This window comes from Microtus oregoni, unplaced genomic scaffold (assembly GCF_018167655.1).
Source record: "Microtus oregoni isolate MIOR12 unplaced genomic scaffold, Mior012 000004F_ref0000308, whole genome shotgun sequence".
Classification (NCBI taxonomy): domain Eukaryota; kingdom Metazoa; phylum Chordata; class Mammalia; order Rodentia; family Cricetidae; genus Microtus; species Microtus oregoni.
Genome location: NW_024543063.1, coordinates 7,473,316 through 7,616,202, shown reverse-complemented (window position 1 = coordinate 7,616,202; position 142,887 = coordinate 7,473,316). Strand labels below are relative to the sequence as shown.

Below are 142,887 nucleotides of genomic sequence, written 5' to 3'. Positions count from 1 at the left end.
TTCCTTCTCCTCCTTCTTCCCCTCTTTCTTCTTCTCCTCCTCTTTTTTCTTCTCCTCCTTCTCCCCCTTCTCCTTTTTCTTCTTCTTCTCCTTCTCCTCTTTCTTCTTTTCCCCTTATCCTTTTCCTTCTTCTCCCCTTCTCCTTTTCCTTCTCCTTCTTCTCCTCCTTCTCCTCTTCCTTCTTCTCCTCTTTCTTCTCCTTCTTCTTCTCCCCCTTCTCCTCTTTCTTCTTCTCCTCCTTCTCCTCCTCCTTCTTCCCTTTCTTCTCCCCTTCTCCTCTTTCTTCTCCTCCTTCTTTCTTCTTCTCTTCCTTCTCCTTCTCCTTCTTCTCCCCTTCTCTTCCTTCTTATTCTCCTTCTCTTCCTTCTCCTCTTCTTTCTCCTCCTTCTCCTCTTCCTTCTTCTCCTATTTCTTCTCCTTCTTCTCCCCCTTCTCTTTTTTCTTCTCCTTCTCCTCCTCCTCTTCCTTCTTCTCTTCCTTCTCCTCTTCCTTCTTCTCCCCCTTCTCCTCTTCCTTCTCCTCCTTCCCCTTCTCCTCTTCCTTCTCCTCCTTCTTCTCTTCCTTTCTTCTCCTCCTCTTCCTTCTTCTCCCCCTTCTCCTTTTCCTTCTTCTCTGAGTACATCTGTCAGATATGCTACCATCCTCCCCTGATGTCCAACTTCAGCTTCTTCAGCTTCCCAGTGGGGATTAGAAGTCAGCAGTTCTCCAGCTTCCAGGCTTGCAGCACTGGATTGGGACTTCTGAGGCATCTGCAGCATATAGATAATCATGGTCAGTCTAACCAACCAGTATCAGATAAGCCGGTCTAACAAGCCCCCTTTTATCAAATACATACATTCTATCTGCTCTGCAGTGTGAGTGTGCCATGGGTTGTTGTTGGATCCTATTCCTTTAGATGAGTCCCTAAGGTGACAGAGGAGGAGTCACTTGGGTCCTCCCATTGCAGGGGCCACACTGCCTAGAAAGCCAGGTACACAGAAGTGGCTGCACACAGGTAAGTCCCAAGCACACAGAAGTCCCAGCGATCTTTATATACACTTTCAGCCTGGTTTCATTCTGTTTCCCTAGAGGACAATGTCTAGTCATTTGCACATTCATTATTCGAACTCCACGTTTCTAAATTCTTTCACTGTACCCTATCAATCACCATGACTATGTTTTTGAAACAACTCCTTTCTGGAGGCCAGATTTTCGGCGTCACCACTAACCAAAGAAAAATCACATTTTAGCTAGGAAAGTCCACTATCATCATTTAGGTTGTCCCTGGAGCTATTAAACCCCTGTCCTAGAAGCTGTATATATTTTATGGCCCACTTCCTGTTAATAGGCCCTAAATCTTTTGCAAAAGAGTTGTCATTAACCAGAGGAATACTTTCCAGCCATTGGGCTTCTTTCTCAAAGCCTTGCGGATCCCGTGTCTCTTCTGGGATTGACACATTCAGCTCCTTATTTGGGCTGTCAACAAGCATTTCCACCAGAGGCCAGGAGAACCTGTCTTCAACTTCATTTCCTCCTACAACCATGCCTTTCTACTTTTTCAATGTGAGTTCATTCTGTAATTTAGATGTCACATATAATAGCACTTGTCTCTCATGCAAAACATGTGCTGAAAACCAAAGGACAGCTTCCTAGAAGATGCTCATTTGTCCCTGCATGAGATATGAATGGAGTTTTGTAGCCAGAAATCCTTCTGTTTGGAGAAAGTAGATAGATATGTAGATAATGATAGTGATACTAGACAGACAGATGTTAGATAAATAATACATAGATAATAGGTATGTAGCTAAATACATGATAGAAAAAAACAGATAACAGATAGATGATAGATAATAGATGATTGCTAAATGGTAGACAGAAAAATAAATGATATAATGTATTATTTATAATTATTTGTAAATTATATTATACACTGGTTCAGATCTGTGTAATTGAATACCATTCAATCTTTACAAAAGAGACCCTGCATCTAACAGATGAAAATAAACAGCGGACAATATGTTAAGTTAAATAAGTCACAGAAGAAAAAAATACCACATATTCTCACTTATGAGTAGAAGTAAGCATACTCTAATAACTTAAAGAGTGAGGCTGTGGTTATCAGGCTCAGAGAGAAGGCGCTTGTCACCAAGCCTGACAACTGAGTTTGATCCCTCGGACCCAAAGAGCACCAACTCCTACAAGGTATCCTCTGGCCTCCACATGAAAAATAAATAAATAAATAAACAAACAAACAAACAATACATTTTAAAACTGTGATCTCCAGGGACAAGAAGAGGAAGGATAAAACAGAGAGGGTACGGGGTGCAGGCAGAGCCGCCTGAAGTAGCAGGAATTAGTATGGGCATCACAGGTCCAGCACAAGGACCGTGTCACAGTGTTGTACGGATATTGGAAATTCACTGAGAGCACCCAATTTAAATGTTGTTACAATACTTGTGAGCAAGGTTGTTCCACACGGAGCAGACATGTTAGCCTGCCTGGCCACAGGAGCCATTTTTCTGGGTATATCCAACTCTGTGGTATTCGTTTTGTAAATATCCACCCCCAAAACACCAAGAATAAAGAGGAAAACCCTTTTCCCTTAAGAACTATGTGTGGTAAAGCTTGTAACTTTTAAGAACTGTAGAGGGTGGATGGTTCGGACAGTGTCGCCCCAGAAACGAAAGTATGAGCACAGTAGAGCCTCACTGACGTCACAGTACTTCTTCGCCGACCCCTTTGTTCTGCTGTGTCCACCATCTGCAAGACAGCAACCTTCCTCCCGCATTCCTTGTCCTCAGCCACAGCTGGGAAGTCCCCAGGGAAGCCTGTGAGATCTGGTAGTCTCTAGTTTCCTGTGGTGATTTGGGACTTAGTGTCCAGGAAGGATGGACAAACCTCAAATCCCAGCTGAGGCTCCATGCTTGTCTCTTCCCAGGCAAGATTGTGAAGGTTTTATATATTTCTTTTTCCTCTAGCTCTCTCAGCTCTAGAAGCAAAGATCTCAATCTTGGAGCAGGCTGCATCAAACCTGAGTGGCCAGGAGGTCCAACCTCCCTGGAAAGGGTCTAAGCCTCAGAAAGATTGGGAGATTTGAACCTTCATCTGTGTCCACACACAATGTGACCAGGCCTGGTTCGTCTGTGATGTGTTTGAGAGCTAACTTAGACCTGAGAGAACTAGAATGTGGGTTACATTCCAGGGTTACCCTGTCCTGTCTGTATTTGTTCTTTGCCCTAGAGAGCTCTGAGTTGAGGGCAAGAGACATCACTACTTTTCTCCCAGAGATATTTGAGCAGTGCAGAAAGGGAACATATCCTTTCTAAAACATCCCCACTCCTCCATTCAGAATTCTGTGTGGAGATGGTGTTGTAGCTCAGTGGTAGAACAAGCACGCCCCATGTACAAGACCCAGAACAGTCATACCACATGGGCAAGACCCTGGGTTTGGCTCCCAGCAGCAAAATATGAAGAAAAATTTAATCAGTCTAGACATGCCCTACCACCATGAGACACCTTTAACCTGCTGCCAGATCTCCCTTCTTCAGACAGTGTTTTGAGAGTCTGCAAGAACCAAGCCAAACTCCCCCTTTGTGGGAGAGTTTATCGAGTTGAGTATAGCCAATGATCTATGCCCAAAAACCCATCTCCAAATACAGGCCAGTGGAACTAGTCAATGTCTGTGCAAACATTGTAAGACACAGTAGAATCAGACTTCTCCATTCTTCCACCTGACTAGGCAACCCCTCCACCCCTGTCCCCTGAAGCAGCTATGCCTTGTGGTTTCTCTCCCTTCAGATCTTTATATTGTTCATGGCTGTAGCTCATTCTCATATTTCTGATTAAAAAAAAAAACCTTCACTAGAGAAAGCATCCTCAAATAGATGTGTTAGAAGGACCCTTCTCCCTTACTCCCATTCCCCATTCTGCCTCATTTGCTGCAGCAGTTTTAGCAATATTATTATTATTATTATTATTATTATTATTATTATTATTATCTGTACTTCATACAATGGGAAGGGAGATGTCCTTTTTACATGTTAATAGATAGATGTTCCACAAAAGAGGAGACAGGAACCAAAAATGTATAAAACATTGCTCATGGTCATGAGCTATCACTCCACACTCATTACAAAGACTGGCGATAGCAGTGTTGGGGAGGAAGTGGAGTCCTGGCAGAATGGTGAGGCCATCCTACTTCTGTAACATGAGGGCCTGCTCATTGGGGTTTCTGTCCCACCTGGTCCCCCAGCCATTTAGTCCCAGAGAAAATCACACAGAGAGTCTGCATTAATTATAAACTGATTGGCCCATTAGCTCAGGCTTCATATTAGCTCTTATAACTTATGTTAGCCCATTATTCTAGTCTATGTTAGCCACATGGCTCAGTACCTTTTTCAGTGGGGCAGGTCACATTTTACTTTTTCCATGATCTGGGCAGAACTCAGAGGAATGGGCTTCCTCCTTCCTAGAATTCTCCTGTTCTCATCACCCTGTCTCTACTTCCTGTCTGGTTGACCCGCTTATACTTCCTGCCTGGCCAGTCAGCGTTTATTTAAAACATGATTGACAGAATACAGACAATTCTCCCACACCATACTTCCTTGGCAAGTTGTTCAGGAGTTTCTTACAAACCAAACACATATCTACCACCCTTGCTCCCACCGTCTACATAAGTCTACCCACAGTAAACAGAAGCATCACATTCACAAAAGGACACATGGAAAAGTATTCACAGCCCCTTAACCATAACAGTCCAAACAGGAAAAGAGGAAACAACTCAACTATCCATTAATGGGAGAATTGGGAGAAGGAAAAAAAATCAGCAAGGACCATGCTGTGACTGCTACACTCAGCCACGAGGAAAGACAAAGGCTGGAGTCAGACAGCAACACAGATAACTCTTGAAGGCATCTTTAACCAAGATGCGAGAGTAGGTATCTATTGGCTATGGAGTATCTTGGAAGTAGACTGTTTCCCTAGCCTGCATGTGAATCTGGATTCAAATCGGAAATGCTTTCCCTAGGCTCAGGCATTTGAACATGTGATTTCCCCCTACTGTTGGCAATGCTGTGGAAGACTTTAGAAGTCTGGCCCGACTGGAGGAAGTAGGTCATTGGGGGTGGGCTTTGAGAGGATGCAACCTCACTCTACTTCCTGTTTCCTCTCTGTTTCAGCTTACCATTGAGGATGTGAGTTCTCAACTCCCTGCTCCTGTTGCCATGCCTCCCTCATGCTGCTATACCTCTGTTCCATGATGGACTCCTCCCCTCTGGAACTATAACCACAAATAAACTCGTCCTTCAGTTGCCTTACATGGTGTTCACAACAGAAAAGTAACAAACACAATGCTGTGGCCAGGTGACAGGGATATAGAGCTTTGAGGGTGATGGGAACGTTATTGGCCCAGAGACTTACAGCACTGGAAAGTCACTGGTCACCAAAAGTCAACGTGACTCCGTAGTTCTTGAGTTTGTTGTCTCACACTGATAATAATTAAAACCATGCACAAATGGGAACAAGTGATGTGAAAACAAAGTTTTTTAAGAAAAATCAAAGAAATATAAAAGAAACTCCAGAGAGAAGGAGGATCCAAAGAGAAGGAAAACAGCTAAGCTGCTAGGCTAGGTCTTTTTAACGGGACTTACAGCAGAAACCGGAAGTGTTGAGCTGATTCCTATGGAGACTGCCTAAATCTCAGAGCTTGGGGCTGGAGAGATGGCTCAAAGGCTAAAAGCAATTGTGCTTGCAGAGGAGGTTGGCTCTATTCCCAGCAAGCACATAACAGTTCATAACTATCCATAACTTCAGTTCCAGAGGATTGAAGACCCTCTTCTGACCTCTGTGGGCACCAGGCACACATGTGGTGCACAGACATATGTGCGAGCAAAACATCCATATACCCATAAACATAAAAACAGAATAAACAAATTGAAAAGATTTAAAAAATCTCTGAGCCTATCACAAGTCAAGCCAGTTAAGGGTTCTATAGTATATTTTCTTCTGACCCCACCAGGGAGATGGTCATGTGACATCCACATGCTGCTCGCCCACTTAGGGCATGGCTGTCCACATCTCTAACTTCTGTTTCAGTAGTTGTGGACCTTGGCTATCTGCTGGCCACTAACCCTGACCCAAATCTGCTCTCCAAACTTGCAAGCATTGCTGGCTCCAACCTGTTCTAGTGGGTGTCTTTCTGGCTGCTAACTAGGTGAGGCTCTCCGTGTGGCCAGCCTGTAGTCTCTACTGTGGATCTGTCCCATTACCACACACGGGAAGCTACCTCCCGCCTCAGCATCAGTCCCTAGTTGCTGTGTCTCTGCAAGTATCAGAAGAGTCATTACAAGGTTAAGCCACATGCAGCTAGACAATGGCAGATGGACTTCATAGTTAAGAAAGTCAGAGTTATGCTAATGTTCATTCTGTGGAGACTGACCAAAGGAAGGCAAGAAGGAACATTCTGGAGTTGTTGAAATATTTTACATATTCATGAGGTGCTGGGTTTCCATTTGTCAAAACTCACCAAACTGAATGCTAATTAGTTGAACTTTATATATGCAAAAATATTTCTAGGCCCAGTGAGATGGCTCGGAAGGAGAAGTTCCTTGTCACCCAGCATAACGACCTCAGTTTGATACTCAGGACACTGGGAAAGGAGAGAAATGATCTCTGCAAGTTGTCCTCGGACTTCCGCAAGTACTCTGTGGTTCACAATCCCCAAGTCTTAAATAAATAATGTAATAAGGATGGGAGAGGTAGCTAAGTGGTTAAGAGCACTTGCTGCTCTTAGAGAGGACCTGGGTTTAGTTCCCAGCACCCACACCAAATGGCTCACAGTGCCTGTAACTCCAGTTCTAAGAGATCTGACACCTTGTTCTGGCCTTCAGAGGTCCCAGCACACACATGGTGCACACAGTCAAGTCCATACAGAAACACAGAAAATAAAAAAAGGAAATCTTGTTTATTTAAATAATCAAAGATTTAAAGATAAAGAATCTTTTCTTTAAAAAACTTTCTATAAGATTCTACAGCATAGTTTTGATAAGTAAAAGTCAAAACAACTGAAATAATTTCTACAAAATAAGGACAATCATACATTAGAAAGGAGGCAGATTTGTGACTGAAAATGACACATCTGTGCATCAGAGCCCTGGAACATTCTCCTTCTCAGCCTTGAGCAAGACTGTTGGTTCATAATTATTTGTTAAAACATGCATTCACTCTTTTAATCATGTTAATTTCAACATGCAAAAATAATTTTTAAAAGCTGGGTGATAGTGGCACATGCCTTTAATTCCAGCACTCAGGAGGCAGAGGCAGGAGAATCTCTGTGATTTTGAGGCCAGCCTGGTCTACAGAGTGAGTTCCAGGACAGCCAAGGTTACACAAGAAACTCTGTCTCAACCTCCCCCAAAATAATAATAATAGCAATAATTTTAAAGATACAATAACAGCATTCCTGCTCTAAGAAGTCCTGCCTTGTCTTCAGAACAGGGCTCCACACCAGATCTCCCTTATTCTTTCGCCAATTTCCCATGAATTGATTTGAAATGAAGCAGGTTAGCTATTTTTTAGGGTTCTTTTTGTATTTCCTTCAATAGCCTTAAGGTTTTATCAAATAACTTATCACAGTATTTTTAAATGTATATTTTCTTATTTATATAGAAGGTAAGTTGATAGTAGAGAATAGGTAGAAAGACAGACAGACAGACAGACAGATAGATGACTGGTATACAGATGATAGGTAGGTGACTGATAGATGATTGATAGATACATATGTGAGTTAGAGATGATAGATGATAGATAGATAGATAGATAGATAGATAGATAGATAGATAGATAGATGAATGGACAGATGGATGGACAGACAGATAGGCAGATAGATAGATTCCTATGAACACTGCATTTTCAGAATTCTGGAATAATAGGATCCCAATTATCTTACTTTTTGTGGCTCAAAAGCTTCCAGTTTCTATGGTAATGCACCACCTCCAGCCATACCTGATGTTCTAAAATCTCTCCTAATTGGACTGTGACATTTGATTTCAAATCCTCAGTATGAAGCTGAGTGAACTGCCCATCCTTTTGACAGTGTGTTTTACGGTGAAACACAAACAGCTCTGCTTCCAGACTGCACATCAAGCACGTCTGGAGTACGTTGAGCATTCTGAGAGGAGCGGCAGTACTGTCATTTGGTAGAACTACCCACAGGCAGGAGTGGATGTGGGTGGATGTGGGCAGCATCTATCCCCAAGAGGGCAGAGACCTGGGCAGAGGTCAGGCATCTGGAGATGCCAGAGGGACTCCTATTTACAGCCTGCTTTCCAACACGATTTTGGGTCGTCACACAGAGCAGCGGGACTCCAGTGAGCACCGTTGTATCTTCAGCCTGTTTTAAGAAACAGGGAATGAGGAATCACAAGTACTTTGTAATTTGCCCCTGATTTGCCTTCTGTGTCTCTAGTGAATGTGCTTGTCTGCAAGAGTTTTTCCTCACCAGAAGACTGAAAAGAAGAAAAAGAAATACAAATTTGATGTGGGAGGACCTTGTCTGTGTGTTGCTTTTATTGGTTAATGAATAGAGAACTGCATTGAGCCGATGGCAGGGAAGAACAGCACTAGGCAGGGAAAGCTAGGCTGTATGCTGGGAGAAAGAAGAGCAGAGTTAGAAGCCATGGAGCCACCGGAGATAGACGCTGGGAACTTTACCCAGTAAGTCACAGCCACGTGACCATATACACAGATTAATCGAAATGGGTTAAATTAATATAAGAGTTGGCCAATAAGAAGCTAAAACTAATGGGCCAAGCAGTGATTTAATTAATAGAGTTTCTGTGTGATTCTTTCAGGTCTAAGCTAGCCGGGTGGCTGGGAACCAACTAGTGGTCTCCTTCCTACAAATTGTCCACCCATCTCAGGCATCACCAAGAAGCCTCTCCAGCTCTCAGGCTAGCCCTCCAGGGCTGAGCTGAAGAGACTGTCAAATGAGGTCAGAAGGCCCCGTCAGGCCAGGGAGACCAATGGCACAAAAGAGATGTCCATCATTGCCTGCTATTCTCTGCAGGATTACTCTGTAGCTGTTTCCCATAGAAGCATTCCCTTCTGGAGACTCCCAGACTCACCATATGCACAAGAAACTTACAATATCCACCAGGCCCTTACCTGAGGTCTGTAGCAATGAGGGGGGGGAGCCTCTTTCCCAGCTGTTTGCCTGCAGGGACCTCCAGGGTACAGTTTACAATTCTCACTCATGCCGAGTTGGGCTTCTTTCAGCGCTACAATCGCCTCAGTGAACCATGCTCCTGGAAGCAACCACACACAAACACACACACACACACACACACACACAAAAGCTCCCTGCATCACCTAGCTGGACTTGTTGGAAATCTCTCCTAGGCCTGGGTGAAGAGGAGTTTCTGTGTAATTCCCCAGGACAGGTAACAGCCAGAATGAAAGAACCAGCATCAGAGACGCCAGCTTTCACACTGGCATCTGCCCTGTGTACCTGGCTAGTCTGTTCCAGTCCTAAATACACAATGTATTAGCTGCTTTTCTGTCACGATAAAACACAATGACCAAGGCAATTTAGGGAAGGAAGCGTTGACTTTGGCTTAGAGTTCCCTAGAGATGAGTCCATTGTAGCAGGCATGACAGCAGCATGGGATGGGGAATATTAATAATTCCCATCATCAGCCAGGTGGTGGTGGCGCACGCCTTTAATCCCAGCATTTGGGAATCAGAGGCAGGCAGATCTCTGGGAGTTTGAGGCCAGCCTGCTCTACAGAGCAAGTTCCAAGACTGGCTCCACCGCTATAGGAAAAAAAAAAAAAAAAGGTCCCATCATCATCAAATGCAAGCACAAAGGAGAAAGAGAAAAACAGAGAGAGAGGGAGGGAGGGAGGGAGGGAGGGAGGGAGGGAGGGCAAAGGAGCAAACTGGAAGTAGATCAGTAGATCCAGGGTTTAAGCTCTCAAGGCCTGATTCCAGGGACATGTGACCTCCAACAAGACCACCCCTAAACCTCCCCCGAACAGTGCTACCAACTGGGAGCTGAATGTCCAACTACAGGAGCCTATGGGGAAATAGCTCTCCTGCGAACCACCACACATAGCCATCATTCTAGTAGCACGCTGGACACTGAGAACTCTCCGGCTCCACATGTCCAGAGACTGCACCATGGAGGAAGCTGTGCTACCTTACCTCCCTCTTCCTGACAAGCCAGCAAGGGTGCAAACCAGTAAGGACAAAGCAAAGGAGAGCAGTTGGCTAGTGCCCAGCCTTCCACTGTGCGTGAGACTCGGCCCATTAATGTGCTCCTATACTGTCATCGAGGTGAGAAAGGACAATCACATCAGCACATTCCCACCACCCAGGCACAGCCCTGTAGCCATGATAACACACGTGGAAAAGGCAGGGCCTTCCACAACCTTCTTCTTCCAGGTATGAGTCTTACCTATATAAAGAGTAGCAGCAACGTTTAAGGTCAACTGGAGGCTTCAGCATATCAGATACTGTGGTGTGGGAGGTCCTTCTGTATATGTGTTGCTCTTATTGGTTAATGAATAAAGAAATTGCTTTGGCCTGTGATAGGGCAGAATAGAGCTAGGTGGGAAACCTAAACTGAATGCTGGGAGAAAGAAGGCAGAGTCAGGAGAAGCCATGTAGCCCCACCAGAGACAGATGCCAGACAGAATTTTACCCAGTAAGCCACAGCAATATGGCAATACACAGATTAATGGAGATGGGTTAGTTTAGGATATGAGAGCAAGCTAGGAATATGCTTAAGCTATTGACCAAACAGTATTATAAATAAGATAGTTTCTGAGTGGTTATTTCCTGGTCTGGGCATCCAGGAACAAAAAAGCGACCTCCAAAAACAATGCTCTCTACTTATCATGACATTTATAGACAAAATGTTTGTTCCCTGAAAATTCCTGACTTCCAGTTCTTTAGAATAACATAACTACATTTGGAGACAGGACCTTTAAATGAGTCAAATGAATCAAAATAAAGTCCTCTGACTCTAAACAGAAGCAATAGAACCAATGACCTTGCAAGAAGAGACTAGGGGAAGGACACTGGGTGCGGGATGGGGAAAACACCATGGCAGGAAGAACATCTGAAAGCCATTCAGAAATGCCTAAAAATAAGCCAGGCCTGCTGTCATCTTGATTTCATATTCCCAACCTCAAATACTGTGACAATACAAATTTCCGCTGTATAATCCACCCGCTCTGGGGTCATTTGTTAAGACATTCCAAACAAATAAACAAATACAAGATATAATTACCAGACAAATTGACTTAGTTAATGGACATTTCGATGAAACCAGGACCAGTCTATGATGCCATTTTCTAAAAATGATTGCTGAGGTCACCTAGGTGACGAGTTGGGAGATGATCTGAGGAACCCTCCAACTCAAACTTCAAAGCAGAAAGCCTATGCATGCACTATGCTGTGTACAACCAGCCAAATTTTGGGCCACTGGCAACACAAAGCTGTCTCCCCTAGTTTAAACAGAATAGAACTTTGAGATGCAGTGTGCAGAACCACTGTGAGAACTGCAGGGGCAGGGATGGTGGGCACACACCTGGGATGGATGGGGCAGGATGCCATCCCCCTTCTCCCAGGTCCCTCATACCTGTAATGATCTCTACTCTCACTGCCGGGAGGAGCATCCTGCTGGTCCTCAGGAGGATCTCAGTTCAGCCCCCAGACTGGTCCAGCTGGTGAAGGATTTGCCACCATGTGCCCAGGCACTGTTATAGGGAGGAAAGAAGGTGGAGTAAAGAGTGAGCAGCTACTTATATGGTTGGAAGATGCCCCATTTGCCTGGATTCAGCCTCCAAAGTGGGATATGGGTTCATTCTCCCAACACACTCAAAAGATGGAAAAGTCCCTGAATACTAGGAAGAGATTTCAGTGCCGAGCAGCCAAGAGGAAACCTTTGGAAATTCTCCTGCATGGTACAGCCATAGAGCATAGGGGTCTGGGATTGATGCAGGAATTTGGGGTGCTATGGGATCTTTCACCAGCTAAGTGAGGGACCCCAGCCTGGGCCCAGTCAAGGAAATGATCACAGACTGTTCATATGTTCCCCACCCACTTAGGGGTGGCTGAAGTCCCACTCTTTCCACCTCTGACCTGTGGTTTGTTCGCTGCTGACCTTGACTGTCTGCTACTGGCAGGGCTGGCTGCCATACCTTTAGCCACCGTGCAGGTGTTTTGCATCTGTTAATAAGACTACCTCTTTTTTGTTCTCATATCTTCACGATCAGCTCATGGTTTTACCATGGCAGGGGGCTAACTCTATCCCAGCCACCGAGATGTAGCTGTGGTCTTTCTTGCATAAGCCCCTCAAGAGCTCATGAGGGGAGTGCAGCTGGCCAGTCTTTACTATCCAGAGCCCTGCCCCTCCTCTTCCCTATCCAGCTTGGTCATATTCCTCAGTGTTCTAGATTTTGCCTTGTCAACCCTTTATGATAGTTTGAATGAGAAATGTCTCCCATAGGCTAAGGTATTTGAATACTTGGTACTGGGTTATTGGCTCTGTTTGGGGAGGCTTGGGTGGTGCAGCGAGGATGGAGGAAATACATTTTCCAAAGCAAAGCTTCCTGGTCCCTCTCTCTGCTTTGTGCTTGTGGTTGAGGGTGTGACCTCTCAGCTTCCTGTTCCCATTGCCATGCTTCTCCACCATGATGGAGAACTCTTATCCCTCCCTCCGGAACCCTGAGCCCAAATCAACACTTTCATCGGTAAGCTACCTTGGTCATGGCATTTGGTCACAGGAGCAGAAAGGTAACTCATACACCCCGAATCTCCCTGTTCAACCCCAGTTTCTGTTCTCACTAAAACAAGTGAGCTGCCTGTAGTCTTCCCGGTGGCCCCCTTCCCTTGCTACCTAAAGAGAACTTGCTTCAGAATGACCTCAAACAGAGTAGGAAAGAAGACGTGGTCTTTTGTGAGCCCAGGACACAGATGATCTGGGGGAAGAGTGAGTGCTTCCTTTGATCCTAAAAGATCCTTTCTTGAAAGCAGCAAAGCCTCCTCCACTCTACCAAGGCCCTCTGAGGAGCCCATGGGCCTTCAGGGAGGAAGAACCAGCTGGTCTAGGAGGTAGGAAAAGGGATTTTGTGTTAGATGACATTGACCCTAGAGTGACCTTGACGTTTCTGTGAAAGTGTGACCCTAAAATCTATTTTGTGGCCCTACTGGAAAGAAAAGCACCAAATCGAGCTGTACCGTGTACTCCACTTTTGGCACACCAAAAAATTCTAGTAGTGAAAGGCTTGTGCCTGTAATTGAAAATACATGTGCCAAAAATGTGAATAATGAAACTTCTCAATAACCATTTAAAGGTGACAGTTGGGTAGGTGGATACCAGATGGCCACTTAAGAATAATTGCTGGGCGAGTTTTAAAGGTGCAAATTGCTATTCAAAGAGCCCTGGATTTTAGACAAACTCCCACAGACATCTTGAGAACATAGCCTCCAGCTGGATGAGTAATGAGGTCCAATTCATCAGGGGTCAGTCCTATGCGGGTAGGGGAGTATCCTTCATTATTTGTAGCTTAATGAATTATGGCTTTTGTGTGCTCGGTGACTGTGCTGGTTCTTTGCTCTTCACTCTTGACCAGCACTTCACAGAGGGCATGTAGATTATCCAAGTCATAGCTTTCAACAATAAATATCAGGTGCCAGGTTTTCTTCTTAGGAATTTGGGAACACGTCCAACAATGGGCTGAGGCTTGTTATCCATATACGAGGCATGTGCGCTTGCTCTAATTACATTAAGTAGCTAGTACTAGGCAGGGTAGGTGGTTGGGGACACAGAAATACCCTCTATGGCTTAAAGTAAAGGCCGTCAGGTTTTGGTCCATTAGCACAAATCATTCAGTTTTATGAACTACAATGAGAGTATTACATACACAGGCATCACATAAGAAATGACTTTTCTTTAGCTCTGCCATGCTCACCAGACATTCAGGCCTTGCACAGAATGGCTGCTCTAGTCTTACAGAGAAGAAAAGAACAGAAAGCTTTACTGGAAAACAAGTGACGTAAGGCAGGTGCAGTTGAGTTGAGTTCCCTGGAGTCACTCGTGACCAGAGGACATCCACAGGTGTGCCAGGCCCTGGGGAATCACTGGAGCCCGGGAGCAAACCTTGACTGCTGGGCGTCACTCCACCCCCAAATTGCCTTCTGTACTATGTATTGTTACTGAGAATAATTGACCTATAGCATCTAAGAAAATAAGCTCATGACTCTTAAGTAATAGGCTTGCCTACAATAACAGCAATAATAATAATGGCATTTATTTTGTTCACCAACCCCAAAATTTAAGACCTAACTCTCTGAAGAGATTTGTGCGTAACTCACTCGAGCAAATCCATTTTCCCTTGGCAAAGAAAGTGCTGGATGATGCCCAGTTACATTGGATCACAGTTTTTCAGTCAATAACTGGTTTAAGTTAGCTACCTGAAGTAAAAAAAAAAAAAACCTGCCTGCATATTTAAATTCTAGACAGATAGCCCTGTGGAAGTGAGAGGGCGTGTCTATGCTTGTAGTGCACAGGCTGTGCCAAAATGGGAACCAGAGGAGGCAACAGGAATAGGCACATCTTTCAAACACTAGGAAGGCACTCGCACAATGAAGCGTGCATCTGTGGATGTATATACTGGTGTCAGTTATGGGTGTACTGGGTGTGCCTATCACCCCTCACTTGCTGTGAATCAAAAAATAAGAAATCTCACTTTGTATCCGCGAGTCTCAAACTTTGAATTGGGCTCTTCTAGCTGGATTCCCCTCCTGAAGACAATCTGCATGCATCTATTTTTAGATAACTGTTGTAAGCATCAGAGCCATATAAGACATGACAGAACACAATCCATCATTTTGCAGCAAAGCCCAAACCCAAATAATCTTGCGCTGCTGCTGTTAAAATTGCTCCAGTTCTGTGAGGTCAGAGTAGTTCTTGTTCTCTCTGAGCAGTTCTATAAACAAAACTTCACAAGAGGATGTCTACGAAGTAAATGTTTAAAGGCATATCTGGCTATAAAAATAGTCCATTAATAAATATTTAGGAAAGTAAAGTGCTTCAGAATACAGAATCACAATGAGCAAGGCCTAGTAAGGGAGAAAAAGAGGATACGGGTTGGACCTCAGCTGTAGGGAGCTTGCTTGGCATGTGTGAGACCTGGGACTGTCCCCTGAACTTCAAAATAAACAAACAAAACCTCTCTAATTAAAAATGTTGAATAAACATCTATTAACAGGCATAGCAATAAGCTATTAACTGCTGAATCTATTTTAATTTGTTGTTTCAACGTGATGCCTAATCATGGTTGTCAACTTGACTGCATCTGGAATCAACTAAAACCCAAGCTGCTGGGCACTCCTGTGAGGGATTTTCTTAATCAAATTATTTGAAGCAGGGAGACCCACCTTAAATGTGTGTTGTGTATGGCATCTTCTGGTGACAGTCCACATAAAAGGACGTGGAAGAAGAAAACTCTGCTTTCTTCCCGCTTGCCCTCACTCTCGCTGGTAAGTTCATCTATCCTGCTGCTGCAGCATCCCTTCACATGATCAGAATCAACTTCTTCAGGATTCCAATGCAGACTAAGAGCAGCAGCTTTCCAGGAACCCTTCAGTTTTCAGGCCCAGACTGGGGCTCCTGAGACATCCAGCCTGGTGTGCTGTGGGACAGTGGCCTAGTACCCTGTAATGATTTGTCACATGTATTGATTTAATAAAATGCTGATTGGCCAGTAGCCAGGAAGGAGGTATAGGTAGAGTGACCAGAATAGGAGAGTTCTGGGAAGAGAAAAGGCTCAATCTTCAGTCGTCACCCAGACCAAGAGGAAACAAGATGAGAATGCCTCACTGATAAAAGGTACCAAGCCACGTGGCTAACACAGACAAGAATTATGGATTAATTTAAGATGTAAGAATTAGTTAATAAGAAGCCTGAGCTAATAAGCCCACAAGTTTATAATTAATGTAGTCTTCTGTGTGTTTCTTTGGGACTGAATGGCTGTGGGACAAGGTGGGACAGAAACCTCTGTCTACAAATAGCACCCAATGTGGGGAAACCACATCCACATAAAACCTGAGAGAGCTTGGGAAGTAATTCTAGACACAAAAGAACAGAGTTAAGCTTCTTGGTGGCAGCATTTTCTCTGGTGTGTTCTGTTTGCAAGAGACAAGTGTGTAAGAGAGGCTTCCTGACTCAGCTTTAGCTGCAAAAACCTTGTAGTCCTTTTAAGAGACCCTGACCCTGCCACAAAACACTTAAATGATGATTATGAACAGCCAACTTACATGCTTCATAGTGGTGGCAGAGAGCTTGAAACTTCATAGAGTTGTGGCAATAAACATGGCTCCTGCCAGTACCTCTACCATGAAGCTAGACTCTCAGAAAGCTAAAGAAAGGGGTGGATCCAGCTGTCAAAGCCATAGCTTTAATCCTAGCCATATCACTTAGCAAATTAAAGACTCATGTAGTCAGAAAAAGAGAGATATATAGATTCAGAGAAAAAAAAACTCTAAATGGTTTACAGTATGTTTAAAAGTATATGTAGGCTTGGGAGAAAAAAGAAAAAGGATACAGTCTTTTTTAAAAAAGAAAAAGAGCAGTTGGGTGTGGGGCACACACCTTTAATACCAGCACTTGGGAGTCAGAGGCAGGCAGATCTCTGTGAGTACAAGCCACATAAAGATGAAAAATATACATAGAATACTGTGTTGTCTTTGGATTGTTTGATGGCTGAGGAAGAAAGAACAGCTGCTAAATAACATTTGATTATAATTATTATAACATATATTTTGAAAATGTCTTGACTTCAAATTTTAAGTCAAAAGATATGTTACTTTGGAGAAGAGGTTTTGCTTTTGTTTTCACAGTAAATAAAAACATTTGCTCATTCTGGGTAAAGAAAAATCAGGTTTGATAAAGGAAGACACCCCCTGAAAAAAATCCCTGACAGTAGTGGATGGCCCAGATGATCCAACATTTTAGAGGATTTCTATTGGAGTTTCCTCTGAATTCTACATCCAGAACAGCCTCAGAACTGTTTAGTTGAGGGACTGGAGAGATGGCTCAGTGGTTAAGAGCATTGCCTGCTCTTCCAAAGGTCCTGAGTTCAATTCCCAGCAACCACATGGTGGCTCACAACCATCTGTAATGGGGTCTGCTGCCCTCTTCCGGCCTGCAGACATACAGACAGAATATTGTATACATAATAAATAAATAAATATTTAAAAAAAGAAAGAAAAAAGACTGTTTAGCTGAGATGATCAAGCCTCACAGAATATTCCAATTAGGACTTGACCATAATCTTAAATTTTCTTTAGGTCCCCATAAGATTATCAGTGGCCCCATTCAGCAGGAAGTAGCTTGGAAAACTATACCCATATCCCCAAAAAATGGATTATGGATGTTTGTCTCTGTTTAGCATGTTGGTTACAAGTTGTTATGAATAATGGTCAGGAAGAAAGCTAAACAAATGAGATTAGATTCAGAGTTTTTGTTTTGGATAAAAAAGGGGGGAGGATAGTGCTGTGGGACAATGGTCTTGTAAAGATTTATCACTTGTATTGGTTTAATAAAACATTGATTGGCCAGTAACCAGGCAGAAAGTATAGGCATGTGACCAGAATAGGAGAATTCTGGGAAGAGGAAAGGCTCAGTCTGTAGTCATTACCCAGACCAAGAGGAAGCAAGATGAGAATGCCTCACTGATAAAGGTACCAAGCCACATGGCTAACACAGACAAGAATTATGGACTAATTTAAGATGTAAGAATTAGCTAATAAAAAGCCTGAGCTAATAGACCAATCATTTTATAGTTAATGTAGTCTTCTGTGTGTTTCTTTGGGACTGAACGGCGGGACAGAAACCTCTGTCTATACTTGTAGACTCTCCAGTGTGAGACAGCCATTGTTGGGGTATGCAGACCACATCCTGTGGGTCAATCTAATTATCACTGTCTTAGTTAAGGTTTTCTGTGCATGGTTACAGAAGACTTTCTACCTTGAGGCTTGCCTTTGGGTTTGGCAAAGTCATCCACACAGCAAAAAGCTGCCTTTTACCTCTTTAGCTTTCTGGATGTCACCTGGGGAATTGATCTTCTCATCCTGCCAAGACAGGTAGACTAAATCTTCCCTGCCACAGGAAAGTCTTAGAGCCTCTTGTACTTGGCAACTAATGGCAAACACTGCCTCTAAGGCTGGTGTTCTCCAAGGACTAAGGAGAGACTTGGGATTGCTGATGTTTGGTTGGAAGTGAGACCCCAGCCCCCTAACATCCCTATATCCAAGGAGTCTGGGATGTTTCGTTGGAAGCAGCACCCCAGCTCGCTAACACCTCTCATACAAAGAGTCTGGAATGTTATAGTCAGGGGCTTCATCCCAGCCCCTGGCACCCATCTTTGGAATACTGGGCAGGAACTCCATTTCAAGCCCTCTCCCCTGGGAGTTGCCCTGGTCTGGACTCCACCTCTGGGAAAGCCCGCAAAGCAGTGACCCCTCCCCAGGGCCCAGGGAGGGCCAAGAGAGCTTGCCAAGTGGTGACCCCTCCCCAGGGAGGGTCAGGACCACTTCCACAAGCTATTTAGGCTGCCTCCCAGAAAATAAACACGTGGTCACGGGGTTTGCATGGTCTCCCCTTTCCTCTCTTCCCTCACCATGCTTTGCCGGTGCTACCCAGGAGTGCTGCATTAAACATGGGCTTCTTTTATTAGGTCTAATTTTGTCTGATTGGAATTATTTGCATGAGCACAGAGGCTCATCTTAAGAAATATTCTTAACATTTATAGCTGTGAAAAGAAACTGTGACCACAGAAACTCTTATAAAGAAAACATTTGGGCTGGAGAGATGGCTCAGAGGTTAAGAGCACTGGCAGCTCTTCCAAAGGTCCTGAGTTCGATTCCTGGCAACCACATGGTGACTCACAACCATCTGTAATGAGATCTGGTGCCCTCTTCTGACTTGCAGACAGAATACTGTATATATAATAAATAAATAAATCTTTTTAAAAATTTTTAAAAAAAGAAAACATTTAATTGAGGTGGCTCGCTTACAGTTTCAGAGGGTTCTGTCCATTATTGTCATGGATGTAAACATGGAGGTATGCAGGCAGACATGGTGCTGGAGCTGACAGTCCTTACATCTGACTCAGAGGCAACAGGAAGTCAGTTGTCACACTGAGTGAAGCTTAAGAAAAAGACCTCAAAATCAGACCCCACAGTGACATACTTCCTCCAACAAGATCACACCTCCTAAAAGTGCCACTCCCTTTTGGGAGCCATTTTCTCTCAAACCACCACAGTCCCCTTTTAATGTGTGTGTGTGTGTGTGTGTGTGTGTGTGTGTGTGTGTGTATGTATGTATATATATGTGTATGTGTGTATATGTATATATTCATTCTACTGGTTCTCTTCCTTTAGAGAACTTTAATCTAAACTTATTCAAGGAAGGTATGGGAATTCTAAACTCATAGCAAACTCAAACGTACCACAAGTGAAACAAATGGAAATAGACAATTGAAAGGCAATGGGAAGGGAATGAGGAGGTGAAGGCATTTTTGAGTCAGGGTAGGAAGAAATTACTGGCACCTGGGAAAGAAAAGCTGCCCCCTCACCCTAGACTCTAGTTGAAGCCTCTTGCCAGTAGACTGGCAATCCCAACACTAAAAATTTGCTCTGAAGGCTGCAAGCGTAGAATAAGTACTCCTTTCATATAAGACACTTATATAAGACGTTAAACAAACAAACAAACAAACGCCTTTAATCCCAGCACTCGGGAGGCAGAGGCAGGTGGATATATAAGGCCAGCCTGGGCTACAGAGCGAGTACTAGGACAGGCTCCAAAGCTACATAGAGAAACCCAGTCTCGAAAAACAAAAACAAACAAACAAAAAACCCAAACACAAACAAAAACAAAGCAACAACAATAAAAAAAAACAAACAAACAATGACCCAGGCTTCTGGCCTGGATATGTACGACCTTAGATGTGGCCTCATCCCTTTCCCAAGACATCTGGAAATCTCAAACCCAACTGTCACAGTGAAAATGGCTGTGTCCCTGCCAGCTAATCCTGTTTGGTGCCCCTAAGGTTCCATCAAGTGACTTCATTTGCTTTCTTAGCAACGTTTTTTTTTTTTTATGACATTTGCTACAAACCCCACCAAAGCATTAAAGGTGGCTACTGCAAACACAAACAGCAGCCTGCTGTGAGCTGCGAGTGTCCCCCTGAGAGCTGGTGCCCACCCTTGGGGATGACTCACTCTCTGGGATTCTTCTTTAAGAAGCCCAAGGCCTGGCTCTCAGGTGAGGATCTCCTCTCTAACCTCCTGCTTAAGCCTTCATTCAAGTAACTTCCTCAGATCCCAAATCTACTGCATTCTGCCTAGTCCCGAAGTTCCTTTCTGCATCCAAGTCACAGATAGGGCCTGCCCTGAGCCGAGGTCCCCTGAAATGCTAAGGGCAGCTGAGGGTGGCAAGAGGGAGCTGTGCCTGTACCCCAGGAAGCTGGTGTTCCAACTGACTGCTCTAGAGAGGATAACCAAGTGAAACACACAGACACCATGCCCTTGGGTGGTGGGGTTTTAAGTTGCTTTTTAAAAAATATATTTAAAGGAGCGAAATACTGGGAGGTTGCTTTATATACACTAAGCCACAAGCAGGGACTTGGCTACTACCTCATAGCTTGTTTACACTCCACTGTTACTGGGTGCCAGACACACCATGGAGGAAGTGCAGGGGTAGATGGCCCCCAAGCCAAGATTTGCCCTCCTTGTGCTCGGAGAGAGGGTCCCTGAAGGGGGGTGGAATCCCAATCTGTGCTGGTAACATGAATCAAAACAAGCTGTTCCCTTGTCTCAGACATTGGAGTTCAAGTTAGATGTCTGGTTTTCCTGGGGCCGGTTCAATTATCCCTGGGATCCCCACTCACCTCAAAATCCAAGTCTTGGGCCAATAGGAACAGTAGGTCACTGGCTGGACAGAGTGGCCAGCCAGAGAGGAGGAGCTAGCAGGCTCTGTAACCAGGCTCTGGTGGTGGCAGACAGCATCTGGCCAGCTGTGTAAACACGAGTTAATTAGCATATTGATGATAAGGATGAGCAGGGAGCGCCCCACCGAGAAGGTGCTGTTAGTCTCTGTCAATCAGAGTGAGCAGGGCCTCCCTTCCAGGTGGCGGTTCACCTTTGTCTCTAAAGCTCAGGTAGCCTCCCTCACTTCCCTTCAGGTACCCACACCAGGTAACATTTGCTGTGACCTTTCTGTTGCTTGTCACCTGGGAGGGCTGACTTGTGGGCCATCTGCTTTTGATTTTTTTCTAACTCAACCTTTCTCCTTTGTCTTGGAGAATGGCTCCATTTCCACCCCTTTCCCTTATTCGCCTGCTGGTTGTTTATTCTTGTTCTGTTTTCTATTCGAGCAGTGTCCTCACTCCATTTTTCCCTTTCCTTGTCTGGACTTTAGTCTTTTGACGCTAATAGTGGCTACAAGAAAGATTTAAAGGGCCATTCTCGAAGGAGATTCACCATCTTAGTCGACAAGAAATATGTTTCATGATAAATCGCCTTCTGCAAGGGAAGGAGCGGCGTTCAGAGAGTCCTTCCTCTGCGCCAACTGTGCTCAAGATAATCTAATCTATAGCCACCAGCACCCGCGTGCTACCGTGAGATTGCTTCTTCCTGCACTGTTTTCTCTTTTTATTTCATCCAGCACCCTAGTCCGTGGGATGGAGCTCCCTACAATTAGGATAGGTTTTCTGGCTACCTCAGTTAACCCAAACCAGAAATTCTCTCACACATGCGTGCAGAGGCTTAAACAATCGATAGACCACAGACACCAAGCATGAGGTACAGCGAGATGGAGCTGACAGCCTGTAGCAGTGGGGGAGAACCTAAGAAGTTTCAGTGAGAAGAGGAGACAGTTTTCAGAGTGGAAATGCTGTAGCACGGCCAACCCTGTGAACACCAGGGAGTCAAATATGTACAGTGGGTTCAGAAGCACCAAGGCAGATGACTGTATTCAAGGGGCATTTTCAAGGTGGTGGGAGGGGACATACAGAGCAGGGGGAAAGCCAAGGAGCCCAAGGCAAATGACAGTTCTCTCCTGTCCTGGCTGATCCAAGCCTACAAGTTCCCCCAGGTCACTGTTTTTTAAGACTCAGACTCTGAATGGGTCATAGTGGCCTTCTCATACAGCATGAAGAGGTAGCTCCAGGCCAGTGTGATACAGAACAAGTTCCTGGCCAGCCAGGACTCAATGAGACCCGTCTTGAAAAGAATCAAGACCCTGGAGGGAACACACTGGCTTTGGTTAGTGTCTTAGTTAGGGTTTTATTGCTGTGAAGAAACACCATGACCGTAGCAACTCTTATAAAGGAAAATACCTTATTGGGCTGGCTTATCTGGTGGAGAGCATAGTAACGTGCAGGCAGACATGATGCTGGAGAGGTGATTGAGAGCAGGCAGACATGATGCTGGAGAGGTGATTGAGAGTCCTACGTCCAGACCCACAGGCAGCAGGAAGTGACTGTCACACTGGGCCTGGCTTGAGCCCTCAAAGCTCATCCCCTAGTAATGTCCTTCCTCCAATAAAGCCCCACTGTTCCAACAAGGCCACACTGCCTGAAAGTGCCACTCCTTCTGAACCTAATGAGGGCCATTGTCTTTCACTACCTACCACCACAGTTAGATATAGCATAAGTATTTCAGAATCAAGTGTTTAGATCTGACCTTATTGGTTCCTATCATGTGACCTGGGGAGACCCTACTCACCCCAGATAAGGATCCCACAACAGACCAAAATATGGATATCACCAAAGTCAACTTGATAAACCAATGAGTTTTATTGGGGTGACTTACAGGAGCAGAAATAACCCAATGATAGCTAATCACCAAAGCCCATGCCAGAATGGGTGGCAGCTCACAAAGCTGGGAACCTAGGGGACACTGTACACCATGAAGGTAGCTCAACAGCTCGGAGAGTGTCCTTTCCAAGTGCCTCACTTGATCTAGACCACTTCCAGGCAGCTAGTCTGGTCCCAGAGTCCTCTTTGCAACTCGGTTCTTCTAAGTCTTCTTTGCAGCTTTCATTGCTTACTATGGCGGAGAGAGGCCAGTGAAGCTGCTCAGTTTCAGGGACTTCCTGAAGCTATTTTGAGTTGTTTACCCTCCTATATCTAATCTTGGAGGAAACTGCTGCACAGCATTTTCTCAGTACTGGCTCCATCCTGAGAAGGAGCCATCACCCCTTAGGTCATCCACACCTAAGCTGGAGCCTTGTTCATCTCATGTGTCCCCTCACAGACTCTGAAATGAGCAGGTTCTGCCTCAGTGACATGTACATTGCTGTGTCGTTTGATTGATCCCACAGGCTAATCTTGCTTCTGTGTCAGCAAGAAGCAACTCAGTGTCCCCTGGTATATCCTGCCTTCTTCTCATCTGTCTTCCTTATTCTGGATAAAGGGACTTTTGAATGACAGATCTTGTCATGTTTTGTTTTGTGTCTGTGCTTTAAGTCTAGAGAATCAAGGCCACAAACATAGAAACAAAGAGAAATTTCTAAGAACGTGAAGAAAAAGGTACTATCTCCACAAGATGAATTCTGTCCTCTGGATGAAGTGAATAAATTTATATTCCTACACAGGACACTTATTCATAATTCGCCCTGCTTTTTTTGTGTTGAATTGCCAGTGACTTAAAGGTAAAAAATAGTGAACATTCTTCTCAGTGAATTTCATAAACTTGGGATACAAATCTCACTTCATTATTACAAGGTTTTTAAACATTTGAGCTTTTAAAAATGGCTTTGTGACCTGGTGTTAATAATTGATAACCAAATCCCTCTTGGATACACATGTGTCTACAATGAGCTAAAGGAACAATTTGTTTGTTTTCATTTTTGAAAAGGCTCGGTGGGTAACAGCACCTGGTACTTTGTCTGATAACCAGAGTTCTAAGACCGGGATCTACATGGTAGAAGGAGATAATAGATTCCTGAAACTTGTCCTCTGACCTCCACTCCGTGCTGTGGCACACACACCCGCACACGTATGTGCACACACCCATAAATAAACTAAAGTAATGTAGTGATGAGGTATGGGCAGGCCTGCTTTTCATCCCGCCCAGCTCCCGCATGGTTAGCTTTACACCCCAAAATAACAACACACAAATTGTATTCTTTTAAACACTGCCTGGACCATTAGTTTCAGCCTCTTATTGCCTAATTCTCACATCTTGATTAACCCATTTCTAATAATCTGTGTAGCACCACTAGGTGGTGGCTTACTGGGAAAGATTCAGCATGTCTGACCTGGTGGCTGGCTCCATGGCGTCTGACTCACTTCCTTCTTCCTCCCAGCATTCTGTTCTGTCTTCCCCGCCTACCTATGTTCTAACCTATCAGGCCAAGCAGTTTTCTTTGTTAATTAACCAATGAAAGCAACAGATAGACAGAGCACCAGTCAATGGAGCCCTGGGAGCTCTCAGCTGAGAGATGCAGGCTACCTTGGAGAAGTTGCCCAGACATTAGCCTCCTACAGTTCCAAGCCACTGCCTCTGCCCTGGGGGACTGCAAACCAATAGCAGACATTTTAACCTTCTGCTGGGCACAGTGGTGCATGCTTGTGATCTCAGCACTCAGATGCCAAGACAGGAGAATGGTGAGTTTGAAGCAAACCTGAACTTCACAGCAAGGTCAATGTCAGCTTGTGCCACACTGAAACTGCCAAAAAGAAGGCAAGAAAGATGAGTTTTTTAAAACATGCAATATGTAATCACATGCTTTGGTGCCTAAAAGAATCTCTCCCATGATAGATACACCCACAACTACACTTTGAGAGTCTAAATTCTGGAATGTCCACCCTGTTTGTGTAGAGTTGGATGTTGTCAGCCTCCCAGAAGCACAACCACAAGAGTGCTTTAACTTATTTAATTATTTGTTTTTATTTCCTGTTAATTTGTGCTTTGCCTGTATGTATGTCTGTGAAAATGTCAGATCTCCTGAAACTGGAGTTACAGACAGTTGTGAGCTGCCATGTGGGTGCTGGGAATTGAACCTGGGTCTTCTGAAAGAGCAGTCAGTGCCCTTAACTGCTGAGCCATCTCTCCAGACCTGAGAGTAATTTCTTAATGGATAATAGGATATAAACATGAAAAAAGGCTTCCATCAAGGGTGAGACACCCATACACACCAGAACCTAGGAGTGCACAGCGCCCTTAACTTTTTGGATGTTGTAAACCACTCGAGGAGCTGCGTGTGTGGCAGCTATAATCCTAACACTTGGGAAATGGAAGCAGGGCAATCACTAATTCAAAGTCATCTCTGGATGCATAGAGTTGGAGGCCAGTCTCAAATAAACAAATTTCTAAACAGGCACACACGCATGCATGCGTGCACACACACACATCAAACCAAAGCAACGACAACAAAACCCACATGTGGTCCAGAATCACCAGCAAGAAACGGTTCATTTAACGCTCATCTTATATCTGTTTCCCTGTGACTTCACGCAGAGTGGGCAATGAAAATAAAAATGTGGTTTTAGGCGGCTGAAAGGTAGAGAAAGCTCTTATCACAGGAGAGAAAAAGAGGAAGGGTAGGCAGGAAAGAGGACAGTGGGAAGGAGAGGGGGAGCCAGGGATTATGAATATGCCCTTTACAGCATCTTGAGCAGCACGCGTGGAGAGAGGAGCTCTGCCCACCAGTAGGTGGACCAGCAAAACAGAAGAAAAGCCTACAGATGGTGTTGTGCAGCTATTTCCTCTGAACTGAGACATTCTCTCCTGGGGGAGGAGGGAGGTGCTTAAGACTGGGGAAGTAAAGGAACCTTGCAAGGCTAGGGCAGCCTGCAAAGCCTCTAGGTTCCCAGGCTCTGCTGGGAAGGTGAGCAATAAACAGTGGCTGCTAGGAGGTGTCTTCAGTGCAGATGTCTGAAGCTGGGCAGCCAGCTCCAGGGACACAGCTTTTGGGAGTGCTCACTCAAGCTAGGTGGCTTCTCCGTGATGAGCTGCCTTGGAGTTGCCCATGCTCCTGGATATAATTCCAGTAAATTCTTTGGTTCACTGAGCTAGACTTTGTTGAATCATTTCTTTGGTCTGTTATTGGTGCTCTATCTAGGGTGAACACATACTTATTTCTCCCCAGAAGAAGTAATTTGTTGGGGACTGTGGACCCCCACACCCTGAATTTCCTGTGACCTTTTGCCTGCAGGAGTAAACAACTTGTTTTCCTATGCTTGCAGTTGCTCTAAGCAAACAATTTGTTTTATAGCTGCTCTGAGCACAAGACCCTCAGGTGTTCCTGATGGCAGGGGAGTGGTTTCTGGTGGGCTTGCAGTTGAGAGTTAGGGTGTGGCCATTTAGTCAAGGAGACCCTATATAAGCTGCCCTGGGACACAATTAAAGAGGGCATTCTTGGCATTATCCATGTCTCTGTGTATCTGTTTCAATCTCCAGCCCCTTGTCCAAATCGCGAGCCATACTATAGCCCCTAGCATATAGTGCGGACTGTGCACTGCAAATGGAGGCCCCCAGCGAGACCAGGAACTAGGGATTCCTGAGAGATCACCCTCAGAAATGGTGAGGGTGGATTGAAGATGGGTATGTGTCTGTGTTCTTTCATTCCCAGACTCTTGCCCGATAGTGGCTCCAGGTGGTGCAGGCTCCACAGGAGGCACAGCTGAGATTGGAAACTAGGGACTCTCTGAGGGATGCCCTCTGGAAGATTGTCCAGTAGGAAAGTAATAAAGAGGAGGTGGGAGGGTGAATTGAAGACTTTGAAAAGATGGAATGTGCACAGAGAATCTGGATTATGTGTATTATTGTATTTTCTTTTAATTTTTTGACTGGAGACATTTGATTCTGGGGACTGCTAAGAAAGGTATCTTAACTTTAAAATTTGGATCTAAGGATTTGTTGCTTTGAAAAAGAGGTTCTGCTTTTGTTTCCATAGAAGATGAGAACCTGAGGAATCATTCCAGGGTAATGTGGTTTGATGGACCAAGAACCCCCGAAAGGTTGCTGTGAACACCCCCCAAAAAAATTACTTCAGCAGGAAATAGTTTAGAGAGAACGATGCCCAAATTCCCCAAATGATTGTTTACTGGAAGTTGTGGAACCGAGGCAGCAGTGCCAGGAGCCAAGGTGGGAGTGAGGCCGGCCTATTGGCAACCATGGCAAGTGCTGGAGCCAAGGGGAAGCCTGAGCCGCCCAGACCCCGTTGAGCTGCTCGTGCATGGCATATGGAGAAGGTGGCGGCCGCACAGAAAGGTGGCAGCAGTCCCAGGCTCTGCACTCCCAAGAGCTTGCAACATGAGCTGCAGGCTTTCCTGCAGGACCCAAGGGACCCCCCCCCCTCCTCGCAGCAGCCACAGAAGGGCCCCAAGCCTGTCTGCTGCCCTGGCTCCCAGCAGCAGCAGGAGCTGCGTCACTCCGGCCCATTTGATGCCCAGCCTGGTAGGGCCACCCTGGCCGGTTCTAGTGGTGCATGCCAGGTAGGATTTGCTGAAGGAGGCAGAGGCAGGAGGATCTGGAGTTCGAGGTCAGCATTTACGACTGCCGCTAATCAGCTAGTGCTGAGCTGTCCCAGCTGAGAGAAACTTCAGGATCACCGCGGTGTAGTGGCCGCTATCATCATCGCTGCGGCCCCCACCACAGCAGCCAGAATTACAGTGACTATGTTTGCTAGGGCATTTTCCAACTTATTGCTGCATATTTGTGCTACACCCATGTCTGTCCAGAACCTTGGTCTAGTTATATAGAAAAGAGGGAGATGTTGGGGACTGTGGGCCCCCGGACCCTGAATCTCCTATGACCCCCCCAAGCCTGCCAGAGTAAACAGCTTGTTTTCCTGTGCTTGCAGATGCTATGAGCATGAGACCCTCAGGAGCTCCTGATGACAGGGGATGGGTTTCGGTGGGCTTGCAGTTGAGAGTTAGGGCGTAGCCATTTAGTCAAGGAGACCCTATATAAGCTGCCCTGGAATAAACAATAAACAATAAAGGAGCATTCTTGGCTGTCCATGTGTGTGCGTTTCAATCTCCAGCCCCTTGCCCGACTCACAAACTGTACTGTAGTAGTACATAGAGGGACACACGGCTTCTGCAAAAGACTCAAGTTCAATTTCCATCACCACATTGGGAAGTTTACAACCATGTGTAACTCCAGCTCCAGGGGATCTAACTCCCTCCCTTGGTTTCTGTAGGAACTTCATTCACGTGCATATACCCCTCCCCCCCACACACAGATACACACATATACACATACATACACATTCTCTCTCTCTTCCTCTCTCTTTAATTTTCAGGGGGAAAAAAGCAATACACCAAGTGAGTTTTCTAAAGAAATTACATCCGTGGAAGTCTATAGTACTTAAAAACACAAACTGATTGTATTCCAGTCACAGACAATTACCATTTTAATATAAATTGACAAATTATATGTATTTATAAGTTAGAGACAGATTGTTGGTGTGATATATGGATATATACATAATTAAATCAAGCAACTTATCATGTCCATCCCAAATGCTTCTCTCTGTGTGTATGTGTGTGTGTTGAGAATATCTGAAATTATACGTCATGATTTTGAAGTATATTATACAGTGTTATTTACCATCTCTTAGTTACTTTTCTTATTGCAGTGATGAAACACCTCGTAAAAGTGACTCGAGGGAGAAAGGGTTTTTATTGGCTCACACTTGGAGATACAGTTCAGCGTGGCGGGAAAATCCTGGGTGGCAGGAGCTCGAGGGGGCTGCTGACCCACATCAAACCTGTACTAAGGAAGCAGAGCAAAATGAATTCCTGTCCCTCGTTGTCTCCTCTTTCTACAGAACAAGATCAGAGTGGGTCTTCTCACCTCTAACCTAATCAAAATAACCCAACGGGACATGACCAGAGGCTAACCTAATTAAGAGGCCAATTAACTAATTAATTAATTATCTCCTGGGTGATCCAGGATCCTTTCAAGTTGACAATCAGCCCTAGCCATCAACACAGCTATACTGGCCACACCACAACAGAGCTTGGAAAAGAAAAGCAACTCGACCCATCTCTCCAGTCTGTGATGAGGCGCTCTATCCTCCGACCCACAGCTCCCCACCCCCAACCCTAACTAGCAATTTCATCTCTGCGTCTGCTGTTTTAAATCCCACAGATGAGAGAGCACGTGTGGTATTTGTCTTTCTGCGCCCGCTTTACTTCACTTAGCATAATCGCTCTCCCATCTCATCCAGACTGCCAGAAACAGCAGCATTTCCTCCTCTGCTAGACCTGGGTAGCATTTGAACTGGATAAGCCTCCCCTTTGCTTCATTTGTCTGCCAATGAGAACTTGGGCTTCGTATCTCTTAGCACACCGCTCAGCACACATTAAACACTCTAGATACAGTCATTTCAAGTGAATAAAGTAGAGATGTAATGACTATTTAGATTCATTTCCAGGAGTTTCCATAAAGCCTTCGTCCTTTCTGAATTCTGCATGGACTTTCTGAATTGTGGATTGAGAATCCAGTGCTTCTACACCTGTGTGTGGGGGGGGTGTGTGTGTGTGTGAAGGCGTGTGTGTGGTGTATGTGGTAAGTGTGTGTGGTGTGTATATGTGGTGTGTATGTGTGGTGTGTGTGCAAGTGTATATATATAGTGTGTGTGCACATGTGTGCATGTGGTGTGTGTGGTGTGTATGCACATGTATGCGTGTGATGTGTGTGTATGCATGTGAATATGTGTGTGGTATGTCTCTGTGTGTGTCTGTGTAAGGACAGCCAAAAGGACGGATGGTCCCTACATCTTAGAGTTTGAAGAATAAACATTTCGCAGAATGGCGAACAGGTCACCCGCTGTTTCCTGACTAAATCAGATGTCCCTTCCTATAGGAGTGTCCTATTCCTGTCTCGGCGAAGCGGTGCTCTCTGCGGTGGCAAGGAAGCAGCAAACCATAAAGCAGTGTCCGGAGGCCCCACGACTCTTGGTTCCCTACACGCTCACCTTAGGACCTCTCCCACATCGCTGGTTTCTTTTCAGTTCTATAACCAAGCACAGTTCTCGTTCTTTCCACCCTGGGGTGGGTATGGGGCTCTGCCCTTGCCACCCCCGCCTGCTATCTCCCCTCCCATTCCCCAGTGGGCTTCCCTAGGACCTGCTTCAGCCCCAATGCCCAGAGCAGTCTCCTTGTTCTTCACAGGTCTTTGGGTTTTCTTTAAAGCACCCATCAGGGGCTTGTGACGTTTTCCTTCCTCATCCCCAAATCCCAGCGGCAGGAGCAGATGTGCCTGTCTCTCTGGGCCTTGTCCTCTCTCAGAGCTGTCCCTGCCCAGGGTCAGCACATGGTAGGTGAGAAATAAATTCTTCCTCAGTAGCCCTGGCAGCTGCTCTTTAGAGGGTCGTATTTGGCAGCCCAAGTAGACCTTTCTGATTTTGTGGATTTTTTTCTTTTAGAAAGGATATATTTACTTGATTTTGAAATATGCGTTTTCCCCTTGTGTACCTGGAATGTAATGAAAATGAGGAAATGTGAATATCTGAATTATGGATGAGTGTCTGACTGTTTAATCTGAGAATGAATATACAAAGAAGGGTTCTGGACGTAGCTCAGTGGGAGAGGGATTTCTTAGCACGTTAGAGGTCCTGGATTTTATCCACAGCTTGCGTGTGCGTGCGCGCGCGCGCGCGCACACACACACACACACACACACACAAAGTGAGAGTGAGACTCTCACTTTAAGAAATAAACATACAGGGCTGGAGAGATGGCTCACCGGTTAAGAGCATTGCCTGCTCTTTCAAAGGTCCTGAGTTCAACTCCCGGCAACCACATGGTGGCTCACAACCATCTGTAATGAGGTCTGGTGCCCCCTTCTGGCCTGCAGGCACACATGCAGAAAGAATATTATATACATAATAAATAAATTTAAAAAAAAAAGAAATAAACATACAGTCATCACAACTTACTGCAAAGAGTATGTCTTCATCTCTCATCCCATGGCAATAAAATATGTAACATTTTTGGCAGAATTTCATATTGGATTCATGATTAAAATAGTTATAGAATTTGTTTGCAAAGTAAGACAAGGTGTAGGTGGAAGTTTCCCCACCCCAACTGCCTGCCCCAAATAACCAACACGGAGACTTATATATTAATTATAAATGCTCGGTCAATAGCTCAGACTCTAATATTTTAAGTTAACCCATAATTCCTTATTTATGCTCTGCCATGCGATAGTACCTTTATTAACATAGCATGTCATCTCCTGCTCCCTCTGCCTTCGCTGGTGACTCTGGACTCCACCCTTCTTCCTCCAAGCCTGGCTCTCCTGCCTCGCTTTATCCTGTTCAGCTATTGGTCAGTTAGCTTCTTTATTATACTAATTACAGTGACAAATCACAGCATTGGGATAGTGCAACCTCAGATCTGAATTCTGATAATTCAGCTGTGTCCCTTGGAGTCACTATACAGTTGACCTCAGTGCTATGGCTATTACATTTTTAGAGTCGCAGCTGACTTTCATTGTTTTAATTTTGGAAGTGAAGTTGAAGTTTATAAAGAAAAAGTTTAACACAGATTTAAGTGTGGGTGTTAAGAGAGAGAGAGAAAACTGCTTCCTAAAATACCTTTTTTTTTTTTTTTTTTTTTTTTTTTTTGAGACAAGGTTTCTCTGTGTAGCTTTGTCTGTCTTGGAACTTGCTCTGTAGACCTGGCTGGCCTTGAACTCAGACATCCACCTGCCTCTGCCTCCTGAGTGCTGGGATTAAAGGCAGGAGCCACCATGCCCAGCTTAAAAGATTTATGTTTTAATTTTGTCAGTTATTTATTTATTTATCCCTGCCTAAGATTACAGGCACATATCTTACGCAGTACTGGGAACTGAATCTATGGCTGTATGCATGCCAGTACTTTACCAACTGAGCTATGGCTCCTGGTCCATTTACTTGCTTATTTTGTTGTTGAATTTTTAAGGCAAGGACTTGCTGTGTAGCCCAGGCTGGCCTCGGCCTTGAGGTTCTCTTGCCTGAGCCCCTGGGTTTTAGGATTACATATGAGCTCCAGCACACCTAGCTCACAGCTGACTCTTAAGGGCAGTTAAGAAAGGCTAAGCTGCAATGTTAGCTGTTACAAACCTAACTTCCTACTCCAAATATTAGCCCAAGAATCACGTAGATTCATTCTCAGTTTCAAATAAACACAGACAAAATAGATGGATTTCCTGCAGATTAGGCTAGAGACAGTCTCTTCCACGTGAATTTTAGGCAGAGGGACAGTTGTTACCAATGGAAAGCCAGGGTTCTTAAGAAGAAAACAGCTTTGTCTTCAGGGTTCCTTCCCCATGCTGGCTGTGGAATGGACATGGGGAGGTGGTTGGCATTCTAGGGGATTGAGGTCAGGTTATCTCTCTGCACACTCAAAGCCAGAGACAGCAGCTTTGAATTTCTTTCTTTAAACAATGAATAAACAAACCCATTTCTTTTCTTTTTAATTACGTGCATGTGCACATTTGTGGGGGTGCCTGTGGAGGCCACAGGTGTTGGATCCCCTTGGGGCTGGAGTTCTAGGGGTTGTGATCTGCCTGATGTGGGCACCAGGAACTGAACTCCAGCCCTCTCTGGGAAAGCAGTACATGCTCGTAATTATTAAGCCATCTCTCCAGCCCCCAATTTGAAGTTCTTTTCATTCATTCAGGTGAATCAATCTCTTTTATATGTAGGCTGCTGGACGTGTAGCTTTCTCCCCAGAAATTATTCTATGACCTGTATTTTCTGCTGGAAGAGTATCAGGTACTATATGCCTTCAGCCCTTCTGTAACTAGGTCACATATGCCCTTTTATCTATTCTTTGAGAATTTCATACATGTACACATGGAAATACAATCATTTCTATCTTCCATTCCCCTGTTAACTCTCTTCAGATCTCCCTCCTAACTTCATGCCCCCTGCTTTTGCGTTTTCACTAACTCACTAAGTCCAGCGAGCCTTGCCCACCTGTTCTCAGGTATGGGGTCCAATGAGAAAGGGGTAACCTACCAGCAGTTAGGCAACTCCTACAAAAAAAGAGTGACTCTTCCTTCCTTAGCAGCTCTCAACCCTATTTTCCCCTCGGCACCGCTATTTTGGTTCGTATTGATTTCATTCCTCTAAAGAAATATTATCCTTTCTATTTCATGGCTGAGCACAACCCCGAGTAGACAGAGAGATGCTTTATTGATGGGCCTGCTTCTAATTCCGGAGCAGCCATCCTCTTGTGTGAAGTGTGTTTTCCAGGTGGCCAGAGCGACGATGGCATACTAGAGCATGTCTGTAGAGTTCAGGATTGTGAGAGCCACTTGGCATTGCTCTGGTCCGAGCTGGCGATCCTGGACGTGTGTTAGTGGCTTTGCTGATTACTGACTACTTCTCATGGAGCACGGGCAGCACTGTTTGGCGCGGATGGGACGCAGCTGGGTTAGTAATAGGTAGTTGAGTGGCTTTTCTCTGCATCTCGCTTTCCCGGGTCTAGATGGCAGAAGCCAGTAACTTTCGAATCCGTGGAAGAAAATACCTACAAGGGAGAATGAGTGAAAAGGGAGAGGTTGATTGTCATTCACGGTTTCGGTTCAGAAAAGGGGGTGCAGCTTAGCACCTGGTGGAGGGAGTGTGGGAGAGGCTTGTTAACATCATGGGTGGCCAGGAAGCGGAACAGAAGACAAGAACCTGGGGCCAGGCTCTCACAGGGAAAGCCCCATCCTTAATGGCCTACTTCTACCAGCTAGGCCATAGTTCTTAAAGGTTTCCCAAAATAGCATCACTGAGCTAGATATAAGGGTTCAAAATGTGATTGTGCGGGGGTAAATCTCAGACTCGAGGCTTAACAACATATGAGGCGTCCCCATAATGCAGTTTTTACAAAACATTGAGTACATGATTGCAGAGAGACCTATGCAGAACTCACCCAAGTCACCGTCTTGGCCAGTATCACCAACTTGTTTCCTAAAAGCACCATGGGCATCCCTTTGAAAAGGACATCTCACTCACTTGGATTTAAGGTGAACCAAAGAATCATTTGTCAGGTTATGTGTATGTAAATAACAGGTTGTTATCTGGAAGTGATGTATTGTGTGCCCAGCGCTGTGCTAATCGATATCCACACATTATCTCAATTAATCCTTGCAAGCATCACATCTATCTCTATTTTTTTTACATTTATTTCATTATGAGAAGAGGGCTATGTCTTGTCACAGCATAGGTATAGAGGCCAGAGGTCAACTCCTTCCACCATGTGGGTCCCTGGGACTGAACTCACAGTGTCAGGCTTCACATGACAAGCACTTCTACCTCCTGAGCCATTTCACCTGCCCAGTGGTGCCTACCTTAGCATGAGAAAACAGGCACAGATGGCATGGCCTCATTTTACCCAGCCATTGGGAGGTCAAGTTGGCCCATGAGCCCACACAATCAGGTTTGATAGCCCACCACTCTGTCTTTCTGTATATGTTTATGTATATATCTATAAATATAAGTATATATATCAAATTCATATATATGTGTTGTGTGTGTGTACATAGGTTGATTATTTGTTTATTTGTTTGTTTTTCAAGACAGGGTTTCTCTGTAGCTTTGGAGCCTGTCCTGGAACTAGCTCTTGTAGACCAGGCTGGCCTCGAACTCAAGGAGAGCCGCCTGTCTCTGCCTCCTGAGTGCTGGGATTAAAGGTGTGCGCCACCACCGACTGGTTTGCATGTACATAGTCTTGATAGACATCCAAAGCTTACGATGAACTTTTACAGACAAGCAATCTACCTTTATCATGAAATGTTAAGAAAAGGTTTCATTCAGGATCAATGTTTCCATTCATACCACACTTGCCGCTAACATTTTTTGCTTTTGTTTGTGTTTTGAGCAGGCTGACCTGGAACACACTCTTTTAAGAGAAGCTGACCTTGAACTCCTGATCCTCCTGCCTCTATCTCCCAACTGATGGTACTATAGGTGCTTGGCAATGTGCCCAGCTCTCGGAACGCTTTTTAATTCATGAGACAAACGAGCACTGTTCTTGTACTGAGAAACCCGGGTTATTGACTTTTGCTGTCCCCTTTGCACCCATCATGCTTGACAAACACTTGAACATGGTGACTGCTCAAGGTGGCTCATTTTCCCCTTCTTTTTGTCTTAGAGATCTTTAAAATAAGGGCAAGTCAAAAAAAAAAAAAAAGAAAAAAAAAACCCAGCAGAGGCACAAAGCATGCGTTCAGCAGGAAGCGTATATAGAGACCTCATTCCTTCCAGATCACACAATGCTTCACAGATGGCTTAACCTAAACACAGTGTTCTCTCTCCCCGGTTTAGTTCTCTCAAAGTCGAATCTGACTTAGGCAGGAAGAAGCGGCCTTCTCCTTCTCTCCCTTATTTTGCTTCTAGACCCTGGATTCCGTCCACTCCTCACCTAGGAGGCAGGCAGGCTTGAATTCTGAATCCCATGCTCTGCTGGCCGGGTGGACAAAGCGGGAGCTCCTGCGCTCTGCAGTGTTGAGTTCATTCATGTTGCAGTCTGAATTTCTGCCCTGTTCCGTCCGCTGACTTGTGATGTGTCTCTGGCCTTTGCTTCCCAGTGGTCAGGGCACTGCCCAGGTCACACTTGGGCTTTCTCACCTCGCTGCTGCTCCTTTGTATCCTCTGAGCTTCCTCGTCGGTGGGTACAGCTGAGGAGCCTTTCACGTGTTGGGCTATTTGCAATTTCGGCACTCCATCTTTTCATACCTTTGATCATTTACAACTCACCCGTGTTTTTGAATGCTTTATAAGCATTCCTCCAGTCTTGCTACAGATCCTAAACTGTCTTCGAATTCACAATCCTCCTGCCTCACCTTCTCAAACACTGGGATTACGGTATGTTACACATAACTGAACAGGTCGCCTCTCGCCCTAAGACAGGATCTTTTATCTTTAAAGATTTATTTATTAATTTAATTTATTGATTTAAAGATATTATGTAAATGCGTGTTTTGCCTGAATGTATGTCTGTGTACTATGCCTATGCCTGGCGCCCACGGAAACCAGAAGAGGGCATCAGATCCCCTGGAACTCCAGTTAGATGTATGTTTGTAAGCTGCCACAAGGGAGCTGGGAATTGAAGCTCAGCCCTCTGGGGCAGCTCTGCTCCATCTTTCCAGCCCCTAAGACAGAGGGTCTTATGCACCTTGAATTTACTAAGTTGTGGAGTATGACCTTCAACTTCTGATCCTTCTGTCTTTAACGTCCTTGAACTTCAGTCCTCGAGTACAGGCTGGATCCACCACACCACCCCCGTTTATTTAATGCTAAGAATGAACACAGACCTTGTGCATGCTGGGCAAACTCTAACTGAGCTTTATCCCCAGCGCATAGTCATTAATATCCTCCCTGTTTCCGACAGATGTTAGTCCTTTGGAGCAGCAGTAATACAAATAGCTAAAACTTAGTGACAGCTACTTTGTGCTAGGCACTCTGCGGAGACTTACGCTCTGTATTTAATTTTCATACTCACATAGGTATGTGAGTCACCGAGAGGCCTAGCCTACCCAGCACAGTAGGCTGGTTCCTGACCTGCCTTCCACAGTCTGGATGCTTTGTCCCCTCCCCCTCCGCCTAGGCTAAGCCAGGCTTTACCTGAACCTTCAGGAGACTGCTTCCTTTAAGGTCTGCAGCTATATTTTAAGAGTAATTGTGATGATTTCCACGTTAGAAGAGAATACTAAATTTCACCATCTGAGCCCTAGACTGACCCATCTGTCTACCCGAATCCACCAGAACTGTACCTGGAGTGGAAAAGGCCTAATTCCTTTCAAGGGAGGCTCCCAGAGCCGAGTGCAAGGGTTGAGGGAAAGGGGAGCATAAAGAACACGGATACGATGCAAAACTCCTGGCTGGAATTCCGATTTCAAAACACCCCATGAGGTCTTGACAGATACGACAATCTGCGTTAACGTCTGAAGTCACTTTGAAAATTTAAACGGTATCTGTCGCCGGTGATGGCAGTGAGGACTGACTCAATGGGTTGCCGGATTTGGATCTGTGACATTAAAGATACGCTTGCTCCGGCTTCCAAGTTGCCGCTTCCATTCCCTACCATTTATCACGGCGGCGGAAGGCTGATTCGGCCTCACTGAGGCAATTCAACCCTACAAGCCACTGTCCAGACCCATGAGACGACTCATACGAGCAGCCAAGCGTGGGCTTTTGCTCCATTGCTTCGCAGTGCTTTCATTCACTGAGCGTCTCCTTCTGTGCCAGTGGAGCCTGGGCAGAGGAAGTGTGAATATGCTGACACGTATTGAGTTTGCAGACTGCCTAGCGGGCAGCTCTCCTCCCTTAGTAGCTGTTCCCTAAAGCCGTGTTTTCTCTCCGCTTAACTGCTTAACCACTGCCTTCAATAAGCTTGATTCTGGGCGGGAGGACAAGAGTCTCCCCCAAAACCGAACACCGGAGGTCTCCGTTAGACAGTCGGAGGCGCATACTCTGGGCCCAGGGGCAAAGTCCCCTAAGGATCCAACCCCGATTCCTCAGCTGGTGTTGTTAAGGAGGAAGACAAGGAGGAGCGTTGGCGGGAACTGCACGCGGGCGGTGGAGGCGCCAGTCCGCCAAGCCGCTTCTCTCAACCAGTCGTGGCTCTCTTGGCCCCGCCCCTCCATGATGCCCCGCCCCCTGAAGCCAGGACCCGCCTTTGCTAAGCACTGCCTCCCCCCCCCCCCCAGCTCCAGACCCTGCCCCTACTCGCTCTAGCCTGGAATTGACCACGCCCCTTCGAGCATGCCCCGCCCACGTTAGCCCCAGCCTCACCTAGGCCCCGCCTCTCCGCCTGAGACTCGCCCCTAGCGTGAAGTTCCGCCCCGGGTCTTCTACGCCCCAGCCTGGGCTTGACCCCGCCTCTCGCTCCCGCTCCGCCCCCAGTTTTGCCCCAACCCTCCCGCGGTCCGTGCTTGCGCTCCGCCCTCCTCGCGCCCGCTGTCTGAGCCCGGGACCCGCCTGCACTCGCGCCCCGCCCCGGCCCAGACCACCTCTGAGCCCGCGGGCGAGAGCCAAGCCCTCTGAGCTGTCGCGGCGTACCGGCACTTCACCACCTCCGCCCCTCGATCTCCGTCGCCGTGGTTCCCGGAGCCGCGCGCGCCCCCGGCCGGGCGAGCCCCGCACGACGAGGGAGCCGCAGGACCCGCCAGGCGCCATGCGAGCCAGGTAGGCGCGGCGAGAAACCCGGGGCCGGACGGCGCACCCTACCCCGGCGCGCGGGTTGGCTTCGGGCTGCATCCTGGGCTCAGGGGTGCGGCCATCCCGAAGCAGCTCCAGATCCCTAGAGCTCCATGTGCCCTGCCCTCTGTAGTCACGGCCCGGCTCTGGCTGCCGATCGTGGTCATTAGGGCCTGGGGCATAGGGAGGGCTGAGAGGGGTCGCGGGTGCTACTCACACAGTTCTGGGGAGGAGCGAAGGGCGCGCGGCTCCGGGTTAAACTTGGTGACAATGCACATTTCAACTTCTTTAGAGAGCCCTCCCGGAGGATGAAATTGAAAACTCCAGTTTCTGTCTTGGAGATCTAGTGACCGAGCACCCTCGAGGTGACAGCTCCGGGGTGCGCGGGTGGGTGGGAGCAGCCGGCTGGGGTAGAGGAGCGTTGTTCTGCAAGTACTGTTTACCGGGAAGCCGCTCTGCGCCCCCGAGTGTGTCTTGTTAGAGGGTCCCAGTTTGGGGGCCGGGAGTCTTCTAGCTGGGATCTGGAGGTGCAGTGTGTAGGTTTGGAGGGCTTCACGGTGCGGACTGGGGGGCTTGCTAGTACTGGCCCTTTCCGGGCGCCAGCAGATGCCCCACGGGAGGAGCAGTGGAGAGCTGGCTGGCCGCTCTGCGTGCACAGAAGGTTGTGGAGCCTCGTGGATCAATGAGATTTTAAAGGGAATACCGTGCTGGGTTTTATTCATGTTTATTCTTCCCCTTGTTAGTGCAGCTGATTGGTGCTCTGTGCTATTTTGTGATTTAGCAGCAGAAATAAAGTTCGCATAACTTTTGTTCTGATTATAAAAGCATTGAGTGTCCAGAACAGAAATAAACAGCACAACAGACCCATGCTGATTCCACATTCGTGGGGAGGGGGTGTCACACCTTGTAGATTTAATCATTGAATTATACCTGGCGCCTTCTTGCATAACCCCCCAAAAAACCCCTTGCGTGAAACCATACCCTCCCCACCCTTCTGATTGTCTCGAGTGTCCAAAGTTTGGTTTTTTTTGGCGTGCCTCACCACAAAGGCTGTTTCTGATAGTCACGAGTCTCCCTTTTGATGTGCTGGGGTTTTCCATGAGATGGTGGGTATAGCTTGAGAGAATGGAGACCCGGTACCTCAGCCCTGTTCGTGGTTTTGGTGTCGAGCCTTGTAAATATGACAGTAATGATTCCCAGTCTGCTTCCTAGGCCACCATAAAAAAAAATAATGGGTGGTTTGCGGAGCGTTTTGGCATCCTTAGATGGACAGCGGCTGTATTTCAATGTGCTGGGGAGCATTTAGCTGTTCTACGGTATCATCCTGTAAAACAGGCTACCTCCAGCTTGGCTACCCTGCCCTGGAAGCAAGATCCAGGCAGGCCCCAGGGATCCCAGAACACACTCTTATTTCCCTATCGGTGCAGGCCAAGTCCTTCAAAGTGGGAAGCTTGGGAGCAGCTGGTGTTCTCAAGACGGCTTTCCTGCAGCACCTTCTGGACTTGGGAGGATGGGTGGATGTCCTGAAGTCAGGGAGTCCTGGTGCCAGCTACAGGCAAAGCTGTGGACTGTCCTGTAAAATGCCTGCCCGGTCATCCTCCATGAGGGAACAGTTGGTTCTGGGAGGATATATGAAGCGTACAACCTGGTTTTCCAGAGATTTGTTTTGTCTCCCGTGTTTACCGACTGAACAATGACCAGCTCCAAGGCCGGCGGCAGCCACGCCAGCGAGGCCTCTGTGGACTTTCCTTTCTTTCCTGTTGTCCCCAGGTCCTGGCACCAGCCTTTAATGTTCTTAAAGAACAATTAATAGGGACCCAGACAGAGAGGTGAGGCACACAGGCTGCCTTTTGTCCTCACCCTGTCTCCCAGCCAAGAGCCCAGCTGGAAGATTCTCTGTGTGTCACTGGTGACCCTCTGATAGTTTCATTTTTAATTGTTGCTCCCCCTGCCCCCCCTCCAGCCCCCAGCACTTTGATGTGGCCTGGGTCTGGTTGCAGATGTGAGCTCAGGCACAGGGGCTTGGAAGGGTCCAGAAACCTGGCCGGATAAATTGTTGATAAAAGCACCCTTCATTCCTGCTATTGTTAACACAAGTTGTGCTGTTAATTTTCTGGGCCAAGGTAGAAGTCGGGGACTGGGGGAGTACATCTTCCTGGAATTTCTCCTTTGCTGTTTGCTAATCCAGCAGCAGGCTGGAATTATTCCCCTCTGGGCTGTTTGCATAGACTTTCTTTTTATTCTCTGGTTGGTTTCTAGTCTGAGAATGAGATAGGAGAATGAATGATGAATGGGGTTTACGCCCTTGATTCCTGGGAGGCCTCCTGTGTTTGAGTCCTCTGTTCCCAGCCAATTAAGAGCCCTTGGCCCTTGGAAACCATGTGGGAGGTGTGTGTGTCTGTGTGTGTGTGTACATGCGGGTACGCACCTCCTGGGTGAGAAGGCCATTGGTGTTTCTCTGAGAGCCGTTGACCGGAAGGAGGCCAGAGCCACTGTGTTCCTAACTTGCAGTCCTGGCTCAGGGCACAGCATCGTAACTCACTGTTGGAATCAGCAAGCAGACAGCCTTCCCACTGCTTTGTTATTTTCGGCCTGGACACCTGTATGGGGTTGTGTTACCATCTTTCTCCTAAGACTTGGAGTCAGATCCCTGGGACATTTCCCAGGGCTCTAGAGATAAGTATCAACTTTTCTTTGTCCCAAGGTTATAATCCGCCAGCCAGGGATGGGATAACCGGCAGATAGCCACGCTCACCTCAGTTACATTGACTCCCACAGCCCTGGGCCACCCCATTTCTAACACAGCTTCTAGTGGCTTCAGATAGGTCCTGCTCCACAGAAACTTGCACAACACAAGCTGTACAGCTGCCCCACTTTGAGGAGTGACAGAGAATTATTGACCAAACCCCAAGACACCCAGGGAACAATGCATGTGCATTCAGTGTCCTGCAAGAAGCCTTGGCCAGCTACTCAGCAGGCCCCAGGACATCTGTGTTGCATAACTCCACACCCCAGGCATGGAGGCCTGCTCCTGGGAGAAAATGTGAGCCTCTAGAGGGCAGAGATTGCACAACCTTTCAGAAGTGAAGAGGCATTTGGGGTTGAGTTTTAAGAAGCCCATCTAGACTCTTGCCTACCTGCCAGGTACTCTGCCCTTTCGACAGTCAGCAAGCCCTGATGCCACTCAAGAGAACTAGACATCTGTTGTGTGACTGTTGCCTCCATTGCATTCTGCAGGGAAGCTTCTTAAACAGGAGGGTAAGCAACTCAAAATAGCTTCAGGAAGTCCCTGAAACTGACCAGATTCACTAGGCCCCTTTCTGGAGTAAGCAATAAAAGCTGAGTGTCACTCACAGATGGGCCTAGCTGCAAGCAAGATCAGACCAGCTGCCTGCAAGAGGTCTAGACGGACTGAATTACTTAGAAAGGACACCCTTTAACCTGTTGAACTGCCTGCAGGCTGTGCCCTGTGCTCCAGGTTCCCTGATTTTGTGAGCTGCCACCTATGTTGGGGTGGGGCTCTCTTTGAGTAATTTTCTGCTCCTGTAAGTAAGGAACCCCACACTCACACTCCTGTAAGTAGCCCCAATAAAACTCATTGGTCCACCAAGCTGGATTTTGGTGGTGTTTGTACTTTTGTCTGTGGTGGGCTCCCTGCGGGGTGAGTAGGCGTGTGTAGCCTCTCCCCAGGAAAAGCCTTGTCGCACAACGTCACATGGAGAACTCCAGTGACACTTTTTGTGCTCTTTGGAGTCTTCCTCTATGCACTTTAGGGAGCCCGCACAAATAACTTATTGACAGGAAGACTGGCAGAATTCTGCTAACTCTTCCTCCTCCATAGTTGGATGCATGTTTGAGCCGGGATTTGAACCTGGACCTGTGTATTCCAGAGGCCTCCATCGCCCCTCACAGAGTGCTGAAATGAAGAAACAAAACACCCCAGTCATGCATCCGGGGAGTGTTAAGAAACAGGCATGGAAATAGCTGGATGCCGTCTTTCTTACACAGTTATGAACTAGTTCACACTCGGGAAGGTGATGAAACCTCGGCCTCTGGAAGGCAGCCAGTGCGCACCTCCACTCCTGCAGCGGGCGTCCTCACCCTGCCTGTCTGCAGGGCAGAGCTTGATGTATCTGGAAGATCTGAGGTTCTGCAGTGGGGAGAAGCCAGGCAGAATCAACCAGAAGCCTGCCCTTGTACCACCGAGAGAGGTGTCCTGGGCTGGTGATCTCACAGAGTTAAGATTGTAGGACGACTGTTAAGTAAACATAAGATAAGGATTCCACCTTCCTTTTTACAGCCAAATAAATGACATGTTAATGAGATTATTCTTATCTGCTCAGTGGAGACTTGTTCCAGGAGAACTTTGGGGCTGCCTGTTAGCCCAACTCTTCTGAAAAGATTGAAAAAAAATTTTTTTATGGCTTTAGTTTTTTTTTCAGCCTTCTCCTAGCCACCATGAAGAGCTCAGATCTCAGGACCCTCCTGAAATCTGAGGGCCTGTTTACCCAGCATCCGGTGTAGGAGGCTAGGAGCCAGGTGTGTGCTGGGAACCTGCTCCAGGGGAGAAAAACAAAGAGCCTGGATGGTACCATCTGCCAATTTCTGTGGTGTAAACACTCCCACCCTGGCTGGTTTTAAGCTCACAGCGTGGGCTGACAAAATTTCTACACGTTTAACTATATGTGGTAGCCAACCAAAAAGAAGAAAGAAAGAAAGAAAGAAAGAAAGAAAAAAGAAAATGAAAAACCTGATTCCAGCTCACCTTGCATGTGCCGAGCCCCTCCACCAACCCTTTCAGTGAGATGACATAGTTGCCTAGCTTGAGCAGGGTCTGCCTGGAAGCAAATGTTGCAGAGGGTTTTGAGAGACACAGTGCACCTAACACCAGGAAGGGAGCTTCAAAACCCAGGCTGTGTTCAAGTCACGAGGAAACTTGACAATGTGCTTTCCACTCCCACCAATAATCGCTCTAGGTGTGGGCCTTCCAGGTCTACAGAGTTTAGAGTATGTGTGTGCTTGTTTGTGTGTGTGTTTGTGTGTGTGCACGTGCGTGTGTGCGTGTGTGCACACATGCGAATGTTTTACAGCTGGAGGCCAGGCATATCAACCTTGCTGTTATCCTAAGGAGTAACCCACTTTTGGAAAAATTTTTAGATCTATTTATTTTATTTTGCCTGCATCTATATATGTTCACTCCATGCATGCCTGGCTCCCAAGGATGTCAGAAGAGGCTGTCCGAGGGTGTCTGATTCTCTTAAGATTGGAGCTACAGGTGATACCACCATGTGGATGCTGGGAAATGAACCCAGGTCCTCTGCAAGAGCAACAAGTGCTCTTAACTGCTAAGCCATCTCCAGTTCTCCACCTTACTTTTTATTTTTAAGACCAGGTCTCAGTGGCCTCAGACTCACCAAGCAGATGGGACTGACCAGTGAGCCTCCTTAGCCCTGCGATTACAAGAGTGCACAGTCCCGATGAGCTTTTTTAGTGGATCGTGGGAACTGAATTCAGGTTCTCCTGTTTTCCAAGGGAAGCACTTTACCCACTAAGCCGTCTCCCCAGCCCATTAGTAACTTACAGAAGTACCCAGGTAATGCCCACAGGATCCCAGGCTTGGCTACCACTGTTATATACAATTTGTGTGAGAAGAGAATTGAGCTGGCAGCTTAGGGTAAGGCATGGAGCAAATCCTGAATTTGCATTGTGTGTGTATGTGGGGAGGGGGCAAGGGGAAGGCGTTTTTTTTTTTTGTTGTTGTTGTTGTTTTTTGTTTTTTTGTTTTTTTTTTTTTGCTGGTGTAGATTATTCAGGGAAGTGCTGTGTTCTTGGGGGAGGCAGGCAGAGGGCAGTTTCCTCAGCTGTCTCTTGATGTCCCCTCGTTTGGTCTTGGTTGTTTCTTCTGGTTTGGAAGAAGACTGGGTAGGATGGATTTGGTCCTTGGGTGTGTATGATGAGGGGATCTTGCATGTTAAAGCAGAGGCGGGGAATCCCAGCATCCTTCCTGAGGGTTATGTTGGTAAAGGAGAAAGTCCAGGGCTCCATCAAGGGACTTTTTAAAACTATTGGCAGCTTATATGTTTTCTCTGCCACGATTAGCAGTAAAATTACTTTAAAACTAAGAGCTTTCTTTAGCAGCATTATGTGCAGGAGAGAAAAGTGTCCTTCAACCTTGGCTAGCTATGGTTAGCAAGACATCTTCAGCCCCAGCCAGCTGCGGTTAGCAAGACGTCTTCAGCCCCAGCCAGCTGTGGTTAGCAAGACATCTCAGCCCCAGCCAGCTATGGTTAGCAAGATACCTTCGGCTCCAGCCAGCTCTGGTTAGCAGGTCTGGTTGAGAAGAGGCATTGGAGTCCCCTGGGTGAAATTGTGAAGGAGACAATAGGTCACAGGCAGGGGAGAGAAGAACAGCAGTAGAGGATGCAGGTCTGGGCTCTTCTCTGCTTTGTGGGAAGAAGGGCTCAGGAGACTTATGTAAAACTGCTGCCTGGGGTCACCGGTGTAGGTGGACAGGAGGGCCAATGTGTGCTGATGCAGAAGCAGGTGGGGGTCAGGTGCTGTGTAGGAAAAAGGGACTGAGAATCCCAGGATGAAGGCCTGGAATTGTTTGGGTTAGGCCTGACCTATGAGATAGGGGGAACTTCGAGCGGGACCATCTCTAGAGGGTGAGCTGATGGACAGAGTAGCAGGAGCCAGGGGTGACCAAAGGGCTCTCAGATCTTCGGGGTCTGGCATCACATGGGCAATAGGATTGAGGGTCCCAGGGAAGGAGCGAGAGAGGCTCTTTAGGATCAGTAGGCTAAAAACAACCCCCAAGTACCTGCCTAGGTATTAGGTCTGCAACTTTCTGCATAGCCTTAGTGGAAGGCTGGCTGGAGCTCTTGTTCTAAGGTCATGGGATGCCTTCGTCCCCAAGGCCCAATAGAGCTGGATTCCCAAGGTCAAGAGCTGCCCTGTACTATTTACCTGCCTCTCCAGTGCCCTTTTGCCTTTATGTGTATGTGTGGTCGTGGGGTAACATACCTATGTGTGGGTGCACATATCTGTACAGGTGACCACGTTTGTATATATGGAAGCCAGGGGACAGCCTTGGGTATTATTCCTCACACACCATCTCCTTGGTTTTAGCTTTCTGAGGCATTCCCTCTCAACAGCCTGGAACTCAGCAGTAAGCTCCAGGGCTCGCGCTGCCTCTGTAAGTGTATGCTGTCCCTCTCTGCGTTTAGTCACATTGGGTTCTGGGGTTCAAACTCGTTTATTGACCAAGCTTCTTCCCTCCATCCTTACATCTTGTAATCAATGCATCTTCTATTGTACAGTACAGTAGATTTTCAGCCACAGCATGCCAGGTGTGTGTGTGTGTGTGTGTGTGTGTGTGTGTATACCGGCGAAGTGAAACACAGTGGTGATTTCGTCCTGCCATACAGTGACAAGCCTAATTTTCTCTTCTTAGGCATCTTGGCACCCTAAAACTTAGAATATATATGACCAGAGTAATTTCTGGCTTTTGTATTCTGGTTTATGAATAATAATCAATTTACTTACAGATGCTGTCAAGTGGCCATCCCAGAGTTGTAAGCAATTTAATTTTTAATCCAGACAGGCATACCCTGCCTCTGTTTACCCGTGTATGTTATTGCTCTTTGTAAATTAGATTGACTGTTCAATCATTTTAGGATACAGAGTGGTCCATTTGAAATTCACCAAGAATTACGGCTCTGACAGGCAGCAGTGTCAAGAGTTTACATGTGGCCCATGCATAAACGGAGAGTCAAGGTACTGTGTAACGATCTAGCAGAAAACAGTTCATAGCTACCAATGTCGTGCGTATAAAAAATTCACGTAGTGTGCTGGCCCACAGTGTCCCCGTGCAGCCCAGCGGTGCTCAGAGGGTGATCAGAGCGCAGCCCTGTACTGCTGGCTGCTACAGTTTGCCCTTAGCTCCATCTCTCTCAGGACGTTCTCTCACAAAACTGGTGTTTTCTTGTTGCTGTGTTTCATTTCAGAAATCTGTCCCTAAGGTCTTTGCGAGAACAGTTCTATTCCTGGCAGGTACTGGGAACCATACCTTTATTGGGGTGGTGCCAAGAGATGGCATTTGAATTTGGTGCCTCTCCAAGTCCATAGGGGAGGCAAGACAATGGGCGACAGCAGGACCCAACCCCGACAGCCATCAGCCGCAGTGACTGCTGTGCACACCTCCACACACCTGTTTTCTTCCATGTTTTTCTCAGAATTGTTCGGAAGAGGCAAACGGTATGTCACTGTTTGGCGACACCCGTGACACTCACTTGGAATAACTGCGTTTTAACATAGGAGTTTTTCTGTGGTTTCAGATTCTTCTGAGTTGGTAGGGTTTTTCCCTCTAGCGGGCATTGCGACATGTCGATCAGTAGCTGTTTCTTTGTGGTCAGTCAAATCTGAAACAGGCTAGTTTGCATAAGCTGAAGTCGTCCAGGAAGATCCCCGCTGGGAATTAAATAACTGACTACCTATCGGGTTCCCCTCGCATACTGCATTCGCACCAGGCCATTGTAGCAAACAATAGCTGAACGGAGCCATTGGTGAGCTAGAATCTGAGAAGTTCCTTTTCCCAAGGGGCCTCTCCGGTGGCCTTTCGCTGGGCCTGTTTTGAAGGGAGGCGTGTCACAGTGCAGAAAAACCTGGGTTTCGCCGTCACAAACCTGCAGGCTTCCTTTTGGACGTTGGGTCTGTAAGTGGTGACCTCAGGGTTGGGATTTTCAAATGAGATCATGAGAAATATCCACACCCTGTCTCAGGTGGATTCGGGGTACCTTCTAGCTTGAGGGGAGTCTCTCATGAGTCTTGTTCACACAGTGGAGTTTGTTCACAAATACTGGGTGAATAGAGGAACGTTTTATGGCCAGCAGAGTGACCAGGGGTAACTTGGTCAGGGACGTCTCATCATCAGAACAGAGTACTGGGGTTTGATTCTTTTTACATTCCATCTGACCTTTAAAAAGCAAGCATGTTTACTTACCCTTTGTTCACTGTTCTGGGAGGAGGAGGAAGAAGAGGAGCAGGGTAGAAGTAGAGGAGGGGATAGGAAGAGGAAGAAGAGAGATGAGATACTGCAGTTTGCTCTCCAGGCCCCAGACATAGGTTGGTCTGCTCTGTGTAGCAAGACCCTAGGAGGATGGAAGCATGTTGCTAGCGGTCCCTGGGTCTTGCTTTGGTCAGGGGTTGGGAAGCATCCCTTGGCCACTGTGAATGCTTTAGAGATGCATGAATTGTTAACAAAATAGATGCTTTTCTTTTCTAAAACTTATCACAAACAAGAAACCTGTTTCTGCGTTGAATTCACATCATTACTCAATAATTGTATTCTCCTTTTAGAACGAAAGTGCTAAAGGGGAGGACGTTCACGTCAGCGGTGGTCCACAAACCCCATGATGGAGCCATTCACATTTTTATGTGAATGCTGGTGCTCCTGGCATGCCGGGATTTTTTTTTTTTTTTTTTAAACTGCATGTTTGAAGTTGATGTTTTCAGGTTGATAAACAGGATTTGTTTTCCTGCTTTTGACATCAGGTTCATGGTGGCGTTTACCCTGTATATTTTGTTTTATTTTATTGAGACAGGGTCTCACTATGTAGCCCTGGATAGCCTAAAATTTGCTGAGTAGACCAAGTTGCTGGAACTCATGGGAGCTCCTCTTGCTGCTGTCTCCAGAGCCCTCAGTGTTAGTATTAAAGGCATGCTTGCTTCCACGTGACCACACAGTTCATAGTTGCCCTGATGATATGTCGCATTTCAGGGAACATCTTATTAACATAAGCTTGCGTCTTTCAGTCTGAACTTCTCTGAGGATGAGTTTTACTTTTATGTTGTTCAGAATCTGTAAAGCACTTCTCAATCGTATTGACTGTTGGTGGCCAGCATCCCTGTACAATAAATCCCTCGCCAGGCAATGCCACTGATGGCGGCCTCCCTTCCTCACCCCTCTTAGGGGCTAATTCCCCAAGGTGCATTGCTCTTGGACTCTGGGGTGGGGGGAAGAGTTCCACCTAGAACCGGAGCAGGTGGTGACTTCCGCAGATGTTTAGGTTCGGAAGCCGAGGCCCTGAGCTCTTCAGAGAGACTGCGTTGTGAATGGTGTCGACATGACTTTTTGAACCTCCGAGTTCATTGAGAGATGTTCCCTGGTCCAGGCTGCTGGCGGCCAGGCCGCAGTTCTGCCTTCACACTGCAGTCTGCTGTCACAGGACTGCTTCAGTCTGGCAAGAGAGGAAGACCAATTTATAGGTGGAATATTTTTTTGGCCTGTCTCCTGAGAGTGGTTTTGGCACTGGCTGTCTGTGTGACTCATCAACCTTTTGGTAACATGAAGCAGCATTTTGGGGGCCCTGTAAAACCCGATGGAGGGTCACGGACTGATTTGGCTGGCAGTCTGGACCTCTCAGGGCTCCTTTGTTTTGTTTTGTTATTTGGTCTTGAGTGCCAGGCACACACCACCACCAGCAGCAGCACCCCCCCCCCCCCCCCCCCGCCACTGCTGCTGTATTTGACTTTAACTCACTCACCCACTGTGTAGGTAGAGGAGTCGGGACCCAGAGACAGCTCTAACTGGGTGTCTGCCCGTCACTGGAGAGATGTTAAAGTATACAGGGGAGGAGGGGAAGGCTCACAGGTTAAAGTCAGGGCAGAAGATTCCCAAAGAATGTTTATGACATGAAGGGTTGCGTAGCCCAAGTGGGTATGGGCAGAGTTTGGAGGACAGTGGGTAGTCAGTTTCCAGGCTTGGGGAATCCAAAGAACCAAAAGGGATACCATGGTGATAGAATTTCCAGAATACCAGGGAAGGATGCCAGAGGAAGGTGCCTGGTCAGACAGGCCCTTCTGGGCTTCCGTCCACTTTGAACTTTATTTGAGGACACTGGGGATATTTGATTAGATGTGAGAGCATGATTTGAAAGGCCAGAGGCCAAGCTGCCCAGGGGATGAGCAGTCCAGGGGGTGACAAAGCTTGGGAGGTGACCCTGCAAAGGACTGAATCCACGGGTCCCTTCATCACAGTCTCGATGTACAGAGGAGTTTGGCTCCCTGCCTGCAACCTCACACGGATACCACACAAGTGGTGCATTTCCCTTCAGTCCTGTGGTGAGATTTTCATAAAATGTAAACCCTCTGTTGGAGAGCCTTTCCCCTACAGCCTTTCTTTGACATTTTATAGCCCTATTGCCTCCGCTCAATGGGAAAAGCTATGTTGAGCCTGCATGTGAACAGGGCTTATCTGAAGTTGATCAATCGGGTGGCCAGTCCCCTAGGAAGACAGTCTTTTCTGGACCAAACTTTACTGTTAACTTGTAGTTCACCGACCACCAGAGTGATGTCTGTTTAACACACAGACACCTAGATACTTGAGTCTTGTGTTTGGGAACCTTGAGTACAGCCTGCTTCGAGAAGCCACAGTCCTAAGCATCCCCAGGGTAAAATTGTAACATTCCTAGGGTTCAGAGGATGCTGCCCTGAAACCCAAGAAAAATGTCATACACATCTTTTAGAAAACTTGCCTGGAAATTGACTGCTTGCCAAGCATGAGTTTCTTACAATGGAGAGAAGGAATGATTTCCTCTGAGCAGGGAGAGAGGAAGGCAGCGATTATTTCTACTGTCAGTGTTGTGTCTGGAGGCTGAGTAACAACAGGTGACGACTGACACTGTCAGAGCAAAATCCCCGATTGGCCGCTTAGGGGATGATGGGAAACTGGGCATCATGACTTTGAGAGTACTCGTTTGTTTGTGGTTGTCTTTTGTCTTCAGTTGACACTGCTGGCAAGCATTCCACAGAGCTCCGCAAACACGGCCCGGAAAGAAACATGCAAAAAAATCGATTCGGTCATAGCTTTGACATGGAGACATGGAGACGGTGGGTCACTCCTGCTGTTTAAGGAAACAAAGCAAAGTGTGCCTTTGAAATGGGAGCAGAGAGGGCCAGAGAAGTGGTGGCTGGTATTACAAGGTCTTGCCAGGCAGTTACGACAGCAGGATCTTTGGATTTATTCAGCCTCCGGGGACTCTCACAGGGCTGACTGGTCCTGACCCTGGTTTACCGAGAAAGAACTGAAGCCAAATAATGATGCCGGAACCTAGAACGCTGTGCCTGAAAACACTAGGCACACATGGCTAACCTAGGCGCCTGAATCTTGTGTCTAACCCCCTACCACTGTCTGCCTCTCACACTTGACTTCTGAGGTTCCCTGAACTGTGGCTACTGTTCAAATTCTTGTCTTCAAGAATTTCAAGTTTCAGAAATTAAGTCATTTTCATGGATGGCAGGCTCTTTGAAACCGACCAATGTGAGCACCACCCGCCTTGCAGAGAATACGAAGCTTTGCTTCATTAAACTGTCTTTAGACTTGAGAGTGGAACCATTGGAAACCGTGGTCCCACTGTGCTGAGAGGCCAAGTGTGTGTATTTTCTCCTCCTGATTCTTAGATATCCATGCCCTACCTATCTCTGTTGTGCCAGGATAACTGTAGTGATAGACAGGGCCTCTAACATTTCAGACAGGCTGTCCAGTATCTTCAGTGTTTTGCATGGAAACTATTTTTCTGACCCCATTGAGGGAGTGGGGACTTTTATTGCAATTGTGTAAAGGAAAAAAGTTAGTCAGAGGGTTGAGGGAGCCATTGGAGCTGAGAATTGCAGAAGCCAGCAGTGAAGGCCAGGCTGTCTTCATGCCTTCATCAGGTTGTTGCTCTTCTGCCCAGTCTGGGTACCAGCCCTCCAGATTCCAGGGTGAGCAGGCCATTGCTGGAACCAGTCTGAGGAGCACCGTTGTAGTTAGGGTCACTGTTGCTGTGAAGAGACACCGTGACCAAGGCAGCTCTTCTACAGGAAACATCTAAGTATGGTGGCTTGCTTATGTCCAGAAATTCAGTCCATTATCATCGTGGCAGGGTGCGTGGCCGCATGCAGGAAGACATGTTGCTGGAGAAATAGCCTAGTATCTTGCAGGCAACAGGAAGTCAACTGACTGTGACACCAAGCGAAACTTGAGACAAGAGACCGCAAAGCCCGCCCCCACAGTGACACACTTCCTCCGACAAGACCACGCCTCCTAATGGTGCTACTCCCATTTTCTTTCAAACCACCACAGTACAGTGGGAGGCAGGGACCTGGGGTCTCGGGTGAGAGGTGAGTGGCAGAAAAATGTCCTTGGGTGTGATCTGAGGAGCAAAGGCAGGAGGCAGAGCTGGACTGGATGAGGGATCGTGATGCTGAGGGGACATGGAGGTGTTAGAGGAGCCTCCACCTTCTCCTTCACGCTGCTTCGCTTTGCCATCTCTCACCTCTCTGCTGCCCGCCCCCCCCCCCCCCCCAGGCTGCCTCTGCTCTGGTCTCTGGGGCGGTTTGTGTGCAGCAGCTACTCTCCACCATCCCGCTCCTCCAGAAACTTAGGCCGTGACACCAACCTTGTTCTCATGGTCAAAGAGACTTCTTCTGTGCTGTGGCCAGCATGGTTCCCTCACCTCACGGCTCCTGCCATCCCCTTTCCTTTTTCCCATCGGCTCTCACTGCTCTTTCTCTCCAGCATCACAGAGATGCTGTCACTGTAGTCACCTAGTTCAGAGCCGTGATGCGAAACCAAGTACTCCTGTATGATGGGACCCTGGCTGCATTCCTCATGGCCTCCTCAGATCCATCAGAGCCTGCTTCTCAGTTGAGGCCATGGGTCATGGCCCACACTGCTATGTCTTGTTGGTGTCGGAGAGGCAACTTTGACCTCAGTGGTCAAAGACATCTCCCTATGCTGTTCCTTCTGACCACCTACCAGCAGGAAGTTCCCAACTCAGTGGACCAGAGTGCTTCCTACTGTCTGTGCAGAAACCCACCCCTTCCCTGAGGGTGACCTGGGCCACCTGGGTCTCTTTGCCAATCCTCGTTGGAAGGAGTGAAGAGGGGGGCATGTTGGACTGTGGTCTACCAGAAAGAGCCTCCTCCTTAAATTAACCAAGTGATAGTCGTGATGCCGGACAGCATATTCTAGAATGACCTTTCTTCTTCTAACCTAGTGATGGCCTATAGAATGTTCTGGGTAGTCTTCGAGCTCTGCTCAGAGAGGGTGTTTGGGGTTGCAATGTTTGTGCTTAGTCTTGGGCACATGAAAAGCACTTGTGTTTTCTTTGTGATGGGGCCCTTGGTGTGGCGCAGTTGAATTGGGGTTGTGCTTTATGTTGTCTGCTGGGTGCCCTTGTCTAGAGCTTCCCCACACTAGTATAGACAGAGGGGTCTGTGTAGCTAGCTGGTGGCTGTATTTCACACCTTGCTGATAGCTTCCTCCCTCTATTCTTTTGAGAGGTAGGCCAGCTGCCCTGGGTCTAGTCTGTGTAGTCCAGGTACAGTGTTCTGGTGTCCTTGGTGTCACAGTGGCTAACACTGTGACAACATGCAGCACAGGGGAGGAAGGGGCTGTGTCTCTCTATACTTTCAGAACATAGCCCGTCATTGAGGGAAGCCAGGGCAGGAGCTCAAAGTCGGAACCTGGACGCAGAGACTGTGGAAGATGCCGTTTGTTGGCTTGCTCCCTGGCTTATGCTCAGCACGTTTTCTTGTATAACCCAGCTCTCCTCTTGATAGGGATTGTGATGACCACAGTGGGCTGGGCCCTCCCACATCAATCAGTCATCAAGGCAGTCTCTCCCAGACAAGGCCACAGGCCAATCTGCTCTGGGTAATTAGTTGAGGTTCCATCTTCCCAGGTTACTCTAGGTTGTGTCAGGCTGACAATAGAAACTAACCAGGAGAGGTCATGGAGATTACTGCAGCCCAGGGTAACGCCCTGGACCTCCTCTCCTCAGTGGGCCCTGCGGGTAGTTTTCATTTGATAGTGTTGTGTCCGCTAGTGTTGTGAGGTGTTTTCTTGTTGCTAGTATCTAGTTTGTTGGTGTTCGCAGTGCTTTGTGTGTGGTTTTCGTTTTGAGCGTTTAACCTTGATCTGTGAATGGCTTTGGAGTATGACTGGTCTCTCTGCCTCAATGCATCATCTCTGTCTTCACTGAAGCGTGGAGATGGTGTGTTAGCACGAATGCTGGTGGGTTTCCTGGGGCCTGGCAGTCCTGCCGCAACCTGCTGTGAGCCACAGTGTGGTCAGTGAGTTAGTCTGGTGTCTTAAGCCTCGCCTCCAGCTGTTCTTCCTGCTTTGACTTCCTGGATTCATGCAGCAGACACAGTCAGGACCCTCCACATGTAGACACACCATTGCAGTCTTGGCCCTTTCCCAAGAACCGAGAGCATGGATTCGATAGTGTCCTCCTCCCGCCCTGCAGGGGGCTGCGGACCTCTTAGTGTCACAGAGTGAGCAAAGACTCCTAAGATGGCATGCAGAATCTGCAGCTGGCTTTCCCTCATTTCCTCTCTAGGCTGCCTTCCCTGCAGCCTCCACATAGACACAACCTTCCATGGAAGGTTGGAGCAAACTTCCTTCCGCCATTGCTGCCTGAAGCCACCTGGAACCCCTGCAAACTGGGCCTTTGTTGTTTGTTTATTGATACAGGATCTCATGTAGCACAACTCACCATGTAGCTGAGGATGACTTTGAACTCCTGATCCTTCTGCATCTACTTCCTAAGGGATGGAATTTCAGGCCCGAGCCATTGTTTAGGGCCAACATGGATGGTGGTGGCGGTGGACAGCACTTAGAACAAGCAGCCATGGAGGCTCACCCCTAAGATCTGAGCGCATAAAACTCTCGGTGCTGTGAAGCATTGCGAGACTGCTGTGTTTGTTTAAGTGATCTAGAAAACATAAATTGGCAGAAGAAATTGAAAATCTATAACTATTGCAATGAGATAAATCACACAGGCATTATTTTCAAAATGGAGTCCTTTGTGGTTAGCTACTTTTCCTGGGCAGGGTACAAAGACAGCATTCACTAATGGACACTGAGGTCACCTGCAGGCCGTCCATCCTGTGCATCTGTTCAGGGGGGAATCGTTTTCTGAACGTCGCCAAGACTCTTCACTAAGCACATGAGGTTGCCTGCCCCTGTGCACTCTGGGTAGTGACAGTTTCAGCCCACCTTTCCTCTTCAGGGTTGGAAGAGCCACAGAGCTGCTCCATTCGCTCTGCTTGGTTGCTTTCACGGAGTCATGACCTAAGCTACTGCATTGCTGGGGAAGATGGACAGCCCCGTCCTTGATCAGACAGCAAGGCTCCTCACGTCTTCTCCTCGCTGCCCTGCCCTCCTTCCTCCAGCCTGGGGTCTGAGGTATGCATTGCAGACAGGGACTGCATGCCTTGGTGGTTTCCCAGGTCGGCTGGGGCTTCAGGTTTCAACAGCTTCTCTCCATCCGTAGGATGAAGAAGAACATCCCAGGTCCCATCTCTGGTTGTGCGGGACCCTTGTGGAAACCCAGGGAACTGTGTGGGAGTTTTGACTTTTGACTGGTGCAGCCTCACAGGGGTTTACTTAGTGATCTGGGGTGGGGGTGGGGGAATCTATTCCTTGATGTATTTTACAGTGTCACTTAGCGGTGCCCACAGCCCAGGCAGATGCAAGCTTCATAACACGGGAAAAGCATGGGGTCCTTCCTTCCTCAGACTCTTCCCTGACTAGCACTGGGGAGACGGAAGGATCTGAGCCAGTCCGCATCTCACATTGAGGTTGAGTTTTACGACTACAGGCCCTGCCTGTTCACTACATTGGGCAACTTGATTTGTAATGGGGACGGTGATTTGTAATGGGGATCATAAGAAAGCACCCCGATTAGAAGTGGTGTGGAGCGTGCCTGGCACGAGCCATGGCCCTGCGCCTTGGAGCCGGCTGTTCCCAGTCCTGCAGGCAGCTGCCTTTTTGCAGGGGGTTCAGGAACTAGTGGTGGGCAGTGAGTCTCAGGAGTCAGTTGTGTGCGGGAGCGGGGCAATCTTGAAGGTGAGTGTGTGCATATGAGCGCTCCTTAGAAGGCAGCTGTTACCGTGGCTTGGATTGTTACCATGAAATGGAATTGGTTCCCTGCTTCTTAAACCTCGGCGGCAGCTGCCAGGCAACTTGAAGGCCTCTGGGCTCTGGCTCGCTGCTCCCCTTCAGTAAAACCCAGGGCCTTTAAGCTTCCACTGATGTCACAGCAGTGGGATATGAGCCCAGGACCCTGGCTGTACCTGAGTGCCATGTCCTTTACCTCCCTACCTGGAACCCATTGTCACCGGTCTTTCATCAACTACCTGGGGACTCTCCCTAATTCTAGAATCTGACCTCCAAGGCATCAGTGTGTGGAGAAACCGAGATACTAAGCAGTTTGCCCAAGCCTTGAGAGTCTGGGCACAGGTAGTTTTTGCCTTGGAGCCGGGAGATCTGCTGCCCGAGACTTTTTAACTTCTGTGTGTGTCTGTTCTGTCTCCTCACCTCGTCATCTACATCCTCAGCACAGCCCGTCCCAGGAGAAGCTGGTGTTTGAACCCTGAGCTTGTTCTCACAGCCCAGGGGCCTACAGCAGTGTCTGGGGCCTGAGATGCTCTGTGGTTGGCTGTATCTTCTAGTGGTTAGGGACCCAGCTTATCCCTGCAAAGGAAACCCACAGACTTAGAGCACTACTAGGGATGACTGTCTCAGGCTAGTATGTAGCAGGGGATGGCTAGTTTTAATTGTCAATGCTATACAATCATCAGGAGACTCTCAGTGAGGGCTCCTCTAGATCTGTTGGTCTATGGGACGTGTCTGCGGGTGATGTCATTGCCTTAACTGATATGGGAAGGCCCAGCCTGGTTTGGGACTCCAGACCGAAATACAGTCGGAAAAGCTAGGTGAGCACTAACCCCTCGTGTGCTGATTGCTCTCTGCTCGGATTATTGATGGGATGTGACTCATTGTTTCAGGTTCCTGCTGCTTCATCTGCACAGCTAGGATGGACCGTATAGCCTGGAACTGTAAGCTCAAATAAGTCCCTTTGACCCAAAGTTGCTGTTGTCACAGCAACAGAAGTATAATGAGAACGCCCCCTACATGACCCACTTGGTTAGATTGGCATAAAGGGTCTGGGGAAGGCAGGTGGTATTGAAACCCCCCTTCCGGAAGCTGTTCTGGGATAAACACAAGCCAGATCATCACCTTAGCCATATTTTTCACCACTCCCGCTGAGGCGGCAGTGAGCTTACAGCCCACTCCAGTTCTACCGAGTAGCTACCTCAAGTGCATCCAGGTGTCGGGACAGGTGTGCGGGACCTGAAGGTCTCACATTTATTACAGCCTGTGGTTAAGCCAGGGTTTCCATCCATGGATTTGTGCTTCCTGTTGCATAATCCACATGGGAGCTGGGACTTGGGCCCCTCTGGCTGGCAGTGGCGCAGGAACATCTGTGAGCAGGGAGGGGCCAGGAGCTTGGAGAAGGGGCTTGAGAGACGCTGGGCAGGTGCCCACAGTCTGCCTAGTGGTGCTAAATCCTGCCGACAGTCTGCTGTGATGACTATGTACATCTCCCCTGTGCGAGCATCCTGCCAATAACACATCACCTCGTAGGACTAGTGAAGAAAACCCAAGACTGGTCCCAGCTGCAAAGAGCCTTCTAAAGCACCTGCCTGGATTCAGACCGTCAAGGCCACCTAACAGCAACTTGTCGGGAAGTTACACAGTAAAGATGAGCCTAAAAAGACAGCAGGTGGCAGCAAGATGATCTGTGGTATCCCAGATGAGACCCTGGAGCAGACAGGACAGTGAGGAGACTCTAGTGGGGAGGTCCAGTGTCTCCCTTCTCTGCAGAGCTGTGCTCAGTCAGCCTGGGTCTGTCTGCGCTGGGTCTCAGTCTTCTTCCCACGGGCAGCTTCCTTGTTCTACCCTAGCCTGGACGTTTAGAGCTGAGCACCTTTAAAGCAATGCTCGGCTCATCTCTTCGAGAGTGAACTTGAGAAAGGGAGAGGAGCCCTGAAGACGATTAATAAACTGCCCGGAATTCAGAGCCCAGGGCACCAGGCCTTGCAGTGAACTGGCAGGTTTATTGGGAATCTGTCAAGGTTCTCACTAATCCTGCTCATGACTTAGGGGTGGGAGGATGGAAAGCAGAATGGGATTAGCTGTCCTGCAAAGTTTACCCAGATACTGAGTCACATCGAGGCACCTGTTGAGTTAAATGCGGTTAGTCAGTGTCTAGAGTGAGCTCAGGTCTTTGGGGTAAGTATTTGTGAGCGTGCCTGTGTGTCGGTGTGTGTGTGTGGGGGGTGTATCACAGAGGACTTTACACTTAAGGTCCTAGTCTTACGAAGACTGTTTCTTTGCAGGACCCCGCTCATACATGCTGGAATCCTCTAGGCCAGCACTTCTCACGTCTTTCTTGCCTGCCCAGAAGGGACCCAGTGATATTGTAAACATGCAGCATCTTAGCCCAGCAGGTCTGGGACAGGGGACAGCAAAGACACTTGCGTGCACTGACGTGGACTGTACAGAGTTCTGAGTGCCTCTCACGTGTTCCCCGTCCACAGTAACCTGCTGGGCGAGGTGAGATAGTGTCTGTGCTGTCAGGAGCTGAAGGATTGTTGATGGGCAGGCTTGTGGCTTGTGGAAGGCTCCTGAGGGAGGGAGAGAAGGAACTGGGTTCCGATCCTTGCCAGGTCTGCTCTGGCCTCCACATCTGAAGCCTCTCAGGTGGGACAGCGGCTGACAGCCCATGGCTTCCATGGTCATGCTGACCATCTTTGCAGGGAGAGGACAAGTCAAGGTGGCTAGTCCCCTGTCTTGGGCCTCTGAGATGTTGTAGTTGAGGGGAGTGTCAGTGGATAGACCCCCTTGTGGCCTTCCTGTGACTCCTCGGTGTAGGCTGGCGTCGGCCTTGCTAGGGGAGAGCCACAGAATAGAATGCCATACAAAGGGGAGCTGGCTGCAGTTCTGTCCTTGTGTTCCTCAGAGGCACAGTGATGGGTGTGCCGCCAGACTTGTCAGACCCTGGTCCACCTTCTTTTCCAGGCTGGGGCCTCAGGCATTGATGTTCTGGGACCACTCTGTTGTGCTGGCTGCACCCAACTTCATATTCACCCCCCTACCCCTGAGAGCTTCCCTCACAGCCCAACATCACGTTTTGTTCCTCACGCCGGCAACACTGCTCTCTGAATCTAACATTTACATTGGAGGCCAGTTAGATAAAACCCCCTCCTCCCACCCAGGCTCTTCCTGGTATGCCCTCCCGGAAAAGCCTGGAGGTTTGTGGAACACTTTTTCAGAGAAGACTTGAGTGTTGGGGTGGGGGCTTGCAGGGCTTTTCAGTCCCCGGGCTGCCACGCACCGTGGTCACAGAAGTTTGCTGTTGTAGCTCCCCGCAACACTTCCCTCCTCTAATCTGTGATTATGGCACCCTTCTTCAACCACCCAGAGAAGGACCACGTTTGTTGGCTCAGCCAGTATCTGATGATGCTGAGGTGTGAGGGGCAGGCACATGTGTCCTCACCGCAGGGACCAGACCCTCCTACCTTTCACTGTATAGAGTCCCATGCCTGTTGCCTGGTTCATCGGGCACTCACTGGGGACCCCTCCTGCTCTCCTTCCTCATTACAGACTGGCAACTCTCCTCAAGCCTGTTTTGGGGAGCAGTGCTGGTGTGATTGACTCCACACTCTGTTTGGGGGAGCAGTGCTGGCGTGATTGACTCCACACTCCTCCAAACAGAATGCAGCTTTGTGTGACACCCAGCATCCAACAGTCAACTGGTGTTTCTTGTTTCCAGAGAGGTACAAACACCCCAGCAGTACAGTGCTTCAGGGTCCCCGGGGAGCCCTGGTCCAATGAAAAGCTGAGTTTTTATAGCCATGGCACCTATATTTAGTAGAAGGTCAAGAGCTGGGGTGATCTTCGAGTACTCTAATCCCGCCTGGGAGGAGCAGTCTCACCTCAGAGTAGAATCCGAGGCCACTGTTGAGGTGGCAAAGAGGATTTCCAGGGAGTGCTGTGGGCTAGAGCTGGCTTGATTCTTTCTCTGAGCAAGATGAACAGGAATCTGAGCAAGATGAACAGGAATCGGGGATGTGCAGAAGAAGCAAGCTGAGTTGTTGTAGGCTCTCAGTGTGCTCAGTAGCTAGTGTCACTTCCCTGGGGTGCAAGGGACCAAGCCAGGTGATTCCCTAAACTTTGTGTGAGTGTGTATGTGTGTGTTTGTGTGTGTGTGTGTGCATGTGTATCTGTATGCATGCTTGTGTGTATATATGTTACATATATCTATGTGTGTATGTATATATATAATTGCATATATATGTGTGTGTGTATATATATATTTGCATATGTTGGCATGGTCATTGAAGAATCTTAACAAACAACTCTTGTCCAGGCTTATGCAGCCACTGTCAGGTCAGACAGAGAACTTCAGCCCTAGCTTTGGCGGGCCTCAGCTGTTTTTTGTTTTTTTAATTATTTTTGAAAAGATTTAAAACTAAAAAAAAAAAATATATGCCTATGAGTGTGTTTTTACTTGCATGTATGTATGCCATGTATGTGCCTGGTGTCCGTAGAGGCCAGAGGAGGACATCAGATTACCTGGAGTGAGAGTTCAGATGGTTGTGGACCGCCATGAAGGCCCTGGGAACTGACACCTGGTCCTTTGGAACAGCAGTAAATGCTCCTAACTGCTGATCCTTCTTCCTAACTCCAGTTAGTTTTAGCCTGGCAGATCTTAAGCATCAAGAGCCATGCTTTTCCTGGGCTGTATGTTGACCCTCCTCTGCATGTTTGCAGTTATACCATACTGAGTTCAGTCTGCTATTCCCTCCTGTCTTTGGCTGGCCTACATTCTGCCTCTAATAAAATTCATTGGAATGCTAATGTTTTAGATTGGAGCAAGGTTGGTGGAGTACTTGCTCAGTATGAACAAGGCCTTGGTTCCATCTTCAGCACCATTAGACCAAGCATGCCTGTAATCCCAACACTCTGGGTAAAATAGGGAAAAGTAGAAGTTCAAGGTCATCCTAAGCTATTTTGGGAGTTTTAGACCCAGCCTGGGCTATATGAATCTCTGTGTCAAATCAAAGCAAAATACAACCAAAGGTCAATGTCTCTTCTGTGATTAGATGTGTTAGAATGCTTGGTAACTTGTTGACTTTGTGCACAAACTGCCCTGTGGTTGGGATGAGGGTGGCTTCACACTCTCAGCCAGCGGGGAAGCCAAAAGCCTCTGTCCGCTCCAACCACATGATGCAGGAAGCTAATTCCTTCCTTTTGAGCCTTGATGAGATCTCGGCCTTGATTGAGAGGCTGAGACCCTGAGAGAAAAGGGTCTCTTCATTCGGGTAAACCAACCCTGATTCCTGAGCCACTGAAACGATGGTCAGCCTCTGTGGCTCGTGGTCATTTGCTGTGTTCCATTTCTTTTGGCCCACCAGCCTGCCCTAGGGTTCACCTGCACCATGCATAGCTGATTTTCCCCCACCTTCACCATGGGCTTGTCTGTGGCATGCCTGTTTTTGGATTGACTTCTCCCTTCTTCTCCTGAAGGATGATAGAATGTTACAGGGGAGGCCTTTGTCCTGTCTACAGCATGTGCACTGCCAGTGGAAGCCGAATTCCCTGCACCCGAGCCGTCCCTCTCCCCTGAGCTCCACACTGACCACCTTGTGATACTAGAGCTGGTCAGCCCAGAGCAAAGTGTATCTGATAGACTTTCAGTGCAGGTACAGCTGCTACCACTCCTCCAAACTCATGTTTTTATTCCGGTTTGTTCCAACCAGAGGATTCTTGGCGTGTTTTTCGGTCTACTTTTCTCATTGAGCCCTACAAATTCGAGTTTTCTAGAACATGGCAAATACTGGCTCTTCATCTGTCTCTCACTTCAGGGACCCTGACCCCACCCCCACACCCCACAGAGGCCTTTAAAATATATAGAGGCTTGCTGGAATCCTTCTGTCCCTGGGGACAGTTGGCAGGGTTGTTTTCCAGGCTTTTCCAGCTATGACCTGAGTGCTCAGGCCCTGGACTCGGCTTTCTGAGCACAGCTCTGTCGAGGTGGAGTGTGGTTTCCATCCGAGAAAGCCCTGCTCGGGCTCCGCTTTTTCTGTGGGCTGCAAAGGAATGTGGGCCCCTGGCTGAGTGAGTGTTCAGAACACACACATTCCTGGAGCAAGTTAAAATTAGAAGAAAAAAAAAAAAACCCGCCACATTTCCTGCCATTCAGGCACAGGCTCTGGTGTTTGTTTGCACAAAGGCTCTTTGGGTAACAATCTGAAGTGGGTTTGGGAGGAATGGGAGGTGAAGTCATGATTTTTCAGGAGGGAGGTGAGCGGTTTCCATGGAGACCTTTGTTGTGGGCGTCACCGGCTTTGAGCCCTTGCAGCATGATACTGGAATGGAAGGGAAAAATGCTGTCAAACAACTCCTTTTGATAGGTCACAAGAAGAATTTAATTTCATTTGTTTGTTTTGTAGAAGGCAGCTGTAAAGGGGCATGTAGCAATGCACCTCAACTTTTTTTGACTACTGACCTCTACTTTCTGCCTAGTCTAGGGGAGATCGCTCCCAGCACAGAGTTCTCAGGTACCAGGTTCAGCAGTCTGTCCACACCCGGAGCGTGAGGACTTCACAGTCCGTGTCCACACATGTGCACTGTGACTATTCTAGAATCATCCATGGGACACAGAGTTTCTGGGTGCCCGCTAGGACCCAGGGGCTTTCCAGTGCTCAAGTGAACAGGGCAAAGGTCTTCATAGAGCATTTATTCTGGAGGAGGAGGGGTGAGGAAAAGGGGAGCGTGTTTACCAGAAGGAGAGGCAGGTGAAGCTGGGTGGGGGTTGGGCAAGTAAAGTATGCAACGGTTGATAGAGTGTGTGTGTCCATAACTTTTACTGATAGGGCAAAGAGGCCTTTGCAGATGGAAGGAGCCTGAGGTGTCAGGGTTTCTTGGTGTTTTACTTGGTAAAGAAGAGATTCACGAGCCCCCCGCCAGCATCTCCAGCACATGGTTTGGGGCATGGCACTGCAGCAGGACCTTGTGGAGTGGTGAGCTCATCAGGAGACAGGAGAGACGGGGGAACGAGGGAGTCTAGGATGGGACCAGGCTCGTTTTCGTGTGATTCACTCCAAGAGAGGGTGCCCCCACTCTTTGATTGCCTTCTACTAGACCTGCTCTCTTAAAGCTTTCAGTGCTTCTCTGTAGCTCCAGTGTCGGAGACTAAGGTTTCAGTACTCACACTGTGCCCAAACATAGCCGGCGGGGTTTCTACCTCTGTCTTACATGCAAGCACGCTGTCTTTGTAAGAGGTGGTGTACAGGGTGCCACCATGCACTGATGACAGACAGACTAAGCTAGTATGCTTTGGAATAGGAGGCAGCGACTCGACACCAGGAAACACTAGAAACAGAAGAGAGTTTCTAGTTCCAGACTGCTGAGCCCATCTCCTAGGCTTTAACCCTTGGGACTGGTTTATAGCCCCCAGAAGGGCATCTGATACATCCATGTCTTAACGCAGTGATCCGTAGAACCATGTCACAGCAGTAACAGGAGAGAGGGCATCTGGGAATCCAAGGAAGTCACCTCTGAGAGCCCCAATTCCATGACTTCCGGTGATCCTCAGCCTGAAAACCATCCATTGTGATTTTTTTATTAAACTATATATTTTTCTCTGCTCCCTTTTCTTTCCCCTCCCCTTCTACCCTCTCCCATGGTCTCCACACTCCCAATTTACTCAGAAGATCTTGTCTTTTCCACTTCCCATGTAGTTTAGATCTATGTAAGTCTCTCTTAGGGCCCTCTTTTGTCTAGGTTCTCTGAGATTGTGACTTGTAGACCGGTTTTTCTTTGCTTTATGTCTAAAAGCCACTTATGAGTGAGTACGTATGATATTTGTCTTTCTGGATTTGGGTTACCTCACTCAATATGAGTGAGATGATCCATTGTGATTTTATGTAAAAACCAACTATTCAAGCACAAATGTCCCTCGCTTTCCCCTTCAGATTTAGCTGTGTGTTAATGCATCATAATAATGGAACAAAATATTTGCTTGGCTTTCTGAATTGGGATTTTCTATACCAACCATACTAAGTCACCCTCCAGCTTTGATCAGAGCCAACCCGGAGAGCCTCATGTTTGTGTCTTGGCAAAAAACCAACCCAGTGACCTGGAGCCAGTTGTACATTTCCCATCTGTTCTAGACTGTGACCCCCTCCTCCAAAGACAGAGCCTTTATTTTAGACTGTGACTGCTCTCAGGAGCGGGATTTGGGGTACCAGGAGGATACGATGAGGAGAGAGAAAAATACCAATGGAGGAATGGTGTTATGGACTTCTGAGGGCTGCATGACGCTGGAGCCTTCTTGAGGACCTGTGAGAATATGCCTTGGAATTGTCCCTGGGGGCAGGAAGCCTGGATCCTAGGGCTGCCTAGCCAATCCTGGTGTGCGGCAATGGGGAGCACCTTTATAATGGGCACCCAGTGTCTGAAATTATCCTGGCTGCCCCCTGACAGCGGTCTGTCTGCTATGTGATACCCATTATGGTGTGGTGTCTCCTGTAGTGTGAATTTCTGTAAGGCTTTGTTCCTGACCCCTGAGGGTGACAAGAAATGGAAGTGTATTAGTCGGGGTTCTCTAGAGAAACAGAAGTGACAAAATGAATATATATGCAAATATATTCAAGTATATGAGATTTATTAGAGTGCATTATAGGTTATAGTCTGGCTCTTCCAACAATGGCTGTCTCCCTACGAAAAGTCCAAGAATCCACTATTTTTCCATTCTGTGAGGCTGGCTGTCTCAGCTGGTCTTCAGTATACTCTGAAATCCCAAAGAAGTAGGCTCTAATGCCAGTGAAGTAGTGGACTTGCTGTCAGAAGTGAGGGCGAGCAGGCAGAGAGAGAGCTTCCTTCTTCCATGTTCTTTCTCTAGGCCGCCAGTGGAAGGTGTGGTCCAGATTTAAAGGGGGATCTTCCCACCTCGAAGGAACCAACTTTAGGGTGTGTCTTCCCACTTCAAACAGTTCAATCTAGAAGGATCCCTCACTGGCATGCCCGGGTGCTTGGGTTTTAGTTTATTCAAGTCTATAACCAAGAATAGGAAATATTTCTGCTCCATCCAATTGACTTGGAGACAGGTGACTCCAGACTATCGCTGCAACAGTGTTGAGGAGAACGTGGGGGAGAGTTAAAGTGTCCAGAGGCTAGAGGAGCCTGCTCTCCCTGCGGGTCACACAGTCCTTGTGATGCCAGACTCGGGGTGCCATTCTGTCTTGTGATAAAGCACGCAGGCAACTTCCATCTACCGTGTTCAACCTCATCTCTCTCTGGTTTCTAGCTCGCTTGATAATCTTGCCAAATTGCTGCTTCACAGAGGCAAGGAGGAAAGCAAGCGATGAGGACAGCACGAGGTGACACAGCCAGCTGATGACATCTTGTAACTTCCCATTCCTAGGAGCCAAATGAGCCCTAGCCATGTAGGGCGGGAACTGGGTTTATAGCGTGCTAATCCTTCAAGTCTAGTTAATGGGGCTTGTGAGGAAGGAAGGCGGGAATAAACAGACACACAGAACAGGATAGAGACTAAGACAGAGCCCACCTTTATATCTGCACTGCCTCTCTGGACAGGTGTGTGCTGGATTACAAGCCTTTCTGTGCCTGCTTCAGTGTGGCCAAAGTCAAAAGGCTGTGGGATCACTGCAAATGGAGCTAGCCGGCAGGCTGGGTGGTGGCTCAGCCCTGTACCACAGATCGAAAGGCCTTCCAAAATGCCTTACAGTTGGACAGAGTGACAAGCAGATTGCCTGTTTGTCAAGTTTGCATTATTTTTAATTTTAAAAAAAACGTGTGTGCTTAAAAGTAAGACATTGCCTGGTATGGTGGCACACACCTCTAATCCCAACACTCCAGAGGCCAGATACCAGGTCTTAAAAAGAATAAATGCAAATGAAAACAAGGTATTTCCTACAGACTGGAGAGATAGTTGAGTCTGTACAATGCTTTTACTAGAAGCCTGAGAACCCGAGCACCCATGTTCACAGCACCCATGTTTAAAAGGTGGGTGTGGTGTGCGATTGTAATCCCAGCATGGGAGAGGTGGAGATGGGCAGGTGTCTAGGGCTCACTGGCCAATAGCCCTGGCCTCGTTGGTGGTCCCAGTGAGAAATCCTGTCTCAAAAACCAAGGGCAGATCCTAAGGATGACACCTGAGGCTGACCTCTGGCCTTTATGCGTGCGCGCGCACACACACACATACACACACACTCTAAATGAAAGGAAGGTATTTCTTGCAATGGGGGCGTTGCTTCATCTTCTGGATAAGACTGTGGTCATCTCTGAGGAATTTAGACTCGAGAAGTCATTTGGGCGAGATATTCAAAGCACAGACCAGTGCTGTAATTTGATGCAGGTTTGGGGCTCCAAGCAAACACCCCCACTGGTTTTCCTTTCTGTTTCCGTGTTTTTGGGGGGGGCGTGGTGTATTTGAAAGGAATGGTTTGAGATAACCTATCAGATAAGTGATCTACAAGTCCTTATAAAGTATGCTATCCACCCCACCCCCACCCCCTTTCCAAGTTGTTCAGCCCTTGACTGGGATTTCTCAACTATGACTGTCACCCCAGCCCTCCTCTGCCCCTCCCCCCTCGAATCTAAAGAGAGAAGAGGACTCTTGGTCCGCAGTGAGTCAAGCATGGAAAGAATTTGGGTCTCATTGAAAGGCTCAGGCCTGTGAATGCATTTCTCTCTCCATTGCCTCATACACTGTTGCCAAGGTGAGAGGTTACCAAGGGGTAGATTTGACCTGCAGGGAGCAGTACTCAAGAGGTCAGCTGGCAGCCCCGTTCTGGTGGTCCTTGGTCAGCAGGGGACTGCTCTCCCTGTGGCGCCTGCTGTACTGATTGGGGGGGGGGGGGCTGGCTGGTAGGAGTTGTAGAGGGTGGGGCCAGAGCTCTGTGAAAACTGGCAGCTGCAGGGACCACAAGTGATGTTGTTATCTGATTATCCTGCCCAGCATCCGGGAGGGGCCGGAGGAGGAACTGCACTATATTCGATGATAGTGCTGGGATTTGAATCCCTGCTCATGGAAAACCCAGGTCTCCCACACGGTCACCTTTCCTTGGTCTCTGCAGCCCCCTCTGTGTTTCGTGGAGACAGGAACTCTCTCCAGACCCAGCCACAGCTGCCTTCATATGCTGTAGGCAGGATATTTAACTTTATCCAACTTTGAGGCTTGGGAGGTTGTGTCACCTGTGAGGGCTGACAGAAGGAAGGAAGTACAACCTAGGACGGCATTATGTCCTTGCTTGCAGACGTCCGGTCTCGGCAGTCTGCTTTGTCTAGGACTGTTGTCTTTACATTTCGCTCCCCTAATTATCGAGGTTGCAGATGCTCGCTTTATACTGCATCGGGTCACCATCCCAGCTCTGCTCTTCCACAAGAAGATGAGGTCATTGATGCCCTCCCTGGTCTGCCTCTCCCTGGCCTGCCTCTGTTCCTTTTCCACTCAGTGTGCTGGGGACACTGGGGACACCTGTCAAGCCGCCTTTCTGGCTTGCAGAGGACAGTCACTGAGATGAGAGATGGAAAAACACATTCCGGGTTCACTATCTCAGTGACTGTTTGTTCCTTTTTTTTTGGTTTTTCAAGTCAGGGTTTCTCTGTGGTTTTGGAGCCTGTCCTGGAACTAGCTCTTGTAGACCAGGCTGGTCTCGAACTCACAGAGATCCGCCTGCCTCTGCCTCCCGAGTGCTGGGATTAAAGGCGTGCGCCACCACCGCCCGGCCTCCCAGTGACTTCCAAAGTGTCGGCTGGCCCTGTGTGCCGTGTTCATGCTCAGGCCTGCCCGTTAACTTAAGAATCGGGAACCTGGACAGGATGGGGGTGGGTATTGGTCTGTGGTACCCAGTTCTCTGCTATATGCCAATGTTCGGGAACCCCAGCTTTGTCCAGATTAAGAAATGAAGTTCTAAGCACTTGGGGAAGTTTCTGCTGTATACTTGGTGCTAAGTGTTGTGTGTCTTCTGTTTCAAAGAAATAAAAGAACAAGGTCCGTTCTTCCAAGTGGTTGTGTATGTGCTTGTTGAAAAGACGGAAGGAAACAAACTCACATTGGAGTTTTTCGCATGCTGTGGAGAGAGAGCCTTGTTTATCAGGCAGGGAAATGAGCTGATGCCAAACCCACCAGGCTTATCCGAAAGCGCATGTGCATGTGTGACTGACAGGCACCAATTCCTCTGTTCCCTTTCCGTACACACATCAAGTCCTGCAGGGGAACTACTCATTCCCAAGATCCCCATGGGTGGTCTTTCTTCATTGGTTCCCCAGGAAGGTTTCCAGGTCTTAATCAGAGCACAGGCTGCACCCTGCCCGAGGAAGCAGCTCCCTCAGTAGCTTTTAGATGGTGGTAACAGATACAGCAGGTTAGAGACTTCAGCCCCAGGGGAAGGCAGGCAGATTGGGGTATGAGACCACCCTGGGCTACATGAGACCCTGCCTCGGGAAACCGAAAATAAATGAGAACTCTTCTGCTGGTAGCGTCCAGAAGTATGGAGTGGGCCAGACTGTGAGGGCTCTGAGGGAACTGGCCAGTGAGGTGAAGAAGGAAGTCAAAACCTGCACGAACAGTTTTCCAAGAAATGACGAAAACCAAGTGCAAGTGGTTCACCCGCTCCTAGCGCCGGCCGTCCCGAGAGTGGGCTAGGGGCTAAGTGCTCAGCTGGGCCCTGGAATCACAGGTTACTCCTGGCCGTCATGGGGGCTGGTGGAGCTGACCTGCCCTTGGAAGGCTTTGGGAGGCACCCTGCCACTGAAGGGGTCAGGACTGCCGCTCTCCTTTGCCAAGGAACCCTGGAGTGCCTTTCCCCTTTCCAGGTTGGAAGCAGCTCAGGATAACTTTGAAGTTGGGTTGGGTAGGCTCTCATTTCCCCGCTGTGGCCACGTCCTCGCCTTTGTGCTTCTTTCTGCCCTCATTGTGCTGGCTGCCCTTGACACCACGCCTGGCCTCCGGCCCGCACCTGTGGGTGGGGGCCCACTTGCCTCTGGCTTGAGCCCTCGGCCGCCTGGCCCCGTGCCCATTGCGTAAGTAGCCTGGCATGGAACGGGGGCCTGTAAACATCTCTGGAAAGCCAGGAAACAGGTCTTTCAGCTTTTTGGGCCAGAAGGTCTCTGAAGCTGCCTCACGGTTTAGCACAGAAGCCCTACAGGGGACATTAGCTGACACGTTAACTTCTTATTCAGTAAGATGTCAGGGTAAGGGCGCTAGGTGTGAGCTTCATGTAATGCCCACCTCGCAAAACACTCGTCTTTTGATTCATTCCATTCATCCCCCAACTATTTAAAAATACGTAAGCATCTGGTAGTATTCAGAAGTATGGACTGGGCCGGACTGTGAGGGCTCTGAGGGATCTGGCCCGTGAGGTGAAGAAGGAAGTCAAAACCTGGACGCACAGTGGGCCCTACAGAGAGAGAGATGGCCACATTTGGTTCAGCTCACAGGCCATACTTGCCCCTGGTGTGGGGCAAAGACTCAGCTGTTTCTGTCTCGTGTATGCATTCTGGAACCTCAGCACTTGCCCACGGGAGGGCGGGGGATACAGGGGTGAGACTTACTTGGACCATAAATGTCTGCTGGAGTTGACAGAATGCAGACCTTGAGGTATATTGACTGGAATAGGGAGCCATGCGGGGCCTTTCCTGAAGACCTGTAACAGATGAGGTGGGGGAGGACCTTAGCTGTCTCAAGTCTGTCTCCCACAGCAGCATCCAGAATAGTAGGGTCCTGTGACCCTCTCCCGTCGTTTTGCAGATGAGCCTGTGGGGTGGGGTGAATTATTTGATGGACAGTTTTGACAGAGAACCACAATTAACGTTTCTTGCAGTTCTGGTGCCTGGAGTCCAGCATGGGTGCGGAGTAGAGGCAGAGGAGGCTCCCTCAGGGGTCGCTGTGAGGGGCTGCCCCACCCCCCGGCCCAGACTCAGCTCTGGTGGCACATGGAGGCCTTTGGCCATCGCCAGAATCACATCCATTGTTGTAACCATTTGCAGCGAATCACCTGGTTTTACGGATTAGGGCCTTAATCTCATTTTATCTCCTTAGACATTCTCTCTCCAGATGCAGTCACATTCTGAGATACTGCGGCTGGGAATTTGGTGGAGAGGTCACCCAGGAACGTGGAAACAGAGGAACTTGCTAACCATCCTGAAATGGGGTGTGGACAGTCTCTGTCTCTGTGTAGTTTGCTGCTTGAATTTAGTGGGATGGTGGCCGTGAGCCTTCATCCGGCCTTCTAGCACTCAGATCGTGTCAAGCTCTGAAATTTCATGTCCTCCAGGACCATGAGAGGTGACCAGGGTGGCCTGGACACTCTCTCGTTGGACAGCATGAGAAGATACTGGTGCTTTGAGACTCCTGGAAACACAGCAATGCTGTCCTCTCAGCATTGGGTTTATAGGGAGTTCCCCAAATTCTTCCCAGTGGTGACAGTGATGTTTCTTGAAACATCTGGATTTTATGACGACTCCATCCACTTATGTTAGGTCGTATGATTATCCTAGGAGTCATGACTGTGATGGGCCCTGGCTCCCTCGTCATACCCTTCCTTTCATTGCGCAGAGACCTTGGGTTTCCAGAGAGTTATTAGAGCAGGAAGAAGAGAGGTGGGGAGGGGCCATCTGGTCCTGTCAGATGAGCATAGCAGCCCCCAGGCACCCCTCCCTTGCGTTCCTCAGCCCTGCATTGGCAGGTGGTTAGTGGGGTACCTCTGGGTTGGCCTGGTTTTGCTGTGCTCAGGGTCTTTCCCTTCTTGATTGTGGGGTCTTATAAACTCTCTGATGGGGATTCCCAGTACTAAAGACTTGTTTGACCTAAGAACGGCTTGGCTGGCCATTCTCCAGCAAGCCTGACAGCTGGACTGTGGTGCCTGCCTGGTGTCCTGAATGGCCCCTCCCATCGGTCTCCTTTGGGATTGAGGTGTCTCTTTTTTATGAACACTTCTTACATCGTCCACACCTTTTTGGTGGTATGCGTCAGGTTGAGTGGTGTTTTTCTGGGGCCCCTGATGTCAGACGCTGCTGGTGTGTTTGCAAGGCCCAGCTCTTTTCTCATGTGGCATTTTTGGGGGGTCCTCTGCTTCCCACCTTTTGGCACATCTGAGGTTTGTGTTTCCATTGAAGCCCTAGTGGGTGAGGTCTGTGCTCTGAAATCTCAGCATGTGCCCTGGCTACACAGGGAGGGGTTGTGTTACATGGATGTGGGCCAGGTACACAGATGCTGGTCTGTAACGATTTGGGGCATGGATACAGGTCTGTGTGCATGAGGACTGTTGCGGGTGGAATGACTTTTGAAGTGGGAAGGTGTCCAGAAGGGACTCTCCCTTCCCTGCCCAGGACTACATTCCTATAAATGCCCACAGCTGCACAGCCACCCCGGTTCTCCAAAGAGCCTGGGGTGGATGGTGCCAGGGACTCAGACCGTTAGCCTCACCACATGGTGCATGAAGGTCGAGTCTACCCTTGCTGGTGTGATGTGGGATTCCCCTCTATATGCTGTGAATATGTTTTATTACCATTGGTTAATAAAGAATCTGCTTTGACCTATGGCAGGGCAGAATAAAGCCAGGCAGGAAATATGAACAGAGATCTATAGAGAGAGTAGGCGGAGTCAAAGAGACACCATGTAGCTGCCAAAAGAGAAAGACACTGGAACATTACCAGTAGGTCACAGCTTCGTGGTGATACATAGATTAATAGAAATGGGTTAATAGAATACATAAGAGCTAGCTACAAATACGCTGAGCCATCAGCGAACAGTATTGTAATTAACATTGTTTTTGTGTGATCATTTGGGTCTGGGCGGCTGGGGTACGGAAGCACGCGCAGCCTCCGTCTACACTGGTGGTCAATCTTTGGCTGTCTCACTGTGTCACCAAGATATCCCCTCCTCCCCAGTATGTCAGAAGGGTACCACACTGCTCCCTTGGGTTGGAGTCTGCCTGGGTTCAGCTGCCGCTCAGATAATAGCCAGTGGCAAGAGCAGAAGCAAGGGCAGGCTAGCGCAGAGGGGCTGCTGTGATCCTCGTAGCAGGGCAGCTCTGGGTGGCCCACAGTGATGGATCTGATGTCTGAGTGTCATCTGACCTCACCCCCGCAGGGACCCTGCCAACAGAGCCCACTCTCAGAATCTTCTCACACTGCCCTTTCTGTCTCCTAGGGCCTCCAGCTGCACCTGGATGCAAGGCTGCATCTTGGAGTTCTTCCTCTGACACCAGGAGGCCAGCATCCCCCAGCAGGTAAGCAGGCCCTTGATGAAGTCACTGCCCAATAGCAGCAGCATTTGGTGCCTGAGGTGCATGGACCAGTGAGTGTATGTCACCCACGGAAAGGAGGGAAGGCTCCCAGCACACAAAGCCTCGCCAGAGCAGAGAGCACTAACTTCCGGAAGTTACTGTCAGAATCTCCTTTATAGCCTTCTCTTTCTTGATGGCCTCCGACTCACAGTGTGCCCAGCTGGGGAAGCACAGTTGTCTGAAGGTGGCATCTGTGTATTTCCAGGATGGCCACGTTCCCTCTTACTTTCTGTGAATTCCCATTCATGTCCTGTGACAGACCCGTGGAGCAGCTTTTTCTCTGGTGGCAGCATGGGGCAGGGCCAGTTACCCGTCCTGCCTTTGCACAAAGGGACTGTTTTTCTAACACGAGTTTCCCAAGTCCAGTGTGGAGTGGTTCGTTCCATTGGCCCCGGGGTTATAGATTACACCCCCCCCCCCCCCCCGCGCCTCTGCCCCCATTCCAGGGGTGTCAGGAAGAAGAGGATTAGTGAGTGTTCGGATTAGTTCCTGTTTCTTCTGACCTTTCCCTTATGGCTGTCTGCAGGACCACTGTCCCTAGTAGTCATTGGGGGAGGAATTTCCACATGCTATGGAGGTGCCTCGTGTCTTTCCTTGCCCAGTGGAAAGCTCAGAAGACTGAAAAGGGAGTTTGAGAGACAGCTGCTGGGCCGAGTCATCTTCCATTCTGAAGGATGTACGGGTTTATATAAAGCCTTCCACTGGCTATAAGGGCTAGTTAGGGGTTTTCTTTAAACCCACAGACCCTTCTGTGAAGCCAAGTAAGCTGCATGTTTGTTTCTGTGTCTCTCCCCTTCTGCTTTGTTTTATCTGTGTTCGAGTCTACACGTGCACTAGGGTAGGGAGAATGCCTGGGTGCCCTGGGCTACCGCGAAGAATGTGGGCGCTGTCAGTCCCGGGGTCAGCGTTCAGGCTCCTGAGGTAGGTTTGAATGCCCAGGAAGTGGCCAGCAGCAAGGCCTTTCCTTATAAGTGCAGCTCCTTGCCCTGTAGGCGTCCATCTGTTTGGGTTGTGGAAACAAGCTAAGAGCCTTTTACATTCCTCGCGTTCTTTTGGCCTGGCATTGGCCAGAGGGGGGCCAGAGCTTGAAATTACTGTCAGTGGCTGCCCTGGTGATTCTCTTTGGATGAACTCAGGGAATCCCAGAGGAAATGGGGGAGGGGGCTGCTTTTCCCCTCCTCCACCTCAGACTTTCTGCTCTTGGCTATAGGGTAGAGCCTGGCTGAGCAAGTGGGGGGGGGGGGGGCGCATCCTGATCTCTGTTGGAGGAAAATAAAGAGACTGCTCTGTGCCCCTATATTAGAGGCTGGCACCATGACACCCAGTACTTGCCCGGGTGGCATTTGTGTGGTTTGCTTTTGCTGGCACTCTGCCGGATTCACTGGGCCAGCAACGTGTCAGGGAAGAGGAAGTAGGAGGAGACGTGCCCTAGGGTGGCTTTGCCATCTCAAATGAGCCAGCGGGACTTGGTGTCTCCCACCTGAGAACTCAGTGAGGTGAGGCAGGCTCTGTTTGCTCACCCTGAGGTCATGCATCTTTGGGTGAGGACTGGACGTGGTCCTCACAGCTCTCAAAGAGCCCAGCACTCTGAACTGTGATACCTTGGGGTCAGTGCCTGTGGTTTTTGTTCCAGAAAAACAAATGTCCCATGTTCTTGGTCTTTAAAGTCACAGCTTGACCTGGAGGTCGCTGGGAATGGAGAGCTCCCCAGGATTTCTATGGCCAGAGTTCCGGTACTGGCCATTTCTGTGGTTTGCTTGGAGCACCTGCAGTATAGGTGTAAAAGCTTAGCCTGGAAATCTTTTGCCCTATGCCCATGCATGTTCCATTCAAAGGGATGGAGCATGTCAGGGTGTGCAGTGGTCTGGTCATCCTTGAGAACACTGTGACTGACCCATGGACCTGTGATTCAGTCCAGGGGTCTTGCTGATAGGTTTTCCGCCAGTTAAAGAACTAAACTGCAGGAAAAGTCTGGAGTTCCAGAGGTCGCATGTGAGAAATCTCAGATACCAACACCAGGAGTGGACAGAATCGCCAGTTGAAGAAAGGCTTTTGTTGGGGTTTGAACACGCGCAGACCCATGGAGAAAAGAGCCCTCTGGAAAGCAGAGGCAAATTCAGTCTCTTAGGGCTGTTTTTTTCTTTTGTTTTGTTTAGGTCTCTGAAGTTCTCCCCACCCCCAATTTCAGGTTAGTCAGTTTGGAGAAAGATAGCTTGGTCTATAGGCTCACAGCTGCTGTGTAACACGTCCTGATCCAGCACTGAACAGGTGGGACCATGCCATCAGCAGGGGGCCCGCTGGGTGGGAGACCCCTGCCGGCAAGGCCTTTGCGTGAAGCTGCCAGACTTTTGTCCCAAGTTTGGAGGGTGGGGAAGAAGCAGAGATTCCGCCCATCTTTTTCACCTCCCTGTCTGTCTACCAGCGAGTCTACTCCTAGTCTCTCACCTAAGACAGTTAAAAGTGCAGCCCCGCAGGTAAACAGGGAGCCTGAAGTCATGGAGAACCTGAACCCTTTGCTGTCCTGCCAACCCCAGGCTCCAGAGTGTAGACTTCAGAGCCAGCCCTGCAGCTTCCATGACCACTAGCTGTTCTCTGAGCTCCCAGGAACACTCTACACACTTCCCTTTTTACCAATGAGCCAAGAAGCCTCTGAGAGGGCCTCATTCAGGTTTAGCCCAGAGGCTTATAATGGAATAGCAAAGCCCAGGCCTAGGATTCTCCGGGTTTGTGTGCCCTCATAGCCACCTCCTGCCCACTCCTTCGATGGTACCTGGGAGGCCGCATAAGCCATTGGGCATGTGCTGTATCCCTGGTCCCTTTGCGGACCTGTAGGGAGAACTGCAAAGCAGACGTTAACGGGCGAGCTTCATGTTAGCATGGCAAGTGTCTTTAAAAGTCAGATATACAATTAAGAAATTTAATGAGGGTTCCTTTGATCCATGGTGATGGGACTTTTTCTTTAGGGGTTCAAGTGAAGACACTCTATGCAGCTGTCTCCTGTCTGGACATTGTAGAGAGTCACTAACACATACGGGTCTCAAATGCCCCTTACAGACCTACATGTTGAAGGAAGGCTTGGCCATCAGCCTGTGTTTGCCACTAGACCGCGACAGAACCGTTAGGGGTGTGGCTTTATGGGAGGAGGTCAAGGGCTCACTATTGAGCTGTGTGAATTAGGATCAAGTCACACATAGGTCAGGAGACACTGGCTTACAGGCTGAGTCATAGTAACTTATGCCCCCAGCCTGACACGCCCTGAACCCCATCTGGCCAGGTGACAGTCAAGTGCGGAGTCTCTCTCTGGATGCCCGTGGGTCTGTCTGGGGTCAGGTGTGATCTCATAGTTTCTGGCAGGTGATTTAAGAGGCTCATGGCCCGCAGTGTCTCTGGGAGGCCATTCTTGGCATCTTCCAAAACTTCTGCCTTGAAATAGCCATGAAGTCTGTGTGTCTTCATTCAGGAAGGGACTTCAGCTAACGATGGGCAAGGATAGCAGCGATGAAGAGGGACCTGGGAAACCAGGACTGGGAAAGGAGCCTAAGCCTGCTCATGGCTTTTAAGTGGTCCTGATGGCCTTTTCACCTTCCTTCAAGCAGGTGTGGCCCTGGGGACAAGTGAGACATTCTCATCATACTTGAGACTTTGGGCGGGAGGGGGGTGGTTGAGGGGAGCAAAGGAAGGAAAGTTCCAATCTTGTTTATAGTGAGGGCTTTGGAATGTCTTGATGAAATACACTTGGATTTGGAAGGCCCTTCCCGTCCAATCAGAGAAGCTCACTCACTCTCCAGCCCCGTTCCTAGAGTCCCCGAGCAGACTGACATTCAGAAAAAGCCCTTGGACAGTATGCACTGCTCCCTTGGTAGTCACAGGGGTGGGGAATGAGATCTAGGACCCCTCAGGCTATCCCGTCCTGTAGAACCTCAGTGTCATATTGACTGCAACCTGCCCACATCTTCCCACATGCTCCCCTGCAGCCGTGCGTGGTTCCTAGTACCTGATATAGGGTGAGCGCTGTCTAGTTTACACGGTGTCTTCTAGAGGAGGTAACAGTCAGGAAAGACTGTCCACGTTTGCTGCAGACAGTTGTTTTAATTCTATGTGTGTGGGGGGTATATATAAATGTGAGTTCTGGTGCCTTTGGAATCCAGAAGAGGGGGCTGGGTCCCCCTAGAATTTTGATGATATCGACTCCTTCCAGGTCCTCTTGGACCACCACTCCCACATCCAACTTCATGTCCTCTTCTTTTTTTTTTTATAACCTACTGAGTCTAGTCGGTGCTGTCTTTGTGCGCAGAAGTGTGAGACCAGCCCCTGGAGCATGTCCAACCTGCCAGTAGAGGTGACCGCAATTCCTGGGAATCCACAGGTGCTCTAAGTGATGCCCCGAAAACAGCATTTTACACAACCCCTCCCCATTCTCCTGCTCATACATTCTTGCTCCCCTTCTCTTCGACCTTGAGGAAGACTGATGTAAATGACTGAATTCTCACAGCCTGTTAGTCTCAGCACATTGACCAGTCGCGGAGTCTCTGAGTTAACCTCTGCCCCAGACACTTTTTTTTTTTTGTCTAAATATTTTCACCTGTGGTTGTTTGACTTCATGGATGCAGGAGCTCTGGTAAGAAAGACAGTCTGTATTTATTTACTTAGCTAGTCCAGCTTTGAACCGGCTGTGTAGCCAAGGATGATTTTGGACTCCCGATTCTCCTGCCTCCACCTCTGGAGTGCTGTGTTTATATAGTCATGTACGCCATGACGACTGGTTTATGCAGAACTGGGGACCAGTGATTGAACCCAGGGCTTTGTGCTTGCTAGGCAAGCACTCCGCCAGCTGAGCTGCATACTCAGCCCTGTGTGTCATTCTTGACTTCTTAAAATTATCCGCGTAAAGAATTTATAAATGATCTTCTCAAAGCTGGGTGTGACAGCACATACCTCTAAGCTCAACATTTGACAGAGGCAGGAGGATCTCTGCAAGTTCAGGCAGGTAGGGTTATGTAGTAAGACTCTGTCTCAGAAACAAAACAAAACAAACAGCTCTCCTCAAAGCACAGGCATTTTTGGGTTCTAGCCATGATAGCATTTGCATAAATTAGTGTATATTTACATAGATTAATTTAGCATTTGCATAGATTGGTTTCCCCAACAGTAAACATGAAGCCAGGGTCCGGGAAGATTCTCAAAGAACACGGGCGATTGAATGTGTGCTCAGACCCGATGGAGAGGAAAGGGACTAGGAAGTCGGGGAGATCCAGAGTCTGAACACATAGCGGCCTGGGAGCCGGACCTTGAGGAGCGAGGTTGCCCTTCAGGAATTGCAGAACCACAGTCACCCTCTCCTGTGCATCCTGTCACCAGGTCTCTGCTTCTCACTCAAGGAACGCCTGACCCAGGGATGGCTGCCAGCCCTTGCACAGATACTCTTTGTGGGACGTGGCCCTGGCCACTGGGTATTTCTCAGTAAGGGACAAACTTGGACCTTCCACTCCTGCAGTGTGGTCTGCTGTCTTGGTGTGTGGCACCCAGCTGTGACTGTCATTTTCCCTTGGACAGAGACAGGGGCTGGAGCCACCGAGCCCCACTGCACTGACGGTGAAGAAGAGGAGATCTAAAGACGGGTAGCTTGTCCAAAGTCTCCTTGAGGGGTCACCTCTCCTGCCAGTGTCTCCGGCAGCCCTGGACTGCACACTCAGTGAGCACATCTGTTCCCTTTCCCTTGACATTGCCCACACTCTGTCCACACTCACCCTAGGGTGGCTCACAGTGGCTCCGAAACTCCTACTGTTCCTGCAAACCTTCCCAGGTACAGTGATTTTTCTGCACACCTTTGCCATATTCTTTTTTTAAGTTTAAATGCTTATTTTATTTATTTTTGTGTCTATGGCTGTTCTGCGTTTTTGTATCTGCACAGCATGTAAGTACAGTGCCCCCCGTGGCCAAAAGAGAATGTCAAACAGATCTCCCTGGTCTGGAGTTAAAGATGCTTGTGAGCTGATGTGTGGCGCTGGGAACTCAGCCTGGGCCCTTTGGAAGAGTAGCCAGTGCTCTTAACTGCTAAGCCCCCTTTACCAGATTCTTGAAGGACTGGCTGTAAAATTAGCTAATAGCCTGGTCTTGGAAGAAAGCCTCCCAAGCAGGCTTTGGAACTTAGCTGAACATGGTCTCATGTCTCGCAGAAGCCACTGAAAGAGATCATTATCAAGCTTGAATCCTTGATAGATTTTATTTCTTTGGCATTTTAAAGCCCTTATGTTAATTTGCTCACCTTTGGAACCACCCGCCTTGTAAATCCCTGTGGAACTTGGTTGTCCTTGAATGTGGAGGTACTTTCCAGCCATGAATGCAAGCCCAGGAAGCAGGTCCTGAACAGGTGACAGCAGAGGTTCCTCTGAGCTGACTGAACTCTTGGCGCTGAGGTGGTGGAGTGTCATTTGAGGGGACTTGCCAAGGAGGTGGGTTAGAAGGGATGTTCTCTTCAGACTCGACAAGGGGAACGTGCGGAGACAGCCTAGGCTGTTCAGTGCTGAGAAACTCCTCTGCTGTTGGTTCATGATTTCCAGTAGGCTTGTCTCCCTTGATCCTCTCAAGGCCAGGTGGTTTGGGCAAAGCGTTCGTTCATGCTGCTCTCTGCATATGAGGTGCTTGAGCCTTCAGGTTGAACAGCAATTAAACCGAAGGTCGGCAGCTTGGAGAGATCCATCCAGACTGAGTCATCAGGACTCAGCGCCATTACCCAGGATCCCTCAAATATCCATGAACTCACATGTTGACAAGCCAAAGAAGGTTCTGGAATGGCCCAGCTCAAGAAAGAAATTACCTGGCAGTAGCAGAATGCAGAGAGGGTGTGCCTGAGCCTCTGGCTCCTGTGGCATGCCAAGCACCTCTCTTCTGCGTGGCTCTGAGCTCTTGGTCTCAGGGGAGCTTGGCTTCTTGCAGAGTGGCCTACATACACGTCACTGTGGAATCCTTGACTCCACCTGGGTGCCAAGTTTCGGTGGATTGTTGAACTTGGCCTAACTCCAGATAACACCTGGAAATTCTTCCAGTGTGGCATACGAGTGGGCTTCAAATTGAGTACCCCGAGGGTTTTTTTGGACACCCACCTCCCTCTGGACAGCCCACGACTGCCATGTGGGCCTCCTCGGTCTTCAGTGATGGTCCTGGAAGCTCCCGGGGGCCAAGGACAGCTGACTGGCAGAACTGTGCTCTGGCTGGGACCTTGGGCTGTAGGTGTCAGAAGACTACTTGATGGATAGGGCAGCATCCCCACTGAGCAGCTGGGTGTGTGGTTGCTGAGAAAGACCTCTCCCCTCTGACCTCACTCTCCCCTCCCCCTTTATCCCACTTCCCAAGTGGTTCTGGGGGTGAAGGCTAGATCTGAACTCAGACCTTAGCCTCTGGCACTGAGTGGCTCCAATGACCTGCCATGCTTAGTTCCTCTAAGACAGAAGTGAGGAGCTCAGCTCTGAGTGGACCCACACCCAGGTGAGACGAACCTCGAGTAAAAAGACATTGCACCCACAGTGGGGTGACAAGATGCCGGAGGCTGCCCCTCTTAAATGTCTGTATCAAGGGGGCGCTAGGCCAGATACCTGTCCTTCTCTAAGCTGGGGTCAGGGTTTGCTTAGCCTTTGAATTGGTTTTATAGGATCCTGGAAAGCATGCTCAAGAGCTGCAGGAATCTCTTCCCTGTTCGTAGTGTGTTGCTCCAGGGACGCCATCAGACACTATGACTCCCTGTTGGTACCTCTAACCAGCTGCTGCTTGCCGGTGACACCCTAGGGACGCTTGCCTCCACCTCCTGCATTCAGCATTTTCTCTTCGTAGGGCCACCTCTGTATCTGGCCACAGATTTTCTTTCTGCTCATCTCTGCCTCGATCCTGAGAGCAGTCATTCTCTCACTGCCCACGTTTCTCGGTCCAGGCGACTTACCAGACCATTCTTCATGTGTGTACATCCATGGACAGACAGTCACTAACCCATCACGGTCCTGGCGGTATGGCACCTCCTCAGAATCACTCTGTTGACCATCTAAAAGTGCTGGCCAGTGTGGTCACAATGTAACCACCGTTTCCCGCCAGCACATTTACGGGCACTCCCGGAGGTGATGCCGCAGGCATTCCCACTCTGTTCAGGATAGCTGCTTGCTCTGCTGACCCCATCTCATCAGGTTTGCCTTGGGATGTCACAGCTCCGCGATTGGTTTATCAGATGCACTCTGTTGAAAGCTGTTAAAAGTATATGGAGTGAGGAGGGTTTACTTGTGCATTCTGCTTACACTGGGTGTTCCAGGATGGTCTGAGTCAAAGAACATTTGAGAATACATTCTGCATCAGCCTGCAACTTCCGGTGTGTGCATTCTTCCCCTTCTTCCCCTTTGTTTGCCTGTTGGAGATTCAGTTATATTATGGTGTGCATGGGCATTTCGTTTCTTTCTATGGCTGAATAGTCTGTTCCTTCTTCCGTGACCATCGGGTCGTTTTTACCTCTTGGCAGTGGTGAATGATGTAGAATAAGTTGTTTCTTTTTATTTCTGAAGCTGACTTCTCACATCCAAGCTCTCCGAGATCCTTAGCCATTAACCCCTGCGACCTCCTTTATCCCTGACCCTAGTCTGTCATGAATCTCCAAGCCCTCAGGCTTGGTCTGCTGGTGAACTCCAGCTGTCGTGTGAACCACGTGGGTCAGTCACCCATCCTTTGCCGCTGTCCCCAGCTACTGTGCGTGTCACAGTAGTGCCCAGCAGCCATCTTTTATGGATCCTCGGGAATGCTAGAACAACCGAGATTGTCCAGGTGTGCCCCCGAGGTGACTCACACAGGAAGCTGGTGAGGAAACAACCTTCTGGACATCCTTTAAGCTGTGACAGCTGAGTCTACCCTGGGAACCTCTCTGCTCCTGCTGTGAGTTCATTTGAAAAGACTTCCCAGGCTGCTGGGCCGCAGGAAGTGGGGGAAGAAGATATCACGGCCGGGCTCCTTTCAACCACACCTGGGGATACCCAGGCTTCTCTGCTGGGGATCCCTGTCTCCTGTATCCCTTCATCATCCCCACCACCCCACCTACATCTTGCACATCGTTCCTTTCCTGTTGGGCCTTGATGATGGCTGTTCTTGTCCTAGTATTGAGTGATGTCCTCCAATGTGGAACTGAGAGCTGCACCTTCAGTCCATCACGAGCCTGGACTCCGCAGCAGGCTAGGCGAGCCTTCTGCCTAAGTGTTGAGACTTCCGAAGTTGACACACGTCTTCTTTCAGGAAGGAAGAGAAAAGGGCGAGTGTGTTATAAGGGTTAAAATGAGCCCATCTCTGACACCAGTCAACATAGGACATCTAGAACCCCCCCCCCCCGACTGGGTCCTCCCATGCCAGGTACCCCACTTGTTTGTAGCTTCCACTGGAATCCCACTGTCTGTCCACTCTGTGCCCCTGGCCATAGAGACGCCTCCAGTTAGAAGCAGCCTTTAGCCTTTGCAGTTGTTGAACGCCAGCCCTCCTGGCTCCACTGCTCATCCTCGCCGCAGCCACCTGTCCTGGCCCTGGTGCTTGGAGGGCTGCTGCATAGAGAAGCTGAATGTGATGCTGATGTTGTGCTCAGAGCATGTGCAAAGTTTATGGTGCCAAGGAAAAAAGGACGCTTAGGGCAGACAGGCGGAGAGCCGCCTGGTCTCCTGCCTGGCCTCCTGCAGGGCAAGTGCCTGTATTCAGTTAATTTAGGGCTGCTTGCTTCCCAACTCTGATCCAACCCCCTGTGAAGAGACAGGCTGACCAGGATGGACATGGGGTTGGAACTCTTGAAGGCAAGCAGGAGAGGGAAGTCCCCAAAGGAAGATGAGGGCTCCCCAGCCAGGGATGAGGAGAAGAGGAAGTGCACTGGGAAGATGGCCTTGCACCTCCAAATGTCCCCTGACCCTCCTCTCCAGTCTCATGAGGCCTGAGGTGGACACTTGGTTCAGAAAGGCAGGAAAGAGGATGTTTGTGAGCCTGGAGGAAGGAGATTTCCAGTTAGACTGCAGGGCTGGGCCATCCAACCGGTGGGAGGGAGGCCTTGCTGCCGCGGGAGCTGGCGAGCTTCCAGCTACCCAGAGGGCCCCAGAGAAGGGTCCAACGGAGCCAGACCGAGGTCTGAGAGGACCACAAGGTCCTAAGCAAAGGACCGAGTTGCAGCTGAGCCACTTTTAAGTGTTGCTCCTTTGGTGGCTGCGTCTCTGCTGGGCCCATTGCCACCCCTGTCGTGTATAGCCCTGTTCCTTAGGCACTTTAAAGCTATAGACAGAGAAGCTTTGAGAAACTGCCCTGTGCCCTCTGGCTCTAGGTCACCCTGGCCCTAGTCCCGGGAACCTCTCCCCTTGTTCCTTTCCATAAGAATTGTAAGAAAACAAGTCAAGATTCCCAGAAGGCCCCAGGCCTGGCTGAGCCCATTGTCCCAGGAAAACCTGTCAGGTAGGTTACCCATCACTTAACCTCTGCTGGGTTCCAGTCGGTGGCAGAGGCTCCCCTGAAAAGCAGGCAGATTCCCACAGAGATCACTTTGTGCCTTGACTCTGAGGAGAGAAGAGAAAGCACGGAATTGCCTGTTCGTTTACCAAGTCCTGCTTGCCACAATCTTTTCACCCAATGAGGTAGGTTCAGTGGATCAGGGACCGCTGGAGGGACCAGCTTGAATTTCTATTCCAGGCCTGGAAGTCAGCTGATTTGCATGAGACTTGTGTTCCCATAGCTGTGAGCACAAGCCTTTACAGCTGACCTTTAGCAGCGCTTGTTTAAACAGAACTGGTTCCTTTAGAAACCACCAATCCCTGGAGCATTTTAAAACCTAAGCACTTTAAGGCCTGTTGCTTGGGGGGAAGAGAGGGGTCAGACGGACCCCTAGAGGGTTGCCTGGCCCTTCAGCCACACAACAGATGGAAAGCTTCTGCAAGCTGCCCTTCCTGTGCAGGGAGCCACCAGGCCAGGCTCCTTGCTCCCTGTTACCGCTCAGCTTGGCTTGCTTCTGTGCCTATGGGATTGGGGGAGTGAGGTCTCAAGTAGTGGGGGTCCTGCGGTGGCTCATCTGTGGATGTATGAGTCTGTAGCATAGGGTGGCCATGGTATTTATGCAGATCAGCACACAGAAGCTCGTGGGGTAGAGAGTCCAGCACACACCCACCTTGCAGCTGTTTGCTTTAGCAGTTAATTGTGGTTGGGGTGCTGTTCAGTTGTAGGGTGCTTGAGCTAGTATGTGCGAGGTGCTAGGTTCCATCTCTAGTTCTGGAAAAAAAAACATTTAGTTTCCTGTTTTATTCCGGTTCTTAAATCCAGTCAGTCTCAGAGTAAATATTCTGGGGGGGGGGGGGGGGGGTAGAATTCTACTGTGCTGAGTTTTATCCTGGTCGTTATTCCCTGAATAATACAACCTAACATTTAAAGGGTACTAGAATGCGTGTATAAGGTGTATGTAAACATCATACCATTTTAGCTAGGGGTCTTGAGTGCCTGCCAAGTCCTGGGACCAGCACCCTAAGATGCCAAGGGAAGATTTAACCATAGCAGAAATGCATTCTCTCATAACCTGATGCCTAGACATTTACATTGGAGATATTGACAGGGTCCCCCTCCCTCTCAGAAATCCTGGGGAACCTCTGTGCCTCTGGCTTCTGGTGGCCGCAAATGATGGCGCTCAGTGGCCTCCAGGGCTTGTGGCTGCATCCCTCCCATTTCTGTCTCCATCCTCACCTTGAGATCCCCGTTCTCTCTCTGCATCGAAACCTCTTTTTTTCTTAAAGGGATGCCAGTGAGTGGGAGGGCCCATCAGAATGAACTTGACTGAATTTGACCAAGACATGTTTCCAAGTAGGCTCACGTGCACAGCCCACAGAGTGAGGACTCGGACCTATGGGTGAGGAGGCACAGGACAGCTCCTAAGTGTGGCTTTGCTCTTTGATGTCATCTGTACTGTGGCTTCTGCCAGGCAGAGAGAAGTCCCGGGCTTTGCTTTTCTCTCTGCTGTGTCTGGTAGATGCCCGGTCCAGCTGCTGTGACTTCAGTGAGCCTCCACTTTCGACAGTCTCCTGAGACATCTTTAGAGCCTGTCCCACACCGGAGCTAATTAGCTGGGCACACAAGCACTCCTGATCTGAGGAGGTGTTAGGATCACCCACAGCCGCTAGACTTCCATGTGCTGTTTGCTGGGGGGTTGGTGCTAAGTCCCAGGTGTTATGGTGGGTGCTGGAGCCCGAAGAGCCCACAGCTCCTGCTGTGGTCAGAGAGCCATGAAGCAAAATCAGCAGATCCAATGAGGTCTTTTTACAGTAAAGCACATGGCACGGGGGCAGGCGGCTGCAACCTCAGTATCAGCGCAGAGCAGCGCGAAAGATATTCCATGAACCCTGGCAGTTTCCTCTCTGCTGCAGGGAGAGTGTCACTGGATGGGATGCTGACCGCTACTCAGAGCACCCTGGGGGACAGCTGACCCAGAGAAGATGTGGATTGCCCTGGACCTTCTTGGACAGGTTCCCGGGGTTCCTCTTGGATTCAGCAGTGGTCAGTGATAGACAGGCATGCTGGGCAGGCTCTGCATGTACCCTGGAGAACACTGGGGATAACTAGCTGGTCCCCAAAGTGCTTTGTGTGGGATCAGAGCCACCTGCTACTTCCTTCTCATGCGCGCGTTCTCTCATGCACTCATGTCTACCAGAAGAAAGCCTTGGAGAGTGCTCACCTCAGTGTGTGAGAGAAGACCGTATCTCTGAGCATGGCGAGGGAGGATCTGTGAGTCCCCAGGCCCTGCTCTTGCCAACCCCCTCTCCCCACCTGGCTCGTATGAATGTGTTCACACTGAAGCCGACTCCAAATCCCACAGTTCTTTTGTTTGCCATGCCTACCTCCCCGGCTAAGTACCCTACCATAGTCTGACGGAGACCCTAGTGGTGGTTTAATATTCTACTGACAGGGAAGAAGCCAGGGACTGTGCAAGAAGACAGTGCTGGCCTTGGAACAGAGTGGACCCTGCTGGGTCTGGGCAATGATGCTGGGGGCCGGGGTGAGTGTCTTAGAGTGGTGATGACATAGTCTGCTTGTCATACAGGCTTCAGAGACAAGCAGCCTGTTAAGAGACAAGAGGTGCATGTTTGTAGCCAGTCTCCAATGCTCTGGTCACCCAGGATGTCTGATTCTTGAATGAGAGTGGGATTCAGTTTGTACCAGAAAACATATGTCAAGAGCCTGAATGTCCACTGGCTAGGACATGACTAGCCAGTAAAGGAAGAGATGAGATTTTCCTTGTTCTGTGCCATTGGTTCCTTTTGTGAGTCTGCCTGTGCCTGCTCTAGTGCAGTAACTATGTGGGTGTCCCTTTGCGTGGCTTTGTTAGTCACTGCCTGTCTTACTACAGCTGGCTGGGCATAACAGGACTTTTGTAGAGAGAACATTATCTAGCTATGCCTGCAGGACTTTGGGGGCCTCATTCTCTGGTCCTGTTACTCCAGCCTATTTTCTAGTAGAGTGATGTGTTCCTAAGGAATCCCGGCATGCAGGCGGCTTCTTTCCCTAGCCCTCCTCGGAGGCCCCGTTATGTGCTTATCATCAAATGCCTCTCTCTGACTCTGGAGGTAGCACAGCAAGATAGTTTAAATCCCACTCCAGACCTAGAAGTGGAATTACTGGCTCCCTTCCAGTGTCATCCTCAAGAATTTGTGCCAAGCAGGACCAGGCAGTGGCTCGTGGTTTTGGAAAATTCACTCAGAAAGTATGGGCAAGGAGTTTTACCCTCCATGTAGAGGTATGTGTCTAGAAGACGCCGTTGAATGAATTGTGACAGATGGAGAGAGGTTTGCTGGGGAGCAGGGCCACCCAGGGTCCCAGAAATGGACTGTAGTTGTGCAGACAAATTACAGTTTTAGCCTCTGAGCAGGCTGTGCTGGCTCGCTGGGCTGCAGAGAGTATAGCCAGGCACAGCCATGTGTTGCTTAGGGAAGAAGGTGGTTCTCCAAAGTGTGACATCCTGTGCGAATGTTGTGGAGTGTGTGCCCATATGTTAGGCCATCTATGGATGGGTAATATATTCTTTTTTTTTCTTTTTTTTTAAAATTTATTTTTATGTGTGAGTGCTCTGTCTGCCTGTATACCTGCATACCAGAAGAATGCATCGGATCCCATTACAGATGGTGGGAGGGGGGGGCACCACGTGGTGGCTATCAATTGAACCTAGGACCTCTTGAAGACCTCTGGAAGTCCGTGCTCTTAACCACTGAGCCATCTCGCCAGCCCTTATGAGATCACCTTCACATGTACAATTCTTCATTGACCCCACAATGTTGCATGACGTGTGACCGTAGCCCATGATGGCTTTGAACCCGGATAAGAATGTTCTCTGAATCCCAGAGACCTCAGAAGCTCAAAGCCCAGTGCCAGCATAGTTGGTTGCCTGGCAGCTGTGGAAGGGAGCCCTCTCACGTCTCCAGCTCGGTGTCTTGGCATCATGGGCATACAGACGGAGGTTTCCTGACCCGGCGGGATGTTTTCTCTTCCTCATTGTCTATGTCCATGCCTGTCTCTTTTTAATAAACAAGGGCTGCCCATCATACTGGATTAGGGCCACCCTAATGACATCGTTACTGGGTCATCACAAGGAAGGTCGTGCAGTTATGTAGTAACAGTGTGCAGTTGCTGGCCTCTCCACATAGTCTCTGGAGTTTAGGTTTTGGCCAGAGCTGCTGTACACACCATCATGCTACGTTCCTGTTAAATCTGAGGCTGGCGGCCAGTTCTTACACTTCTCAAGCCACTGAGGAGAGGGCGGGCACACGGAGTATCTTTAAACCCTCAGTGCACTCAGCCCGCCCTGGCAGAAAGGCCAAAGGAGGTCACACTCAGAAAGTGACTAATGCCCTAGGAAGTTGGTCTGCCTCTTTAATGAAGTACCCAGAAACCCTAGTCAGTTCCATCCCTTGTGTTCAAACCACGGTGGGGTGAGGCCCTTGGGAGGTCCAGGACCCTCTAAAGCAGTCTGCAGCACCTGGGGGTACCCTGTAAAGCTGTCTACAGCACCTGGGGTACCCTGTAAAGCAGTCTAGCACCTGGGGTACTCTGTAAAGCAGTCTGCAGCACTGGGGGTACCCTCTAAAGCAGTCTAGCACCTGGGGGGTACCCTCTAAAGCAGTCTGCAGCACCCGGTTGTGGAAGAAAGCAGAAGGCCCATCCATAAGCTTTGTTATACATAGCACAGCCTCTGCCTTCTACAGAGATTCACTGTCCTGGCCCAAGCTTAACACCAGGCTGTGTTTTCAGGCATTGTACCCTGTCTTCTCTGGTTCCACACATGGTTCATATAAGACCATGGGGCACTGGGGTCTGCCTGTCTCTCTGGCATGGACTTGGCCAGAGTACATAGTAAATGATACATCCTGGGGTCCTCTTCTGGGTACTTGGGGATGCAAGGATGGTTTGAAGTTCATCTTAAGCTGTGGAACTTCCCATGAGCCTCTTTGAGTCCCTGGGCCAAAGCAGCCCTCCTGAATGGCGCTGCAAGGAGAGGCTGTGCCCAGGGCACCTTACTGTGTCATTTAGGCACAGCTCAGGGCTGTGGGAGATGCAGGACTTCTCACACTGGCACGCATCAGTCATAGTCATATGGAGGATACTTGTCAGGCATGGAGTTTACTTTTGCGACATTGGTGTCATCGCAAGAGGTGAGGGGAGACAGTTGTGGCACCCAGAAGGTGGTGAGGAAAGATGATCCCAGGTCTCCTGGGATGCTGAGAATAGCCCCTGGCACCGAATCCCCAAACGTGTGGGTAGTTTCAAGGCAGGGCAGCCTGGACCCTAGAGGTTGCAGTGCTGGGAGGACGCAGGGAAGGAAGAGTGTACATACGTGGCATGTTTGAGAATCAGAAATAAGATGTGCCCTGTGTGTTGCTTTGTGTCTTAGAAGGCAAGGGTGTCCCATGAGGATAAGACAGTTTTCGTGCTTAGAGTGGGAGCAGCTTGTTCTCACCCAAGGCTTCAGGTGTGCTGCAGACAGCATGGGGCCAAGGCTAGCCTGTCCCCAGCCCCCCCCCCCCATCAGCCATTTCCACTTCAGCATGACCACCAAAAGCCCTTGGGATTCTGGGGAGGGGCACATACAGGGCCATAGATTTGGGGGACACAGAGAAAATGACAAATACTTGAATCACCTGCATCCCACCTCTGTGGTCTTTCCTGTCTTCCTTTGGGTAAACCAATTTCTTTCTATCCCATACACAAGAAGGAAAGACAGACCATCTGAGACTATTAAGATAGCCGAAATCTAAATTCTTAGCTTGTCTTGTGTGGGAAAGTGGGAGAGAGAACTCAGGCTCATGGGCCCCGGGGCCATTTGCATCAAGTTGTGTAGGTGCTTTGGGTAGGCATGGGAGTGGATAAAGGATGACTGTGTTCTGCAAGAATCCATGGGGGCTTTCATGGACACCGAGTGAGGGAGGGGAATGCGGAGTTGACAGCATACAGTTCCAGGCCCTCCCGATTTTGTGGATAAGCTATAACCTCCCACGGTTCTTCTCTTGCCTGGTGGGTACACTTCCTGAGCCTGTTGCTCTTGCTGGCAGGATTTTCCTCCTCCAGCCGCTCTTAGTCTTGGCAAGGAAAAGATATTGAGGTTTGTGAGCCACGCTTTTAATGGGAGTGTCTCAGGTACCTTTTAAGTCTCTGCCACAGTACCGCGGGGCTGCTGAGGCAGTGGAGTTCCCAGGTTGGGGGGTAGAGTTCAGGTCGGGGAACCTGGGAGGGTGCGGGACTGTGCCGCTCCCCGCCCTCACCTTCTTTAGCTTCTTCTCTTGAGTACCTGTCAGCACTGTCTGGTGGGCAGAGGCTTCAGGAACAGGGTTTTCTCCAAGCACTCTGAGGAAGCAAGGAAACAGGCCAGACCTGAAGAAGGTGCTTGAAAGAAAGACAGGAGCTAGAAAGAAAATTCCAATGTAGAGTGAAGGCTGCTGCCTTGGCGAGGGATCTTCCTAGAGAGACATTGAATTGAGGTTCAAACAGAGAAACAGAGGCAGGTGAGGTTGTGTGGGGCAGAGCTTGCCTGCCAGAGGGAACTGCCAGTTCAGTTCATAGTTCCCTGGCAGAAATAAGACAAACCGCACTAAGGAGAGCACTGGGTTTTGGGCTGGGGTGGGAAAGGGATAGCGGTCTCCTTTAGAGAGGCAAGAGTTCATTAAAAGCATAGCAAGGTGCCCCTGTGCTCACAGGAGAGTGGTTTGGAAGTGAGTTCCTGGGCTGACTGAGCAGATAACTGGTCCCCGCAATGAGCCCAGGTAGAGTCCCAGGGACCCATAGAAACACAGGAAGATGAAGGGTCCAGCCTGGCCAGGGCTGTATCTGAGACCCCAGACAGGGAGGAAAGCTGGGGAATTGTTGGAGCACGTGGCGCAGCTGGCAGGCAGGGCAGAACTTGCTGTCTCCACTCCCAGTCCTACCATTGCCACCTCTTCAGGAAGAGGTCGGTCCCCTAAGTGTGCCAGGAATCACATCCTCCATTCCGGGTGTGTTCTGGGTGAGCCGTCTGAGGTCTGAGTCCCGGGCTGTATTCCCTCTCTTTAGGGAGGAAGGGAGGGAGGAAGGGGCTGCACTGATTCCAAAGTTTTTGTTCTTTCTTTCTTCCTTCCTTCCTTCCCTCCCTCCCTCCCTCCCTCCCTCCCTCCTTCCTTCCTTCCTTCCTTCCTTCCTTTTTTCCCCCTGAGACAGGGTTTCTTTGTAAAACAGTCCTGACTGTCTTGGAACTCTCTCTGTTGAGGCTGGCCTTGAACTCACAGAGATGCCCCTGCCTCTGCCTCCCAAGCACAAAGGCATGCACCACCACTGCCCAGCCGATTCTAAAGATTTATTGTTTAAAAGGTCGGCCCTGCTTCCACCTCCAGTCATAGGGTGCTCAGCAATACACTACTCGTGGGGGTCAGAAGACATGGCGCAGGAGTTGGTCCTGTCCTTCACCCAGGATCAACCTTAGGTTGTACACCGAGACATTTCCCTAGCCTAAGAGGAGTTTCAAGGTTTTGGGTTTTGCCATAGTTTTAATATGTAAGTATGTGATTGTGTGTGTATATGTACACCGTGTGTGTGTGTGGTGTTCATGGAGGCCAGAGTGGGCAACACATCCTTTAAAACTAGAGTCACAGATGATTGTGATCTGCCCTGTGGGTGCTGGGGCCCACACCCATGTCCTCTGGAAGAGCAGTAAGCATTCTTCACCTCTATGTCATTTCTGCAGCCCCCAAGAGTAGAATTTTTAAAAGAAAGAATGGCGTCTTGCAATTCCTGCTTAGAAACGCACACCATGATAGCTGTACATGCATCTATTTTGTCTGTTTGGTTTGGGTTTTGAGACAGGGTGATTAGAACTCACTGTGTTGTCCAGGCTGGTATCAAACTTGCCCAAGTTAACACTTCCTTACATTACAGCTTCAAATGTAATACTTTAAATCAGTTATTGACTAGACTAGGAGAAAGCCAGCTAGGGTGAATCTGTGTGCCAGTGGGGAGGCTGATTTGCCATGGATGAGGATGTCAAGGAAGGATGGCCATGCAGGACAGACTGGCAGGCCAGGTACCAAGACAGGTTTGTGCACATTGTTACCGTTCATCGGTTTCTCTAAGGCAGGGCTTCAGTTATTGAATTTGTAGTGTGTAGACACAGAAGCCACTGGCTTTCCAGAAATACTGCCCTGAAAATATAGGAGAAAAAACTGTGCTCAGTGGGAGTAAACACTTCAAAATACAGTTTAAACTGTTCCTGAGATGTGTTCTGGACAGAAAGTGAGCTGGCTCTCTGAGACAGGTCTCATGTAGTCCAGGCTGACCCCAGACCTGCTGTTTAGGCAAGACTGGCCTTGATTTTCAGATCCTTGAGCACTCTCAGCCAAGGGTACATTTGGTACATTTAATAATTTATTAAATTATTCTAAAGTTTGTCAAGGAAAAATCGGTTAAAATAAAAAGAAACGTACATATGATTTTTACAGGAGGGTGGCCCTTGGAAATTCTGTCACAATTCCATAAGAGGATATTATCACAAAAACTGGCAGTCTGCTCCAGTGCAGACCCTCATGTCTGCATGCATTAAAGCGTGTGACAGTGACATTGAATTAGTCAGTAAGGGACATGTTGTTCAGGAACACCATGTAGAAGTAATTACTCAGTTCTTTGCTAATTAATTTTGTGACATTCCTCGCCGAGAAGCAAAATAAATTCTTTGTACATTAATGTCAGTACACAAACCAATTTTTTAAGTAAAAGGAAATAGATGGAAGTGCTCATCAAATTTTCCATTAAGAGGGGCCGTGCTGTGCATCCAGGGAAAGCCAGGCAGGACAGATTGATACGTTTGCATAATTCAGACTTCAAGCCAGCCAGTGGGTGAAGCTCAAGCAGTAGGGAGGTAAATGGGCCAGAGAGACAGCTCACAGGCTAAGAGCACTGGCTGCTCTCGCAGAGGACCTGGGTTCAGTTCCCAGGGCCCAGTGGCAATTTAGCATCATTTGGGAATCTGACACCCTCTTCTGGACTCCTCAGGTACTACATGGTGTGTATATACATACATACATACATACATACATACATACATACATACAATACATGCAGGTAAACACATATAAATAAATCTTTGGAAGGAAGGAAGAAAGGCACATGATGGTGTGTTCTGAGACACATACCACAAAGCCATCTTGTCACCGTTCAGACAGAAACCTGATGCTACAGTGTCACCAAATGCCACTACCACAGGTCATGATCTGAGTTCTGGGTGGTGGTGAAGGAAAGTGACTCAAGCTTGGATATTCTGATCCTACTTGGTAGGTTAGAGCCTTTCTTCAATGCTGCAGAAGGGTGGGAAATGAACTCCCGCTGCTGCTGAGAGGTTTTAAATGTCTAGAACCTTCCAGCAAAGCATTTGGTAAGTCTTCATTTTTCTCATCTAGGAAACTGTCCTGAGAAAATAATTTAAAAACCGGGTGTGGCGGCACACAACTGTCATCCCAGCAATTGGGAAGTAGAGGCGGGAGAACTACTGTGTGTTTAAGGATAGCCTGGACTACAGAATGAGATCCTGCACCCCTACACACACGCGCGCAGGAAAAAAAAAATAATTCAAAATGCAGTAAAATTAGGTATCAGGGTCACTTCAAGAATTGGAAGCGGGTATAAGGCTTCAGGCCATGGGAGTCAGGCCCCTGCAGACCTGAAGATGAGGCTGTTGGCTTGGTCAGCCTGGCTCACTTCTGAGACCTTGTCAGTCTGGGCCTTAACGTTGCCCTCTTTACTCAGGGAGCCCCATCATCTAAGTAGTGGAGTTGCAAGCAACAGGGAGTGTAAACAAAACGTCATACTGACCCACCCTGGGTCACAGTGCCAGAACTGGGTACCTCGGGTTCCACCCCCCCACCCCCCACCCTCTGGGGTCCGTTCCCTTCACAGGTGTCATGAGAGAGTTTGAAGTGTTCAGAACCCACTCACTAGTCAGACAACCTGCCTCCGTGCTGGGAAAGTGGCTTTGCCAAGTTCCAGAGGACCTGTAGAAGCCTAGGCTGGAGATAGGGACCGGGAATGGGACTTAATAAAATACATCTTTAAACAATCAAAAATAAGAAAACAAAGACATTTAACATTATTAAAGGAGAATGTCCCTTGTACCAAAGGTCAACATTTCCCTTTTCTGCCAGATGTACACCTCTGAAAATGAAGTAGATTAGGATCTTACCATTAAATTTACTGGTTATTTCCGTGTTACATTGTATTGATTTTTAGTTCTTTGATCAATTCTAAGGAGCTGCATATTAATGGTACTCTTAAAGAGATACGCTGTCCCCTCCCCTCCCCCTTCCCCCACTCATGCTGGGTGCTTAAGGACTCCCATTTCCACAGCATCTGGAACACTTTAGCTCTATCCTTAATTTCCTGAGGGCAAATAGATTGAGGAGCCATAGAATGCTGGGGGGACAAGAGCTCTGCGTTTCTCCGTTTTCCCAAATAAGCCTTTGCAAAGCCCCGGTTTCTAATTGGTTCATTGCTCTAGCTGGTCAGGGATTGATTCATGGGCACTTGTTCCCCAGGGGGAAAAATCTGCTTCCATCCCAGGAATCGTATCACTTGCTCCCTACGCTAAACGGTCCTTCTTTTTCTTTCTTTCTGAGCCAGGGTCTCACTGTATCCCAGGCTGACCTCTGCATGTGAGGTGATTCTCCTGCCTCAGCCTCCCTGATGCTGTGAATACAGGCATGTATCACACAGACCTAACTCAATGTTAGCCACTTAGTAAAGCTGGTAGGTGACATGTTGGCGGAGTCCTTCTGGCCGGAGGCAGACACTAGTTTAGTAATAACTGAGGCTAAGGAGGGAGCCCTAGGGCGTCCTGTCCTCACCGTGCCTGAGCAGCACCTCCGTGTGCGTGCAGTTTAGCATCAGGCAGTGTAGTGCATGTTGGTTTTTTTTCTCATGCTCCATTTGGAGGGCACAACTCTGCCCTCTACCCTGGCTTTTTGCAGAGACAACTGTTGTGGACTGCCATGGATCTCCTTGGGGTGTGGTGACTTCTGCTTTGTGCCCCTGGAATTAAATGTGTGTCCTGAACTTGAGTCTCGAACATGGCGCATGTGGACTGCCCTTGGGGACACGCAGGAGATTCAGGACTGCGTAAGGTCGCTGCCTCCCCGTTAGCTTCAGAGACATCCTTTCCAATATGGCCAAGCCTGGGCTCCCTCACTTGTGAGGTGGGCAGACTGGTCATCCCTGAGCTTCTCAGGGTACTACCTAAGACCATCCTGAGAATCCCGTAAGGAGGGGATAGTAGAAAAGATGTTTTTAATCTGCCTGGGTAGACTTAGAAAGCATACTTAGAACAAAGCCAGCTGTCGGTGGGGGGAGGGTTTGTTGTTTTTTTTTTTTTTTTAAGAATTTTAACATTTTTATTTATGTTCATGTGTGTGGTCTGTGAGAGAATGCCACATGTGTAATTCTCCTGAGGCCTCAAGAAGGTGTTACAGGCGGAAGCTGGCATTACAGGTTCTTATAGGCCATCCAGCTGAGATGCTGTGAACCAAACCTGGGCCCTCTGCAAGAGCAGCGAGCCCTCTTAACCACTGAGCCTTAACCCAAGTGGACTGATGTATTTAAGAAGTGCTATTAAATTACACATATGTGATGGTCTGATTTTTGTTTTTTGAGACAGGGTCTCACTATGTAGCTGTGGTCAGCCTTGAACTTGGAATTCTGCCTCAGCCTCCCAATGTCTTGGATTGTAAGCACAAGTCGCTTCATCTAGCTATTTTGGTTGTTTGGTTGGCTTTTTGCTTGTTTTCCAATATGGAAGTCTGTGACTAGTGTTGGAAATCATGCATCCTACTGGCTTGCAGACTTGAGTAACATGTCAGATGGAGTCTGAACTCAAGTTAGATGAATGAACATCCCTCAATGCTGTAACCACACTTCAGAGATAATTGTGCCTTTTCTTCCTGGCCACTGAATGGAGACCAGAACTTGGAAGTGTATGCAGTCTGGGCCGGTCACAAGACCCTCCTCATCCCCCATCTGCTGGTAGCTACACCACACGCTGGCTTGCTCACCCGCATGGCACAGCGGAACAGACCACAGACTTGGTTCTGATGAGTGACTCTGAGGTTCTAGGCGACAGGCATTGCCACGCTCTTATTGGCTGGCCTCCAAACTCTGAGGTTTTCAGCAGCGTGGGGCATAAGGGGGTGCTTTGTCCACTGTGGCACAATCAGCGTGGCACTCTTGATCCCCACCACAATCCTATGCTCCCGACTCAATTTTCTGTATTTTTGTCACTGATCCAGCTCATTCTTGCCTGTTTGGTCTCCATCGCTGCAAGTGAGCCAGGCTTCCCAACTGTCACTGGCCCATGGGCTCCCCTTCAAGTCTCTGGTGAATCCTTCAGCATTGGTCCTTCGTTGTGGAATAGTGTTTTAAGGTGTGTTGCGTTTGTTTATGCTGTGGAACATTTGTTTTAATAGTACAAAGGTATGCTGCATTCTTTCATGTTGCATTTGTTTAACTCTGTGAAGCTGTGTTGCTTTGCCTGTCTAAAAGACCCGAGGGTCTAATAAAGAGCTGAATGGCCAATAGCGAGGCAGGAGAAAGGATAGGGGGGGCTAGCAGGCAGAGAGAATAAATAGAAGGAGAACTCTGGAAAGAAAAGGAGGACTCCATGGGCCAGCTATACAACCAGCAACCAAGGAAGAAAGAAAGAAATTAAAGAATAGAGAAAGGTAGAAGCCCAGAGGCAAAGGTAGATGGAATTATTTAAATTAAACAGGCATTTGTAGGTAAGAATGAGCCTCCATGTATTTTTTTGAGAGATGGGTGGTGGGCCCCCCAACGAGCCAAAAGAGTAAGAGAAAAAGAGTAAAAACAGCCAACTGCAGTCCTTGAGTGTGGGCAAGTTACTGCCCTGCTCCCAAGGGACACAGTTCTTCTCCTCTGTGTCTTAGGACCCTTTTTTTTTTCTAGAAGCTGATGCTGAGTGGTCTGCTATGGTGACTTTATGTCATGGCCACGAGAAGGACGTCCCTTCTTTAGATCGTGAGACAGAACCAGCTAGGCACACGTGCCTTGCTCTTTCGTTCTGTCCCCGCTCCCTCCGTGGCGGAGCACAATCTTCCTGTAGCTGCAGAGCGCTACTGCCTACCATGCTGACTCTCGTATGCCTGAAACACAACACACAGGCGCTGGCACAGGAGTCGGGTCCTCAGATCCCCCCTCTGGAAGCCACAGGGCAACACTTTGCTTTATCTACAGGTGGCAAGTGGGAACAGACGCCTGTCTGCCAAGCTGTGGGCAGGGTTTCCATACTCCCGGGCAGAGTTGAGCCCCTCAGGAGGAAACTTTGGAGCATGTTCTCCTCACCTGCTTCTCTAGGAAGCACTTTCTTGGAGCTGTGCTGTCTCCACTTGGGACAGTGCCTACACCAGTCTGGTCGAGGCTTGGAGGCAAATTCCCATGGCTTTGCCTTCCTTGTAAGACCAGATACTAGGGTACTAAGGCAATGGTAGTCTTTTAGTCTCAGGGTGACTCCTAGGAAACCAAGTGACTTCCCAGTACAACTATTTCTTGGGGAACCAGAAGATGGAAGTCACAGGGACAAACCAAAACTCAAACCTGGGAAAAGTCTGATGAAATCAGCCCAGTACTCCACAGACTGCAGGTGGTTGTCAAAGGTGGGTCACCTTAATCCAACCGGAATCTGTGAGGGAGGTGCCTAACATTCATGCCCTGGTTTCCTCCCGCCTTGGCTGGCTCCCCGCCCGCTACTCCTGGTTTCTGCCCAAGTCACACACAGTCCTGTGAGTTCAGGACACTCCCCATCTTGGTGCCTTTTCTGGATTGGGTTGTTTCATTGTTCCTGGAGCCAGGGTGTTGGCAGAAAGAGCACCACATGCAAATCCCGTGACTGGGAGGTGCAGGGAAGCAAGCTGGCAGCAGCAGGAAGGGCACGGAGCGCCCGAGGCTGCCAGCAGGATCTGTCAGCGGTTCTGTCTGTGCAGAGTACGTGCCAACCTCCCAGCTCCTGGGGTCTTGTCTCTAAACAAGTCAGCCTTGGCACACAGGAAAGAAAACCTCAGTAGTTAGGAGTGAGCCTCACAGAGGGTGCCTCCTTACCCAAGCAGTGCCTGGAAGGTTGGGGTGGAGTCATTGCCTACCCTTCCCGGTGTCCTGAGACTGACCTAGAGGGTAAGCAGCCATTGGCTGCCCTGGAGAAGGATGCCAGGAGCCTGAGAAATGGAGGCATCTTTCTTTGGAGAAATGCAGGTGTCTTTTTCGCTTAGCCTGGTTGTCTGACTACTTTCCGAGGTGCCCACCCAGCCAGGCTGTCAGTGTTTAGGGGGAAAGTCACCCCAAGTTCAACATGCTGTGTGTCATCAAATCACACAGGACCAGCTAAACAGTCAGAGGACCCCCCATATCCCTCAATGACACACACACACACACCCCTGCATTGTCAGCCTCTTGGCTCTATAAAGGTCATTCGGGATACCCACCACATACCTCTGCCCCATCCTCTTGGGAATTCCCTACGGCAGGAACAGAAAGAGACCAAGTAAGTCTGTGTTCCATGGGCACCTTGCTAAGGGAGACTGGGACTTTAGTGGTGATGAGAAAAGGACAGGAGAAGTGTGGGGTGAAGTCATTCCTCTTGCTGTGGATCAGGCGTTATACCTGGGTGGGTGGGTGGATGAATGGACAGACAGACAGGTGGATGAATGGATGGACAGATGGATAGATAGATGGTTGAATGGATGGGGGATAAGCTAGTGGATGCCTGGGGAGAACCTTCCAGGCCTCCAAACAGCACACGCTGGCATGCTGGATCCTGTTGTGGGAAGGGAACTTGAGCGAGACCGTGGAGGCAGGTGGGAGCAGGGCAGGTAGTGTGGTGCCTGGAGGTGGTGTCAGCACTCCTGAGAACACAGAAGGGAGGGCGGAGAGCCTCCCACTGCTGGTTGAGGTGTGGGCTACAGGATGCAGGCAGCCTGGCGGGAAGGAGCCAATTTCTGTAATTGAGCTGAGCCGAGGTGGTGTGCCCGTGCTGAGACAGATCAGGTGGAGGTTACTCCCTGACAATGCAGGGGTGTGTGTGTGTGTGTGTGTGTGTGTGTGTGTGTGTGTGTCATTGAGGGATATGGGGGGTCCTCTGACTGTTTAGCTGGTCGGGTGTAGCTGCCAGTGGGAGGTAAGAGCTGGGGAAGGTGTGAGGCCACCTTTGGGTTGAATTTAGACCCAGGAAACCCTAGACACCTATGTGGTCCTGTACCCAAGATAGGGTGTTGAATGGGAGCCTAGCCACGTCCACCTGAGCCTTGAAGGGCCCAGAGTGTAAATAAACAGTTTGAAAATGGTAATAGCTGGGGGCAGGAGGAGAGGCCTGAGGACATTGGTTAACTGGGTTGATCTGATGAGAGCTAGTACCCATGAGTCACCTAGAAATTGCAGATTCCTGGGGAAGTGGGTGGAGCCAAGAGGGAGGGCATACAGAGAAGCCTGGCTTCTCGAAAGCCCAGATAAGCCGTCATGGTTTTCATTTGGTCCTGGAATGAAAAATGAAAGAGCAACTTCTAGGCAGGCCTGAGAAACAGCAGGTCCCAATGTAGTCGGGATGGGTGTGCAGTAGAAGGAGGCAGGCCACAAGCCTGGCGGTGAAGGTGAGACAAACCCAAGAGGGTTTAGCATGCCGGGCTGGGAAAGCTGACTTGGCCTCCTTCGAGACCAGAAATAACTCCCAGAGGTTGGAGGGAATGAGATGGCGTGACTTTAGAGAAAACGAGACGCCCTCAAGGACAGATGGTGAAGAATCGGTAAAGCCCACAGCACTGGATGTAAGGCTAAGGAAACAGTGGCCAGCCTTGAGGCTGTCACAAGGACTCCTGAGAGCTGTTGCTTCTGCAAGGTGAGTGAGAGACGGAGGGTGGGTACTCATGCCTTGTCAGCACGAGGAGGGTCAGGCCAGGACAGTGAGAAGCCCAGGTAGGGGGAAATGAGTGCATTCACCCGTAGCGATGGGAGCAAGGACCCATCTTCTGGGCAATGGGTACAGGGTGCAGGGTAACTCTGGGCGCTTGCAGCTACCATTCTCTCCATGTGCCTGGCACAGAGCCATAGAGTTGGTAAAAAGAAGGGCTTCACATTCCACCTGCCTGGACTGTCCCTCGAGGAAGGAGGAGAAACCCGTCCAGGCAAGTCCAGAGGGGCCAACTGCCCTCTCGCTTAGCTCGAAGAAAATGTCCTCAAAGGACCACTCAGTGTGGTATTGACAATGCCAGGATCTGATTCAAGGATGGGCTATCACTGGAGGGGGAAAAACTGACCTTCTTAGGATTTTTTTTTTTACCATAGCACAAAGGTCCCCTGCTCTGTGGAAAGGGTGGGGGCTGTGTGTGAGTGAGCCCACTGGTGCCCAGTTTGAATACAAGGCATGTCTGAGTACCGGTGTTCACACTTCTGAGCTTGGCTTCTCCATCTGATGGGGCACCCATAGATGGTGACTTACCTGTCTCTTGAATGTCGCCTCTGAGGGTGTCATTGTTTTCTATATCGTGCTGGTCTCTGTGTAACTGCGGCCGTCCCTTTTGTCTCTCTCCTGGGCTCAGGGCACTAGTGTGTCCCCTCCGTTAGAGACAACCATGATTCGTCTTCTTAGAACACTGTGCCCACTCCTGAGGCCTGGATCTGATGGTCATGAGAGAGTCCCAGACCACTTTTCTGTATCGATCGCTTGTGTTTTCCACTGACCTCTGTGTCCTTCGTGGTGATTGTGGGGAACCTCCAGAGCCTCGGCCTTGTAGATACAATGCCCTGGTGTCCACCCCTGGTTCACTCCGATAAAGATGCCCACTCAAAAATATCCCGGTACCTCTGTGTAAGTTGTTCCTCTGCTCAAGATTTTGGGAGCGGCAAGGCCATCCAGCCGATCCCTCAATACTGTCCTCTGCTCCTGCACCTGGCCAGCAGCATCCAGCTTTCCTAAACCCACATAACCATTCCCAAAGGAAACAGTGTTTTTCTCAGCTACATCGCTTGACAGTTCCCGGCCAGGAGTGTCAGTCTCTTTTCGGTGGCAGTGATTAAACACCACAACCAAAAACAGCATATGGGAGAAATGATGTATTTCGACTTACGACTCCAGGGGGCTAAGAGTTCATCATGGCAGGGAGGCATGACAGCAAGCAAGCATCAGACGCAGTAGCAGGCGCAGGAAAGCTGAGAGCTCCCATGTTGAACCACAAGCACAAACGCAGAGAATGAACTGGAAGTACCATGAGCCTTTTAATCCTCAAACCCACCCTTGGTGATGTACTTCCTGCATCACCTACGGCCCCCCACAAACAGGGCTGCCAACTGGGGGCCAGGCATTAAAATACTGAAGCCTTTAGGAGACATTTCTCATTCAAACCCCGAAAGACCCAAGGGAAAGACGTAATTGACCCATCCAGCCCTGGTCCCCACCCGCTTTGCGTGCTGTTCTTGACTGGGCACTCCAGGACCTCCCCTTGATCCAGTTCCAGGCTCCAGGTACTTTTGAGCAGGGCTGTACTGAGCTCCAGCTCCTATGGCCCATCTCATCCCAGACGGTTTGTGTGGGAGCCCAGATAAGGTACTGCCCATAGCTTTCTGAAACCAAGAGGTCGCCTCAGAGCTCAGCGCTGTGCCCCTTTTTTCTGTCTGGGCTTCGGTTCTTTAACCCTCGATAAAATCGGTTCTTGTGTGTAGTAATAGGAGCGGCCAGCACCCCAGCCGCCTGGCTAGCTTATGCCCCGAAATAACAACACACAAATTGTATTCATTTTGTATTCAATTCAAATTGGCCCTTTAGCTCTAGCCCTTACTGGCTAATTCTGATATCCCGATCAACCCATCTCTAATAATCTGTGAGCACCGGTCTTACCGGGAAAGATTCAGCATGTCTAACCGGGCGGCTTGCTTCATCACGTGCGTCTGCCCAGGAAAGGGGAGCATGGCGTCTCTGAGCTCACTTCCTCTTCCTCCCAGCATTCTGTTCTGTTTACTCCTCCCACCTATGTTTTAACCTATCAGGGCCAAGCAGTTTCTTTATTGCTTAACCAATGAAATCAACAGATTGATATATGACACTCCCACATCACTTGTGGCTAGGAGTGGGGCAGTCCATAAGACCCCTTCTTAAAAGGAGTAAGGGAGGAGGGATGGCAGAAGTGGCCGAGTCATTTCCGTCGTTGGAAGAGACATGTTAGACATGAGGAAAGCCGGCACGAGTACTAAATGCCTGTGTCCCTAGAGCAGATTAAGAGCCAATGTGTTACCTGTCTTTTGTATGGGGTCCTCAGAGCATCTCTGTCTGCACCGGTATCTACGAGACAAACCAAGTCTGCTAGCAGCTGTCACAGCCAGCAGACAACCCCTGACCTCACCTTCCCTGCCACATTGGTTGTATGGTCAACTGCCTCTGTTTAGGCGCCCCACCCTTAGGGGACCCTTGGCACTGTGCAGTTGGAAAGTCTCTCCGGCAAGCTCAGGTTATATATGGGCTCCAACCCATGCCTGAAGTGACAGCCCCCACCCCAAGCCTCTGATTTTTTTTCCCAGTGTCCATAAATGACACTGAGTCTTTGGCTCAGAGAGCTAGGAAGCAGTCATCTTCTGGAGTCTTAAGGTGGGTGGGAACCCGGAAGCCTTTCTTGGAGTTCTGGCCACTGGTCCCTGGATGCTTGGTGCTGGTAAGTGGCGTTCCCTGAGCCCTTGCCTTCTGTTCCCCATCATTCCATGTGAAGCATCATGTATAGTCAAAAAAAAAAAATAACCAACCAAGTCTACTTTATGGGGTTTTAACCGCAGGAGACAGACACAAACACCAGGGCTGAATAGGATTCATAGGATTCAGATTGTGTACCGGTCACCCTGTCAGCCGGAGATGGGAGCAGAGCCTGCTCGTTTACTGCATGGGGCCTTTGAGTGGGGATGTATAGTGATATTTCACTTGTATTTTAATAAATAAAGCTTGCCTGAAAATCAGAGAGTTAAACAGCCCCACTGGCCAGCCTTACAGACCAGGCAGTGGTAACACACACCTCTAATCCCATAACCACACTAGTTTGCCATAGAAACCGGGCAGTGCATTCCTCAAATCCCAGAACTAGAGAGAATTATAAAATGGGAGGAGACAGCTCACAGACAGTCTCCTGAGATTCCTGGAGGCAGGCTCACCATTTCGGATTAAGATAGAGATAAGAACCAGTGGCTGACTGCTTTGCTTTTCTGACCTTCAGGTTGAACCCCAGTATCTGTCTGTGGTGAGCACAAAGTATCACCTTGTTATAGAGAGTGGGTGTGAGAACCTCACACCTGCGGCAGGGGCCTCATTTCCAGTCATCTTCAAAATAGAGTATTGAGCCACGAGGAACTCAAGTCATGCTGTAAGGACCCAGTTGTGTGGGAATAAAATTTGTCTGTCTCCTTTCAGTGCCGTGGGCCAGCAGTGGCTGATGGTGGCCCACTGAGGCAGGCTTCTGTTAGAGATGTTGCAAAACTCAGGCATTGAAATCAACTCTTTGCCATTGCTATTACTTGACCATCAGTCCTGGGTTAGGGTCTGCTCCAAACCAATGAAACACACCCCCATCTTGCCACAGGTGCTTAAGTCCTGTCTCTCCCCCCACTCAGAGCAAACCTCACTCATAGTAATGTCCTCCACACATAGTAATAGCAGTTCAGGGCCCAACATCACATGTATTAGCTACACATCAAATCCCTCATGGCCCCTCAGACTGGATGCCTGTTTGAGGTCCAGTGGGGATTGTGGGTACGCACAGGCAAGGAGCAGCCCCCTAAATCACCGTGGAAAGGCCTTAAGAATGAACCACTGGCTCAGTATTGCCTGTGCCAAGCAACCCATGGTTGTTCCTCCAACAGGACCCACAACTCTGGGCAGACAGAGGCTGTTTTCTTCCTGAGTCCTGGAAGTGGCAGTGTCCCATGTCCCCTTTGACTGCATAGCCAGCCAGGTGCTGGGACACATTTCACAGACCCCATTGTGCCCTAGGAAGAGTGTCTCTGCATGCTCACTGGTCACAGAGTCTGGGCAGCATGCCGCCTCTGCTCCCAGGCCAGAGCAATGAATTGCTCCTCTCTTCCCTGGAATGATCTGGAAGAAAGAGGATTCCCTCCTCCTGGAGGATTCCCCTCAAAGCCATGCTCTGCTCACTCAGAGGAAATCATTTCTTCTCCTCCTCCAGGAAGAAGCACACTGCCAAGTTGACCCTGCTGTGCAGCGTGACTGCCGTATGAGACTGCAGCTGCTGTCCCTGCTGGAACTGGGGGAGAAGACATGAGTTCATAGCGCCTCACCCGCCCAAGACTTTCAGCATGGCAGCCCAGCGAATCCGGGCTGCCAACTCCAGTGGCCTCCCTCGGTGCAAGTCAGAGGGGACTCTGATTGACCTGAGCGAGGGCTTCTCAGAGACAAGCTTTAATGATGTCAAAGGTAAGATCCTAGCCAACTCCTCCTGGCTGAGGGGACAGTGGGGTGTTAATGTCTCCCTAACCCTGGAGCTTCTTAGGCATTCGGGCAGCTGGTTTTGTATCCCTCCCTCTAACCCTTGCTGTGCTCTCGGTTCCTCCCTGAAGCAATACCCATTTATCTCAGCTTTGAGTGTGTCGGGAGACAGTTGTGTGCACACGTATGCACTTACTATTATGTGGGCACACGGGTGGGGGTGCACATGTACGCAAGTTCACTTGGAGTCCACACGTCACTCAGATGCTACCCTCCTTGGTTTCTGAGACAGGGGATCTTACTGAACCTGGAACTTACCAAGTGCACAAGGCTGGCTGGCTAGCTCACAGACTCTGACCATTGAGCAAATCTATCTTTCAGACACATGCATGTATCCCAGGGTGTCATTTGGTTCCTGAAAGTCCACTCTCTCCTTGCTGGACCACATCTAGTCGCTTGGACCTTGGGATGCACTGGTAGCATCCTGGTCACCTGTGTCACCATGGTCTGCCTTCTTTCTTATAGCATTGACAGTTCACTGCTGATGTCACACACACACACACGCACGCACGCACGCACGCATGCACATCTTACTCTCCTTATCCTCCCTCTCCCCCTGAGTACTCAGAACTTTATTCCTGAGAACTGTTCCTTTTCCCTTGGCAAACTCCAGACTAAGCGGTTCTGGACTGAAGCTACAGCCCCCGTGTCTTCAGCCCTCACATCAGCTACCTGCTCCCCTGTCCTGGCTAGTGCACGCAGTCCCAAGCTCTGGTGCACGTGCTCTTTGAAAGAAAGGGAACAAGCTGGAAGGTGTTTTAGCAACAGAGTTAGTGGGTGTTGCTATAAATAACAGAACATTTGTTTTTTGCAGTCGGGTAGTGGGCAACGTGTTCTTATTTCTAGCTTTGGGGGTGGAAGGCTAGAAAAGGTGAGCAGAACCTGCATGGTTTGTGCTCAAAACACAGACACGAGAGCTGAGTGTTTAAAAATAACCAAATGCTATTGTCCAGAAAGCAAGAAAGCTTGCCCCAGTATGCAGAGCCAGTGTGGTTCAGAGAGGGCACCTGAGAATCCAAGGTCACTCAGGACTGAGGAGGAGGCCTAGTCTGGTCTCTGCAGATGATCCCTGGGCCTTGATGCTGGCCTATCCCAGCCGGCAGCATCACGTTCATTTTCTTAGTGTGTGCATCAAAGGGCAAACCGACCCTTGTCACAACATCCGCTGCAGATTCTTCTACCCTCCTTCATGCTTTGCTTGTGTACAAACTTAGGGCAGGCGGTAAAAAAATGTCTTATCCAGAATCCTGAAGTTGTCAACACCCAGGGAATATTTTTCTGTGAATTATAACAAAGGCGGTTGTCAGTCTGGACAGTATGCCCCATATCCCATTAGGATGGGATTCGGTGAAGAGTTAGTGAGGCAGAACCTCCACCCCGTACCCTCTTGTTCCTGGTGCTCAGATGGATTTTCTATAGGCTTGTCCCCGAGAGGGAATTGGTGGCACCATGGTGGTTCCCCAACAGATGCAAGACTTTTGGCCCTTGAAGGAGCCAGATCTTTAAAAGTGAAATATATTTTCATGTCTCCTAGAAGGAGAGTGCTCAGAATTTTAAGTAAAACCATCCTGATTCTTCCGTCTGGTAAACTTAAAATGATAATTTGTATTGATGTGTTTCAGACTGTGTACAAAGCATGTTTTAGTGCGTTGGCGCTTTTTTTTTAATTTTGAAAATATTGCTGTAAGAGAATTAATTATTTGAAGGGAGCACAACAGGAAATAACTTTGGAGGGATTCCAACAAGGTTTTAATGGCTGGCATGCACTATTTAATTTTTCATGTGTGTTTTATTTATTTGTTTTTGGTTTTGGGGGTTTTATCTTTTATTTCTAGAGGACATGACTGGCCACATACGTGGGAGAGAAGGGTTTCTATGACCTCTAACCCTGCCTGGCTCACTTCCTTTCTCCAGTTTTCCTTCAAACATTCTTGGGATTCAGAACGAGGCCCCAGAAGCACAATGTGATCTGCCCTCCTGTCTCTATCCCTTCTTGACACATCAAGGGAAGAATTCCTCCCAAATGCTTAGGGAAAGCTCTGAGCCAGCCAGAACGGCAGCAGTCCCACCTAGCTGTCCCACGTCTCTGGTTAGAGTCGGTGGGGAAATTAAGATGCCTATTCCAGAGGAGCCTTGCCCCGCGTGTCAGGGAGAGGTTAAATAGAAGTTAAGAAGAATAGGGGCAGACAGGCCTTGCTAGTGCCTAGCTCCCTCTGCCTTTCCCATGGCTCATACCCTTCTCAACCAGTGGCGTCTCTCTGCGTGGCCACCCAGCGTTAGGCAGTTGTTTCCCCGGGGCCGGGGCTCCTCAACCTGAAGGCTTTGTGTGATTGTGTGTCTTCACACAGACTGGCTATGCTCTCGTCCTGTTCACCTGCCCTTTCCTGTTACCTGCAGGGTCACATAGCGCACCTCCAGAGAGGAAGCGGGCCTCTCCCTGCAGGGTCTTCATTCATCCTCATCCTTTCAGAGGCAGGATTTATGTGATGGTTAACATTTGCTTTTTAACAGAATTGAGACTCACGTAGAAGACAAATTTAGCTAGTGAGTCAGTTCCCAGACTGGGTTCATTGAGGGGTGGAGACGCCCCTTAAATGTGAGTAGCACCATCCCATGGACTGTAGAAAAAAAGAGAAACCGAGGAAGCCGGCCGAGCCCCAGCACTCATCCCTCTCTGCTTCCTGATTGCAGACCGGCCGCCTCACACTCTGCTAACCATGCCTCCCGCCTTGACACCCTCAGACCCTGAGCCAAAACGAACCCTTTCCTTTGCTCGGGTGCCTTTGTCACCTGTTTTGTCATGGCATCAGGCAGGAGAAAGGAACCAATCTAGTTCGTCACTGTTAGGAGGTGGTGGCAGAAGGGCACAGGCCAGGGGACTTGTGACCTGTTTGTCAGCCCCATGATTCGGTGGTTCTGGTGCTGATGTGTGACTGTCAGCTCCTAAATATTCCCTGCCCACCTGCTGTGTGCCAGGCTCCTGGAGTACTTACATACCTCTGAGAGATGAAGATTTCCGCCCTTTCAGACATGGCGTCCTCAACAAAGACAGATTAACAACCATAGTGCATACAGACCATGACGTGTGTGCTAGCGTGACACAGGAGCCCTTTGACGGAAGTGAAGACCCCAAACTTGAGGCTAAGATCGAATGTTTCTAGGCAGGTTTGATGATGCATGAGGAGTAGTGGGGACAGGGGGTCTGGGCTAAGTGTGTCGAAGCCCAGTTGCGTGAATCCCACGTCTCGGTCCACATTGGCCTCAGGCACAGGGAGGATGCGCTCTCCTCGTGTTCTCTAGCAGAAATTATTCTGGATGGTGTTTTGAGGTGTTGGTTCCTGAATCCCGTCAAGTCTGCAATGACAAACCCTGGGCCTGGTACCTTCTGCACTGATTAACCTGGGGTCAGGGAGTGGGGTACAGATGCAGGGAGAGGTATCCTCCTGCTAGAAGTCCAGACCCAGGAAGATTGCCTCCTCTCTCTTCCCCCGTTTCCATGGCTAAACTCACACTACAGGAAGGGATGTGTGTCCACACGCTTGCGTGAACTGTCTCATTCCTCATTTACCTCGCTTTCATCCTAGAGTGGTCTGTGAGCCCGTGTCCCAGGCACGGCATGTTCTACAGACACGGTGGTTTCCCCTAAAGATCACACACTCCTTTCCTCAAAAGTCTCTGCCTCCCGCTTTTCTCTTCCCTTTAGAAAGCCAGGAATTCCTTGACTCCCCTTTTTGCACACTGATGATTTTTTTTATACCTTTGCTTCAATTTAATATTGGTCTCTTTGTTCCTCTGAAGTTTGAGAGTAAAGGAGAACGTTCCCCTTGCCCTGTATTAAGTGTTGTAAAGAAAAAATGAAATTAGAAGGGAATGGATGGATTTTTCTGGCAGATTATGTACAACCCCAACTTCAGGCTGTACACCATCAGGCCACACCACACAGCCTCCTAAAAAGGTTGTCTTTTCTCCATTGGGAAAAATAGGGGACCCCGTAGTTACATGGTTCCAAAAGGCAACTCAACGTCGGTCTGGTGAACCTACAGCAGCAGGGCCCTGAAACAGGGCTTTGTGTCCCTTTAAACGAGTAGAGGGCACCTTCCAGGGCCCAGGGAGCCCGGTGAGTGCCCCTCTGCCGGCTGTGAATCTAAGTGACTTCCTTGTCTGCTCCCCAAGCTTGGCCACGGAGACAGAATTTGATTTGTCGTGTCCCCTTTCAAAGAGAAATGAACCTGGCAGGAAATGGTGTCTGGGCAGCCAGTGTGATAGATGATGACCCAGTGACCACAGACTTCATCCTGTATTGAGCAACTGTCAAGTTGGGTTAGCTGAGAATTTTTTAGCCCTTTTGCTCGTTTCTGCATGCAGTCAGTTTTAGACAAAGTTTCATTTGAACTGGGAAGATGGTTCAGTGGCTAGGAGGGCTTGTTGCTTAAGCCCGAGGACACGACATCAAGTTCTGGATCTCACAATTGAAAGAGAGCACCTAGTCCTAAGTTACGGTCTGTTCTCCACACGCATGCCATGCGCACCAGTGTGTACGCCTGTGTGCATGCATGCACGCGCACCAGTGTGTACGCATGCACGCATGCACAATTTAGTTTAATTTTAGAAGGAAAGAATGTTTCTTTCTGTTTGCTGTAGAGACCAGATGTCTCTAGACTAAGTAAGGTCATGGTGGAGGGCTCCCTGGGGGAGGGTCCCTGTCTGCTTCCATCAGAAAGAGCTTTCCCTGTCTCCTGAAAATTGTCTCACTTGGGGCAGGCCACATATGGGAGTTGAACACATCCGTTGTTATATTTCCAGGCATACACTCTACTTAGATGACTTAGTTTGTCTGTTCCAGGTGTTGTCTGTGGTACTCACAGGCATGGTGTGAGGAGAGAGACCAGGCCTTACCCTGAGCTGTTTTCAAAGTGATGGCTTTTCAGGCTGTGTTCAAATGGATACTGGGTAGTAGCACCCTCCATGGCTAGACGAACCTCCGATTATCAGGGGATGGGGGTTCCTTGCTTCAAGCAGTCATTTAAAATGGTTCCAAAAGACCCGCAAAAATCGTTGTCACCTGAATAGGAGTGAGGAGTGGGTTGGACTTTGAAACTGAACTAGTCCTGGTTGTCAAGAACCTGCCCCTCCTTTTTTGTCTTTCATACCAACAGAAAACAAGGACTCAATGATCTGTCGCTGGAATCTGAGTGTTCCTCATTCCCAGTCCATACGTGCAGCGAGCCACCGCCTAACCCATAGCATCACTGGGCCACCGCCTAACCCATAGCATCACTGGGCCACTGCCTAGCCTATAGCATCACTGGGCCACCGCCTAACCCATAGCATCACTGGGCCACTGCCTAGCCTATAGCATCACAGGGCCACTGCCTAGCCTATAGCACCACTGGGCCACTGCCTAACCCATAGCATCACTGGGCCATTGCCTAGCCTATAGCATCACAGGGCCACTGCCTAGCCTATAGCACCACTGGGCCACTGCCTAGCCCATAGCATCACTGGGCCACTGCCTAGCCTATAGCATCACAGGGCCACTGCCTAGCCTATAGCATCACTCGGCCACCGCCTAACCCATAGCATCACTGGGCCACTGCCTAGCCCATAGCATCACTGGGCCACTGCCTAGCCCATAGCATCACTGGGCCACTGCCTAGCCCATAGCACCACTGGGCCACTGCCTAGCCCATAGCATCACAGGGCCACTGCCTAGCCTATAGCACCACTGGGCCACTGCCTAGCCCATAGCACCACTGGGCCACTGCCTAGCCCATAGCATCACTGGGCCACTGCCTAGCCCATAGCATCACTGGGCCACTGCCTAGCCTATAGCATCACTGGGCCACTGCCTAGCCTATAGCATCACTCGGCCACTGCCTAGCCTATAGCATCATGGGGCCACTGCCTAGCCTATAGCATCATGGGGCCACTGCATAGCCTATAATGTCAGTGTCTTCTCCAGCATGTCACTTTTGTCCTCCCTTTCATCATAGTGACAGTCCTGATCAGAAATTAGATAAAAATTTTATCAAAATGAGGTGTTCAGAGAACAGGGACATGTTCACTGTGTATCATGTGGTCTGCATTTCTAGGGTGGTTGAGGGACATTCTTATGTGTCCTTTGTCCCAGCTAGAAGGTTGAATTGAAAAGTAGCTAGGTGGGAGGATACCAGAGTGCTCCTGAGTCATTACATGGGCCATGTGGGGCTCGCATGGATCTTTCCCCAGGATGGTTTCTATTCTTTCCTTGCTGGGTTGGTGACTACATCATGACACCATCCAGTTCTGGCCGACCGCTCATCCACTCACTCTGTCCCCAGTTTGAAAGTGTCTCCTGTGCCTGTAGGCCTGGCCTCACGCTCTCTCTCTCTCCCTCTCTGTTTTGTGCAGTGCCTTCCCCCAGTGCCTTGCTAGTAGACAACCCCACGCCTTTTGGAAATGCAAAGGAAGTGATTGCAATCAAAGACTATTGCCCAAACAACTTCACCACCCTGAAGTTCTCCAAGGGCGACCACCTCTACGTCTTGGACACGTCTGGCGGGGAGTGGTGGTATGCCCACAACACCACCGAGATGGGCTACATCCCTTCCTCCTACGTGCAGCCGCTGAACTACCGGAATTCTACCCTGAGTGACAGCGGCATGATTGACAATCTCCCTGATAGCCCTGAAGAAGTCGCCAAGGAGCTAGATCTGCTAGGGGGCTGGACAGACGACCAGAAAGAATCTGGCAGACCCTACAGTAACAACCCTTTCTGGAATGGAGTCCGAACGAACCCATTTCTGAATGGGAATGCACAACCCAGCATGGATGAGCTAAACCCCAAGAGCACTGTAGACTTGCTGCTCTTTGATACGGGCACATCTTCCTTCACCGAATCCAGCTCAGCAACCACCAACAGCACCGGCAACATCTTTGACGAGCTCCCGGCCACCAATGGACACCACATGGAGCAGCCGGTCAAGCGGGACAATCCCTTCTTCAGAAGCAAGCGTTCCTACAGCCTTTCGGAACTCTCCGTCCTGCAAGCCAAATCAGATGCTCCCACAACGTCCGGTTTCTTCACGGGCTTGAAGTCACCGGCCCCAGAACAGTTTCAAAGCCGAGAAGATTTCCGAACTGCCTGGCTGAATCACCGGAAGCTGGCCCGATCCTGCCATGACTTAGACCTCCTTGGCCAAAGCCCAGGTTGGGGCCAGACCCAAGCTGTGGAAACAAATATCGTGTGCAAGCTGGATAGTTCTGGGGGTTCTGTGCAGCTTCCCGACACCAACATCAGCATCCATGTGCCCGAGGGCCATGTAGCCCCTGGGGAGACGCAGCAGATCTCCATCAAAGCCCTGCTGGATCCTCCGCTGGAGCTCAACAGTGACAGGTCCAGCACCATCAGCCCCGTGGTGGAGGTGAAGCTGAGCAACCTGGAGGTGAGCACCTTCATCATCTTGGAGATGAAAGTCTCTGCCGAGGTGAAAGGGGACATCTTCAGCAAAAGTACAGTGGTCCTGCAGTGTCTGAGAAGTGACTCGAAGGAGGGGCCTTATGTGCCCATTCCCCTCAGCTACAGCTATGGGGACACAGTCCAGGTACAGCTGGACAACCTGGAACCCTGCATGTACCTTGCTATTGTTGCCCAGGGCCCCAATATCCTCTACCCTTCCACCGTGTGGGATTTCATCAATAAGAGAGTCACTGTGGGTCTTTATGGTCCCAAGCACATCCATCCGTCCTTCAAGACAGTGGTGACCATTTTTGGACATGATTGTGCCCCTAAGACCCTGCTGGTCAGTGAGGTTACTCGGCAGGCTCCCGGTCCCGCGCCCGTAGCGCTACAGCTGTGGGGCAAGCACCAGTTCATCTTGTCCAGGCCCCAAGATCTCAGAGTGTGTATGTTCTCCAACATGACCAACTATGAGGTCAAGGCCAACGAGCAAGCCAAAGTGGTGAGAGGGTTCCAGATGAAACTAGGCAAGGTCAGCCGTCTGATCTACTCCGTCATCTCCCAGAACCCCAACGAGCTGTCCGACTTCACGCTGAGGGTACAGGTGAAGGACGATCAGGATGCCATCCTCACCCAGTTCTGTGTCCAGACTCCCCAGCCACCCCCCAAGAGTGCTGTTAAGCCATCCGGGCAGAGGAGGTTCCTCAAGAAGAATGAGGTCGGGAAGATCATCCTGTCCCCGTTCGTTGTCACCACCAAGTACCCAACGTTTCAGGACCGCCCCGTGTCTAGTCTCAAGTTTGGCAAGCTCCTGAAGACTGTGGTGCGGCAGAACAAGAGCCACTACCTTCTGGAGTACAAGAAGGGCGACACGGTGGCCCTGCTCAGCGAGGAGCGCATCCGCCTCAAGGGACAGCTGTGGACCAAGGAGTGGTACATCGGCTACTATCAGGGCAAGGTGGGCTTGGTGCACACTAAGAACGTGCTGGTGGTCGGCAAGGTCCGGCCCAGCCTCTTCTCGGGGCCCGAGCTGAGCACGTCGCTGCTGTTGGAGCAGATCCTCCGGCCCTGCAAATTCCTCACCTACATCTATGCTTCCGTGCGGACCCTGCTCATGGAGAACATCAGCAGCTGGCGGGCCTTCGCCGACGCCCTGGGCTACGGCAACCTGCCGCTCACCTTCTTCTGCCGGGCAGAGCTGGACAGCGAGGCGGAGCGGGTGGCATCTGTTCTGGAAAAGCTGAAGGAAGACTGTAACAACCCTGACAACAAGGACCGGAAGTCCTTCCAGAAGGAGCTAGTGATGGTGAGTGCCCAGCATGTGTTCAAACCTTGGGGTGAGCTTCCTGAGGCAGGCAAGCGTGGGTCATGTTTGGCCAGCTCACAAGGGGGTAGTATTGGAAGTGTAGCTGTTGGATCCTTAAGGACCCCTAAAGAAGGTGTCTCCCTCTCTTCTGCATTTATGAGCCTGTCTGTGGCCTCTGGGGGACCTGTGTGTGCTGGTTAGTTTTGGTCAACTTCACACAAACTAGAGTTCCCCAGGAACAGGGAGCCTCAATTGAGAAATTACCTCCCTCAGATTGGCTTACAGACAAGTCTATGGGGGATATTTTTTTGATTAGTGATTGACATGAACAGGGAGTTTATCCTGAATTGTCTAAGAAAGCCGAATGAGCAAGCAGTAGGATGCAAGCCCATAAGCGATATCCCCCGTGGTTCCCACCTCTGCTCCTCCTTGAGTTCCTGCTCGGACTTCCTTCAGTGATCAGGACATGTGAGCCAAATAAACCCTTCCTCCACACCCTGCCCCCCAAAGGTGCTTTAGTTCATGATGTTTATCACAGCACTAGAAAGCTAATGGGAGGAGGGGCTGCAGGCTGTGATCCAGAAGCCTCTGTTTGGGTCTTGAGAGGGTATCTGTGTGTCCTTAGGTTCTCAGCAGACTCTGTGACTTAGGGCAAAAGCCTTTTGTCCCAAATCCTGGCCTTGCCTTGATGTGAGTTCTTGCTTTGTATTTTTTACCCAGCGCCTCCCACTTCTGTCTCTACTGCGATACCTTCTCCCTGCCTGGGGTTCATCTGATGAGTCCATGGGGGACAGGCTCTTGGCCAGTATGAAATGAATAGGCGTTCTAAGAAATGCATGGGAAACAGAAGTTCCATGCTTGGTTCTGAGGCGCCCTGATCTCAGGCCACCTAGAGACATTTCCTGAGACCTTCCCAGGTCTTCCAGCAACCTGGGCCTTTGAGCGTAAGGCAGTGGAACAGCCCCGTGGTTTCCTACAGGCAGCCCACCCAAGTTGTAAGGTGCTGATGGTCACTGTGGCTGGTAGGAACCCTTGGTGACCGCCTCTTGATCGTTCCTGCTTTTCCTGTCCCCAGCTTCTTGGGCTGCCTTCCTGCTCCACATCCCATCCCCACCTGCCCCCTCCATGTGACATCATCACACATCTCTCTGAGGAGCAGCAAGGCATGAGAGACCCTTTGACTGTGCCACGGTACGGGAAGAACAGGCCTAGGACTCCCCAGAAAGGGAGGTGGCTGTGTGAACTGCAGTTAGGAAGGCCCTTGACAGTTAGGCCCCAGTAGGCCTTGCTGGCTGTCTCACTGGGAAAGAAGCCAGAAGTGAATGGGGACAACATGGGCTCTGCATGTGGGTCACCCACCAGGGTCAGACAGGTCTCTTCAGCTGTCACCATGTAAACAAATTCCCAGAAGGTCATGGAGAGTCCCTTGCCTTGGCCTCCCTGGCTGACTGGAGCTCCCCAGGCAGGAGCCCTCTGCCAGTGTTCATCATTGACTGGAGAATTAGGTGTTTCCGTGGAGCATAAACAGCATCCCACCGTGGAAGGACGCTTACCCGGAGTAGGCCCAATTCCTTCCTCTGGGCAAACATCATGGATGGGGGCTTTATGCCCATTTCCTATTTACTTTTTGTGGTCAGGTTCTTATCGATCATGGCAGGTTTGGAGAGAGGAGGATCCTGTGCAACTCTGAGTCCCCTCTGCCTTACTGCCTGGAGGAGAAGCAACCAGGCCTTGGCTGGGACTTGGCCCTGGGGCAAGGGCAGTTTTGTAATAAAAACAAAACCTAGGTTCCTTGTGTTCTGTTCTAACCAGCTATCTCGGGCATTGCCTCCTGAATAGCTGAATTTTAATGGCTGGCCACACGTCAAAAGCCCACAGCTGGCTAACCCCAGCCTCGGCAACCTGCTTCGTTTTTTGTGGATTCATGACTAAGGGTCAGTTGGGCCCCAGCTTTCCCTTGCCCTACTTAGCAGGTCACTTAGCTAGATCAGCGCCCCCTTCTGTTTGTGAGCTTCCTCTGCACCATCAGTATCTCTGCTCTGGCAACTCTAATTAGTGGAAGTAGGAAGGTTTGAGATGGTTGGTCACTGTGCGGACTGGAAGGAAAAGGTCTCTCCAAGTCTGGAGGCTCCTCTCTATGGCCACCGGGCTCCTCCCCTGCACCTCAGGCCTGTGGCAGCCCAGTCTCTGCCTGTGGGCTTTTCTCTGTGTCCTGCATGCACCAACTGTCCCCCTTGCGTGTTCCACAGCTGATGTCCCTCCTGCCTGGACTCCTGGTGATGCATTCGCTCGGATGCCCATTCTGGTGTCGCTTCCAGCCATTGACGAAGCAAGCTTGTGCTCCTGGTTCTTCGCAGTGCTTGTTCGAGTCAGGATTTGCATATGCTTGTCATTACTGCCCTCCATTAGACCTACGCTCTATGGAGGAAGGAGGGCATGGAGGAGACCCTGGAAGAGGGTGGGAGGGAGTGGGTGGGTATGTGAGAAATGGCCTAGGCGCAGAAGCATCTGGGCCTTCTGTGCTCTTGTCATACTATGCTTCCTTTCTCTGCTGCCATTCCACCCCTGTATGTAACAAGGGCCAACAGCCTATGGCACTCAGGGCCGCTTGTGTCCCCTCAACAAGAGGTAGGATGTTGTGGTGGATGTTCCACAACTGACTTTTCTGGGGCGGCCTGCACTCTGGTACCTTTGCATATTTGACTGGAGATACTTGTGGTTTTGATGACCACTGAAGTTCGAGACCCTCTGTAAAACCTGTCTGACCTGTTCTAAGTCACAGGCTCTTTCCAGAGAGCAAAAAACATCATTGGATACATAGATAGCCAGTGTCACTTTGGGGTCAGCTGGCAGGAGACATACACTGACCCTGAAGACATTGGCCAGTGCCTGGCAGGGGTGGGGGACTTGATTTTGTAACCTGAGGTTTAGTATGTATGTATGGGGGAGGAGGGGGTGTCTTCAGAAAGGAAGAAAATGCAGAACGTGTTCTGTTTATGAGGCACCGGGATCATCTTGCGTCTTCTGTTGTACTCTGTGGACCATAGAAAACAGAATTTTCTGAGTGTCTTTGAAAGTCTAAGTGGGAACACATATTTGTGGATGTTCTGTGAATCACAGAAACACTGAGTGGGGGAACAATTTGACTGTAGGCATATGTGTGCATCTCCTAGATCTGTGGTACTGTCATCTCATGGGCACATGAGTTTTAAGTCGTCTGGGGAGAAAGGGGTCATAGGCAGGACCTGAAGGAACCAGGTCTTTAGGGACTATGATGGGCTTTATCCAGTAATGTGCTTTTTAGTTTAAAGGAATACACTTTTTTAAAAAGGGTTTGTTTTTATTATACATGTTTCTCTTCACACACATGCTCCAGTACCCTTAGGGGCCAAAGGAGGGCCTCAAATCCATTGGAGATGGAGTGACAGGTGTTTGTGAGCTACCTGATGTGGGTGCTGGGATCGTCATGAAAGAGCAGCAATGCTCCCAGCTACTGAGCCATCTCTTCAGTCCCAGCATGCCTCTGGTGTAAGACACTCTTTCTTTGAGGACACCATCCTGAATGGGCCCTGTGGTCTCTGTTCTTATGGGGAGGAAGAAGTCATTGCCTGAAAATGAAGAGGAAAAGAGATTTTAGAAACCACTCTTGGTGACCTCACTAAAACCTTGGGAGGACTGTGAAAGCTGCGCCCCTCAAGGGCCCAGGGTCAGCTCTCTCTGCTGCTGGTCCAGGAGTCACCACCGAGAACCAAGCCTCCAGCAGTCTCTTGGGTCATAGCGTGGGACTTACAGAAAGAGGGCCACAGCGGGCCCTCTGGAGGAATTTGTGTGAGAAAGAGGGAGCGGGTTTGTAGGGTGCCAGCCAGGAAGACAGTTGTCTCCAGGAAGGGAGCAGATGGAGGTGCCCCAAGACACCAAGTTGGGTGGCTATCGGAAAACAGAAGAGTCCAGAAGGGTGGCAAGGGAGCTCAGAATGGATCAGGAGAAAAACCCACCTTATCCCTCAGACCAGGAGAGCAGAGATAGAACTGTGGGCTATGTAGTTAACTGTGTGAAGAGTGTGACCCCGTCAGCCATGCCCCTTGTGTTGCGTAGGAGAGTTTTTACCGGAGCCTCTCAGGAAAAAACACAACAGCAAAAACCCAAATACTAGCTTACTGTATTTTCCTAAGAGCTTGTGAAAACAGGTTAGCAGCCATATAGCCTGTGGCCGACAGTTACTGTAAACAACATCTTACAATGACAGGGCCATGCTCCTTTACCTCCCGGTTGTCTACAGTTGCTGTGATGGTAAATTTTTAAGTCAGCTGACCACAGCCTAGAATTGCCTATAAAGGAAATTTCAACTTGTTTAGATCAGGATGGCCTGTGGTCATGTCTGCAGGGGGGCTGTCTTGATTGACAGTCAGTGTGGGCAGTGCCCTTCTCTAGGCATGGGACCCTGAACTGTATAAAACACTAGAAAGCAATAAGCAGACAGGAAGGGCACTGCTTCTCTCTGCTCTTGACTGAGTACAGTGTGACTAGCCAATTGAGTTTTTCCCTTGAGCTCTCAACTCAGTGAAGGACTGTAATGTGGAATTGTGAGCAAGGTAAGCCCCTTCCTCCCTTGTTGCTTTGGATCAGGTGTTTATCACAGCAACAGAAATAAAACTACAAGAACCGCCTTTGGGCAATGTCGTTCTGCCCCTGTGAAGTTGGGACAGAAGCCATGTGAGCTACAAGCCACGATTTAAAACTGTCCCTGCTTTATAGCCAAATTCTATGTGAACTCCGTATTGTGTTTTATTTCCTTTGGTATTTTCTAGTATGTCTGTGTATACCTGAGTAAGCTATTATGAGGGTTGGGAATCCCTAGAGCAGGAATCCTGAGGTGCACTTCCTGCTGCTCGGACTTAAGGTGTATCCAGAGTTCACCCTTTTGGAGACTTTAACACACTGTGTGGTGTGAGTGGCTGGGTCATAGATCCAAGGGTAGGCAGAGTGCAGGAGAGGTGAGACACCTTCATTCCCGACAGCAGCACCAGCCTATCCGGTCGTCAGCTACTCCCAGAAATGGAGCCTTGGCTGCCCAGGACCTGTCCATGTGCTCTCCTGACCAGCAGTGGCCCATCAGAGGCCGGAGAGTGGCCTGAGTTTCCCAGGACCTTTGTAGTCTGTGCCCAGAGCCCCTAGGGAAAGAGCAGATTCGCTGACTCCTGCCAAGAGTGACTTGAATCGAAAGCAGGTGATTTTGACGCACTCTGTTACCCAGAACACGAGGCCACCTCCAGAGCCAGGCAGCCAAGTGTACAGACACTCAGGCTCGTTTGATATGACTCACTGACTTGCTGTTAGGCCCTGTGTTCATTTGCAGTTTCTTCCAGGACAACACATAGAACTGAGGGGACCCTTCCTGCACCAATTTATCTCTGTGCTCACAGCACATCAGACAGAGCTTAAGACTGATCCCCGACCACCAGTATGTCACACATCCACTCCCACACATGTGACTATATACACAATCATACCTCTTTCTTCCAGAACATAAACACATTTTTAGTTTTCATAGAAACAATTTTTTTCCAGATATCAGAATCCAAATTATAACCAACCAGTTTGTGAAAGACGGGAAGTGGTTGAAATGGGGTAAAACCCTTCTACTCTGAAGCCATGTTTGGTTCAACTCCTGGTACCATGTGCTCAGCAACATGGAAAGAGCCTCCAGAAACGGAGTCCTGCCTCTGCCTCTATCGCCTCCAGCTGAGGGGCTCTGGGCTTAGCTGTTCAGTGTCTGCCAGTGTGTCTTGCTCTCTATACAACAGTCGTGCTTGGCCAACTTGAGCCAGGCCTTCCAGTGGCTGGGACACCACTGACCTTCCCTCAGGAAAGAGTATCAGTTCCCTCTGCCCCCTCTGGAAAGAATATCAGTCCAACACCACTTCGTAAGTGGGTGGCCCTAGGGACTTTAGCCATGATGATCTGCCCTCTGTGGTTTTGTCAAGTTATATCTGAAAAGATGTCTGTTCAAGCCAGGTCTGTAGTAAGGAGCGGCAGGCTGTGTTCCTGTCGCCTGGCTCCCGGTCGTCTGGCTAGCTTATGCCCCAAAATAACAACACACAAATTGTATTCTTTTAAACACTGCCTGTCCCATTAGTTCTAGCCTCTTATTGGCTAACTCTCACATCTTGATTAACCCATTTCTAATAATCTGTGTAGCACCACAAGGTGGTGGCTTACCGGGAAAGATTCTATCCTACATCCATCTTGGGTCGAAGAATCATGGCGACTGACTCACTTCCCTTCTTTCCAGCATTCTGTTCTGTCTACTCCACCCACCGATATTTTGACCTATCAGGCCAAGCAGGTTTTTTTTTTTTTATTAATTAACCAATGAAAGTAACACATAGAAAGAAGACCTACCTACATCACAGGTCGATTTCTGGGGTCCTGGACATGAGTTCTGGAGATGGTGCCAACCCATACGCCCTGTAAGCCTTCTCCTTCCTCCTGTGCATGGATGGTGCCAGGTTGCTAGGCAAGGGACCCAGACACTGCTTCGGTCTTGAACTCTTGGCGTAAAGAGCATCATCTGCAGGTTGACCTTCCCCCCAAAGCCCAGCCTACCCTGGCCTCACACTGCACTTCCTCTTCTCAGGCTTTGCTGAAAATGGACTGTCAGGGCCTGGTGGTCAGACTCATCCAGGACTTTGTGCTCCTGACCACAGCTGTCGAGGTGGCCCAGCGCTGGAGGGAACTGGCCGAGAAGCTGGCCAAGGTCTCCAAGCAACAGATGGACGCTTACGAGTCTCCCCACCGAGACAGGAACGGGGTGGTGGACAGTGAGGTGAGTGGGGTTCCAACCCGTTGGTTGCTTAATTCCTTCCCCCAGTTCCTGGGACCCATGGGGTACAATAAATAATAAGCAATCTACTTCCTAGTGCTCTAGGAGGGTAAGATGACAGCCCCGGCAGGTGGGAGCCAACAACTGTTCTCAGGATCCTGTCTTGAAAACCCACAGTAGAAGACATGAAGGCTGCTCTGCCGCAGGCTGGGGAGGGTGGACTGCCCTCCCTCGCTAATTTTATTTTTAAATTACCTCCTGTGAGATCAGCAGAACCCTGGGGGTCTCACTGTATTGGTCGAATATCTGCTGTGTTACCTAACTTAGGCAAAGGTGGCTATGGTAGAGTCATGCCCGAAGACTGCTCTATTGGTAAAGGGTGTCTCTAGTGTGTTCCTGGAGACTGATCCGACTCGCAGGACAGGGAAGCAGGAAGTGCCAAACATAAAGGCGTTCTTTCTTTGCATGGTCATTTTATATTCCACAGCATGGGCAAAAGTGGGTACTGTGAGGAAAGAGCGGTTCTGTTAGCAGCTCATGTACACGAGGACACTACTGTTTGCCCACTGTTGGCTGACCAGCCCCCTGGCTCCGCCTGCCACTCTGACGCCCAGTGAATGTCATAAGAGTGACCAATGTAGCTCACTATCCTCTGATCCTGCTTTCTCTCGTTTTTGTTTGTTTGTTTGTTTGTTTGTTTTAATATTTCTGGTAACTCCATCACCCAGGCCATGTGGAAACCCGCCTACGACTTCTTACTCACCTGGAGCCACCAGATTGGGGACAGCTACCGAGATGTCATCCAGGAACTGCACATAGGCCTGGACAAGATGAAGAACCCCATTACCAGGCGCTGGAAGCACCTCACGGGGACGCTGATCCTGGTGAACACGCTGGACATCCTAAGGGCAGCAGCCTTCAGCCCTGCGGACCATGATGACTTTGTGATCTGAGTGGGGGAGGAGGGCCTGGCCTACTGCTCAGCAGAGCTGTAACCCTGCACCCATCGTCTGCCCACAGCGGGGGGGGCCAAGCCATCACCAGGTAGTGCAGGGGGCCATGGCTGCTCAGGTAGAGGCCCATCTGCCAGCCATGCCCAGGAGGGACTCAGGCCCTTGGACTGTCTGCCCCGCCCCTCTATCCAGGGGCAGGTCCCAGGGGGTTTTCTACTTCTGGTTGTTGCCAATCGTGTTGCTTTCTATTTGTCGAAATGTCTGTTGAAATTTAAAAATCACTTTTTTTAACAAAAGAAGAGAGAGGACGTGAGAAAGGTGGTATCTAATTTTTTAATGGACTGTAAAAGTTATTTAAAAAAAAATCACCTTAGTAAAGGCGAACGCTGTGGAGGTTTTTATGTTCTTCAAAGGCCTTTTAAAATTATGTTCCAGGTGTATATTGATATTTAAAGGCCATGGGTGTTTCGGAGTCCCAGGCATACTTGGCGTTTGGACGCTCAGGAGTGGAAAGGAGTTTGCTGCTTGTGGACATTTTCCACTCATTGCCTGTGAAAAGGCAAGTCCATGGGCCTGGTGACGTTTAGTAAACGGGCCCTGAGGATGCCCGCAGTCCTACCGTTCCTTTCTTCTTCTCCTGCCTTGCTGTCCTCTGCGGCCATCCACAGGACGTGTTGGTCTGTGGGCTTTGGTGAGCAACAAAGCCCTCATGTAGCAGCTCAGTGCCATGAGATTCTGCCAACAATGAGAAATCAGCTGGAGTTGGGGTCCCTGTCACCCCTGTGTGTATGCAGCTACCGTTCAGAAGAACAATGCCCCCTTGAGAGCAAGGTAGTCCCTGCCACTCTGGGCATTGAATGCTGTCTCCCTCGGGGTGGCTCTGCCTCTGTCATAGGTGAGGGAAAAACCCTAGCACCCAGCCAGAACCTGGTGGCCCATGACTCTTCCTGTGCCCATCACGGTCACCTCTCAGGCGATGTCACATGCTGGCCTGCAGAGGTGCCATCTGCCATTGCCAAACGCCACACTTCATCTCTCACGTTGGACATTCTCCTTCCTGGTGCACCCGTATCTCCTTGGTAATAACAGTACAGGGGGAACAACTGGTTATCCAACAGTGTAACCCTTTGCACGGGGAACATTTTCCTTAAGCGATGTTCTAGGGAAAGTTGGAGGCTTGTGGAGGATTCAACTTCAGGGTGGTGGGTCACACAGTAGCTGTGGCTTTGGGGGAGGAAACAGGAAGTCGAACTCATACCAGAAAGAACAGCAGTTAAGTGACTCTGGCAATGGGCAGGACTCGGCCTGTCTCCGGGGGCAGCTGCAGACCCTGGGGGCTGCCCTCCATCTGCTTTCCTGGAACAAGTTAATGACTTCCTTGGGTCAGTGTACAGTCCCGCATTGAGCTGACATGTCCTCCACTTCTGACTCAGACCCTTCAGACCAACAGAGTTAGAAGGAAGCAGTAGGTATGAATGCTGCAAGTACCAAATCACACCAACTCCCCCATCACCACCGACATGCCCATCATTCTGCGCCTCTGTTTAACCCAGAGAACATCTCTTTACCTTCTCCCCCAAAGAAGAAACAAAACCAGTCGCACCTTAAACCGTGGCTATTTCTCCTCAGGGGCTTTGAATAGTTTCCTATGCAACAAGTCTTGTAGCACACAAATTCTACAAAAGTTGCAGTAAATTTTATTTGGATATTTTAACTGGTTAGCCTGTGTGTATGTGTCTCTTTGTGCCTAGCCAGACTTTAAATAAAACCCAGCATAAAGATCAGTCAGTGACTAGGTTCCCGTCAGTCACCCTGAGTGACAGTGTGGCAGTTGGTGTAGGGGACTTTTCCTCTTGCTGTCAATTGCTCCTGAGTGGGTAGATCGTTCATTACAACCAAATGGGAATCAGTGTCACCCCGGGCCGGTGTCTATGTCTCTCCTTGTTCCTGGCCTCTACCATCAGGAACTAGTAACACCATCCCCCAGCACTGAGTTCAAGACCCAGCAGTTTCTGAGCATGCTGGCCGTGTTCCTGGGCCTACCGGTGGCAGCGAACAGTGAAGGCCGCCTCTCATGCACCCTTCCGATTGTCAGGAAGAATGGAGCAAGACGTGTTGGCATGGGGACAACCCCAGCTGGAGGTGGGTGGGAGGAGCGGGGCTCATGGAGAGCCGGTTTGAGAGAGTGGAATCCTTCAATCGGCAGGCTGAATGGGAGCCAGCTGGACCAAAGACAGGCCAGACCAGGGAACACTGTCCAGCATTGACACATGGGCATCGTAGATGGAAAGCTGCATAGGCACAGCCTGGATCTTCGTCACACGGGCCAGAGCCCTCTGTGAGCTCAGCCCCCTCCACCTTCTACGCCTGTGTTAATTCTGGCTACTCAGTGTTGAATCTTGAGTGTCCCCCACAGGCCCTAGAGTTAAAGGCTTGGTCCCCAGCAGGGTACTGGTGGGGGTGGGACCTTTAAGAGGTAGGGCCTGATGGCGGGGAAGCTAGGTTACTGGGAGTGTGCCCTTGATGTGAATTGGGGAACAGGGTCTTCCTCTTGTTTTTGTACCTGGCCATGAGCTGAATGGCCTCCTTTGCCATGCATCCCCCTAGCTTCCACAGGCTCCATAGCAGCAGGGCCAACAGTCCTGGACATCAACGCCTGAGTTGTGAGTTCAGATAAACCTGTTCTTATTTTGGGATGATTGCGAGCGCTCACTTAAGTTGTTGCCGAAGACACAGTCCCATGTGGCCCCCTAACTTACCCGTTACACGTGGCTAACAGGAAAATGGATTTTTTTTTTTCTCCCAGTGTCAAGCATGCGAATTACCAGGGCCTTTATTATACCAGGCAAATGCTGTACCACAGAACCATCCGCTCCCAGCTCAGAGCAGCCCTAACAAACTGCTGAACTCGGAAAGGGCATCCTCTCATTGTGGAGGCCAGACGTCTAAAATGAAGGTAACGAATGGCCTAATTAGTTCATTTGCCCGTTATTAGGACACCGATCGCTGGAATTAGGTCCCACCGTAATCTAATGTCATGGTTTCATCTATGCTGATTCTAATTCAAATAACTCGCAGGTAGCAGGACTTAACTCAGGTTAGCTTTTGACACCACACAACCCCCAGCATGCCGTCTCCCTCCATCCCTCAGTGAAAAGCAGCGTCTCAGTTCAGCTGCTGCTGCGCCATTTGGGGATTGGTGTCCTTTGGGACCAGATACTAAGCAAAGAAGATGTTAAAACTAGACACAGGCGTGATGGCACACGCCTTTAATTACAGCACTTTGGAGGCAGAGGTAGGTGAATGTCTGTCTTCAAGGCTGGTCTGGTCTACATGGTAAGACCCTGTCTCAAGAAAAAAAAAAAAAAGCAGTGTGGATGGGGGTTGCTGGAGAGATGGCTCAGTACTTAAAAGTGCATAGTGTTCTTGCGGAAGATCAGGGTTCCCTTCCCAGGACCTAAATTGGGTAGCTCACAGCTACCTGTAACTCCAGCTCTGGGGGATCTGACACTTCTGGCCTCTGAGCTCTCACACGCAAACACATGCACAGTTATAAATAAAATAATAAAGCTTTTTAAAAATAGGCTCTGATTCCAAGGGAAAAAAGATTTTTACTTGTGGTGAATTTGTTTCTTTTGGTGGTGGGGTGGTTTTTGAGACAAGGTTTCTCTGTCTAACAGCTCTGGCTGTCCTGGACCTCACTCTGTAGACCAGACTAGCCTTGAACTCAGAAATCTGCCTGCCTCTGCCTCCTGAGTGCTGGGATTAAATGCATGCTCCACCACAGGCTCATGGTAATAAATTCCTTCTGTGACCTCCGCCTGATTGCCACTCTGTCACCTCTAGTGGGATGCTCACTGAGTAATTCCTTTTGTAAATTTTTCTCACCTGTCTCAAGTATTTACCACCTGGCCGCAACTCCCAAACTCAGACTTGGTCATAGAACCTTCCTGACCAGTTCTCACCAGCTCTCACCACCAGTCCCCATCTCCCCTCTCCTCCAGATGTTCCGAACCCTGCTTCCTGTACACTTCCTATGACACTTCCTGCATGGAACACGGAAGTCTTCCTTGTTTGAGAGCAGTTACTGGAGCTCAAACTAGACCCTTGCACGCGCTAGGCAAGCCTTCTACCACTGAGCTAACATCTTGGCTCTCGTTTCGCTTTTTAAGATAGAGTCAATCTAACTTGCCCATCATCCTTGAATTCCCTGTGGAGCCAAGGCTTTGCACAGCCTGCCTTCCTCTGTCTCCGCCTCCCAAGTAGCTGGGATTCCAGGACTGGCATCAGAAGTCCTTGCTGCCTAGGATTCCCTTCCCTTCCACCTGGCCGGGTTACACACTGGACTCTCGATGGAAACAGCCCATCTGTTTCTTGATGTTTGTTGCATGAGGGAGTCGCTCCTATCCACAATAGAAATGCATTTGAAGCTGAGACAGATGTGGCTGTTGGGATGGATAACGGGCTTTGTGCTACGTTTACCACCAGCGTAAAAGAAAGTGGAAACTGAATGCATCAGAACCGGCTCAGATCCACAGGGGTCAAAGAACCTTGCAGGCAATGAACTCGGCGCAGTGCGCCCCAAGAACACAAAGGCAAACATTTTCATTTGGTACCTGATGCTGTCACAAAATTCGGTGTTTTGTAAACTAGTTTGAAAGGAACTCAACTGGCTCTTTGTGCCATGGAACCCTTGATGATTTGATGAAGGTAAGATACACCTTATTTATTATAGAAATGCATGAAATAAAACCTGGGAGAACAAAGAAAGGCGTTCTTTACACCTAAGTACTAAAGCTTGCGATTGGAAAGTTTAAGCATGCTTCTTTGTCCGTTGAATAGCACCACCTAGTGAGAGCACACATCTGCACCAGACACTAGCCTTAGTGATTGGAGGTCTCAGAACCGCACCCAGCAGCACACAATGGTTGGTCTTACCCAACCAGACACGCAGTGATGGAAGTCTCACCAGCACCAGACGCTCAACACACGGATGAAGGTCTCACCCAGTCAGACATTCAAAACAGTAATAGGAGGTCTCACCCATGCTAGACGGCACACTGATGCCGTCTAATCAGACACAAAATAACGGAGGTCTTATCCCACCAGACTCTCAAGGCAGTGATAAGCGTTTAGACATCTACAAAAACATCCACAGACATAAACATCTGAGAATTCCCTGGAGTGTCTAAAACATTAGTGCCTTGCCTATATAAACTCTTGACAGAAATGCAGACGATAATGAAAATTAAAAATGCAATTTTCCCCTCATAAATAAACAAACAAACAAAAACTACCACTTGTTCTAAAAACCCCAGTCTCCCACACACTAGCTATCCAGCTATCCTGTTATTTTAAAATCTCCTATTTTTAAAATAAAATATTAGTATTTTTTTGTCCTCGAGAGAAATGTTTGTTCCAGACTAGGAAGGTGGTGGTTTTTAAATTTTTGATTTCATATTCTGCCTAATGGGAGAGAGAGGAAGACCTGAAGAAATTAATTGGTGTGTGAGTTGGCATTTTAAGTATCTAAAGTCATTTTTCTTAATTTTCCATCTTAATTGGTTTGTCTTAAAGATATCTGTGCACTCATGTGTGTATACATATATGTGTATATACATATATGTGTGTGTGTGTGTGTGTGTATGAGTAGTGTTGCATGTATTTTTCACCTCAGAAGGCAACCCAAGACTTCTCAGAATGCATCATGTGGTCCTGTGAGCTGAGGGTAGATGGAGCACACATATGTTGAACAGTGCCTGTCACTTACAAACACTCTTGTTATATCTGGAACCCTCAAAACAGATTCTCGGCTTCCGTTGCAGCTAAATAATACTCCTGACCAGCTTCCACTGTGTGGAGCTCTGATTTGAAAGCCAGAAATTGTAGGAGCAGGCAAGTGAATTGGCAGAAGTGTGCAACTTTCCAACAGGGGTAAGGTGTCTCCACCATGGGGTCACACGAGACCACGGCAATTTACAGTTTTTCCCAGGGCTTGCAGGCCTGCTACAGAAACCTATTTCTCTCGAGGACAATTATAGATGCTTCACTATTTAACACCGGATGAGGAGGTGCCCTTTCAGAAGCTCCAATGTGAGTCAGCTCTTACCATTTGGGTCACCTGTGGATTCTCAGCTCCCAGCTCAGCCCCGCTAGCCAGGCTCCTGTGAGGGCATCTTCCCTGGTGCCCTTTCCAGGCTAAAGTCCTTCCTTTGTTTTCCACAGCCTTCTGCCTCTGCTTTCACAGCCGCTTGGTGTTTCCTGCACTGTGAGTGGGACACCCAGAACATCTAAACACGCACGTGGTCAGTTCTTGGATAACCGAACAGCCAAGGCAGGCCACGGCTCTGAGGGAAGTGTGGCTAGGTTTGCCCAGAGACCTTTGGGTGCACCTGGTGGTGCTTTTTGTTTTGTTAAACAGGTGTAAGTTCTGTGGACTGTGTGGGGGGGATGACTAGATAGTTTCTAGAAAGTTCTGTGTCTGCTTATCTTGGTTCCCGGCTCTTTCCGCTGTAATGTTGCATATATATACTCAGTGCAGCTGAGGTTCGCACATTGGAATGGCAAGTGCTCGCTTTAGTTTTCACACACCCACATATTCTTCTGCACGCCTGGTGTAAAGTCAGCTCACACCCAGTGTGCAGATCGTCCTTCGCGGGTGTGAATGGCAGATGTGGTTACAGTAGGGAGCCGCCGCGACGCAGGTCAACTCTGAGTGGCCAAACCCTCTCTCATATCCAAACAATCAGGAGGTGGGGGTGGAGTGGGGTGGGGGTACGGGTAGTTGCCTGGCAACCCCAGCATGGCTGCCTGCCTTTCTGTCTCCGAGGAAGAGAGCTAGAGAATTTAGACCCTTTCTTGTTTGATTCCCAGGCTGGCTGGAAGAAAGCAGACAGGGTGAATTGTGGTGAGGTCGGCACTGAGAAGTCGGCAGAGCGGATTGTGACATTGGCGTCTACACACCAACCCCTGTGCACGAGAATCAAAGTGTTTTATGGAGGCAGATTCTTTGTGCAGCCAGTGAACGCCTAGGAATGTAATTATGCCTTCAAAACTTAAGGCGATCAGACTACCCTTCTCTGAGACATTTTCCCAGCACCTGGATATAACCCTAATTATCACATCCTCCATGTGACAGTGACTTGAGAAATTGAAGGCAGAAGAGGTGACGAATGTGTGCCAGAGACTCCAGAGCACTTGACCTAGTTGAAAATAATTCACACGGATCTCGGGATTTATGTACGATTCCCAGGACATGGGGGCGGGGGGGGACAACACTATCGTTTTTCAAATATTAGGTTTGTACAAAATACACAGAGATGTTCCTATGGCTAGAGGCACTATGCTACATGCATGCTATCTTGAGCTACGAGAACAAGAGTAAGTGTGTTTTGCACGAAGCCTCTGGCGTCTTTTGCAGAACAGAGTCAGGCTTTTTGTTACTTCTTCCCTTGTTAGTTGTTTTAGTTAGGGTTCCCATTGCTGTGATGCAACACCATGACCAAGGGCTGCTTGGAGAGGAAAGAGTTTGTTCCTGCTATACATCCAGGTAACAAACAGTTCGCCACTGAGGGGAATCAGGGCAGGCACAACGGAGATCAAAGACCACGTGTGTGCAGGCAGCTGCTCTTTAGGTTTCGTTGTTTTTCAAGAAAACCAAGAGAGTGGATAGTTTACCAGGACCCCGAGGGTTGTGAGGCAGAGGGTCTCCAGCACAGACATCCCCTTAGCACTCTGAGGAACCTGCTGATTGAGAATGAATATTACTCTTTTAAAAAGGTCTCCAATTCCAAAGTCAGAGCAGGAACTCAAGCAGGGTAGCAACCCAGAGGCAGGAGCTAAGGCACAGGCCATGGAGGGGTGAAACCTTCTAGCTTGCTCCTCATGGAGCAAGACACCGCCCATGGTGGGTTGGACCCTCCCACAACAATGATCAATCAAGAAAATTCCCCACAGGCCCGTATGGTAGAAGTATTTTCTCAAGTGAGGTTCCTTCTTCCGAAACGACTCTAGCTTATGTTAGGTTGACATAAAACTAGCCAGTACATTAATCATAGCTGGTTTTCTCTGACACTAAAGGAGGCGTGATGGTGACCATGGCTGTGAAGCCTTAGGGACAATGGAGACCACAGACAGAGTGTATGCAGGCAGCTGCTCCTCAGGTCTCATTTTCTCCTCAGGTCTCTTGATTTTCTCGAAAATCAAGAGAATGCATAGTTTACCAAGAACCTGAGGCATGCAAGAGGGAGGGTCTCCTGCGGAGATGTCTCCTTAGCACGCTGAGGGGCCTGTTGGTGGAGAATGAATACTTCGGATATAAAAGGTCTCAAAATCAAAGCCAGAAGCTAACACTCATCAAAGCGACTCTGTTTTGGCACACATGTTCTGTGTTCCAGAACTCTGCTTGAAATATGACTGGAGGAGTTTGAGGTGGTCAGCCGCTGCCGTCCCTCGGTGGTGAGTTTTGTCTTGCACTCTGTGGTCCTTCAAACAGGCAGCCTTGCCCTGTAGTTATGGATAGGATTGTTCTCGAGATATAGTCAGCATATGCTCCCTCTCCTTGCTTCATTCAAACGCTCACCAAAGGCCAGACATGGCGACCCATGTGTTTAATCCCAGCACTCTGGCAGGCGGAGGCAGGACGATAGCTGTGAGGTCAGGGCTAGTGTGGTAGGAGTTCTAGAACAGCCAGGGCTACACTCAGAGACCCTGTCTCAAAAGCAAGCACAAACCGTTTACAATATCTGATCTGACTTTGCAAGACATTCAGATGACAACAGACCTCTGGTTAAATATTACACATAATTATGATAGTCCCTTCTTCCCGCGGCTGTGGGAGGAGTCAGATTTGGTCACCAACCAGGTAACCTGGAGAAGGCAAAGGGACTTCAACCAAGGTCATTATTTTTCTTTTTAATGGAGCAATGTAGACCAGGGAACTCCATTAGACCCACTAGGAGGTGCATAACAGAAAACAAGGACACTGGATTCTGGGAGTAGGAGTGGGGCTGGGGGGAATCTGACGGCAAGCTTTCCATCCCGTCCTTAGGAGCTCTGAGGTATGAGGACAGGCTTGATTTTAACTCAGTACTAAGACACTGGGTGGAAAAGCAGGCTAGAGAGGGCATTCCTAGACTGGAGTGGGGAATGCATTCTCTTGTTCCATCCAGAGCCCTTGCAGACCCCACCCGAGTCTCAGCCCCTGTCTCACAACCGCCCATCCCTGCCCCCATGCCCCACTTACAGCCCATGTCCTCTGAGCTTTAATTAGACCTGGGGCGTTGTTTTCTGGGAGTTTTCTCTGATAGGAACTACGTAACTGCGATTCAGGACCGCCCCCGCACGAGGGAGAGATGGCCCCAGTGCTTGGCAACAGGGTCTTTATCGCCTGTCTTGGTGACTCCCAGGAGCACAGTGAGTTCCCAGTCAGGCCAGGGGAAGAGAGAGGCCACCTCAGGGTGTGAACGCAGGACTAATGGGCAGGCTATTTTCGGGGAACAGTGGCCTCTCAGTAGGCTTCCAGTGTGAGCAGCTCTCCAGGTCTAGATGTAGACCAGCCTGTAGTTGGCACTCTGTGGAGTGACTTCCCCACAGCGGGCCAGGCTCAGCAGGCCTGCAGTTTCAGGAAGAGACGGGTCTCTGCGTCTCTGCAGGATGTATCAAGGCAAGCTGGCTTCTTGCTGTGAGCGTCCCCTGACATGACAGCAATGCCCATGGGTTGGTTAAGAGTGAGGAGATGGTTTCAGGGAACAGCATCTGCTTTATTGCACATGAACGATCAGCTGTATGGTAGAAGCCCAACCACTGTGATTGGTGGGCACATTACCTCGGCTTGAACAGTGAGCGCTCACACCCCAGGGTCTCTACGTGGGAGAAGCTAGTTAGAGAGACATGGAGCGTGCAGACTCATCCTCAGGCCAGCTCCCGGCCACTTCAGAAGTCAGTGTTCTGGCTTCTGGGGCATGGTGTGCTGAGCTTCTTGGATGTGCAGTGTGCCAAGTAGGCTGGCTGCGAGGTCATGCCTGCATTTTCTCCCGCATCCTTCCCCATTCCCCTCTGAGTTTTCTTCATGGGCACCCTGACTAATAAAACCCTCAAACACTTGTGAGGTGTTATTTGATGTCCATCCTTGGTCATGGCACTTAAGAGACATTAGCTGATTGGATCCTAGCAATGTCTTATGTGGTATGCACAATTATTGTCCATGTGTCATAAATAAGAAAGGAAACAGAGAGGCTAAGCAATTTTCCCAAGCTCACATAGCTAGAAAATATGACGTTGAAGTTCAGACGTGGACAGCCTGTCTCCCACAGTATGCCGTGTCCCTTTCTCGGTGTCTTAGTCACTCTTCTATTGCTATGAAGAGACGCCATGACCATGGCAACAAGGAAAGAAGGCATTGAATTGGGAGCTTGCTTATAGCTTCAGAGGCTTAGTTCATTGTCATCATGGCAGGGCACACAGGCAGACACAGTGCTGGAGAAGAAGTTGAGAGTCCTACATCCTGATCTGCAGGAGAGAGAGAGAGAGAGAGAGAGAGAGAGAGAGAGAGAGAGAATGATACTGGGCTTCCTTAGGCTTTTGAAACCTCAAAGCCTACCTCAGATCAGCTTCCTCAAACAAGGCCACACCTCCTAATCCTTGTAATCCTTTCAAACAGTTCCACTCCCTGGTGACTGACTAGGTATTTGAATATCTGAGCCTACAGGGGCCATTCTTCTTCAATCCATCATAGCCTGCACACTCAGGTAGTGGAAGCCTCTGGCTTAAAGAGATTGCTCATGGAACAAAGCGATTGCCACACAAGCAAGAAGGCTGGTGTTTGGTTTTCCAATATTCCCATAAAAGGCTGGGAGGGCATGGCTGCCCACCTGTCCTCTCTCTTCAAAGAATGGGGGCGGGGGGGGCAGGGAATGTCTAGAGCAACCTGGCTAGCAGGAATGGCTGCAAGAGCGAGCTCTGGGCTCAGCTGAAAGCCCTGACTCAATATGGAAGGTGAAAATGACAGATGAAAGCACCTGATCAACCTCAATATACATACACACATGTGCGCACACACATGCACACACAGAGACATATATGCACGTAGACATACATGCACACAAGCACATACATGCACACACAGACATGTATACACATAGGCACATACACATGCAAACAGATACATACACAGTTACAAAATCAAACAAAAAAGAACTTTGTACAAAGGTAAACCTCAAATGGCCATATCCAGCTTGGGTATGCTTTATGTGAAGGGGTAAGCAGAGAAGGGTTTTTTAAGTTTTTATTTATTATTGGTGTGTGTGTGTGTGTGTGTGTGTGTGCGCGCGCGCGTGCACGCGTACACACATGCTTATGCATGCAGGCACACACACATGCACATGCACCACCATTATGTGGGTTCCTGGAAATCAAACCCAGATTTCTAGACTTACACATCAAGCACCTTTACTTAACTGAATCATCTAGCTCAGCCCAAAAGAAGGGTTTACCACAGACTTTTGGCTTTAACATTTTTTAATTTCATTTTATACTTGAGTGTTTTTGCCTGTACGTGTGTCTGTGCACCACGTGCTGGGAGGGAGGTCAGAAGAGGGCATCAGATCCCCTGAAACTGGAGTTTCCGGCAGCTGTGGGCCATCATGTTGGTGTTGATAACCAAACATCAGTCCTCTGCAAGAGCAGCAAGCACTCTTAATTGCTCAGTCATCTCTCCAGGCCCCCGAAGTTTTGACTTTAATTTCCTCTGGTGGGGTAAATTTAACGCCTGTCCACACACTATGATGGCTGACAAGGAGACAGCCATGTGGTTCCCTGATCTGAGGGTATTTCCTATGACGTGGGGGAGCATGCCATCCACTGAGAGCTGGGTAAGAAAATTGATAGCCCTTATGCAAAAGAACAATTTGACCATGACAAGGAAAGGGCTAAGCTCTTGTGAGTGGGTTAAGTAAATGTTCTCTAAGATACAGTAGGGGAGCAAATCCGACGGTAAGTATAGAACTCCTGCTTACACTAACGGGAACACAAATACACCCTAGACCCCTGAGATACTTGGCCTGGGGGAGACTAGCATGTTGAGGGAAGCCAGCTGCAGTTGTACCCCTTTGTGCTCTTTAGTTTCTTACTCTGAGCCAATGCTATTTTCCTAATCCTACAGATATGATAGATCGTAATCTATGAAATGACAGCAATTTGGAATTGGCTGTAAGTGCCCAAGAAATACACAGAATACCCCAATTTGCAAAATTAAAGATCAAAGCACCTAATTTACATGCTGTTAATCAACGGAGTAGGCAGCTATCCACAGATAATCAAAATGGAGTGTACACGCGTAGAACAAGGTTCTTTATGCCTCCATCCAGGGCCCATGCGTGGCTTTTAGGGGTCTGCAAAACCCCAAATGGTGCATACATTTTGTGTTAAATTGGTCTCTGTCTTCTGACAATACAATTTTTTTAGAGACTCAAACAGAATCATCATCCACAAAAACTTAACTGCTAGCCAAGGGCTGGGGAAAATGAGGAAGAGATGTTGGGAGAAAGGTTACGATCTGCCAGCTAAAGGGGAACTTGTTAGCTGAAGTTAGAAGCAGTTGGAAGGATCTAAGGATCATGATGACTGAACCCACCTGCACCCCAGACCTGCCAGCAATACATCTGTGCCCCTGTCCGTGGAGAGCACCCTCTGCCAGCTGTCAGGATGGCACTGGTACCCAGAGCAGCTGTGTGAATGAAAGGACTCATTTTTCTCCACTAACTGATGGTCTCTGTGGGTGAGTGGTCTGGGTTAAGGGACCAGCCTCCTGTTTCTCCCCACATGCTCACTTACCCACAGGGTATGGCTTCCTTCCATGGTGGAGGTGCCTGGGCACAGGAGCCCCATCTGTCCTTCCCAAGGAACCAAGGGCTCTGCCACAGAGGTTTTGCCAAAGCCCCATGGCATCTCAGATGGCAGGGCTCTGCAGCAGGGCAGCTCTCAGCCAGGAGCATAGGTTTAGAGTGTAACCACAAACCACTAGGGATTCTGCACGTATGGAAGAGAAGGCCCTGGGAAGGAAAGCAGGACAAACTGGCTTTCCTGGTCAACCAGGAGAGAAGAGATCCCATGTTTGGGAAGCAGGAACCAGAAGATGAACTAGGCCTGGAAATTGACATTCAATTGTGGCCAGAGGTCAGAACTCGCAGTTCCATGACTGTTGAGAACAATATCTGACTTTTTACTGTTCCTGCCTGTTATGCCCAGATCGCAGGGACCCCCAAAAGATCACCGCAGAGACTGAATACCATATGTAAAAGCAAAAAGCCTTTATTCAAGTTTGAACTTGGACTCTCCATGTGTCCAAGGCATTGGCACGATCAGAGAGCCTCGAGCTCAGTTGAGGTGAGGTTTTATCATAGCAGAGGTTGGGCTGAGGGATTTCTAAGGCTCAGAACCCCTGACTGGCTGACATTTGTCTAGGGGTGTCTTAGTGAAAGGGGATGGGTGTGTGCTGGGCTAAGGGCCATCAGGTGAGCCTATCTACAAAGGCTGGAATATTAGGAAATTCCTTTGAACCATTAGGCACTTTCTCTTAGATGGTCCATTCCTGGGTGGTGCCTGGGTGGTCTCAGTTTGTGGTCTTTTCTAGAACCAGATAATCTGAAACTCAGGTCTTTATTGAGCTTGTCATGGCTGGGCCCTACACAGACTGAAAGATGCTTCTGAGACATCCTGATACATTCATGATGAAAGCAGAAGGTGTTTTCTCTTGCTTTTATTTTATTCCGTGTCTATTTACTTGTTTCTTTGTTCATTTATTTATTTGAGATGACATATCACTGTGTTACCCAGGCTGGTTTCCATCTTCGGGGCTTAAGCAATCCTCCTGTCTCAACTTCCCTGAGTGCTGCATCTATAGGCAAGCTCCACCCTGCCTAGTACACAGATAGGGGAGGGGAGACTTTTATATATAAATAGATCTTTAAAATTTTTAATATATTTATTTTTCTAGAGAGCTCTGCCATGTCATACATACGGGGATGACAGGACAATTTTCAGGAGTCTTTTCTCCAGCATGTGGAGCCCAGGGGTCAAACCCAGGTTGTCAGGTTTGGTGGCAAAGTGCCTTCTTCACTTGTCATCTTGCCAGCCCCCAAATGTATTTAAGACAAAACAAAACTCAAGACACATGAAAAAATATTTACAATAACTGAATGTTCTTGATTCATTTGCAGGCACAGCCTGTCTTTGTCTGCTTTTGTTATCAGCAAACAGTTCCATAAACCTGGCCCCAGGCCGACCTCACTCTGCTTCTGTTCTTCCTGGCCAGAAGATATTTCTTGAGTCCTCTGCTGGGTACCTTCATGGTCTGAGAATGCATGTTGGATTGTCTCCTAACTAGGTACTCGGGCAAGGAGGAAGCCTTCCTCGCAGCGAGACAGCCAGAAGGCAGCAGGCGTAGCTAAAGTGGAGAGGAAAATCTTCAAGTGACTAAGCAGGTGTCCAGGACACACTGTCAGTCAACCGCCTCCATTAACACACAACTAAGTCCATGAGGTAGGCTGCTTCCTGTCCCCGTGATAGTCTCAAGTTCCCATTGTAGGCCCCCGTCCGTGACAGCAGCCAACCTCTTGAGGTCAAGGCACTTCAAACACCTCAGCCCACAGTCTTGCTATGCCCGTCAAACTGCCAGTGAACTCCTCGGCTGGCCCGCTCTCTGAAGAAGGTTCTAGGGATATTTCCCAGGGAAATTTGTCTAATCCTGAAGACCAAGAACCCATTAACTAATAAACATTTCAACAGAAATTTAATTTTCTATTTTGATAGCCCCAGGTAACCTTGATCTCACAGTCATCCTTCTGCCTCTGCTTCTCGAGGGCTGGGATTACAATCACGTGCCAGCAGGCCCTGCTAAACTCTTTAAAACACAAACTTAAAAGCATTCTCCCCGCCTCCTGCTCATGTCCTTTATATTAACTATGGAAACTTAATTGGAAAATCTTTAGTCTTAAAGAGATGTAGCTGGAAACTGCAGTCTTCAAATATCCCCTTATTAAGACATAATAGCCCTCCTGACCACGCTGGGCTTCATCTAGGCTGGACTATAATGTATGAGGGAAAGGTTATTGGGTCTATCTTTAGAAAAATGCAGTCTAAGAAAAAGTAAAATTCCCTCTGTTTCTGCCAGAAGAAACTCAAAATGCACAGCTCCTGGCTCGGACTTTCATTAGAAATTATTAGAGAATAGTTTCAAGTCCAGCATCTCTTTCGGGACCTCACAAGACAGTATTTTTTTAAATCATCCGAAGTGCCCTTGACCTATGTTTTCTACACACCCAGGGGAATGGTTGTGCATGTTGGAAGAGCTGTAATTCTAGGGCTTATCAGCCCTTTGATTTAGGCTCTGAGCGTGAATTGGAATCTGGGTCTCTTTCACACAAATCCTCTTTGCTTATCGCAACTCTAACCTGTCTTAGAGGAGGTATGTTTCATGCAGTGTGTGTCTTTAGCATATGCTAGGCTTCTTACCAACGACTTGTGAAAAAGTGTCTGGTGGGCTGCATCAGAGTGAGATGGGCTGTGTTGGGGTCCTAGCGCCTCTGTGGGAGTTGATCGTCAATCCTGGTGGTGCCTGGAGTGGCCCAAGTCTGTTATCAAACAACGCAGGGACCAAAGGCATGTCTGTTATCCTGCATGCCTCTTAGAAAGCAGGACCTCCTTGGGACCAGATGAAGCCACAAGGGTCACATTGGAGTTCTGAGAAGGCACAGACCAGAAGCTGTTCTCTGGCCTCAGGCTCCACCCTGAGGGTAGAAGGAGGTAGTCGCCTCCACGGAGATGGCTCTTACATCTACTCCCACCCCTCCTTTGGGTGACGTCTCCTACAGCACCCTAGGGTACCTCACTGGTCTCGGCCCTGGTCAACTCTGCTTGTAAATCCCTCCTAGCTTCATGACTTCTCTGTAGTTGGACCTTTTCAATGTGTCTGCCAGCTCCCCAGCTATGACACAAAGACTTATTATTAATTATAAATGCTTGACCAATAGCTTAGGCTTGTCACCAGCTAGCTCTTACAACTTAAATTACCCATTTCTATTACTCCACGTATTGCCACATGGCTTGTGGCTTTACCTGTCCTCCAGTATGTCTTGCTCCATGTCTCCTGGCGACCCCACCTTTCTCCTTCCCAGCATCCTCTGTGCCTAGCTGTCCCTCCTACAGCTCTTGCCTAGCTAATGGCCATTTAACTTTTTATTAAACTAATAAGAAGGCACCTTGTCAAAGACATATCTTCACAGTGTACAAAAAGATTACTCCACCACACCTCCCTTTCTGATTTTTGCCTTTTTCACAAGAACTGTCACCTCAAATGGTCTCCCCAGGAGCCTCCAGGAGGAGGCTCTGTCTGACTCTACTACCCGTCACATCCTCAGGGGCCAGTCAGAGGGGCAGCGTGGGCACACTCAGCATGGCATTGGGCAGGGTGTGACTAGAAGGAAAAGGAAGTGGAAGGGAGGAAAGGAGAGGGGAGTGAGAGAGGATGGGCAGAGCATATGGCTGGGTTGTCTACCCTGAGGGACCCAAACGGTGGTGGTTATAATCTAAGGCGGTGGTTCTCAGAACTTCCTAATGCTGTGTCTCTTTAATACAGTTCCTCATGATGCGGCGATCCTCAACCTTAAAATAATTTCATTGCTACTTCATGACTGCAATTTTACTACTGTTATAATTGTAATGTAAATATCTGTGTCTTCTGGCCCCAGTCAAAGGGTCAACTCCTATCTAACAGGGTTGTGACCCACAGGTTGAGAACCACTGTTCTATTGCAAAGCCCTGAATGGCCAGAGAGTTTCTTCTTCCAGAGAATTCAGACAGCCATCTGCTGCCTCTTCACCTCTTTTATCATTTTGAATTGCTATGTGTATGGGTATTTCGCCTGCCTGTATGTCTAGGCGCCACATGTGTGCAGTGTCTACAGAGGCCAGAAAGGGGCATCTGAAGCACCGGAACTGAAGTTAGAGATGGCTGTGGGCTGCCGGGTGGCACCTGAGCCTGGAAGAGCAGTCAGTGCTCTTACCCGCTGAGCTGTCTCTTTCGCCCACTACTTACGTTATTAATGTTCCTTAAAGCAGCAGCCACAGCAATGCTTAGAGCTGCTCAAAGGACCAAAACTGCCATCATATTTTATTAAAAATAAACCATCCCATAACCCAGCACTGAATATCTGGTGTGGTATGGAAAATGGCAGTTAATCTGACATCATTACCTGCAGCTCTGTGGCGCAGCTTTGTCAGAGTGAAGGGTTTTATGGACCCAGGTACTTGGGCCACTCTGTCACTGTGCTGGATCTACCTGGGGAGGGGAGAGCTGTGGCAGTCCCTATGTTAGAAAGTTACTGGAACACATGGTTCTGCCCAGTCAGGCAGAAGACTTAACCAAGCAGGCAGGGCATTCAGTAAACCATTCAAAATGTTCTACGTTAGTCACAGGCAAGAGCCCTGCCAGGGGCCAAGGCTGTGCTACACCTGCCCTAAAAGATGTTAAGACGCGTCTCAACTAGATCAGCCTGACTCAAAAATAATTTCATGCCAGCCCCAAATGCTGAGTCACTCCCTAAAGGAAGACAAGAGAAGGTAGTCCCTTGGCAATGTCCAATTCGCTATGCCCGGCATCCGACCTGAGGAGGGGAGAGAAGGCGGTGCAGGGTTACAGGAACAGACTGCCTCGTTTTCTTTCCCTGATGCTGTGATAAGATGACTGTCAAGAGCCACCTAAGAAAGGGTTGGTGCTACTTCACTGTTAAAAGGGAATTTGAGGGAGGTGCAGCTGGGAAGAGCGTGGGGAAGCAGCTGTTCACACTAAATCAGCTCTTAGAGGAGAGCAATAAAGCTTGCTAATGTCCATCTTGGTTTCTCTATTTTATACACTTGAGGGTCCCAAGCCTAGGGAATGGTGGTGCCGCCCACAGTGGGCAGGTCTTCCCACCTCAATGGATGTGATCAAGAAGATCTCCTACGGGCATGCCCTGAGGCCTGTCTTCCAGGTGATTCTAGAGTCTGTCAAGTTGATAGTTAACACAAAGCAGGGTGAGCAAATGTGGATTTAGCAGAGAAAGACTTTACAATCAGCTTTTACGGGGCTGGAGAGATGACTCAATGGTTAAGAGCACTTGTTTTTCTAGAAGATCTGGGTTCAGGTCTCAGCACCCGCATCAGGCTCACAGCTGTCTGGAACTCCAGGTACAGAGGGCGAGACACTCTCTTCTGGCCTCCTCTGTCACTGCAGTCACATGATACACACAGACACGCACACAAAACACCCACACATACATAAAACACAGTGAATAAATCTTTCACAAAAGAAGTCCGTGGAGAACAGTAACGTGATGAGAAATGATGAAGTAATAGGAGGGGAGAATAGAATTCGAACAGGAAACAGACCCAAAGAATTGTGGGAGCTAGAAAGTACAGTGCTTGAAACAGACACTGGTGGCTCTCTAGCCAGAGTAGATGCCTGGGAGGAAAAGATCATTGAGCTTACAGACAGAGAAACTGACCCAAATGGAGACCCGGCGCCGGGGGAAGTGTGTTAGTGAGCTAGCGACCAGGATCAAGCAGTCCAGTGAGCATACAAAGCCCCAGCCAAAGGACTCTGGGAGGTGGGCAGGACGTCTCTGAGGAAATCATGGTTGAGAGGCTCGCAAATGAAAGTCAGCCAAGAAGCACAATGGCTCTCAGTCGTGAAGAACAACAAAAATAGTAACAAATCCCACAATTGCCAACTGCATCTGGACCACTCTTGCCTCTGTAGCTACACTTACCTCAAACCCGCACGTCTCTATCTGTGTTTATATGGCATTACTAAAAGTGGGTGATTTAAAAAAAAATAAACCTTAAACACATCCAGGTAAGGTGGTGCTTGCCTTTAATCCCCACACTCAGGAGGCAGAAGCAGACAGATGTCTGTGAGTTCCAGGACAGCCAGGGCTGTAGAGTGAGACCCTGTCAAGGTGGGAAAGATGGGAGCTTAAAACTGAGCAGGGAAATTAAGACAACCACCATTCAGGTAGGAGTTATGTCTAAAATATACAGCTGGGGGACTGGAGAGGTGGGCCAGAGTCGGGCAGTGGTGGCGCACACCTTTAATCTCAGCACTCAGGAGGCAGAGACAGGCAGATCTCTGTGAATTCGAGGCCAGCCTGGTCTACAGAGTGAGTTCCAGGACAGGCTCCAAGGCTACAGAGAAACCCTATCTGGAAAAAAACAAAACAACAGAAAAACACTTGTTGCTCTAGCAGAGGATTATACTCAGCACCCACATGGCGGCTCACAACCATCTCTAACTCCAGTACCACATGATCCGAATTCTTTCCTCTGGCCTCCTGGCGCACCAGCTATGCACACAATACACAGACATACACACAAGCAAAACACTCATGGGTATAAAAATAAAGTTCAAAATATTTAAAAAGGAAGATACAGTTGCCATAATGTTTGGAGAGCTGCAAAATAATGTATCATATTTGCAAAATAAGGGAGAGTGTCAACAGCCACCACAAAAAAAATCTGACCAAATCTGATGTTGATTGCCCAGGGGAATGCTCGATATTGGGAGCAGTGGAAAATTCTTCAAATCAAAGGCAAAGGTTCCTGTGAAAATGAGGATTAAACTTAAAGAATGGACTTAGTTGTCCTCCTGGGATTGGAAAAGAGGTAAGGGGACACACACACACACAACAACAACAACAACAACAGAGAGTCTAGTAAGGTAAGAAGGAGAACCACAGTTGTCTGTGGAGAAAACCCGTACTGTACAAGCTTGATTACCTGAGTTTAATCCCCAGAATTCATGGTAGAAGAGAAAGGCAATGCCACAAAGCTGTCCTCTGATCTCCACACAAATGTCATAGCATGAGCACGTGTGTTTGCACACACACACACACACACACACACACACACGGCACACATGCATGCTCACATAATAATAGTAACAGAATTAAAGATCAAAATAAAACTTTATAGGAAAAAAAGCCAGAGAAGGGAAAGAAGCAGGTAGGCAGCGGACAAGCTGCTCGTATTCTCACCCACAGACTTCTTCATGTGGCAAATCCTAGGGAATTTACCAAACCCATCATTAGGCCTCATGTGTGAGTTTATCCAAGCCACTCGGTATTAGGTTAATTTGCTGGAAGTCCTATCATCTTATGGGTAGTGGCAAGAAGTCAGAAAGTAAAAAAACAGATCCGGTCTATGGCACCACAAACAGCATAAGACACTAGGAATAAACCGAGGATGACATTATATCAAAAATAAAAAGCTGGTGGAATGTCAGATAAAGCTGACCCTTGCCTAGGAGGACTATTGTTTTTGCCTTTCGATAGGGAAAAAAAAAACCCACAGAAACAACATAGACTCAAAATATAGAATAGAAAGAATTCCTACTACCCAGCCCCCACTCCAACAGCCACCCACATTCTGCTCTTTCCAGCTCATCTGGTTCCCTAAAAGTGATTTCTATTTGTTTGAAACATTTAAGACAAATGCTGTCAATTCATCTTTCAAAAAAAAAAAAATACCCTAAGGATTTACTTCTAATCAATAAGCGATTTGAGTTTAACCACACACAATGCTATTGTCACAGCTGAAAGATTAGTGGTAATTCCTTAATACTCTCTAATGAGCCGCTTCTGTTAATTTTTTTCCCTCATTGTCCCCAGTTACTCTGCTCTCAGCTGTTAGTGCTCCTAATTCTCCAGTGACTACGACAGTGGCGCCCCACCTCCGACTTTTCTGTGCCCGTCAGTTGCTGGAAACAACTTGAAGATTTCCGGGTCCTTTGTCTCACTATTGGATTTGGCTTGTTGAGTGGCTGGGGGCATTCTCAGGTTTGTCTCGGCCCTCTGTGTCCTGTGGCAGAGGGCTGGATCTAGAGAGACAAGCGGGCTCAGGCTGTGCTTCACGGTGCTGTGAATTGTCAGGAGCCAGGAATTCTGGGTGTTCCACCCTTCACCCTGCAGTGTGTTAGCCAGCTTTCTGTCCCTGTTAAAAAACCCCCAACTCGGACTGATTACAAAGAAATGGGATTTATTTAGCTCATGGCGTTAGAGCTTTGAAGCCCAAGACTGGCGGTTCTATTGGTCTGTCCCCTGGTGCATTTACATCATGGCGGAAGCAAGTGGTCACTTCTGCAACAGGAGTTTGGGGCGGGGTGTGGTTACAGGGGATGGGAGAAGAAGCTTATATAAAATGCTTCCTCGAAGAACTGCCCTTGGGGTTGCACAAGTGAGTCTTCATACCCCCAATGACCTAAAGATTTGGGTGCACGCCACCTCCCCACAGTACCACTCTGGAGACCAAGCCTTAGTCAGAGCAGACCCTTGGGGGGGGGGGGGGTAAGCCATATCCAAGCAGAGCAGCGGTGGCACTAAGATAAATGAGAGACAGCCAGCCTTACCCATCTATTACTTAGTTTCCCATCAGTTTTCATCTAATTTCCTCGGAATGATAACACTAATACATCTTTGCTGATACTTCCTGGCTGAGAAGTCCCATCATTTGTTTATTGGCTGGCTTGTTCATCAGCTGCTAGTTGGTTGGTGTTTCTTGGCACTCTTCCATCATCCCAGGGGATTCTTCCATGACCCAGCTTCTTCCTTATGAGGCCTCTGTGCTGTATCTTGGTCTTCAGTTGGGTCCATGAAAACAGTCTGATGGGGTAGGGGTTGGCACAGGAAAGAGAATTTCGGAACAGACAGAGGGAAGATGGTGGAATGTCACACAAATGTCCCTCCTTGGAGTGAAAATGGCCCTTCTTCCCCATGCAGAGAAGCCTCACTATCTGCTCGGGTGCTATATTTCTATGTGGCTCGGCCTCAAAAGACAACATATCAAATAAGAGAAGCGTGGGTTCCAGGTGTAACGTGTACCTGCTCATCTTTCAAACCCACACATGTGCACACAGGTTGTTTGGAGGGTGTGAGGGCTAGCTTTATGTCAATTTGAGACAAACTAAAGTCATCTGAGAGGAGGGACTCTCAATTGAGAAAATGTCTCCATAAGATTGGGCTGTCATGAAACCTGTGAGACATTTTTATAATTAGTGATTGATGGGGGAATGCTCAGCCCATTGTGGGTGGTGCCATCGCTGGCATAGTGGTCCTGGACTATATAAGAAAGCAGACTGGGAAAGCAACGGGGGGGGGGGGGGGGGGGGAGGGGCAAACTAGTAAGCAGCACTCCCCAGCCTCTGCATCAGCTCCTGCCTCCAGATTCCTGCCCTTGTTTTAGTTCCTGTCCTGACTTCCTTCAGTGATGGACTACAATGTTGAAGTGTAAGCCAAACAGACCCTTTTCTCCTCAACTTGCTGTTTTGATCACAGTCTTTCCTCACAGCAATAGTTACCCTAAGTCAGAGGAATTAGGGAGGCCAGATTCAAAATCCTGGACCAGCGGTTCTTCAAATCTTTGCTCCTTTTCTCCTTGATTTTGGATGAAGACAAGGCACGGACTCGAGACAGAGAAACAGACAGGGAGAGACAAAGAGACAAACAGAGAGTCAGAGAGAGAGAGAGACTGAAACAGAGAACACTTTGAAGCCAAGTTTCCCCAGAGTTTCTGTCTCTAGTTATATTGGAGAAAATGGAGAATGATCGCACAGTCTCTGGCCCTGTACAGTTAGCAACAAAAAGACAGAGGCAGGACTCCTCCTTGCAAGGCTGGACCACCTGAGGGTCCACATCCCTTGAGGTGAGCTTGTCTTGGAGATCCATTTATGCTTGTGGCGTGAGAGTCTCCATTCTTTCCGCTCCTGCACCCAGAAAGAGAACCATGTTTCCTCCGCAACCATGGAAACATCTCCAGAGAACAGTTAGATTGTTTTGAAGTGTTTTGAAATCTTATCAGTGGTTTCCAAGGAAACACGAGATGATGGATAGTGGCCTCGCTAGGTAGGTTCAAGAAGCAGGGGGGTGCGGGGGCAACAGGCTGAATTAACAGCACACAGGCATCTGGTTGTTTACAGCTGGAGAGACACTTCGGCTCTGATGTTTTAATTTTGCTGCCCATTCAGTTTTCCCCACAGTCGCTCCTCAGGGAGGAGGTTGCATTGTTTGAACCTCGATTAAGGAAATCTTAGAGTGTCTGAAAATGGTGGAACTTGGGTCTGGAGAGATGGCTCATCGGGAGTTAAGAGTGTGTATTGCTCCAACATAGGACCCATGTCGGGTGGCTCACAACCAACCACCTGCCACTCCAGCTCCAGGGGATCCTACGCTTCTGACCTCCATAGACACTGGCATTCACATGCATATACACACACAGTCACACCTTCACATAATTGAAAAATATATTTACAATAGTGGGATTTGCATAACATTAATTGATCTTGTATGTTATTACATCTAGGGAATAAAAGATTAAGGTGGCAACCCAGCTGCCAAACTTTGGTCACAATAGTTTGTCAACCAAACACAGCTGCAGAGTCTTCATGCCAAAGCCTAGAAGCTTCTGCTGGCTGCCCTCAATAGGCCCAGTCCTGTATCCACCAGTTTAAAATGCTCGGTAAGTCTGAACACCCAGCAGATGCTGGCTTTGGCATCATTTAGATATATGTCCCTGAGAGGGTAGCTGCTTCAGGTTTGTTCCTGTGTGGGGGCTACCGTCGTGAAACCCTTAAGACATGGGGACCAGGGAAAGATAATTCGGTCATGGTCTCTCGCGCCTCGTGAATGAATTAAGTCTGTCTGTTGGACTGGATTAGTTCTGGAGAAAATGGGTTGATATAATCAAGTCTGGCACCTGCCCTGAATCCCTTTTCCAAACGCATTCCTGCAACCATGAGACCATCTGTCAAGAGGCCATCTGCTTCGGTCCTGCCACCGCCAACCAGACGCTGTTGCTGAACTCTTGAAACTTCAGAGCAGTGAGCCAAATAAA

At 48.9% G+C, this 142,887-nt stretch overlaps 1 protein-coding gene and 1 long non-coding RNA gene across 4 annotated transcripts; one reads left to right on the top strand and one right to left on the bottom strand.

The window, feature by feature from the left end:
* Window positions 1-551: 551 nt before the first annotated feature.
* LOC121446769 lies at window positions 552-20,979 on the bottom strand. The gene is made up of 4 exons (XR_005974127.1): window positions 20,937-20,979; window positions 15,424-15,700; window positions 11,621-11,738; window positions 552-749 (listed from the first exon to the last, which is right to left on the bottom strand). It is a non-coding gene; the product is annotated as an uncharacterized LOC121446769 (long non-coding RNA).
* Window positions 20,980-37,912: 16,933 nt separating this feature from the next.
* Sh3bp4 (SH3 domain binding protein 4) lies at window positions 37,913-120,801 on the top strand. 3 transcript variants are annotated; one of them, XM_041649897.1, is made up of 6 exons: window positions 37,913-38,173; window positions 71,266-71,344; window positions 102,133-102,380; window positions 108,843-111,196; window positions 117,834-118,022; window positions 118,748-120,801. In XM_041649897.1, the coding sequence occupies exons 3-6, from the start codon at window positions 102,263-102,265 to the stop codon at window positions 118,970-118,972; spliced, it is 2,886 nt and encodes a 961-aa protein (XP_041505831.1). In that variant the 5' UTR covers window positions 37,913-38,173; window positions 71,266-71,344; window positions 102,133-102,262; the 3' UTR covers window positions 118,973-120,801. The 3 variants fall into 3 exon arrangements, with proteins under 3 accessions (XP_041505831.1, XP_041505833.1, XP_041505832.1); XM_041649899.1 differs by lacking the exons at window positions 37,913-38,173; window positions 71,266-71,344 and adding an exon at window positions 96,076-96,100; XM_041649898.1 differs by lacking the exons at window positions 37,913-38,173; window positions 71,266-71,344 and adding an exon at window positions 97,469-97,814.
* Window positions 120,802-142,887: the final 22,086 nt, after the last annotated feature.

What these genes read in the sequence shown, in the direction of transcription:
- Sh3bp4 (XM_041649897.1), top strand. Translation starts at nt 102,263, where the DNA reads ATGGCAGCCCAGCGAATCCGGGCTGCCAACTCCAGTGGCCTCCCTCGG. An exon ending in AAGCTTTAATGATGTCAAAG is followed by an intron (nt 102,381 to 108,842) that starts GTAAGATCCTAG and finishes TGTTTTGTGCAG; the next exon opens with TGCCTTCCCCCAGTGCCTTG. An exon ending in TCCAGAAGGAGCTAGTGATG is followed by an intron (nt 111,197 to 117,833) that starts GTGAGTGCCCAG and finishes TCCTCTTCTCAG; the next exon opens with GCTTTGCTGAAAATGGACTG.